Raw genomic sequence first — 137042 nt, 5'->3', positions numbered from 1 at the left:
CACACACAGTAGGGGGCGCCTGTACTTCGTAGGGTAACACACACTCACACATTTACACCTAGGACACTTCTGAGTTGTCAATCCACCTACGAATGTGTTTTTAGACCATGGGAGAAAACCGGGTGCTCTTGGAGGAGACCCACATGGACAGAGGGAGAACACACAATCTCCTCGCCAGTTATATCTAATCAAATCTAAATTCTAGTCTTAATTATGCCCAATGAATCATATATATTGTGATTGCTCTGGGGCTCAAGTTGCACATTTTCTGTGTAAGCAGCCTGATGAATCCTATTGTTCATTAAATCCCAAGGACCCACAAGACATTTTGTTAATCATGACTAATAAACCCAATCCCAATATCAGTGAAATTAATCAGTTTCTATATCCATGCATACTTGTTTGTGAAGATAGTCTTCTATGTAGCTCCATAGGTATAATTTGTAGTTGGAACGTTCTGATATAATGATAATAGTTTCTTCCCATGTTTCTTCCCCAGCATTTATACTTTTGTTAGTCCCCTTTCACCCTGTTATTCAATAGACAGGACCCCCACAGGATCACCACAGGGCATGTGTGGTGGATCATGTTCAGCACTGAAGTGACACTGATGTGGTGGTGGTGTGTTAATGCGTGTTGTGCTAATACAATGGGTCAGACAAAGCAGTGCTGCTAGAGTTTGTAAATATCTAGCAATGTCATTGCTAGGATGAGAACAATTCACCATCGAAAAATATCCAGCCAGCAGCATCCAGTGACCACTGACGAATAATAACATTATAGACCTTTACTTAACCAGCTTAAATCCAAAGAGAATTTTTTAAACTCCTTGTTAAGACCAAAGACACACCCTTGAGTGTTTGGTCGCATTGGAGTCCATTGGCTTATCTCGTAAGCTCAGTAGGATAAATAAGCATGCCGTCTACTTTCCTCCTTTTGTTCAGACCTCATTAAGAGTCATGGTAACCATTAGCAATGATGCTTGTTTACCCCTTGCTTTCCTTTATTACAGAATACTAAAGCTGTTTTTACTGTCGCACAGGGAAACCCAGTTGACTCTGATAAGGGTTTTTTGTTTTGGCCCCAAAATGTTGGGCGAGAAAGCTGTTTGTGAATCATGGTGGGAAATGTTCATCAGGCGCTATAGCTGCCATGAGGAATGCACTTTTCTCTCACAGCTGGCTGACTGCAGATGCTACATGGGCATTAATGAAAGTAATTAAGATAGCGATCTTCCACAAACATGAAACAATGGCACTCTTAGGGAAGAAATGTCTGTAACAGTTATTTAAGTGTGGGAATATGTTTAGACTAGAATGTTGAGCATGAAATTGACAGTCGGTTTGGAAGTAATTTACTGTATAGGCCAGGTTTTTCTATTTAAAATGACTGATGTAGAAACATTACATCTCAAATATGTAGATAAATAGTTCATATAAGTCTTTTAGTTAGGAGTGCTAAATGTGCATTTCTAGTGTCTATTATTTGTGGTGTGTGTGTGTGTGTGTGTGTGTGTATGTGTGAGAGAGAGAGAGAGAGAGAGAGAGAGAGGGAGAGTGTTTCTGTGTTTGACTTTTTTGGTGTTTAAATAGATATAAATGCCAACCTGGGAATCTAAATTGCAACCTCGATGGCAGTTTACACTCAAAGTATTTTTTAAATGTTTCTTTGGCAACAGATAAGCCACCATTTTAATCAACGTTTCAGTTCACGTATTCTACCATGTGTTTTACGTCCATTAAAATCCCACTGCCTTTTTTATGTGTGATCCATTACAATATCACGCTTCGTTTGTGACAGGGGTTGAGACTTAGATTAAGAACCAGTTTACTACAATGTTCAATTTTCATGCTATTAGTGGCAGGACCTGTATTGAACATTTTAGTGGTTTCATTAGTTTTTAATATATTGAAGGTAATGTAACAAGGTCAGATATCATGGATATAGATATTGTTTCATCATTTTTATTTAACTGATAAAGTACTGGGCAGCACGGTGGCACAGCAGGTAGAGTCGCTGTCACACAGCTCCTGGGACGTGGAGTTGTGGGTTTGAGTCCCGCTCTGGGTGACTGTCTGTGAGGAGGGTGTTGGTAGGTGGGTTGGATACTCACAAGTCATGCTGTGAAGGACTGGTGCCCCCTCCAGGGTGAGTTCCCGCCTTGCACCCAGTTAATCCAGGTAGGCTCTGGACTCACCGTAACCCTGAACTGGATAAGTGGTTACAGATAATGAATGAATGAATGATAAAGTACTTAATCCTGCTTATAAAACTACACTTTAAATGAACTTGTATGTGTCCTCTGAAAAGATGCATTACACATGCTGATTCATGTTACTTCAGCTAATGTAGACAGGCACATCATGGTTGCACAATATAAAGACAAACCTTGGTCACAAGTTAATTTTGTTTTGCCTTGTATGTAACATTGTATGAGGTTAATGTGGGTTATCATTGTGGTCAAAACTATAAATTATTGGGTCATATGAATGTCTTGATTGACCCAAAAGTCTTTTACCAGGATGCTCAAGCACCAATAGCTTTCAGTGATTGGTTAGAGACTTGTTTGCATTTGTGCACTTTGGTAATACTAAGCCTCTTTCATACATGCATAGTAACCCAGATATTTTCTGTAGTTTACCCAGAGTGTGTGTGAACACAAAGACTCGCAACTTTTGTCTTGGACTTTATTTTACTAGTGCCCTAGTACAAACTCAGTAAAGTTAAAGCAGGCCCATGTGTGGCCACTAATGTTCCAGAGTATGTCCTGCATAGGTCATGCATGCGCTGTGGAAATTTTGCCGCTTTGAGAAACTGTCTGACAGAAAATTTCCAGCTTTGCACTGCATGCGTGAAAGGACCACTCCGCAAATTCTCCAGACCTGATACTCAGGGGTTTCTCTGGAGTTCATATGTGAAAGGTGCTTCGATTTGAAGACTATGACCCAGTTCATACGTGGCATTAATATGCATCTTGGGTGAACTTATCACAAATGACTGACAAAATATTCACACCTGGTATTTAAATGTGTGTTTGATTGGATTTCTCATATCACTTTCACTGGATAAAACAGACATTTCACAATAAACACAATAACTCTGTGAGTATTTGTTGTAGAACGACCTGCTTTTCAAATATATACAGGTTAAGAGGAAATATATTTTAGATCATTGTGAGAGAAACATAAATAATTAGAGTCAGTATGGCTTGAAATGTTGTTAATAGGAAAAATCCCTGGCTGAGGTAGTGGTGAATGTAAGTGATGCTTATTTGTTGTCAGAGACACATGAAGACACTGCCATTTGCCATTCACACTACAAGAATAAATCACACTCAAATGTGGTTTGAGTAATCATATTACAGTGCATTCTAGAGAACGAGAACTAGGAGAAGGAAAAAGCCTCTTTAACTTTAAATGGATGTCGGTGTAAAAAGAGTTTATTTTATTTAATTTTTGGAGCATTTCTATTGGTCTTGAAATTTTCAGTTTGAAGGACAGAAGGGTTCAGATGATGTAGTATACAAAAAATCTACAAAAATGTAGAAACATGCTTTACTTGGAGAGTGATTATAGATTGAAAGCATTATAGACACCTGCCCACCAGGGTTTCTTCTGAAATCACGGGTGTTGTTCTGGGAAGGCTTTATACTAAATGTTGGAAAATTTCTGTGAGTATTTGATTGTATTCCACCAAAGCTGCATTAGTAGGACATTAATTCTAGATCATAAACACAACTCCAACTCATTTCAAACATATATGGACTGTTGCTCCAGTGTATGTATGTATGTATCTTTACACGTATATAGCGCCTTTCTAGACACCCAAGGACGCTTTACAATCCACACTGCTCAGAACGCTCAATCCACACACACACACTGGTGGCAGCTAAACGCGGCAGCCAAACGCGCACAGCGTACTCTCAACCGGGAACGACCGTCCACCTGGAGGACTGCATCAGGCACTAGGGTTTAACCCAGGACAGAGCGCCAATCCATATCTGGGCTCACACATACAGACATTCATTCACACACCAGGACAGTTATTAGAGAAGCCAATTCACCTACCCTCCATGTTTTTGGACTGTGGGAGGAAACCGGAGCCCCCGGAGGAAACCCACGCAGACACGGGGAGAACATGGAAACTCCACCCAGATGGGACTTGAACCCAAGATCCCAGCGCTGGGAGGCGAACGTGCTAACCACTAAGCCACCGTGCCACCCATGTTACACTCCTATTGCCTACACTTAGCATTGGGCATGGTGACCTTGGCCTCATGTGTAATCTATTTGACTGAGCAATGATTTCAAATTATTCAGCCCAGTTATCACATAGTCAGTACAGTACACCAGATTCTTGACAGGAGTCTGTGGGTTACCCTGATTAGTTCTGTCTCCATGTTTCTGCAGCCCTGTCTGCTTCATAGCTCACTCCAAAAGGTTTTGACTGGTGATCGTCCAAGAAGCCCAGCCAATGGCTTCATCTAAGGAGTTAGCAACACACTGATTGGTATGACAGACGGTGGCCAAAAAATGAAGCAGGAGATGATTGATTAAACATTTTTGATCGTTTGTCATGAAGGATGTGGTGTCCTTCTATTGGCAAAAACTTACAGTTAACGATGGTGATGTAGAGGGTAACTTTTTACAGAAGAAAAATCTGTCTGAAAAATGAGAATGTTGGCAGCTGTGTGTACAGACTGATGTTATCATGGTTTGTTTATTGAAGTTGTCTGAAGTATGCGAGGTCGTGTGTTTGGACTGGTGTATCCAAAAGGTTGTAGATTTCACTTCTAATTAATGATCTCAGGTACTCTGCATCTAATGGTGATTAGATTGACCAATAGAATGGGTTGCTATGTAGCCACACATGAGCCTGTGGTCATCATGCTAAGTGCCAAGAATCAGCTAAAGTCACTTCACCTCACCACAGTACCTTTGGGATGAATTAGAATAGTTTTGTGATCCAGTATCACTACCTTACCTCACTAATATATGGTGTGCTAAATGCTATCAAATTCTCATAGCAATGTTACAGTGTCAAGTTAGAAGACTTCCTGGAATGTTACTTCATTAGAAAGTGGCCACATTCCGTATAAATACCTTTGAAGAGGTTATAGGTAAGTTTGTGCCCACAAACCTTCAGATGTATGTGAAAATGATGTACAGACATTTTGACATTTTGATGGAGTGACAAAACCATATATTTTTATCAGCCAGCAGCCATTTTTGTTATTCCCAGCAAAAACTGGGACTATTTAAGGGTGAACTGAGAAAACTCAAATTTTCCGAACATGTATACTGAAGATTGATGTAGAAGCAGTGTCTTGAAATTTGCATATATGAGTCATTACTATGCAGCAATTTTACCAAGTAGCAGAGCAGAGTTAGACATTAAATGGAGCTGAGGCCTTGCTGTTGGGGGTCTTTAGTCAGAGGACAGTGTTGACATGTGTCTGCGAGTGATAGATTAGCAAATGCGTCTGGCCTGATGGCAGCCAGAGACTGGATGGAAACATGGGTCAGCGTGAGATTAGCCTTGCTGAAACAAAGAGACTCCACAATGTGTTAAAACAGCAGAAGCCTGTAAGTTCATTGTCTTGGGAAAAACTATTCTATATCTGTCTTAAAGCTGGGAGAACCATCAGAAAACAAGAGCTTTCAGCGTGCTTTCCCTGTTGGGTGTCATTCAAAGACAAATGACAGGATAGAATAAAGTGCAGGAACAGGAGGTAGAACATGTTCACATGTAGTCTGAACTTGTACAGTGAGAATTAAAGGGACCATCTACAATTGTGGTCAATGCTGTTGTCTCTGGTTTGTCTATGTTCCGAAGCACCGCAGCACTTAAGGTGGAACGTTTTTTTTGAGGGAAAATACGACTCTTGTTTGTATGTGGTGGAAGTTTAACTTGTCTGTAAGTTTTAGTCTGTATTTGAGCTATCACAGAAACTTATTTGTATCTCGATTTGTTCAGTTTTGTAGTACTTTTGGCAGTAAGCTGTCTCTGGAATTTAGAGATATTTCCAGCTTAAGTAATCTGAAACAGCACAAATAAGTCAATAATATCCACTTATGGAGCAGGAATAGGGCAACACCCTTGTCTCACTTTGTACTTTTCAATGTTTGGGGATCTCTCTCATCTAAAGAACCCCAGATGTCTTTTCACTGGCAGATGCCTTTTCAGATGCCCAGCATACTGGACAGAGACTATTTGTATTTATTTAGCCATTTATCGACACCGAAATTTTGTAAATATATTAGACAGTTTTCAAGCATGCAAAGAGAACTCAGAGTTGGTGGCAAGTGGTGAGGAATCATTTTCTGAATTTTATAAAAAGTGTTTTTGATTACAATTGTGAACTTTAACACCAATGGAAATAGAGCTAACAGCTTTTTCATCTGTAGTAAAACTGAAAAGAGATCCAACCATTAACATTTACTAGTTCAGTTATGAGACCTTGTTTATATGAATATAAGAACATATATGAATAAATTAATCCAGAAAGCCAAAGACTTCCACTGTGGACACATAAATAGGTGTTTTATCAATAGGTTTCCTTTGGAGCAGCCACATTTGAGCTTAAGGTCACAATTCTTAGTATGTGTTAGACAGATTTAAAGCCACCAAACATTTGGCTCTGGAGCAGTGTAACAGCTTTCTCTCAAGAGATGGAGTGCGTTCAGTAACTTTGAGAGGAGTTGAAGTGATTTTTATGATCCAAAATTAATCATTCAACATTTTCATTAATGTTCTTGTGACTGAATGCCAACAATGTTCCAACATCTAGTGTAAAACCTTCTCAGAATAGGGGTCTATATGCCTTTAAATTCAATCTAAAATGACTGGTATGTGGGTTAATTTCATCATTGTCATAGCTAGGATATTTTGAATATTCTTAATGGCCGCTTTATTAGAAACAGCTTGTGTTAGTCATTCTCTAATCCTTAATCCAGTGATTCTCAAACATTTTCAAATGAAATGGAATTCCGTGCCATGTACCATATCACCCCCAAAAATTGGTAAAAAACGAAAATATACAAGTATACAATTTTCTTATTCATTTAGGTAACATCAACTTCTATCTCTAAATCAGTAGCTTAACATTATAACACCAGATAGATTAACTTTAACAATGTTCAAAAATACAGGAAATTTACCTAATTAAGATTGGAGGAAGAACCAGGAGCGCACGTTATAGTGATAAGACTCATAGGTGGTACCTGTAGATTTATATTTAATAATTGGTAGTAAAAAGTTGTAGAGAGTAGCCGATTAATTGTTCAACAATAGATTGGCCATATTATTCAGTACACATACAGAGCAAGATAGATAGATAGATAGATTGATTGATTGATTTTATAGAATTATACCCAATATGTATAAAATAATATGGCATCTGACCTTACAAGCGTTAGAATGCAGGCAGGATAAAGCATAATAAAGACATGGGCTTTGTTCCCCTTTTTTAGAAGGTACAAATAGTTAGTGAATAAAAACTGTTTTTTAAATGATGTAGCTTTGCAGTGTCACAAATTATTTAAAAGTGTAAACACTAAAGTAGACTTCACTAAGCCACTCTTTATCCCACATTATTTCAGAGGAGTATAAAAATATCTTTAAATATCTACATTTATTTGTGTAATTGTGCCGATTTTAAACTAATGATAGGGTCATTTGAAGAGATTTATGAAAAATTATGTGAGTTGATTTGATTTACTATGTTCTCATTTCTAAATAATGAGTCATAATATTACCAACCAAATAAAAACCTTGCATTTATGGAAAACACAGAGAGGATCTCATGCATCAGTTAAGCTTCATCTTTCCTCTGTAGAGCAAGCTAATATAACAGCAACCTTAAGATATTGTTCCATTTCTTCTTCATTATTCTAATTTTCAGTATATTTTCTTCCAGTATTTTAAGAGCTGTTCTGGGGAAACCAATTTTCTAGCTGTTCTTTCCCTCAGCTGGCTCTGCAGAGCGGGTGAGCTCCACAGCAGTAATTGGGAAGTAAGCCTACTAATTTGTAAAAATCGATTTTCCTTCTTTAGGCAGGAGATGATTTTGGCTGTTTAAACGCTCCAGGCTTTTGTTCAAATCAGCAAAGTGATAGGTATTGTTTATCAAATGAACGACTGGAGTGCTGGTAAGAAAGGAAGCATGTCGAAATGCATGTCGAGAGCCCTCTTTTGCTAAATTGCATTTGGAAATAAAACAAACCATTAAAAACGTGCTGGCACTTCAAGTCAGAGTGATGTAGACAGCAGAAAGTTAGTCTGCCGTAACTCTGCTACCATGCAGGAGTCCATTTGTCAGTGTTAAATCAGTGGCTGGGATGCTGCCATTTCTGCAGCTGCACACACACACACACACACTGCACTCCCTTATGAGATGGCATTTGCCATCAGCCTCAGAGCACACTGTGCTTTTTAATCATTTTGGATTGCTGTCATTTGTTTTGCCCCAACACCGTGTTTGGGGACACTGAAACCTCAGTAGCATCTAGAGGTTGACATTTTTTCAAAAGCCATTCTTCATCCTCAGACTTCATCCTTGTGGTAAAGTGACTGCCATTCCACATTAATGATATCCTTTGGAACAAATAGGTTACAGAAAACGATTTTGCCTATACGTAATCCACAAGTGAATTTTTTGCATAGCAATTGTTGCCAGGTTGGAGAAAATTACCCCATTCAGTCTAAAGTGGGACAGTGCATAATAATTTGTTGAGAGGGGTGCAATGGTAGGTTGTAGCAGTAATACAGTGTTTTATATTGTAGTATTTCATAAAATGATATTCTTATACATGGCAATATTATGCATAATATTCTGAGCAAATTGTAGATAAAATCTTTTCTTAATAAATATTAAACCATTGCGTGTTTCTTTAAAAGCATTTTTATTTGGATTTAATTAACAAAGAAAAAAAACACTTTCAGAAAAAATGTACGATGTATGTACATTGGTCACTAATGGTACAAACAGTGTAAATATATTTGTACAATAGTGGTTTTAAAGTACATTACATTCTCCTCTCCAGAAGGAAAGATAAATATTTTAAAGAATTCATTATAGAACTGTGTAAAATAAAAGAACAAAATATAAGTCCTGGAGATGAAAAGGGGTGTAGAAAGTTTTGTAAAATTGAATAAGGCACTGTTATGTTCCCTAATTAAAGGTACTGATTATGTGCCCTTGAGGGTACCACCACAGTGACATTTTATCTGAGTGTATGAAAACAATGATTGTTAATCAGTGTTTTTCTATTGGAAAAAATTGTTGTTTCTTATTTTGACACTGTGTTATTTCAAAATGGTTGACTAGAGTGGCATGTTCAGTCTATTTACGTGATAAATTTGGATATTTCAGGGTGAAGGTTTGGATGTTCTGAACCAGAATTTTCATTTGAACTACTTTTGCAATGTTCTGACATCATAACTATGATATATTAAAGCTCGGTTCAAAACTGGCCAAGGCCATTTTGCCTCAGTACTGAAAAGTGGGTTTGCAAAATCCCAATTTTTCTATACAACCATGAATATACAACCTGAGTAAGGCTTTTTAAACATCTGCTGTTGAGAGAAGAGTGGATCATGTGTACTAATGAGCCCCTTGTGTCTGCCTCTGGAGAAAATCTTCAGGATTTGAGGACAAAAAAAAAACAAGGCTAAGAGTGTTTCACAGGGAGCAGTCAGAAAGAGAAGGAGATGAACAATTTGGGCTCAAATTGGTACTTTATTTTAATTTCAAGTGGTCTTCACTGAACTTCTGCCTTCAGATTAGTCCTCATAAAAGTGCTGCACAACTGCAGTCATCCCTGCATTCCTTGTTATAGCAATTTGAATCAGTTTATAATTTCTAAATGGATAGAAATGATGCATTTTTCTCATACAAAGAAGCTGTCAAAAAGATTAAAATCATCTTTAGGTCATACATCATAGGTATCTTATTTAATCTAATTTAACCCTCATTTTAAAACACTGAACATTTTTACTGCAGTGTAACTGAATAAAGCATCAGCATTATTTTCATCATATGAAAGCTGGTTTTGAAACAGAAACATGATTTCCAGAGCATTCTTAAATTTCATCACCAACATTCAGTGGCTGCATGTTCCAATGAATGAGGTAATATTTCATATATCATAAGCCCATTCACACATGCATGGTAACCCAGAATTTACCCAGACGAGGTGTGATTACAAACAAAAAACACCTACAATATTCTGCCCAGTCAATACCCGGCGTTTATCCAGCTACCCCTGGTAGAGTCTCCTGGTAAAATCAATGCGTATGAGAATGGCATAACTAATGTTTAGGGTTATTTCCTGCACCTGCTGCACAGATGCCACCTAAGCCAAAGAATGCAGCACATTTCCTGCTGCGAGAGCACAATCTTACAGAGAAAGTCTTTCACAGTATGCTGCATGTGTGAAAGGACCACCCAGTGACATCTTCTGACCTGATACTCTGGAGTTTCTCTAGAGTTCATTTATGAAAAAAGGCAATATATAAACTCACTGGCCAAAAAAAGTAGTCACCTAAGAGCGTATAATACCTCCATGAGCACTGTGATTCAATTTGAAATGGACGGGACAAGTTTCTGGATGTAGATGACGTCAGTGTGCAGCCAATCTTGTATCAAAGATTGCACAGTTCGGCCACATTTTGTGGATACAGTCCCTTACTCGTTCCAGGTAGTGACAAAGATTTTCAAGAGGATTCAAATCTGGAGATGTTACGGGTCCGTCCAGATATGTGAATGATCCTTAATGGTTTGATAACCACAGTTTTATAACAATCTGCTTTGAAGATGAGCTTCAGGAGACCTGAACTAGATGAAAAGAATGGAAAATACTTTGAGTTTTAGTGCTCATTTAACTTGGGGGGAAAAAGCATCAAGGCAGATTTGGTGCTGATTTGAATGGAAGTGCTTTTGGTGCTGTGCCATAAAAAACTATAGTCAATCCACAGAGGGACCAGTTTGTGCAGAGCAACTGGTCAAAACATTTTTGGGGCACTTTATCCTTTCCATTTGGTTCGGTTCATTTCACACTGCAGTGATTCAGTGTGTACTGAATAATACATTTGGGTGTTTGTTTATTGGTCAGTAGTTTGGCAGGGACGCAGATGATCAGCTGCCTCCTGAAGTGCCAGATTGTAAACCCAAATGCACTGTTTTTTACTTTTTTATGTTGCTTGTGTGGCATTTATATCAGCAGCACATTCTGGAAGAAAGTTATTAGAATCTGTTAAAGAACTTATCATTCATTTTTATCCACTAAAAAGCAGCTAACAATGCTTATGAATCCCTTTCTCAATAAAATTCATAAAATTCAAAGACCATATTGCTTTGTTGCCCCTGAATGAAACAGTTCACACTCCATAGAACAGGTTGCCCACATAGATGCAGCCATTTTTAAAATGGAATGGAATTTCTTGACGCAGCAGGTAGTGTCTCAGTCACACAGCTCTTGGGTCCTGGGGCTGTGGGTTTAAGCACCGCTCCGGGTGACTGTCTGTGAGGAGTTTGTTGTGTTCTCCCCTGTGTCAGCTTGGGTTTCCTCCGGGTGCTCTGGTTTCCTCCCATGGTCCAAAACCACGTTAGGTGGATTGCCTACTCAGATGTTTTCGTAGGTGTGAGTGAATGGACAGACGCCCACTCCAGGATGTGTTCCCGATTTGCACCCAGTGATTCCAGATAGGCCATGGACCCAACCCTACCCTGAATTAGTTAAACGGTTACAGTCACTGATTCTGACTCCTACTTGTCTGTCTGTCTGACATCAGTACCTGAGTGCAGTGAGTTTTTCTCTTCTCCTACTCTCTGCTGTGAGAGCTAAACCAGGGGCTTGGTGTTCTTCATTGCTGCCCAGAGGTTAGCCGTTTGCTATCTCCAATGCTAACTGCTGGGCCTGCAGGTGCCTGGCTGTCTTCACTGCTCTGTGCACTGGGACTGTTGACCAGTGAATCTGCTGCTCAATGACCACCTGTGCTTGATATCCTGCTGTGGCTGTTGCTGCTGTCGCTTATGTGGACAGAGGGAGTGTTTGCTAAACACCGGCACTAGCTTTTGTTGATTCAGCTGAGAATAGCGTGCCCATGCCGGTGCTCTGGGATGGGACGGTTTTCTGGGGTTGCTCCTGGTGATGGGCTGGCAGAGCATGTCCTCAATGTCCGCCGGCTGTGGCTGGCAGTCTGCAGACTCTTGGCTACCAGCCACAAAAACATGACTGTCAATCCTGGGACCCAATTTAACCCTGTGGCTCAGTGCTGCTCACTGGCCTCTATGTACCCTTTTTTACTGTGTGTGAGCTGTTATGTATCTCTTTGTACTGCTGTCTGTTTATCCTTTGATGTTTTTTTTTGTGTCTGAATATTGTTAGTGCTTTTGGTCCTTGAAATGTCTAAAATTTATTTTAATTTTTTTTTGAGCATCCACATGCCTTTGGCTACTCAGTCTTGTTGGCAAAATATCGTCACTGTCCAGAGGAAATCATGCATCTCAAAAATAGTCATTTTATAGCAGAAGGGGAAAACCTTCTTAACTTCCACTGGAAGTCAATATAAGACAGAAAAAGACTTTATTCCATGTAATGTCCAATAATGCCTACCGAGTCTTGCACGTGATTGTAGTGAGTGTATTTGTTTCATTTTTAATTAGTTATATTTCTGAGCACTCTGAAATTAAGCTGATCTGGGGAATGGTTAAAATTGCCAGAGCCATTGTGGTTCTTCCTCAATTGACTAATTACAATATTTTAAATTTAACTGTAATGTGTGAGTGTGTGGTGCCCTGTAATGGACGAGCACCCTGTCCAGTATGCACCCAGTGGTTCAGCTCTGGACCGCATTGAATAAACGGTTATAGACATGAATGAATGAAAGATTTAACTGAAATATAATTTTGAAATAAATTCAAAATTAATAAAATAAAAGTAGACAAAGAGCAGATCCACATGAAAGGAGTCAAAGGAGATGAGTGAATTCGTACATGAGCAGGGTTTCAGTGGGTTCCAGTGGAATTGCGTTGAACATGGAAGTAATGTGGCAAAATGCTAATAATTTTGAGCTGTACTGCACTCTGCAGTTTCCAGAGATCTGCTTCTATAATCCTCTATCTACTTGTCATTCAGTGGTAGCAATAAACAGTGATATTTGTTGTGAAGGGAAGATGCCCGCAGTGTGCTGGAAGAGAAGTTACCCTTGTAAATGATCACCTAAACCCATCCTGCATTTACAGACTCATAAAATAAAAAAATAAAAAAAAGATTCCCATCGAATATATATTTGTGACCACACTATTTTTTTTTGTTTTTGGTGGGTGTGGGTGTGTGGTCCAAATGCACTAGCTTCAGCATCACTCCCTCTCTCCCTGTCTCTTGAGACACTTGGCTAATGAGTGTTTCCACTGCAATTTGTAGGTCAGGCTTCAGGAAATCCCTTATGATTTTCAATTGTTAGACACCACACACTCTCCTCAGCTAACATCTCTGTCTCTTTGGGTTGTCACTATCCTTTCTCTTTCACACGTACATTGCAATTTAGTCCTTAAACGGCCAGGAGTTTTTGTCCTTGTAACCACTGCCATTTGCTCCTTTCTAATGACTGACACATAGAAAGCCTTGCCTATGGAATGGAGCAAGGCAAGTTAGTTTAAAGATCTTAGCACTGGGCTGTGGATCAATGGAATTGTGTCCTCTGCAGTGACTCACCATCCCATACATTTGGAATGAGTTGCAGTAGACTTTTAGATTCAGAACAAATCATCTTACATCTGCAATTGAATGCAGTCAAACCAAGAGGTGTAAATTGTTCCCAAAGGATAAAGGCTGTAAAGGCAGTCCCTCTGTGCTTCTTTTCTGGGGTGACTGAAGACTAGATATTGAAAAGTTTTTGTGAGAATCTGATGACAGTTATTCTTTGTACATGCTTCAAAACTATATTTAAATTGTGTAGCATTCATAAATATGTCAACTTCAACCTTTAACAATGAATGAGCAGAATGTATGAGCAGAGTAGCTTAATTTGGCTGTTTCCAGCGCTTATAGCTGTTATAACAAGCAGAGGTCAACAAATAGGCAAGAGAGTACATGCAGGGAGAGTTCATGATCAAAAGTAAACACAGAGCAAGGGTCAAAAGCACCAGAGGGAATAGAACAAATATAAACAACAGGAAAACAGCTTACAGTAGCAAAATTAAAGGCCAAACTATGTGTTCTACAGGGGAAAGTTAATGAGTCCTAAATTAGACAATGGGAGTGTGATGATTAATGGGCATACTTTTCTTATAGCTCCACCCACAACTACAGCCTACAGATTCATCTCTAATCTACAGACCACCAGAGCCATACTAATCTACTTCATGCACATTATCTCACGTTTCTACACTGAACGAACACTGGATTATGAACACCTACCTTGTATCTACATTCATAGTCCATTTTACACACATGAGCATTTTGTACTTCTACAATAACAGACCTAACAGGTGTGTTTCTCTGCATACATCCTTTTCCCCATTTCACCCTGATCTTCAATGGTCAGGGCCCCCACAAGACTCCACAGGTTCAAGTGGATCAGACACAGCAGGGCTCCTCGAGTATGTAAATACTGTGCCCACTGACTGTCCACTCTGTTAGACACTCCTACCTCTTTGGTCCACCTTGTAGATGTAAAATCAGAGCGAGTAGTTCATCTGTTGCTGTACAGTTTGAGTTGTTCGTCCTCTTGTCCTTCACCAGTGGACACCGTTGGCTGGATATTTTTGGTTGGTGGACTATTCTCAGTCCATCAGTGACACTGAGGGCTAATTGTAGAGCAACAAAGTGTCCTGTATGGTTGTTGGAGCTGATGGAATAACAATGATTGTAGATATAAGGTAATGTTAGAGGACTGGGCTTGTTACCAGAAGGTTGTTGGGTTGATTTTCAGTCTTATTAACTGTATGCAGATGGTAAAAACTTTATTATGGCCATAAAGAACCAGAAAACATCAGTGCTGTATGAACTGTTGAATTTTTTAACTCATATACCACAGCGTGATTGCTAAAAAAAAAATCTGTCCTGACCTGAGTCAGACTTTCAATGCTTTGATACTTACACACTGCACTTGCCACTTCTAAACAGTGATTACGCATAATCACATAACATCCATTTAGCTGATTTACAGTGTGTCAGTTGCTTGCAAAAGCCAAGGTTGTGAATTTTTTATTGATAGGCTTATCCGCGCTGCTTTCCTGCAAGTTGATTTTGTCAGTGTAATTAGATTCTACGGAGCTGAGAAATGAATTATTCAAACTGATATGAGAATGGATGTGAATCATTACCAAAGTCCTGTTCCTTTTTCTTTTTTTTTTTCTTTTTCTTTAAAAGAAATGTCACTTGGTTTGTTGAAAAAAGTGTGTGTGGAGTCTAGTGTGTGGAGTGTGGAGACTGAAATTAAAACCAATTATTTTCTTTTAGCTTTATATTGTTCAATCTGCTTTAGCCATTACAGTAGTATTATTAATGTCATTAACTATTCAGTAGAGTAAAAGTTAGAACTGATGACACACAAGCCAGAGCAGTTTTTATTATTATTATTTTTTTATTTATGCTTTTCATTTCTACTTGCTTTTTTTCAGGCATCTTTATTTATATAAGTGATTTTATGCACTGACCATGCTCATACCTTCTACATACACTCACTGGCCACTTTTAAAGGAACCCTTACCATCTACATCCAGTCATTGACCACTTTATTAGAACAATCCTGCTTTCAATTGACATACATTTACCACTTTGTTTGAAAGGCCTCATTCTTCTACATTCCTTGACCATTTATTATAAAATCCCTTCTATCAACTGCTTACTGGCCACTTTAAAAGAACGCCCTGCCTACTAGTACTTAATAAAATGGAGAGTGAGCCAATATGAGGTGTGTGTTGTGGTGTTTTTATGAATGTTTTTCTTTCGGCAGGACCGTCTGATCCAGACTTTCTGGAGAGCTGTTGTGAGTCTGGGAAGAAATGGGCTTCTGAAAACCAGAACTGCAATCATCTCCCTACTGTAACACACCACAACTCTGTCTGTGGGTAAGGATCAGTTACATTGTTATGTTTTCCCCACATTTTGTTGTTGTAAGAAACACAGAAGGTTTTTCTGAGATGGAAGTCCTACATTTTCCGTAATATAAAGCAAATTAGGGCAGCATGGTGGTGCAAAAGGTCACATCGCTGACACAGGTCCAGATTTCTTGGCTTCTGGGTTCAAACCCTGCCTCGATCATGGTCTGTGTGGATTTTAATGTGTTCTCCCTGTATAATTGTCTATAGGTGTGAGTGTGAGAGTGTGTGTATTTGATGATCTGAGTGTGAGAATGCCCCTGTCTAAGAGCCCCTAGGCTCTAGACCCACCATGACCTTGATGCACCAATCAATCAAATTACACACTCGATTGATTGCTGAATTTCTGATTTTAAATAAGTTAAAACAAAATAATTTTATTTAATGAGATAAACAATATAACATTAAAACAGGCTTGTGTTCTCTGGATGTGTAATGGATAGTAATCTCATTTCAACAGTAACACTTTTAGAATACGACCACACTTATAAAGATTTATACATGGTTTAAATTGTTTAAATAGTGAAAAGTAATTTATTAATTGTTATTATGTTATTAATACATTAAAAGTCAATAATAATCTGTTATAGTGCATAGATAGGAAGGGCCACAGTGACCTGTTGTTTTTAAATAGTGAACCCACATACTGACCTTACTTTGTTTTCTGCATCATTCAGCATTAAGCCTGTTGGCTTCATCACACATTTTTAAATATATTTAACCATTTAATGCTTTAATTAATGCAGTGTGACTTTTTGACATTAATGATAATGTGGTGTTTACGTTAACACGTGAAATGACTAAATTCACATCCTCAGGTAAAAGCCCATTCTTTACTTTGATGTTTTCAGTAAGTTCTCTGACACTTTCAGTATTAGACTAAAACAACTGCTGCCCTTTCTATGTGTTACATATTTTTACTGACCTTTAAGCTGTTACCAACCTAATTATTAACCATGTAATATAGAGGTTTTAAAACATTTATAAACCTTTATAAATCAGTTGTCAGGATCACGGAGCGGACTGACTGAGGGCGGACGCATTCGCTAAAACACAGTAAACGTTTATTCAAGGAAAAATTACAAAACAGAGACTTTTAACAGAAGGTAAACAAGCTTGACTGGACACTAAGAGATAAACGGGGTAAATGGGACAGACAGAAAACAAAGTGAAACGACAACAAAGGAAATGAAACGACGACGAGGAAACTACGGGGACAGACAGATAACGTGACCGACAGGACTGAAGACAACGGAGAAATGAGGAATGTTCGACAAACAGGACGTGCGACAAGAGGGCTTAAATACAAGACATAAATGAGACACACCTGGACAGATAACGAGGAGGACGGGTTAACAGATGACACAGACGAGGAGGCGGAACAAAGGCAGGACAAGGGCGGAGACAAGAACATAAATAAAAACATAGCCATGTGCTGAGAATGAGCACATGACCGGGGAAAACAGACACGACGAGACGAGGGCGTGACATCAGTCTACACTCTTAAAAATAAAGGTGCTACAAAAGTTTCTTTGACCAATGCATAGAAGAACCACTTTTGTTTTAGTGATGTGACAATGAAAAACCTTTGTTAAGAATTAAACTACATTTACTTGATAAAGATTATTTACCATTTTAAAATGTATTATCAAAAATGGTTCCTTATGGAACTAAAAATGGTTCTTCTACAGCAGCATAATTCATTAAAATTCTTTAAGGTCCAGTAAAAGAATGTATAACTTGCATTATGATCAGTGCCATATCCTACATAAGGTTTATAAATAATGGTTTATAAATGCACGGTGGTGCAGCAGGTAGTGTCACAGTCACACAGCTCCAGGGACCTGGAGATTGTGGGTTCAAGACCCGCTCCGGGTAACTGTCTGTGAGGTGTTGGTGTGTTCTCCCCGTGTCCGCGTGGGTTTTCTCCAGGTGCTTCGGTTTCCTCCCACAGTCCAAAAACACACATTGGTAGGTGGATCGACGACTCAAAAGTGTCCGTAGGTGTGAGTGTGTGTCACCCTGTGTAGGACTGGCACCCCCTCCAGGGTGTATTCCTACCTTGCGCACAGTGATTCCGAGTAGGCTCCGGACCCATCACAACCCTGAACTGGATAAGTGGTTACAGACAATAAATTCCAGTGAAATCTCAGTGAAACCTCACACTCCCAAAAGTGTCCTAAGAGAGCTTTTATCATGTCCCTTGGACTATTTTTACTTGCCCCAGTGGTGTCTGGCACCCTGCCCTGTGTGTGTTTCACTTATACGTATAATATGCAGAAAAGCATGCGAGTATTCTGAGTTTTCTGGAGCACTAAACCTAAACCGTAATGACTAAAATTTTTAAATTTAACAGCTCTTAATAGTTTATCAGTTAACAGGTCCAGTTCTGGATCGGACAGCATCTGGGCCATAATGTTTGATGTTCATTTAATATTATACCACAGTAAGTTCCAACCCTGCAATGTGATTGGCTGAGAGACATTCCAGGAGTGTCATTATTTCATGATAATGGCACTCTGTCATTTTTTCCGCTGCTCTCGTTCAGGATGACTCTGGAACCATACTCCGGAATACTTAATTTAAACTTAAACAGAGAGGACTTGGCATTGTTTAGTGTATGCTATATCACTATGATCTGAACTCACTGTAAACAGTGGGTAAACCATGACATGTTATTGACTTATACATGCATTTACCTCTGGCTCTGGTACTGCCCTGATTTAGACAGAGGGCAGCTGTGAATGATGCAATCTTGATTTCCATCTAAACTGGTTTAAACATGGACTGGTTTGCTGGAGATGACCCAGGTTCAGAAAAGAAATGTGTGATGGAATGGAACTATTTAATATTTTTTCCTGTTTTCTATATCTTAAAACCTAATAATAAATGGCAATAACAAACTGCGGGACAATTGCAATAATACACTCGAGGTTTGTGCTATAAAGTGAGATATAAGCATGTCAGATAAAGTGCTATAGTGTGAGATATTAGCACTGGTGTGCTGCGGTCGTATATCAGCACACCAGTGCTAACATCTCACACTATAGCACTTTATCTGACACGCTTATTTGGAATTATGAGTAGTCCTCATGCTCACTAACACACAGTAAAAAAACAACAAAAAAACATTGGGATCATTGAAGGGTTAATTTTTCACATTGTATTTAGGTGACAGCTGTTTTGCAATAGCATATATTTTTAAATTATATATTGTGCAACACTTCCCTGATGTAGCGCATACATGGTTGTTTCCTTTAAATTCTAAAAAACATAAACAGATTATTGCTAACTGGTCACTTTGGCTGGATGTTGTTTGTGTGTCTGTTAGAGTGGTTCAGGAGCAATGCTGTGATGGCGCACTGAGAGAGAGCAGGTGTTTAACTGGCATGAATGCGGCCAAATCTGGAGAAGTGTGTGAGAATAGCAACAGCCCAATTTGTGGAGAGGACATCCAAAAGGCAAGACACATATACACAGACACTAACAGACCCACTCATACTAACACACACACACGCGCGTGTTTTTCATATTATGTTAAGACATAGAATCACATAGACTATGTGTGCACTATAATTGTAAATGTTATATATATTTATATTTAACAGTAAATTAACAAACACTACTTTTTTATACTTTTATTAAATACAGGTACATCACATTTCTGATTTATATATATAATATCAGTAGCATTATGTACTTACTAGATACTTTCGAGTGCAGAAAAATGGCATTCAATTGTCCACATACATTTTGTATAATTTTCAAAGTAAAATAGAAAATTAAATTGGACACACAATACTCAATGCAGTGCATGGACTGCAAGGCTATAAATGAGAGAAAGGGATATCATGCTTCATCCAATAACTTTTGAAAAGCAGGAGTGGTTTTTCATTTCCAAAACTGAATTGAATACCATAAAATTCTTCCAGCAACCTTCCAGCATCTACTTTAAAGCCTTTTGGATGGACAACCCCTCTGTAAATACTGTTAATCTGAGAATTGTTCAATGAGCAAGTGCACATCATTTTTTGCCCATAAAGTGTACAATAGTAATATAGCATAAGCAGGTCATACGCCATAGATAACGGGAAAAATAGACACAGAAAAACAAACAGTATTAATGACATGGCAAAGACAGAAACTGAATTTTTTACATGTACAGATTGTTTTTTGCTGGAATGTTCCATGCCCTTTAGCTGCTAGCATCGCATTATTTATACTTTATTATCTTGTGGCTCTTTCAGATACAGCAGCTTGCTTTCATTTTTTTAAATATGTGAAATAAAAGCGGTGAATATGTCGGTAAATTAAAATCACAGTTGGTTTTGATTGCATTTGTTAGCAGTTCCTACCAGTTTCACACTAGAAATAATTAAAGTTTTGAACTGTATGATTTCATAGTTCCTCATGAAAGTTGGCTCAGAATAAATGCATCTGGGTTTGTTTAACTTTATGGAATGCTGCATATTTGCAAAATATTTTCTTATTTTATCGTATCAAATAAAAATGAAAGCTGAGCTTGTGCACTGGGTATATTCTGAAGTTATATGTAACTCAATATTGATGTGTAATGTTGTTGTTTTAGCATTGGGCATAATAAAAATATAGTTTTCAGAGGGAAACATATTGCACTGACCTTCATCACCACTTCTATAGGGAGCAACGTAATGGCAATAAGCCGTGGAGGTTAGACCAAGGCCTTTTTTAATGAAACACTGGATGGATGGGTAGTACATGCTTGAGTGGTTTACTGAATAGTTGAACTCTGCTGCATGCTGCCGCTGCAATAAACCCCCAAATCCCCCTACTCCCCAGTACTCAATACAGAGTTTCCCATGGGTGGGCCTGTAGAGCACAACACTGCTTTTGTGGTCATAATAGCAAATGTGTTCTTCATGGTGACCTGTCTGCTCAGTGAACCCATTCTAAACCCATCTAAATAAAGCTACGTAATGCCACTGTAATGGTTTGTCATGCTCCAAGGCATTGCTCTTTCTTCTTCAGACAGGCTGGTGAGAGAGCTATTGTGTATGTTGCTGAAATTTGGGACAAGGCATGATGGAATTCCTCTCAAAAGTCTGGGGAAATCTAGCATTCTTTGGTTAATTTACATTTCGCTGTCTCGCTGTCACATACTAAATAAATAGAGTTTCTTATTTTAAATAATAATAACTATTTCAAAAATGTCATTCAATCTGTAGCCTGTATATGTAAACTCAACCTGTTTTTCACATATGTGGGCACCCCACCTGTGCTTGTGCAACTGTTTGCAGACATTTCTGTCTGATGTCAATTGTATTAGTAGGGCACCACACACCTGGGTGGTGCAGGAAGCCTTTACCCGCTGGAATGATTGGACTGCATGCATACATAAACATTATGGGTGTATCCCATTTCTTACACCTTATCCCTTTCTTAAACCTTGTTTTCAAGCATTATCTTTCCCCTTGGAACTGAGTTTAAAAGGCGTAGTGGTTTAAATCTTCCCCTGTGGAATGGCACAAACCTTCAAGAGCCTGTCATCAGATATGTTACCTGAACACAAATACACTGAGCAGCTCTGAGCGGTGCTCTGCTGCCTGTCTGCAGCGATATCAGAGAAACCCTGCTCGATTTTAACATAGTTAAATTTAGGGCATCAAGCCTTCTAAAGCATTCCACCATCATATAATATCACCCACTCCTAACTCTCTGTGAAATGAAGCTGAATTCAGCTGCTTATTTGGTGTATTGTTGTTCTAGACTCCTATTTCCACCTTAAATGATGCAGTAGCCACAGATGCTAGAATGTAATTGCTTCACCATTTAACATAGGACTGGAAATGCAGAGACATCTGCAAACTACTAGAGATGTTTTATGCTTGTTATAAACTAAAAGGACATATTACATTTAAACTATATTAAACAGATGTAATACAAATATCATCATACTTTTAAAGGAGAAAATACTGACATTTGTGGTTTTGTTTTTGCCAACATCTTGGCAGTGATTCACAAGGCATTCATAGCCCTTCATTTGAAAATCTCATTTTGAAGTGGTATATAGCCCTACCCCTAAGTTGAATGAAGATGTGGGAATTTTAGCTTTGGATCGCAAACATTACTCAGTTTCATCCCAAACATATTGCTATGGTTCTCCATCACTTCAGAGAACACATCTGCACTGCTCTAACGCTGGGGTGACTATAAACCTCTGGCTGGGCTTAGCAATGTGAGCACTATGTAGAAGCATCAGCTTAAGAGGAATAGAGGGATACTGGATCAGACACAGCAGGGCTGCTAGTTTTTAAAGAGAATAGTACACCAACCAAAAATATCCAGCCATGACTAGAAAGAACGACCAGCACACATTGTGCGGCAACAGAGGAGATACTGAGCTACAGTCTCCATCTTAAAAACTCAAGTATCACTGCTGTATCTGATCCACCCATACCAGTGAAACACACACTAACATTCCTCCACAGTACAGGTCTAAGAATGATCCCAGTGTCTGCCAAATAGCCATTTTTTTGTGGTTGATATATTTTCCCATACAATATTCATTTTCATTTGAATTGTCAAAGCAATTAGTGCAAGGTAATTATTGTAATAAAATGTAATTATTGAGAAAGGCCTAGCCTACATTTATATCACAATATATTTCTTATTTTAGGTCAATACTATATATTTCAGATATTGATATAAACAATACAAAAAAACACTGAAAAACTGCCAAACAAACACGAAAAACATGACCTCACAGTCAAACCTGTAGACTGCAAATTCTCCAGTGATAAATCAACACTATTAGTGTTAACTTAACACTCAGAGTGTTAAATTATTAGACTAACAGTGTTAATTTAACACTGGAGAATTTGCTGTGTACCTCTTGGCTTTGTCAATATTAATATTTGTAAATTTAGTTTATAATGTGAGTGCCTTGAACTGACAGCAGCGCCCTGTAATGACTGTCAGTCAGTGGCAGATGCTGTAAAACAGGTTTATTGAAACATTATTAAAATATTGAAAATTATATCATTGTTATTGAAACATTTTATATTGCAATATATATTGATATTGAGTTATTGTCCAGCCCTAGCCTAGCCAAATAGTGTAAATGTAAATAAATGCAGAAATGCATCCTCACATTTTCACTATTAATAATACTCCCACAAGTACTGATGTTATTGTTATTGTTTTCATATTAACAAACCAGTATGGTCTCGAATATGTTAAACTCACACATGGGTTCTTTTCTTTCAGAGACTGATAGCTTGCATAAATAGCATACATTTTCAAAGTAGGCACTTTGATAAAAAAGAATACTCATTTGTATTAAACATGTGGTGAAAAGCTGAGTTTGAAGGCATGTGTTTGCTTCCGGCAGGAATGCTGCAGCTGCTGTGCTTTGGGCCTTCGTCTGAGGCAAGAGGGAAAAGGCTGCAGTTTTCATCAGCACCTGATCTATCCCTGTGGGCACACCTTCCTCGCCTGCTGTGAGGATGAGGAGGACGAGGCAGGGCTTAGCCCAACACTGCTCAGGAGGAAAGAAAAACCCAGACCTACTGCACTGCCCAAGAGAGGTGTGAGAAGAATCAAATAGTCTCACTCTCTCTCTGTCTCTGTCTCTCTCTCTCACACACACACACACACCCACAAACACATACAGTGTAATTGGCTACATTCACACTACAGGCCTCATTCGTCAATTATGTGTTTTTTGCTCAGATTGGACTTGGTTTCTTAACGGTTTCATTCATAAATATAAGTGACCCGTATCTGTCTTTAATGTGAACGAATCTGTCTCTGAAACGGTACACATGCGCACACCGATATGCACATCACCTCTGTCACCAAAAAAACATTTATGAGACTACTCATTGTTTTAAAACTACAAAACACACATGTTAGTAGCTCATGCTATTTTGCTTTTATTGCTCTGCCTAGAGATTAGCTGAATCCTAAACATCTCCCTAAACCCTTTTTAGTGCACATTTAAAGTCATATAATAAAGATTTCTGCACTCATGTGGTGTGTTGTATATTGAAATAATAATTGGCTATATGCTTAAATCTTCCAGTCCAACTAGTATCCTGTCTGTGTGTAGTAGTTGTTTTTCCACACTGCCACTGATGGCTGAGGTTAAAGCTCTAGGCACATGCGTAGAGGCAAAAAGACACATGAAATCTGACTTGATTTGACTAAATCGGACTTGACTTGTCTACGCAGCCCTGAAAAGATCAGATTTGAGTTACATTGGGGCAGAAAATCAGATTTTAGTCAGTTTAACCTGGTATTGTGAACCCCAAATTTCGATTTTCACCAAATTGCCTATATCCAAAGGCTGCAGGGAATTTTTACATTTTAAAATAACAGTGTAAATTTGTATACATTATACATTGATTATGACAACAAAAAATGTCACCGGGTACAGTTCATCACAGTAATTCATCACAATATCATATATATCAATACAGTATGTTACACAATAACTTACTACAAAATAGTACAAAATAATATTGTGTGCCACAGTAGAATATAATACAATACAATGCTACAGTTTCGTTTAAATACATGGCCTAATAGAGGTGTTAAGACACACAAACCGGCATGTGCACACACCGACACTCACACACACACACACACACATTTCCTGCATGTGCTGCCTGGGCAACATTTTCTGACCTTTAATAATTACGTGCTGTGAATTTGCTATCTCAGGTATTTTGAGGCATAGAAGTTCAGAAATATATATTTTAATTACTTTGAGGGATCCTGCCAGCCCAAGGTTTAGCATAAAGATGCCATATATCTGTAAATTTTATTCAGAAAATAGATACATTATTCAGCTTGTGCTTGTGCCTTAGTGTGCTATTTACATATCAGAGACCTTTATTTTCCTTTAGTTTGTTCTCAGTAGAGCAGGTTTATAACAGTATTTATAACACTATTTCAAATTAGTAATGGATGCTGCATCGCTTTTACATGTTTACGTGACGGAAAGCTGACTTTGACGGACAGCAGAAAGACAGGCGGTCAGAGCCGATTGGTCAGATGTCACATTACTTCAATGCCGTGTGCAAAGATGGCAGCAGGCTGAGCCGAATCAGTGGCAGATGGCACGGCAGACTGCTGTATTTCACCTGCTCCACAATGTTTTTCCCCATGCCCCTCTGCCCACAGTCAGTGGATTGCAATGACATTCTACAGGATTTGCATTAATGCATTGTTCTGCTGTTTAACCTGATGAATATCTCCACTATCGCTTTTTTGAAATGGGCTGTTGCATTCTGGTCAGTTTTCATACATTAGTTGTCAAAAGATTTTTTACCATTACTTTCAGTTAAATTAGAGCAAATCGCTTAAAAATAAGCTTTGTCCTTGTTTTAATATGTGCACACAAGCTGTATTGTTCATTACCTTTTAAATGTAGTAATTGGAGTAGCATTTTAGCTTAACCTTGTTTAACTAGTAAACAGACAAAATTAGACAACTCAAAAAGTATTCAGAACCTACCAAGTTCTAAGCAAAAAAAGCTTGATGATCTTGATGAATATTTTCGATCAAAATGTCAATTTATGAATATGGTCTCAACAAAATTGCATCACTGTTAGGAGCTTTGTAAATAGTATATATAATAAAAATATGTATTTTTTTGTCAGCACTTTCAAAAAATGTGTGCGCTTGCCCCCCTCCCTCCCAGGTTAGTTTCATTTTTTGCAATTGTCCTAGTCCTAGCTAACAGATTATATACTATTTTGCCAAAAGTTTTTACTCCTCTGCCTTCACACACATATGAACTTAAGTGACACCACATTTTTAATCCCTAGGGTTTTGGCTCAACCATTGCAGCTATAACAGCTTCAACTCTTCTTTGAAGGCTTTCCAAAAGGTTTAGGAGAGTGTACATGGGAACTTTTGACCTTTATTTCAGAAGCGCATTTGTGCGGTCAGACACTGATATTGGACAGGACTCCAGTGTAGGCCATTCAAGCTCTTCCACACCAAATCCTCTCATCTAATTCTTTATGGACCTTGCTTTGTGCACTGGTGCACATTCATGTTGGAACAGGAAGGGGCCATCTCCAAATTGTTCCCACAAACTTGAAATATGTCCAAAATCTCTTGCTATGCTGAAGCATTAAGAGTTCCTTTCACTGGAAGGGGCTGAACCAACCCCTGAAAAATAACCCCACACCATAATCCCCCCTCAACCAAACTTTAAACTTGGCACAATCCAGTCAGACAGGTACCATTCTCCTGGCAACCACCAGACAAAGAAACATGATTCATCACTCCAGAGAACACGTCTCCAGTAAGTCCAGTGGCAGGGTTCTTTACACCACTGAATCTCATGCTTTGCATTGCGCTTGGTGATGTAAGGCTTGGATGCAGCTGCTCAGCCGTGGAAACCCATTTCATGAAGCTCTCTATGCACTGTTCTTGAGCTAATCTGAAGGCCACGTGAAATGTGGTGGTCTGTAGCAACTGACTCTGCAGAAAATTGGCGACATCTATGCGCTTCAGCATTCGCTAACCCGGCTGTCATTTTACAGGGCCTACCACTTTGTGGCTGAGTTTCTGTGGTTCCCAAAAGCTTCAACTTTGTTATAATAACACTGACAATTTATTGTGGAATATTTAGTAGTAGGAAGTAGTAGGAAATTTCACTACTGGACTTGTTGCACAGGTGGTATCATCCTATCACTGTACCATGCTGGAATTCACAGAGATCCTGAGAACAGACCATTCTTTCACAAATGTTTGTAGAAGCAGTTTGCATGCCTAGGTGCTTGGGTACCTGTGGCCATGGAAGTTATTGGAATACCGGAATTCAATGATGTGAACGGATATAGTGTTATATAAAATGGGAAGAAAAAAAAATGTACTAGATGTTTGCAAAAGTTTGACAGGTGGTTAAAACTGAGTATCTGTGATATAAGCTTGAGAATTAGATTTATTTATTTACTTTTTGTGAATTTTGGATTTTGTTTGGCCTGCCATTGGCTGTCCAAGGTTTGCTACCTGTCTTTCAGCATTCCACATCCAATTACTGACTGTCACTGTTCCACCTGACTGACGGTCCATCTGTATGGCCACCAGCATAATGTGCCCCCAACACTTGAAATGAGTTATGTCCTGTGCCATGGTAAAAAGAAATTTTCATGGTGTCAGGTCATAAGTTCTTATGGCAGTGAGCAAATTTGGCTTACGTATTTAACATGGCATTAATGGTGGCATTCTCCAGTGAATCAACTGTATACAGAGATACATTTTTAAGATCGCACTCATTCTCACATGATTTTATATAAAAGTGGGCATGAATTCCAGAAAGGCATATTTATCACTTTAGCTTAATAAAGGTTTAGAATAGCATTAGGATAGATGAAAAATTTATTTTAGTTATCGTGATGATAATGACATTGGTAATATATATATATATATATATATATATATATATATTCATTCATTCATTCATTCAGGGTCACGTTGGGTCCGGAGCCTACCCGGAAACACTGGGGGCAAGGCGGGAACACACCCTGGAGGGGGCGCCAGTCCTTCACAGGGCAACATACACTCACACACTCACACCTACAGACACTTTTGAGTCGCCAATCCACCTACCAACATGTGTTTTTGGACCCTGGGAGGAAAACGGAGCACCCGGAGGAAACCCATGTGGACACAGGGAGAACACACCAAACTCCTCACAGACAGTCACCCGGAGGTCCCTGGAGTTGTGTGACTGCGACACTACCTGCTGTGCCACCGTGCCACCTTTTTCTATATATTTTTTTAATTAATTAAAATATTTTTTTAAATAATACTGTTTTGCTGGGAAGCAAAATTGGAATGCATGTAAGGTTTCAGACACTGCACAAGAAGGGTTGTGAAAACATATATGTCAAAGTCATATATGAAAATAATGTCCTGTGCTAATTGGTAGTGCGTTAAGTTTCATTATTGTTAGTTTCAATATTCTTGCAACTCCCATGTGAAACTAAAGAAAACTTTTAAGAGAGTTTAACTGATCAAAATTCACGGACCATGTTTGTGTAAATTTATTTTCTTGCCCCTAGCAAAATGTGTTCAATCTAGTTTCATTGCCTCACTTTATGGCATAGTCATCCTGATGATGTCCTGTTAAAAATACAGAGGCAAACAGTAACACTATTTCTCAGTGTCTATCTGCATTAGCATTTGTAGTTTTCCTGAAAGGGTTAAGGTCTAGAAAATGCACTGAGAGGTAATTATTTCCAGGAGGGATGCTTTCTCATCTCCCCTGCCTCCTCGCAGCAAGCAAAAAGTGATTAATTATAGCGGAAATGTTTAATCCCTCTCACCACGATGCATTTACATTCAGGTAATGATGGCTGTGAGGAATATTTACTTTAAACCTCTACGCCATGCAACTCGAGCCCCGGACTTGTTTATTATGCTTAGCCAGGCGCTAATTGCTAACTGCAGTGAGCAAATGGGGAGCAGAGTAGAGCCGTGCCAAATTGACATGCGGCTTCAGATGGGTGTTCATTAGTGCCGGCCATGTTTCCATTAGGGTCGCGTTAGTGCAGAGCAGCTCTGATTGGCAGGCAGGCCGTACAGAGGGGCGTGGCCTGTGCAGCTGGCAGAAACAGGGCTGCAGATGTTGAGTGGCGGCTCTGTCGTAATGTGTGTTTGGCACATGTTACAGCCGTCATTAGCAGAGCCTGCTTCTGTCTGATTGGTGGTAGTACGTCCTTGAGAAAATAGTGAAGGTGTTTATTAGTGAGACTCTTTTGAAGCTAATCTGACAGGTGAGATGTCAGCGAATACATAAACAGGTCTATCCAACCATCAAGGCTTGAAAATCAACACACTACGGCAAGGGAAAATGCAAGAATATGTTTATGTACTGTTTGAGTTTGAGTGTTGGTTTTCTGAATTTTAAATGATTAGCTTTTGTTATCAGTTGTATTTTTTATTTTTATTTTTTTATCTGAATATAGGTTTATTTATTTATTAATGATCTCGCAATGTTCGAACACACTAATATATTCTTTGCCGGCTTAAAAATAACACTAGTAGTATTTTTGCATACCTATTTTTACAGCTTAAAAAATTGTGATGCTTAACTGACCTGTAATAGCTTCTGTCTCTGCTATTCTGGGCTCAGCACTGTATAAGATGCACTATGTAAATTTTGGAGGTGGGTAGGAAACCACACTCTCCCTCCCTTTTCCCGTAGGCCTCAGGATTGTGCCGTAAAAGTGACTTCAAATCTTCAGCTGTAAGGGGAGTGCAGAAGCACAAATGCCAAATCTTGCCTAGTGTTGCTTTAAAGGATGCATGTATGATTGTGGGGAAACATAGTTTGTTTACTTTCTGAAGCTCAGCGTCTTTTAAGTTGAAACAGTATGTTTGAGAAGAAAAATGACTGTTGTCGAAATTTAACTTTTCTGTAAGTTTTTATTCACTGAATTACCACAGAAACTGATTTGTAACTGGAATTGTTAAGTTTTGTTGCACTTTTGGTAATTTAACTTTATTTAATCTGAAAAACCAGAGAGCAGGAACAGAGCAATTTTCTGTGCCATGAGCAAAGAGAGAGAGAGAGAGAGGGAGCCAAGCATACCAAGTATACACAGACCTAGCAGACCAAGAGAGCTTGTTTATTTACTTTTCTAGTGACACCGGGACTTCATAAACACATTAGACATGTTTCAATCACACAAAAAGACTGGAGAACTAGCAAATGGTGAGGAAACATCCTCTGAATTCCATAAAAAGTGTTTTTTCATTACAATCGTGAACTTTGTCTTGAACTGTCTTTAATGTCAAAGAAATCACAGGAGCACAGAGAAAGCTACAATTCCACATGCTTTATTTAACCTGATCATGTGGAATTTTATTTTAATCAGTAAAAAGGGACAAAGATGATTCAGAATGAATACTTATGTCATTTTTTAGCATCTATCTATATGTATCTTAATCTGTAACACTGTCTCTCTCTCTTTCTCTCTCTCTCTCTCTTTCTCTCTCTCTCTCTCTCAATCTCTCTCTCTCTCTCTCTCACCAGTGGCTGCCAGCCAGTTCCAAAAGCAGCCTTTCTCTATTCAGGACTCTGAGCATGTGTCTAATTCTGTGGAGAAGCTGGAGGATGTGGATGAATGTCAGAAATATGAGGGTCAACTCTGTGATCACACCTGCATCAACACCCCCGGCTCATACAGATGTGTCTGCCTCCCTGGGTATATGCTGCTACAGGACTTACACACATGCACAGCTGGTATGTGAGGGTAGTTGGTATGAATCTAATGAAAATCTTGTTCAGATCTAGACTTCTTTACTATAAAACAAAGCAAAGCCATTAACAGAAGCCAAAATATTCACAAACTCTGTCTTTACTCTGTGTGTACTGAATCAGAATCTGGTGCCTTAAACTCATACGTCTCTGTTGATAAACTTTTGGAAATGTCTTTAGGGGCCTTAGGACGTAGGGCAGAAACTGGTACAGGTCCATAACCCTGATAGAATGTTTTGCAATGATGTAGGCAACAATTTAATTTGTGGATCAATCACAGAAAGTTGGAGGTCTGAAAATCAACAAAGCTCTGGACATAGCTGCGGGAAGGTATTCTGAGTAGGGAGTGCTGAGTTCGGGGGTGTGATGTGGACACTGACAAGATGGGCGCTCTACAACTTGTCATGCTTTACACTGTCACAGCGAATATTCAAATCACCGCTGTTTAAAGAAATGCATGTATCTCCGAAATAGTAACTTTATAGGACAAGGAGAAAACCATCTTAACTTTCGATGGATGTCTATGTAAAAAAGATTTTATCCCAAGTCATTTTAGAGTACTTCTAATTTCATCATGAAATTTTCACAAAATGTGAAGGAGAAATGTCAACTAAAAGTCAACAAAAATGAAGGTACACATTTTTCTTTGGAGGGCAACAAAATATAAGAATTACATTCTTGAGTGTGCTCTTGGACATCCACCTTCCAGTAGCTAGTACATCACATGAAGAATCAAGATAATTAGCTTAGAAGAACATGTTATTTTGGCTGCATCCCGTGTCCACTCACACCACAAAACTAATTGGAGTATTAGGTCACTGAAAACAGAAGTTTTTAAAACGTTGTCTTCGTTCTTGTGTGGAAAGAAGAATATGGATTATTTTGATGTTACACAGCGTCTGCCTCTGGCTGAAGTGCAAAAAATCTGAAACTGAAAAACAAGGGTCTGAATATGAAAAAAAAGATCTGAATCTGAAAACAAAATCTGTAACTGAAAAATATAGGAATTAAAATAGCAAAATATAGAAGAATGTGAGAAATGAAAATAAATTCATTCATTCATTCATTATCTGTAACCGCTTATCCAATTCAGGGTCGCAGTGGGTCCAGAGCCTACCTGGAATCAATGGGCGCAAGGCGGGAATACACCCTGGAGGGGGCACCAGTCCTTCACAGGGCAACACAGACATTCACTCACACCTACGGACAATTTTGAGTCGCCAATCTACCTACCAACGTGTGTTTTTGGACTGTGGGAGGAAACTGGAGCACCCGGAGGAAACCCACGCGGACACGGGGAGAACACACCAACTCCTCACAGATAGTCACCCGGAGCGGGAATCGAACCCACAACCTCCAGGTCCCTGGAGCTGTGTGACTGTGACACTACCTGCTGCGCCACCGTGCCGCCCATGAAAATAAATAATGTAATCAAAATTATTCCTCCGTGTGCTCCGGTTTCCTCCCACGGTCTATAAACACTTGTTGGTAGGTGGATTCGTGACTCAAAAGTGTCTGTAAGTGTGAGTGTATGTCGCCCTGTGAAGGACTGGTGCCCCCTCCAGGGTGTATTTCTGCCTTGCACCCAGTGATTCCGAGTAGGCTCCCGACCCACCGTGACCCTGAACTGAATAAGTGGTTACAGACAATGAATGAATGAACGAATGCTGTATTTTTATTTTACAAAGTATTCTCAATCTCTAGACTTGAACTTATCAATTATTTCATTTTTTTTTTTCAAATGAATAAATCATTTTTCCCTAAATTAGCTTCATAGAGATACAGTTTTTTTTTCCAGTTATTCTCTGCCTCCTGCAGTTATGGCTATTGTTATCAGAACTTTCCAAACCAGTCACTCAGGGATTGTGAAGAGGATTTTTAAGACCAAGTATGAAATATTTTGTGAATGACTAAAATAACATCTGATGATAAATGTTCCTGCTGCTGCTGTTCTTCTGCTAAACATGTTGCTCTTCTGTGTGCCAGAACCAGTGCTCAGCTACTGTTTTAAAGTACAGCCACCTTCCCCAGTAATTACTCAGGGACAGTCCTCAATACTGTGAGCGTTTCATGTGACTGGAGTAAATGTGTTGGCCAATATGAGCCTGGGAATTTGAGCTTTGCAGCTGGTGTGTTGGTCTCAGTTACAATCCCCCTATCCGGCAGGTCTGTCTAGCATTATAGATGAAGTTGCATGGGCAGAAATCACACTCATAGTTATAATATGTGGTCAGGAGATTGTAGACACATGCTTATTTAATACTTCTTCCGAAATGAAGGTTATTAATAGGAAGTTTTTTTTCTTTGCTGCAGTAACATCCTCTACTTTATTTCCCTGAAATGGTACTGTTGTATTAGGTGTACAGATAAGTATTAGATCAATTTTGTACACTGTATAATTGTAATTCAAGCATTTTCTCACTCTTTTTAATTCTAAAGCCTAGAGATTAAGTATTACACATTGATTTAACATTGAAATCACCATTTTTAAATAGTCTAAACCAAAACTTCACTCATACTATTGGAAACAATATTATATCCAAGAACAGGACAAAGTGATGCACGTGTTTTTGCAGCTCTTTTTCCTGATGGTACTCATAACGAATATCATGACGAATAAATTATTCTCGCTTGCTCTTTTCAAACTACTTCAGTTTTAGGTTATGCAACAGTTACCATAAAATGACAAAAGAGCCAGAGAGTGTTTGAATTTTGAATTGCAATTGTACATTACACAAAAAGGCTTTAAAACTTGTAAAAATTTTTCACCTAATACATTTTTACACTGTCTCTACTGCATGTAGTGTGTGTGTGTGTGCTATAGGTGGATTAAATGCAGAGGCACATGTATGTTTAACGTTTAATTATTATACAGACACACCACTAACCGTTAGACACTTTACTTTATAAACTCACACTAGCATCTCGATTTGCTTCAGAATGTCTTTCTTGATTGAAGTGTACCACCAGCTTAAATCAAGCCATGACTAGTTGACAGAGGCCTAGCTCTACAGGTCAGTCGGAGGTCACACTCAGTTCCCATTGCATCACTTTCCGGACACTGTATCAATGACACTTCCTTTGAGTTAGAATGAGGTCTCCTTCATTCATACACATGCCAAGAGGAGGGCCACCTTAGCGCCCAATTCAGGCAGCACAGCTGCCATTTGTATTCATGGTCCAAGTGCCATGGCTAGTGGAAGCATTATCCACCGTAACTGTCTTAGATTGGGAGAGAAGAATATGCTGCCTTTTCCAGTTTTCTTTTCCTTCTGGCTGGATCAGTCTCACCCATGTGCATATTTAGCCTTCTGTAATTTTCGGAGTGCCTCAGGGATCTGTTTTTCGTGTATGTGCCGCCCCATTGTTAAAATGGCTTGCGATGTGCATCTTCAAACAATAATGGACTCTGGGCACCACATGAACTTCATGCTGGGAATGTTTTGCATTCATTTTACTTCCCAGGCCTTGAATGAGCTTTTGTGTTGATTTTTAGATGCGATGCGATTGTGTCAGTGTTACATAATGGCCAATATAATCACACTGCGTCTAAACACATGGATTAGCTTTTGCGCTCCTTTGCTTGTAGATTAAACTGTTGACCTCTCCCTCATTATGAAACTCATACAAACAGCTGAACACGTATATGATAAGGAGGCTTTTGGCTGATAAAGAAGGCTTCTGGCTGATAAAAAATTCAGCCTATATTGTTCTGCCTCTGACTCCAGTTTGTCTTTATTTATGCCGTTCCCCCAGCAATACGAATGAAAATGAATCTAGTCCCATGCATGATGGAATAGTAATAAGGCATCTATGTTGTGTTTGTCTCCTTGGTGACGTGTTGGCATACTGCTGAGGATTGTCCCATGCTGGCCTGAATAAAATCCACAATTAATGTTCTCACGCTTGTAATGAGCTTATTATGTGCACCAGGCATTTTTCCAAGCCCTAGCAATGGCAGGAATTCCAGCGACAGATAAATGTTTTTTGTGGATGTCAGAACAGTTGTTTTTCAATAACTCAGCATAGGATTGACATGAATTGCTGCCAGGCTGCACAGCTCATGAGTTTATGTCTTCGCCAGATTGATGAGTCATTCCCCAATTGAAAGGAAACAGCACAGCTCTGTTAAGAGATTTCGCTCATTCATATTTGTTTCTTCTCTCAGAGAATCCTGAAGAAGACAACAGAGTGAAGGAGGAGGACAGGCCATTCACTTCTCCCTCACCACCTCAAGATACAACTTCACATATCACCCCCTTGCACAATCCATGTGAAGGTATGGCTTATAAACTTTACTTTCCATCAAAAGTTTGGGAGCATGATGACCATTTTTCTTTGTTTTCCTCTGTAATTTTGTTCACTCTTTTATTTTTATTTTACTGTAAATATAGGTTTCTCTGTATGTTTCTATATTAGAATCTTACTGAACAAATCCCTACTCTTTCTCACTGGTCTGATCATATGAATTCTGTCCAGATGATTGTCATTATTCTGCAAGTAGTCTTCCTTCTTTGGAAAGTAACATCACACATTTTGTCTCATAGCTAGATGTTATGGATGAGACACTCTCAATATTTTGATTGGTTTGGGTCATAGAACATATCATTCATAGAACATATCAGTTTTCTAGGAGACAACAGAAGAAGAATTTGAAAAAGAAAACTGAAAAACAAAAAACTTAAAATGGCAAATATTAATGGCAGGTTCATTTATAATTAATTATATTTACATAGGAACAAAATAAAAATGGAAAGAAATTATGTGACCACATGGGATGCAAAAATCCAGATTTAGAGAAAATTCAGCCCACTAGGAAATTACTCATCCTGTGGAAATTTTATTTCATATCCAAGAATTTTATCACTAAAAGGATTAATTTTATTATACAGAAATTCACTTGATTACATAAGCCCATCTGAGTCAGTCTGAAGCTAATTTGTCATAACATAAGGACTCATTCGAACATTCATTAATTCATTCATTCATTGTCTGTAACCACTTATCCCTGGAGGGGGCACCAGTCCTTCACAGGGCGACACATACTCACATATTCACTCACTATCTGTCTATGGACACTTTTGAGTCGTCAGTCCAACTACGAACGTGTGTTTTTGGACTGAAGCAGGAAACCCACACGGACAAGGGGAGAACACACCAAACTTCTCTTAGACTTGAACCCCTCCAGGTCCCTGTAGCTGTGTGACTGGGATACTACCTGCTGCGCCACCGTGCCATCCAACATAAGGACTAAAAAGCTTTATTTATGAGAAAGAAATTCCAGACATAAATATATGTTTAAGAACTTTTGAAGGTAAAGTGAATGATCACTTAGAAAATGTTCATTTTAGCACCACCTTGATGGAATTACCGTTAAAGGGTAGTCTATGGATAAACACAGGGCTGAACGGTATGGCCAAAATGTATATCACGATATATTTTTAAATTTTGGTCCATACAATATAATTCCGATATCGATATGAACAGTGCAATATCCACTGAAAAATTCCCAAGAACAATCAAGAAACATCAAACATAAACCTATTGGCTTTTTCAATATTAATATTTTTAAACTAACCTTTAAACTGAGTGCGTGGAACTGACAACAATACCCAGTGATGAACCTCAGTCAGTGACAGATGTTGTAAATAATCTACATATAAATATTGAAATGTGCTTAAAAATCGTATAATTGTCATTGAATCATTTTATATTGCGATATATATTGATATTGAATTATTGTCCAGCTCTAGATAAACAGTTTATGTTGGCCATGCTTCTCTAGCTATTCCTCTCTGGCTAGATATGTATGTACTAATGTATGTATACCACTGTCATGTAAGTGGTGAGATGATTGGGAGGTGGCTACAATGTGTAATTTTACCCCTATATAGAGACTGCTCTTATAAGTGTGCAAAAGTCAGAGACCATGTCTAATGTATTAATTTTTTATGTTGCTCCAGAGCCCAGCCTTTTGCATTATTCAATACATTAGGGATTTATTTATTGTTTTTATATTTATGTATTTATCATGCAAAGTGCAACCAATTTCTAAGGCTGAAATTTGGAGGTGGGAAAAAGCTTGGTACTGAGAAATTGTTATTTTATTGAAAAATCAATAACTTTTATATAACGACAATGTTGATTAAAATTTGTTGAAATAAAAAAATGATGTCCCAAACTTTTGCACAGTACAGCAGGTGGAGCTGACTGGACATTAAGTGAAAGTAAACGATCCAGACGATGATTGTATGTTGTGTGTATTAGGATGATATGGTTACATGGTGGTTTTCCTCTTCCAAAACCAAAATTAATTCCTGAGGTCTCCTAAACTTCCCATAGGTAATGATGGGTATACGCAATGCTTTTATTAGCCTGCATCTCTGTGGTGTTGCAACACTGACCACAGGCCATTTGTAACCTCAGCATTCCTCACTAACCCCCATCATTCAGAGCTTTATTGACTGTGAACTTGAAGAACCAGAACCATGTGTAAGTATCTACTTGTACTATGCCTACCTCAAATAAGGCCATCCCCAGTTTCTTAATGCCCAGCAGATTAAGGGTATTAATATGTAGTTTTTACACTCTTCAGTTAATCTTTTATTCGGGGTAAGGCTTTAGACTCTATGTTGGAACATTTCTAAGATATAGGGACACTTGTGTGAGGGTTTGATGGCACCCAGCCATGAAAAACACAATTTCATGTCAGTCCAGCGCTTGCCTAAGATTTTAGATTGGAGTTCGATCTCTCCAGAGAATGCAGGTTCAATGCTGTACAGCCAAATGCTGGAGGGCTTTAGACCCCTCTTGCTGATACTTGGCTTTGAGCAGGGCCTTCGACCTGTGCACAGTTAAGCATTTGTGTGCTTCTAAAATCTGGTATTTCTGCTCCTGCGCTCCCCCTACAGTTGCAGAGTGTAATTAATTTGTACAACACTGTCCTGAAATCAAGGAGGAGGGAGGCGGTGCTGTTTCCTACCCTCCTGCAACAGGTATATAGTGAAGTTTCTGCAGTGCTGAGCCCAATGTAGCAACAACTGAGGTTCTGTTCTCCCGGTTGCAGGTCTGTGAAGAATCACAATGATTTAGAAGCTGTAATTTTTGCAATAAAAATAAGTACTACTTAGTGTTGATTTAAACAGCTGAGTTCACTATATTTTGCTGTTCTGTAATTACAGTATTGCTTGGAAAAATGTTGTGTATACAGTACAATACAGTTAATGTGTATAAACAAAACAAATGCAGGTATCATCTGAATTGCAGCTATAATTCTGTATTTATGAATTTCTGTAACAGTACTGAAAATAACACCATTATGGAGAAACCACCCTCAAATAATTCTTGTTCATTTATAGTGGAAATCTTACATAGACTTGTTGACTTTATTAAATTTGTTTACCATTTGTTGCAGCCCTAGTATGTACTCTGTGTGTATATGTTTGTGTGTGTGTGTGTGTGTATGTCTGGATTGCTGCACTCAGGCAAATAACTCATGTTTATTAGGCTCTGTAAGGAACCAAACACATTCCCTTGATTTAATTACATACAGCAGAGTGGACAAGGGCAAAAGGCAAATCAGCGTATGCTCTTCCACCCTCGGCTCACAAGGCATCCAGCAGACGTATAATTTCCTTCAACCAAGCCCAGGTGCAATAAGCTTTAATATACATGTGGTTAAAAGAGCAGCAGAGTAATAGTCGCTGTTCAAAGGCTGGAGCATTTAATAGGAGAGTGTGTCATGTCTGAGGCTAAGCAGAGTCTCTGGTGGCTGCTCTCTCTATTTCTATCTCTGTCCCCTTCTTTTACCACCCCCCCCCCCCCCACCCCACCCCACTCTCTTTCTCTATCTGCACCGGATGCATCTGGCCAACCCATCATCTCCGGAGACCCTCCTCAGCTCTTCTATGCTAAGCTATGTCTGGAACTGAGGACTGCCTAAAGCCTCCTCTGCCAATATTAATGACGAGCTTTTTGTATAGTCAAATCCTGCCTTTGGGTCCGGTTCTTGAAGCAGCACTTTTGCCAAAAAAGCACATCATTTTCCCCTTACCCCAAATGTTTTCCATTTTTGCAGTCGTGTGCAACAGTTTTAACATCCCTTGTCAAATTACACATTTTATGGTTGATGTTCCAGGTGAAAAAAACTGAACACATCCTCTACAATGAACACATACATTTATATGGCAATTTTTGTAGTAAAGTTAATGCACATTATTGTTTACTGCACGTTTATTTCCTGAGTTTAACATACGGAAAAATCAACGACAAATGGCATTTAGCAGATGCTCTTATCCAGAGCAACTTACAAAAGTGCTTAGTCATCCTGCACAGAAAACGTCCTATAAAGTACAAATAGGATTTGAGTGGAAATACCACTGAAGTAAGATAATGCTAGATTCAGGATTTAGTGCTGATGCCTAATAAGGAGAAATACAAAGCAATCATATAATTAAAGCAATTCAAGGTATTTCAAGAATTTTCCAAGATATTTCAATAAGTTCTGGATTAGAGATGCACAAACTGAATACAGTTAAGTCTCTGGAATTAAATAATATAAAAAGGATGTTCTTTGATGATAGCATCTAAAGCCAGTAAACTTATTAACACTTAAATCAGTTTATAGCAGTGAATGACAGCTATGAAAAATTATATTAAAGGAACACTAAAAAGAGTTTTACCTAAAAATTACAGCTTCAAAATCATTGTGATGTGTCACTGACCTGTAACAGGGAGAATACAGCCTTTGTGTTTGCTGTTCTGGGTTCAGCACTGCAGAAACTGCAGTACATTTTGGAGGATGGTAGGAAACCACCCCTATTATTCCACCCTCCTAGTGGATTTCAGGACAAATCCAAAATTCTTAATGGGTATCAAAAATGATATACATTAATTAAACTTGAGGATAAAATGTCTATTGTTATGGTCTCTGTTGTTTCATTATACTCTTATTTATTCTAGTTCTCGCAATAGCTTTTAATTGAAATTTACTTATTGAGTTGTCACACACTCTGTGTGTGTTTTGTGTGTGTGTGTGTGTGTGTGTGTGTGTGTGTGTGTGTGTGTGTGTGTGTGTGTGTAGGTAACAGCCTGTGCTCTCACCAGTGTACTGTGGTTAGAGGAAAGGCCCAGTGCTCCTGTTTCCCAGGATTCTCTCTGAAGATTGATGGACATAACTGTGAAGGTAAACACTTGCTACGGCTGATGTTTTTGGTTAACATCTGGTGTCAGATATTTTTTTTCTTCTAACGTTTTATACATTATATGGGGAAAAATATTAAATCTGAAAGCTCAAACATACACACACATAGTTTGCCCCATTCTCCCTGTTCTTCAATGGTGAGGACCCCCACAGGACCACCACAGAGCAGATATGATTTGTGTGGTTGATCATTCTCAGCGCTGACGTGACACTGACATGGTGTGTGTTGACCTGGTATGATTGAATCAGAGACAGCAGTGCTGCTGGAGTTTTTTAAACGCTGTGTCCATTTACTGTCCACTCTAGTAGACACTCCTACCTTGTTTGTCCACCTTGTAGATGTAAAGTCAGAGACAGTAGCTCATCTATTGCTGCTCTGTTTGTGTTGGTCGACCTCTAGTCCTTCATCAGTGGACACTGGACATTGCCCACAGGACACAACTTGGCCACTGTTGACTAGATATTGTTGATTGGTGGACTATTCTCAGTCCAGCAGTGACACTGAGGGGTTTTCAGAAGCACTGCTGTGTATCATACCAGGACAACACATAAGAACACACCACCTCCATCACTGCAACTCTAGGAATTTTCCACCAGCCAAGTAATATCTGCTCTATTGTTGTTCATTTTGGGCCCTGACTATTGAACAAGAGGGTGTATACACACACTCAAACATAGCCTCAGTGAAACATAACTTAAAATACCCCAAACATTGATAAATATGTTCTATTAGTCCAGGGATTAATCGTATCTCTCAGGCTGTATTCTAGCTGGAGGCAGTCACTCATGGAGAAACATATTTTTCACCTCTTACCTGAAAAATCCCACTGGCTTCATCCGCACTGATCCAGAGCCAATTAGCTGCATTTCCAACCTGAATCCAGGAATAAAACACTGACATAAACTCCTCCCTGAATTACAATTTCATGCGTGATCCAACACTTTTCCAATTTTTCAACTTATTTTTTGAATACAGGACACTGTCCTTGCTCAGTTGCCTCATTAGTTAAAAGGTAACACTTTACCATAAGGGTACATTCATTAATGGTACTTAAGAGAGTATTGTGTACTAACACAAAATATACCATTACTAAACCTTTAACTAATGTCACAATTAATCATTTAGCAATGACAGAAACAAGAACTAATACTATTTTTCGATTTTAAGAGATCCTAAAAGAATGCTAGTTAATGCTATTTCTTGTTTCTTACTATTACTTAATTATTCATTTTGACATTTTTATATCATTTTTTCATTACCATTTAATAAGGTTTAATTCTGTCTTAAGTTTTATGAATTACTTATTGTATAATATTACCATAAAAAGTTAATCTTCTCTCTCGCTCTGTGTGTATGTGGACACATATAATGAACTGTTCATTTATTTAATTCTATAATTATGTATTTATTTATGTAAGAATGTCATCACATTTAAATAATCACAATGCAAATCAAGTGTAAGTATAAATGTATGTATAAATGTGTAAGTAATTGCAGACATAATTAATTGCAATATTTGAAATACAATTACATGTCATTATTATAGTAATATGACAGATTTAGACTTCAGACCTTGTCTAAAGTTGTGTTCCAATTGCACACTTTATACTAATTCTAACTAGTGTTTGAGTATGTAGTAAGTACGGTAGCTACAAATGTCACAGTTGAGTGTACTAAAACATCCACAAAGCATACTTAGACATTATAGTCCCACAATTTGATGGGAAGTGGAAAGGGAGGAGCTACTTACAGCTGAAAAATATTTACTTTGTCCCAAATAATGTCCTACTCCCTACATATTACATAAAAACTAATACTACTACATTCAGAGAATGCACAAAATGTTAGACAGAGGCCATGAAGCTTATGTATTTTTTGTTATCTCACAATAAATGCATCACTTTAGTGCAGACACTATTTTATGACATACACTGTACACTACCCAGTGTGGAGAGAGAAGTTTCAGCCTTTGAAAAAAAATGGCAGGCTTGCAGCTGCAGCTTGGTATAACGTGCGGTATAACTAGTCTGCCAAACTCATACTTTTAATGTTAGCACATAGTATATACTGTGTAATATTAGTCTGCAGTACACAATTGAGATGGAATTGGGAAGTCTTATAGTGACCCTTCTTTTGATGGATTTGAAAATGGATGTTGCTGTATAGTTTTTAGCTGCTGATAGCTCAAAATCTGACTTTACCATCTGTAATTAGCTGACTTACATTTAGCTCTTTGTTCAAGGCCCATGCTGTGCCCTAATGACAGTTTAATAGTAAGTGTTTATTACAATGGAACCTTAGTTTCATTCAGAAAAAAAGAGAACTGTGCAACATGAGTAATTTACAATAACTCCAGCTACTCAATTGGATAAATCAGCTTCATTCACTGCAGGCTGTTTGATTGAGTGCAACATAGCTTCAGTGTAAATTGAGAATGTGTAAGAAAAGCTTTAGAGAGACTCTGGTGAATGCTACATCCCTAAAAGTCTTTTGGGGCACATGTAATATTTGATTTTAACATTCTTGAGAATACCTAAAACTTTAAAGGGTCTACAATGGTAGGAAAACACAGTTATCTCTGGGTTGTTTAAGTTCAGAAGCTCCGCATATTTTAAGGTGGAATGATGTAGTGTCTTTGTCACACATCTCTTCTGACTGTCTGTGAGGAGTTTGGTGTGTTCTCCCTGTGTCCGTGTGGGTTTCCTCCGGTTTCCCCCCATGGTCCAAAAACACCTTGGTAGGTGGATTGGCAACTCACAAGTGTCCATAGGTGTGAATGTGTGAGTTGTGTGCCACCCTGTGAAGGATTGGCGCCCCCTCCAGGGTGTGTTTCCTGCCTTGCACCCAGTGATTCCAGGTAGACTCAAGACCCACGGCAACCCTGAACTGTATAAGCGCTTACAGACAATGAATGAATTAATTAATTATTAATTATTTTTATTTATACTCATATTAGAAATGAGGTAGGTAGTAGACCCTGAATTAAACATTTTTAGTTCCACATATGGGGATGGCTATATTTAAAATAGTAATAGAATCTCTATTATATCCAGGCTCTACATGTCAGTATAATGGCTGTCTCAAAATATGCAGAAGAATATTTGTAGAAAATGAATGATTGAATACAATGTAGTATACAGGATAATACCATGCCATTCCACATTGCAGAGTGGATTCCTGATTTGAACAGACTCACTTTGCTTTATTAATAAGTCTCTGGGCATCATTCCTAACTCCTACCCCTTTAGCATGACATTTCTCTGGAAACTGACAGTCCAAAATCCAAGGATATAATGGAAATATTAGCTGGCTTCAGCACTTTCTTGTTCTGAAGAGTAAGACTCATAATGATCCCTTATTTGAGAGAATCTCAAGTAGTGAAGGGGTGGGTGGAGAAGTAGGCGGTGACTAATTGCATATCCATATATATCTGATATAAGGCAAAGGTACAGAGTTATATCTAAGCCACTATTGGGAGATTTTTGGGGTAGGAAATGTACTGTAAGTTACAACAAAAACATATTCATTGATAATACAAAAAAGAGTCCCCTCATTTTTCACCAGGAATGTATCTGGATAGGTTCTGCTGAAAAAGCAGTGTTCAAGTATATTAGATGAGGTGCTTTCTCTCTTTTGATTCTGTCTCTGTTTCTGAAGTGTTCCCATATGTTAGAGTGTGGGTGGGCCGAGAGCTTGATTTGTTCTGGACCAAAACAAACAGCACGTTTAGATGAAGTCTGCATGAAAAGCCAAGTACTTTAGCCATACCCTAGACTGCTTTTTCAGCAATGTACTGATATAACATTTCATTCAGCCCATGGCAGATATTTGTAGAAAAATAGATGCATTAGATGTACACTGCACGATCTCCACTGCAAGGTCTACTGTAATTCCCCCATATCAAGCATCTGTTTCTTATTTAAAAAACATATTCACATGGTACAAATTATATGTAATAGACCCATAAAAGAAGAGATACATGCAGTCCAACTAAAAGGAAACAGTTGTACACTGACTAAACCCTACTTGTTCTGTCCTTAGTTTAATTATATCCCAACATGATCTCACCCTCTAACTTACAAAAGAACATTACAAGGAAGTTGAGCTACAAGCTTTAATTAAAAGACTCATATCATGGCAAATCAAAGTTTCCTTACTTTGATGAAGAGACTTTGATACAGTATGTACACGTTATTAAAGCTACTAAATGCATCATTTAGTTTTAGTTGACATTTGAAACTACCAAAAAGGTGGGTTTGAATTCATTGCTTTTGTGATATCACACACACAAAAATTGTTGTATACTGTACATTCTTAAAAATAAATGTGTTAGAAAAGGTTATTTGAGTGATACCATAGAAGAACCACTTTTGGTTCCATAAAGAACCATTTTTGTTTAAGAAATGCATGTGTAGAACATTTTAAAGCTTTAAAATTCCATCACTCGGTTTTCAGGTTCTTTACCCATTTAAACATATTAGCAAAAATGTTTCTTTATGGAGCCAAAAGTGCTTCTTCTATTGCATGTCTCAAAGAACCTTTTGTAGCACCTTTATTATTAAGTGTGCACACTTATTATTAAGCTTACATAAGCCTGAATTCATGCTATAAAAAATGACTGGGCCTGGACTGCTTTGTAAAAAAGCATACTTTATTTAAACATACTTCTTGTAGCTCAATGTACCTTAACAACCATTTTCTTAAACAACAACATAGATAGAATGCTTGTCCTCCAATCAGCTTCTGGTTTTGACTGATACTCCATGTGTGTAGGTGTTCCTTTTGACGGTGTCATCCCTCATGGACTCATTAGTGGTTGGATTCTTGAATAATTGGTTGTTTTTAATGTGTGTATTTCTTTGTATATGTATGTGCATGTTCCCTCATCCAACTATGTATGCCATAGATGTGGATGAGTGCAAGAAGGCCACACACACTTGCTCCCCAGAGGAGGTGTGTATGAACACGGAGGGTTCATACCAGTGTATGTCTCTGAATGAAAGGTGCAACGTGGGCTTTATACTCAACCATAATAGAGAGTGTGTGGGTAAGAAGGTTTTAGCGTCCTTCACTTCACTGTGTCTCTATAAAGGAGCTTTCTGCTTTGCCAATCTGCGCCTGCACAAACACACACACACACACACACACACTTTTTTATGTGTGGTCTGGTTTGTGTCGCATATATACTATATATACCATTATACAATACTGTGTAAAAGAGACATCCTTTCATTCATTTAATATCCAGATAAAACAGCCACTATGTACAAAGTCATTTTTCAGAAAAGATTTAATATGAATAAATCCAATCACAAAAGGAAATGTAAATTTAGCGTCTGTAACTGAAAAAAGAAACAAGTTTATTAAAATATATATTTGAGAAATTGGACTCCTAAAAACAGGGCAAGGTTTGGACTTCAAACAAAACTGTCCTCTGAATAACACTACTTAAAAATGTAATCTTTGGAGAACATCAAACTGCACTGAACTGATATAAAAAAACACTACTCTTTCAGTCCTTCCACTGTGAAAAGATGACGTGAATGGTCTGCAAGGACGTGTAGCTGTCACAAAGCCATTACTGACAAAGGAAATAAATGAATAAGCGAACTAAATGTGGTACATTTTGTACTTTTGTACTTAATAGTGGAGTATCCCTGTGATTTTAGCCCTATTGGAATAGGCCATTTCTGTTCATTTCTGAACTCCCATATCAGAAAATGTTGACTTTTACCTACTGTAAAATTTTACTTAAACTAAAATTACACCAGATTATATTATTCCAGTGTGAATTGATTTTTGGATGAATATTTCGTTACATCCCATGGTAAAGGAGTTTTTCCTGGGTTATCTGAAAAATGGAGGCCCTGGAGAAGGCTTGTGTACGGCACTAATCAGGGCTAACTAACAACACATGGCTAACTTCAGGCGTTAAACAGCACACCAAACTAAAGCCAAAAGATGACCTAAAGTATCAGAGGAGTGAAATGTTTGGTAGCTAATGATACGTTTCTACTCATCAAGTTACTACCATTTAATGGTTTATAATAGCTGTTATAATCATTGTGTGAAGGGTTATGAGTGAGTGAAGTTTTTCCCCACTTCTTGCTCATTGTCAGTTATGAAGAATTAGAAGATAATGTCATTGAGGGCTGGAATCATTTTTTGTTGAAAGGCTGATCTCCGAACAGTAGTGACAGTTTAAAAAACCCAGTAAATCTAGAAGTCACTCCCATCTCTGCTATTTACACCAAGATTTCTTATCCAGTGCAAATATTGTGGAAAAAAGATATGATCCTAGCGCCGGTTTAAAACTAAAGTCATTGGAATTGGTAAAGAAAAAGTCAATGAAATTTGTAAAGAAAAGAATGAAGACAGTTAAAGTTGGTGTGAACACATTATATACTGCAGAAAATGTGATATAAATAAATAGTTGTATGTTATGGGTCTGCATATTTACTTTGCTGTAAAATATGCTTTTTTACATTTTTTTTTCATGCTTTGCATTGTTCTGAACTTGATATTATTATCTGATTATTAAGTAATAAGAAATGGCTGTTTTAAATGGAATTATGGAATAATGAATGAAGTGTTTTCTTTGAATTGTGCACAGACCTGTATGTGTGTACTTACATGTACCAATTATGCAACAGTCAGTATGAACAGTAATAATATTTTTGACCTGAAAAGCAAATATGCACAAATACAAGCAGGCATACACACAGGAAATGCAAAAATCCCATTGGTATTCTCTTTCTCTCCAAGCTCTCATGCATGTGGTTGCATTATAGGGATCAGATTTGCTGAGAATTCTCATCAAAAGCTCTAAGGCCTGAGCGGATTTGTTTTGCATTACCCTCATCATGCAAACAGAAACTTGAGGCATCAGGACACACACAAAAATGTCACGGGTTATTAAAAATCAATTCCATGCCTGAGGTAGTCTCAGACTTGTCTTACACCAGACATCAAACAGAGCTGTAAAGCCCCTTCATGAAGCCAGTATAAATGTTTTAGGTTTTATTTATATAATTATAATTATTTATTTATTATAATTTTTTGTATATATCAAGTTTCCCTCCAGTTATCAGTTGTTGCCCATTCCACCTCATTAGCTAAGACTTCCCCAGTCCCATACCCATACACAATCAGCACATGCTTCCTCTGAGGCATGTGAAGCAAGTTAACACTTCTTTCTTACCTATGGTAATGTAATATAGGACAGTAAACTTTACTAATAAATAACCAGTAATAAATTGGCAATATGGACAGTTCAACACTCTGAAGGAGAGCGTCTGGATCTGTCATATCACCTGACAGAAACTTATGTTATGTCAGTTATGTCAGTTTCTTTGGAGGACAAGCTAACTATCATGGCCCACCCTGATCTCAATCACTCAGAACAGTGTATCTGTTACCCGAACACAGAATCAGGCAAGTGATGTTCTCTTCCAAGCATGTTGAGCTGCCCTGTGGTGTTGTGTCCGATGCTAATTAATAAGATTAATAATTAATCACATTCCCAGCTTGGTTGTACTTTATGATTGGGGTGAGCTAGGTAATGTTTGAAGTTGTACAACTGTACAATTAAAATGATACGACGACCAGTAAAGGCACATTAGCACATTTAAATTTGTAACTTGCAATTTTGCATTTGTCAATAGAATGTACTGTAAATGTAATCCATTATGCAGCTGACTTGTTTGCATTTACCTAATTACATTTAAAGTGTATCGTAATATGACCCTAATAGCACTAGACTTTTAAGGGCTAAAAGCTTACACTGTGTTATAAACAAAGATAGCCACCCTGCCCAAAACCCAAACTGGCTTAGTCACCAACACTTTGAGAGTTTTCTTTTCAGCTCGTGTTGTGTTTGATGGAGAAAATAATACTCATGGCCTGTAATCCTCAGCACTTGCTCTTCAGTCACGCAGTCTCACGCCCGCCACTAACAGGCTCTCTGAAGCGCTCGCCTGGCCACGCCAATGCATTATTCATAACACGCATGGCCTCCAATGCATTTCAAAGTGCCGCATTTTGAAAGGACGGTGTCATGGTAAAGCTAGAGCGAGTGAGAGAGGTATAATGTCGTTGGTATGGTGACCAGGGGTTAAATTGGAATTTCAGAGGTGGTGGAATTTTTGACAGTAAGTTTAAATTAACAAAGTGTAATTTGTTACGTGTTTTTGCAGTGGTGCCTGTAGAAAAGTATTTCCCCCCTTTAGGATTTCTTTTGTTTGGTGTGTTTTGCAGATTTGCAACATTAAATTGTCATTACTACATGTTAAATTTTATATATTGTTATATTTTCAGACTAGACTAGGAGATAATAATAATAAAACACCAAATCAAAAACAGGTAATTAATTAATTATCATCAATTTAAATAGATACACTTAGCCCCCATTACTGCTCTGGCTTTTCAATTATGAACTTTATTTAAAAGAGAAAACTACACAATATTTTTAAATTAAAGTTACAGCTTGAAAATTGTTGTGAATAACAGAATGACAGGCTCAACTTTGGGCTCAGCACTGCAGAAACTGTACTATGCAACTTTGGGAGGAGGGCAGGACAACAGCCAAGGTTCTGTATTTCAAAGCTGTGAAACTTTTTTTTGCAAGTCGTCAGAAAGGGCTCACACACCACTAAAGGGTGTTTCATAGTCAACTAGTGGTCCCCAGCCCACAGGTTAAGAACCCCTGTTGTATGGAGTGTCAGGAGCCTTTTGCGATTCAGCCAGTAATTGTAATAGGCTAGTCAAACATATTCATACCAGATATTAACATTCATACATTTATACAGTTAACTTTCACTACCCTTGTACTGGGAACAAGGGGGTGTATTTATATATATATATATATATATATATATATATATATATATATATATATATATATATATATATACACACACACACATGGGAACAAACACCTGGAAGAGATAACGAGGAGGCAGGATAACAAAGGAGACACAGGTGGGAACACTAATGAGAAGGTGGGGCTAGGGCGGAGCTAAGGCGGAGACGAGAACAGCGCGAAACAGAGCCATGTGCTAAAGGAGCACATGGCAACGAATCACAGACGTCGCAAAACAATGCAGGAAAGCACGAGACAAGAGTGTGACACCTGATGCTTGTCGAATAGTGAAAGTGTCAGAAAGCTTTATGAAAAACCTCACAATTTGAATTTAGTCATGTCCATATGTTAAAGTATGACACATTATCATTAATGTCTAGAAATATATTATGTTGGTGGTTAACTGATTAAACTTGGTGGTTAAATTGTTACATATATTAACACATAACGCTGACTGATGGAGAAGACAATGTAAGGTATGTATTTAGCAAGATATAAGGTTTCACAGTATAGTTGGATGTGGGTTCACTATTTGGCAAACAACAGGCCTTATTACATTAATAGTTATTAATAAACAGAGTATAAAGACATTTACAATGTAGTAAAAACATGGCCCCATTCAGTAAACCAACTTAACAGGCTGAAAACATGTCCATTAAAAGTCTTTTACTTAACAGTTAACTATTGGTCCATCCAGCATTTGTCTGCTGTAAACAAATATCACAATATGCCTTTATTATTGTGCCTACAATATTTGCATAGAAACTTGTCTAGTGAGACAAGTTTATTTATTTTTTCTCCATAATTTCGTCCATGTTTCCCAGTTTTATGACTCACTGGAAATAGTACATGTCCCCAAAGCCCAGTAAATATTGCCCTGGCAAACCTGAAAAACAAGCATGCACATCAGACTAAGTCTATGAGACACAGAGCCGTGTGAACTTTTCTTCACTCCATGAAACACGAGGAGCACTTGGTCTTCAAACTTAGTGAATAAGCATTCATTGGAGCCAGGGAGGAAATCTCACTTTCTGAGGTAGAAAAAAGATTGAATGCTAGCAAGTCATTCTCTCACACACATGTTTTCTATCTTTCAGCAGATATTCTCAGACATCTGCTCTTGCAGAGAATGTACATGTCACACTTAAATTTACTTTCTGGGGCTCTGTATCCCTAACCAAGTTTCAGAAGGCATTCAGTATAAATAATGACCTTGTATGGAGAATGTCTATGGTTTTATCTTTAATTGAATTTCATTGTTGTCAATGACAGTTACGTTTTGTAGCACTGTCAAAATGAACACACTAACACATGTTAAAGCATGTGAGAATTTGATACATTAATTATTTTAATGCTGATTAGTTAGCTGATTAGCTGGCAACGTAAACACAGCTTTCTTAAAGCTTCTGTGTCTGATGCTAAAGCTCTTCCTGAAACATGTACAGAGCAAATTAAGAGATTCTAATTAAAAAATGTTCAAAAGTTCACTGAAAATATTATAATGAAAAAAAGGAAACATTTGTCTCTCCCAAAACATATAAGGAATAAATAGCATTTTAACATTTTTTTTTTGATAAATGTTTTAATATATAGACACCACTTATATAAATTTAATTCCATTATGTTGATCTTATACTGATTCTTTATTTTAAGGCACAGTGTGAATAATTGCAGCAAATTGTTTAATCGGTTTTTAAATATATCAACATCCATTCCATCTGAGGACACATCTTTCAATTAACAATTTATGCTACACCGTCAGAAAAACCCTCAAGGGTATATATTCAGTACCTTTAGTTAGGAAACATAACTACCCTATTCTATTATAATTGTAGATTTTAAAGCTGGGTTGATTTCATACGCTCCATTTTATCCCCCGGACTTTTATTATGAAAGCTCATGAAAATTAACATTTCCTTATGGAGAACAGAATGTAATGTACATTTAGTGAGCACAACTAGACTTTAAAACCACAACTGTACTTTTAAAAGCCCTTTTTTATTATTTGTACCGTATGTGACAATAATGTACATGTACAGTACTAAGCTGCTTGCACAGTCTTAATAGAAAAACACTTACACATGACTCTATGGTCACCATGCTACAGGCTAAGCACCAGCTAAAGGAGTGTAAAGTACTTTTGGAAAAAGGTGGGGTGGAGTTTGTGATCCAGAACTAATCTTCCAATCCCACTAATGTTTATGTGGTTGCATGTCATTAAATTCTCACAAAACATTCAGCACAAAACTTACTTTAAGGTCAGAAGAGTGGAGGCTGTTTCTAATGTAAAGTGGGAATAAACTGCCTATATTTGGCCATAAAGTGTATGCTATGGAATCCAAAATCAGTGGATTGATCATAAAGTAACGCACTTTTGGAAAGCCTTTTGGACTTTATCATTATGTAGCAAACTAAGAATGTAAACCGAAGCAGTTCTGGGGTCCTGAGTGGGATAAAAGAACATTTGCTGCAGTTCTGCTCATTTCCTCCCTACATTTATTCTGTAATGAGAAGTTGGGCTTTGCAGGATGGTGCCTGTTTGATTTCAGCCATGTGTCACCATACAATTGCACATTCAGGATGAACTTTAGCTTTGGATGACAGCCATGGACACTAAAAAAATCTCACAAATCACACATATACTCATAACCACGCTCATACAGCAGACTCTGTGACCCCCTGCAGTGAATGTGACCCCACCACTGGAGATTGGAGCTCCACCACAATGCACATCACTTTCTGCTGTGACTCAACACTCTGCCAGATAAATCCTGATGTTGTAAATCAATGTTTTGCTCATGCTGGTGTTTACCCGGTGTTGTGCTTCACTGATAAGGCACCTCCTGCTCTTTTCCTCCAGCTCTCAAAGCTAAGAGACAGCACAAACACGTACAGACACACACACACACTGATGTATGCACACCAAAAAAATTTTCCCTGGCCATCGTATGACATCGTGAATTCTCCTCTTGGCTCACCAAGCCGTCATTGTCTAAGCTTGCAGTAATTATCCCCTACTCCCTCTCCTCTTTTTCTGGCCCATGCTGTTTCCCAGCCTTGTTTTGAATAATTTATTTGCAGCCTTATGCAGTTATTGTCCTTAATAAATCCCCCCTGCCCGCCACCCCCAACATCTGATAAACTTCGTCGATGCTGGAACAGCAGAAAAATAAAGTCAACCTACACAAAGGAACATATATCTGTCATGCTAAGGAGAAACATCACATCACCAAGGCATTCCGATCATTAACTTTTACAAGGCTGAGATGATTGTATGTGTCTGCTTATCTGTTTAGCAGTGATGGTTGTAAATGTCTTTAGTATTTATTTAAAATGAGCAAAATAATGCAAATAATTAAGAGAAAGTAGCTATAAGCAACCGAAGTTGAATATATCTTACATTAAATGTAGTAGTTGTCAGAGGGCGGTCACAATTCAGCAGCATTCTATGTAGTAAGCATTTTCATTACAGTTAAAGGGGATGTTTAATTATATAAGTTTTATACCCCTTTCTTTCCCAATTAACACAGTTGGGTCATCTTTAAACGTCTGTAACAAGCTTTTGGCAAAATACCACATGGATCAAAATATGCAGCACTTTTTAAAATTTTGTCTAACCAGAATGAAAAGTATGAGCCCCCGCTGAGAGAAACATTTGGCGCATGCTTATCAAGATTAAACAGTTTGATCTGGCCACTGATTATTTGCAAGTATGGTAACTTGCATTGATTTTATTGGTTAGCAAACTGTACAACTAATTAATATGAAAACAGTAAATATTTTACATTTAAAACCTTTGGTAAAGGAAGTCAGAAAATAAGGTGGAATACAGCATTAGGAATGTTGCCCAAGGAATGAATAGTAGATGAATTGTGTGTCCATGCCCAAGCTGGAAAACAACCCATTGAACTGTATCACTTGTATCAGAACATTTAACATATAGGAGATGTAAGGAAGTGCTTTTGCAAGTATAATTTGTTGTAATTTGTTCCTTTCTAATGTGGTGTTTGGTGTGTGTTTGCTGCATCTGCTTGTGGCTCCATGCGCTTTGTGATGATTATGATGATGTCGCAGAGCTTTGGCAGGCCGGGGCCTTTGCTTTATCTTCTTCAGCTGTGTTTCTGGCTCTGCCTCAGTGTGTTTCAGAGGCTGGGTGTTCCTGAGCTACAGTAAACGCTGAGTAATTTCGGTCACGCGTGCCTCTCTCTCTCCCTCTCCAGATTTGAACGAGTGTGTGACGAACACACACACCTGCCTGGCGGATGAGCGCTGTGTGAACACGTTGGGGGCATTTGTCTGTGAGAAACAGATTTCCTGTCCAAGTGGCTACCAGCTGAGGAACGGAGTGTGTGAAGGTGGGTCTCTCTCTCTCTCTCTCTCTCTCAAATTCTCCTTAATAATAATAATAATAATAATAATACATTTTATTTCATAGGCACCTTTCCGTCACTCAAGGACAAAAAGTACAAAGTAAACAATAAAATAAATAATAGAGAAAAACACAAAAGTATACAGCATTGAAAACAAAATAAACAATGCAACTGAGTCATTCAAATGAAAAAGGCAATCTTGAACAGATGAGTTTTGAGTGAAGACTTGAATTGTGAGAGTGAGTTTATGGAACTTGACCGGAAGCCAGTGGAGCTGTTGCAAAACAGGAGTGATGTGGTGGATGGAGGGGCTTTAGTGATGATACGGGCAGCTGAGTTCTGGACCAGTTGAATCTTATGGAGAGATTTGTGGGTAATACCAAAAAGGAGGGAGTCGCAATAATCAAGGCGGGCGGTTACAAGACTATGGACAATGACGGCAGTGGTATGGGAAGTAAGGGAGGGGCGGAGACGGTTGATGTTACAGAGATGAAAGTAGGCAGACCGGGTGATGTTATTGATATGAGACTGAAATGAAAGAGTACTGTCGAGGATGACACCCAGACTCTTTACTTGTGGGGAGGGGTGAACAGAACAATTGTCAATATTAAGAGAAAAGCTGTCAGTTTTGGATAATGTTGATTTAGTACCAATGAGCAGAACCTCAGTTTTATCGCTGTTTAGTTTAAGTAAATTTGAGGAAAGCCAAGATTTTATTTCTGTTAAGCAGTCAGTAAGCAGTCAGTTGGAAGTGGGTTTACAGACAAGGTAGAGCTGGGTGTTATCCACGTAACAGTGGAAATTAATCTTACCTTTAATCTGTAAAATACAAACTCAAAAACATTAAAAACTTGCAACAAATTATTCATTCATTATCTGTAACCTCTTATCCAGTTCAGGGTCACGGTGGGTCCAGAGCCTACTTGGAATCATTGGCACAAGGCAGGAACACACCCTGGAGGGGGTGCCTGTCCTTTACAGGGCAACACACACACTCACACATACCTATGGACATTTTGAGACACCTACCAACATGTGTTTTTGGACTGTGGGAGGAAACCCACACGGACACAGGGAGAACACACCAAACTCCTCACAGACAGTCACTGTACATAACTCCCTCCATCTTAACTAAAACCCCAGTTCCAGCTGAAGAAAAGCAGCCCCAAAGCACGATGCTGCACCACAGTGCTTCACTGTGTGTATGGTGTTCATTTGGTGATGCACAGTGTGGTTTTCACACCAAAACATTCAACCTTGGTCTCATCGGATCATTACACATTTTCCCACATGCTTTTGCCAGACGTGGTGTAGTTTTTTGCAAAATGCAGCTAGACTTGTGTGCTTTTCTTTGTAAGAAATTCTTCTCTCTTGCTGCCCAACCCCACAGCCCAGACTTATAAAGAATATGGGAGATACTTGTCACATGATACACAACCAGTCCTTGCCAGAAATTCCTGCAGCTCCTTTAATGTTGAAAGTTAACGTTGGAGGTCATATTCTTGTGTTTTCATCAGTTTTGTCCAGTTCTTAGTAAAGTCATTTCCATGCCATATTTTATGGATGTCTTCACTCTGCTCCATGGTATAATTTAATGCCTTGGAAAATGTTAGTACCTTTATCCTGACTGACACCTTTCAGCAATGAGATCCCTTTGATGCTTGGTGAGGTCTTTGCAGTACATAGTTTTGCTGTAAGATACCACAAAGTCATTGTCAGTCAAATCTCACTAGAGCAGTGGAAGAAAATATGGGGTTAAACAGAGACACTTTAATTGATGGCAGGTGTGTACTGACCCACAGGACCACCCAAATAATAACTTTCCTGTGGTGGTCCATGAAGACCAATGAAAAAAGAGGCAAACAAAGTATGAAGAGGAACAGGACTACAGTTTTTCATTGTAGAATAACAAAGTGCATCTATATGGAAAGTGGAGCAGATACAATAGACAATGAGTGTAGAAACAAGGAGGTCATTTGAAAGTTTTGGCTGATCAGTGTATACAGCATATCTGAAAGTACATACAATGTCCAATGAAAAACATGCATCTCCCGAAATAGTAACTTTACAGAAGAAGGGAAAAAAATCTTACATGTCAATGGAAGTCGATCTAAAAATGTTTTTTTCCATGTCATTTTGGAGCATTTCTATTGGCCCCTTCATCATGAACTTTTCACCGTGTGAAGGACAGCTGTGTTCAAATGATGTAGATGAAGATACATGTTTTTAATTGGACATATCAATTGGTCGATATTCACTGCTGAGCCTGGCCTAGATGGGTATAAAGCATTGAGATGTGGAGTACTGGAACTGCCTTCTCCAGAGAGAGAGAGCTGGAGAGGTGCTCCAATATCTTTGAGAGGAGCTGGAGTGGATTCAAGATTCATCATGCAACATTAGTAACAGACTTAAATGATTCTGTTGTGGTTAAATGGCACCAAACACTCATAGAAATGTTCCAACATCTTGTGTAAAGCCTGATAGTAGAAAGTACTGCAGTGGTACAAGTTCCCATTTAATGCCTTTGATTTTCAAAAGAAATGTTGCTAGGGCGGCATGGTGGGGCAGCAGGTAGTGTTGCAGTCACACAGCTCCAGGGACCTGAAGGTTGGAGGGTCAAGTCCTGCTCTGGGTGACTCTTGCGTGGGTTTTCTCCGGGTGCTCTTGACCAGTGATTCCAGGTAGGCTCTGGACCCACCGCAATCCTGAACTGGATATGCGGTTACAGATAATGAATGAAGGAATGTTGGATGCCTGCAAATGTTTGGCCATATAGAATACTGCTGATAATGTAACACAGCATTCCAAGTCATGCTATTTGGACAAATGTCTGACATATTTGATTTTTCATCAAGATGTTGTGGTATTTGATTATTACACAAAACATTCCTTGCCCCTGACATTCATATGCAAGTCAGATGCTGGAAATATTTGTCAGATACGACAGGCTAAATTCCTGTAGTCTGATCCTGGCATTAGAGAAAGTGAGTTTCAAACCCTATTTTGGTATGTATGTTTATGGAGGTTGTCATTATGTCAGTAGTTTTATGAACACTGCTGAAATAATTATGAGCCATAGCTCGAAAAATAGCAGCACCCTAAATAATATTTTGCCTATAGGCCATATTTGGCCATTCTCTCCTGATCTGGGACCAGCTAACTATCACAGACACACAGTAAAAAAGAAGCTATGCTTTTAACTATGATCTTCCAAGTTATCACTGGCCAGCAGGGCTCCAGCTGCAATTCCTGAGAAGAAACTACTATCAAACTGGCCAGGCGGTGCGAACAAACAGCCTGGATGAACACTCAAGCTTTTTATGTCCTCTGACCCCATCATAGTTGCTTCTTTTATTTCCTTTTATCTAAAAGGTGAACAAAGCACCTAATCAAGCTGCACCAGTGAAGATTAGCTGTAGCCTAACAGTTGAATGCCTGAAACAGAGATTATGCTGATGTTTTGCACATCATTTGGGACACAATGCAGATAGCTCTATTAACAGTTAAACACTTAGGACTCTAATAATGGACCATCAGTTGCTAAATAGATAGTGCACAAAGGGGAAAATCAATTCTTAGAAGCCTGTAAACAATATCAAGAAAATGGTTAAATATACCCACATTATAAATAGATTATACAGAACCAAATTTTGGCTAAGGTTTTGATTCATGTCCACACCCAGCGTGGGATGGAGCAATAAACATAGAGGACAGTTAAGATAATAATTGGCAAATGAGAGAACAGGGGAGTGAACTAATTACGTGCTTGGAAGAGGAGGAGAGAATTTCCTGCAACCAAACGGGTTTTAGACCAGGCCTCAAAACCCGCTAATTAAGATTACACTCTCAGACAGTTAGCACAACTAATGCTAATCTGGTGAAGTAATGATGTTGCCCAGTTGTGCTTCACCTTATAAGTTCATCAAGGAAAGAGAAAGCATAAGGTTTTCTTTATCTGAAAAGGCTAATATGCAGCAGAAAGTCTGTTGGCAAGCAGAGGCAAACGCTGGGCGTGGTTTGGTGAAGGTGTCAGTGATCCTGTAATGAATTCTCTCTCTTTCAAAATGACTGGCCTCTGTCCTTGTGTCACAGTGCCACCTACTGCCCACTGTGGGATTCTGCACTTGTGTTTGTTACTTCAGCCATGTTGTAGCTGTTTTAGTTAAATAAAAACAAATCTGGATCTTCTGAGTGCAGTGGTCTAAATGCTGACATTTATTATGTATTAGCGGCAGCTCAGAAATAAGTGTGTGCATGCCTGCACTCTCCTAGCATAATAGCATAGTTTAGAGGGACACTGGGTGGTATTTCTACCTTAAAATTACAGTTTCAATATAATTTTGAGGTTTCACTGACCTGTTATAGTGAGATTAGAGCATCTGTCATTACTACTCCAGGTTTGGCACTGATGAAACTACACTATGTACCCTCTGAAGGTTGGTAGAAAACCACACACCACTTCTACTACCACCACCCTCACCTGATTTCAGGACAGTGCTGTAAAAATGAATTACATTCTGCACCTGTAGTGAGCCTCAGATGCAATAATACCAGATCTTACATAGTGTTGATTCAAATGCTGGTGGAATTTTTCATGTTGGGGATGAAAATCAGGTAAAAATCACACAAAAATATATATATTTTACAGTGAGATCTGCTCTAAAAACTGTTCTCTCTTTCCCTCTTTACAGACATTGACGAGTGTATGCTGCGCAGTCATGACTGTGCTCCAGGACAAGAGTGCCAGAACACACTCGGCTCCTTCCACTGCAGCCCCAAACAACAAGAGCAACGCTGCCTCACAGGATTCACACAGGACCCACATGGAAACTGTATTGGTGAGAGAGAGAGAGAGAGAGAGAGAGAGAGAGAGAGAGAGAGAGAGAGATGTATGGTGTATATAAGGTATAATGAATGAACTGAGAATAGATGAGACAGGGAAAGAGAGAAATGATGAGAGGGGGAGAAGCCAAAGAGAATGAAAAAGAGTGAATGATAGACAGAGAATGGGGATAAAAGAGAGAGAGAGAGAGAGAGATGTGGGGCAGACAAATGTGAGAGAGCAGATAGAAGAAAGAAAGAGAATGAAAATATGAGTGCATCTGAGGCAAGATGGAGAGAAAGAGGCTATAAAGAGAAAATGAGGGAGAGAATAAAAGGCAGGGTGGGTGAGTGAGAGATAAGAGATAAGAGAGAATGACAGAATGAATAAGAGACAATAAATGGAAGGACAGAATATGAAAAATGATATTAATTAAAGAAACAATAAAATACTACAATAGAGATATAGGAAAAATGTGATGTATCTTTCATGCCAGTGAAGTAAATCTGAGAGAATGTGTGTGTGTGTGTGTGTGTGTGTGTGTGTGTGTGTGTTTTTAGTAGTTCACAGAAGTTCACATTCAATAGTCAGTGTGTGTGGCAAGTATATATCATATTGTTGGGTCCACAAGAGGGTCTCCACAATGTAAATAGTTACAGCAGGTAGTGTCACAGTCACACAGCTCCAGAGACCTGGAGGTTGTGGGTTCAAGTCCTGCTCCGGGTGACTGTCTGTGAAGAGTTTGGTGTGTTCTCCCCGTGGGTTTCCTCTGGGTGCACCAGTTTCCTCCCACGGTCCAAAAACATATGTTGGCAGGTGGATTGGGGACTCAAAGGTGTCCATAGGTGTAAGTGTGTGAGTGAATGTGAGTGTGTGTCGCCCTGTGAAGGAGCGGTGCCCCCTCCAGGGTGTGTTCATGCCTTGCACCAATGATTCCGGGTAGGCTCCAGACAAACCACGACCCTGAACCGGAAAAGCAGTTACAGAAAATGAATGAATGAATGAATGAATCAATGAATGAATAACATGGTATTACATTAGGGTAAAGTTAGAGTTAATGTTATGTTAAGGGTTATGTTTAGGTTAGTAACATTTATGGATAAGGTAAGGGTTCAAATATATCTGCCCCCTACTGGACATAACAAAAACTGAATGGCCTGCTCAGTGATGCAGTTTCTTCATGTTTAAAACATGTTTAAGCCTGTGTAATTAGCTGTACTATTAGCTATTAATAAGCTAAGAATTAGATATTATTTTTTTAAATGCATATGCAAAGCTACAGAAACACTCCCAAATATCTATACACAGTCAAAAGTTAGGACATCCCATGAAAGTCTTTGTCTTCATTCATTCATTCATTATCTGTAAGCCCTTATCCAGTTCAGAGTCATGGTGGGTCCAGAGCTTACCTGGAATCATTGGGCGCAAGGCAGGAATACACCCTGGAAGTGGTGCCAGTCCATCACAGGGCGACACACACACACATTCACTCACACACTCACTCACACCTAAGGACTCTTTTGGGTGTGTTTTGTCACTTGGAGCAGGACTTGAACCCACAGCCTCCAGGTCCCTGAAGGTTGTTAGGACACCTATGCCCTAAAAGCTGGTATTTTCCCCCTTTGGCTGAAATGCTGTGTTGGTTTGCACCAGACCTGTCTTCTTCTGTGTCCAAATAATTCAGCTTTGGATTCATCTCTCCAAAGCACATTGTTCCAGAAGTCCTGGTCTTTGTCTAGGTGCTCTCTGGGAAACTTTAGTCTTGCCCTGGTGTTTTTTTTTTTTTTTTTGACAGCAAGTGTTTCCTCCTTGGACACCTCCTATGAAAATCAAACTTGAGCAGTCTTTTTCTGATGGTAGATGCATGTACCTTGACATCAATCATTACATTTTAGGATTGTTGGAGACTTCTTTTTGCATTTGGACGGCTAAGATGCTAGGATGGCCTGACTTGGCTATGTTGGCAGTTGGTTTATATGTTCTCCACTTGTAATTTATTTTCCAGACAGTGGAACGGCTGATTTCGAATTGTTTTGACATCTTTTTACATACCTTCCCAGACTCATATACATCTATAACCTGCTTTCTGAAGACCTCGTTAGGTTTCGCCATGGTGATACCAATCACTTCAACAACCAATGGCAAATCAAACTAATGTCTGAGGTTTAAATAAGACGGCCTCCTCCGATGTCCTCTTTAACGGTGGTCTAGGTATTAACATTTTAAATAGTAATAAACGTGAGGGTGTCTTAAGTTTTTCCTCACAAGAAATTTACATTTTTGTTCATTTACATTACTTATGTTATGTTAAATAAGCATTTTCTTCAGTTTAATTTGTTTAGTTATAAGCTCCATCTCTCAATGCTGTTCAAATGAAGCTCAAATGTGCATATGTTTAAAAATGTTCAAAAAGTCAAAAGTTGTCAACATTTTCACATGGCTGTATACTTAAGTAATGTTGTAGTCATGACAATTAGCGCCTAGCCATTCTCATATGACTCCTACACCCCTATATTGTGCACTTTCACTTCTTTGTCCTAAATAGTGCTTGCAATATCCCGTACGGAATTGTGCACATGTTCCTGAATCCACAAACACCCCTTGTTAGACATGTTATGCATTGCTCGGAAGCAACAGACAATATTTTAATACTTTTACAATGAGTAGGGAGCCATTATAATTGAGCCATTGAGGAGCCAGTTTAACAATGGGCTGTGGAGCCGTGGAACACATACTCGGAATTAGCTGGACCTACTAAATGAGGTCAAGCTGAAGCTGAAATTTTAATTTCAGTGTTCCACTGTGTCCATTTAAATTCTTAGTATTATGATTATGCACAAAAAAAGAAGCACTGTTTGTATGTAGATTTGCGCTTATATGCTTTACACATGTATATCAGTATTAATAATATATATGCATATTTGACAAATAAGACCCAGGCGTCAGAATGACATCTTCAGAGTGTGTTTAAAACTCACACACACACACACACACACACACACACACGTGCCACTGACTGAAAGAAAAGAACACACTGTCTGGATCAGGCACTTACAGTCTCGATAGAATCTTTTCATAGACAAGACTTATATCATGTTGGGAAAGATTGAAGTTATTGATTAACACACCCATCTAATCTCTGACAAGGCCTGTCTTATCTGAATGTGTCTCATTGCCTCTTTGATTTTCAGTCTGTTCCATGTGAACGATATTATACACTGAACCATCATCAGTTGAAAAATATAATTAGTTCTTTTGCTCTTCACTTGTAAACGTATCTCTTGGAAAATGGCAGAGACTAAAGGCCGAGGATTTCTAAAGAGTTTTTGTTGATGTCTGTGATGGAACAGATATGTCTCACTTTTCATCCATGTTTCAATCCATACACACTCTGATATACATGCTCCTCACTTTATGTCACTAGGACTCAATAGAGATACATTCCAATTATAAGCTTCAATATTCTGCAGACTGATAAAGCATTAACGGAACCCCCAGGGTGACATCCTGCATAAAGAAATATAATGCAGAGTGAGTAAGGCGTGGGAACAAGTTAGTTACAACAGGGCCAAAAGTACCTTAAGTCATGCCCCCCCCCCCCCCCCCCCCCACCCCAACAACATAGTAAGCCTTGACCACAGCTCAATAAGCACGACCATCTGTTATATTCTGCTCATGAGGGAAACAGCATATTACATCAAGGTTGCAAAAGAATAGGCTCCAGAAAATACGGAGCCATATAGTAATATCCTATGGAGGACTAGAGCTGCCAAAATGAGAAAGAAAGTCATGAAAAAGGCATGATTAATTAAATATCTTGAATGTATTTCTACATTTATTTATTCGTTTAAATATTTTTATACAGTATTTACCTATTCTTTTGGTAATAATGTCCAGACACAAGAGTCACTTGTGTCAATGTTGAAACATGTAAATATATACCTCATTGCTTGTGCATAGGGCCTAGACTTTGGTGCCCCGCCCCTGCTAGTTCCCATGAATTAATATCTTAGGGGCTCTGTAAAAAATTAAAGGAAAATGCTGAATCAATAAAGGGAAGAACATTTCATCTGTAACATCTTACAGATTTCCTGAGAAGGCCATTGTACTTTGATTCTGGATCACGATTTCAAAAAGAAAAGGTCTAAGTGACTTGGAAGGTTCTAAGTGACTGAAAGAGGGTTCATTATTGGAGTTTCAGTCACAGACTGCTCGGTCGCCTAGTGTTTCAACAGGACCAGTGATTAAAGTTACAGCTCCATTTAGATCAACTGAACAGACATGGTGCATTTGTGGCATATTTTTAAGGATTTTGAAGCTGGTACATTTTGTAAAAAGAGGAGCAGCTGTGCCCTCAGTTGAGAGGAATATTATAAAAAGGTTGCAGGGCATAAACCCAGTAATACAAATACGAATGCACAGTTTTGCTTTTCACTGATTCTGAAAACTGTAGCCGCTGATCTACTGAGAAGTGGAGAAAATTATATATGTGACGTCAGAGGAGTCAGCCATCACCACATCCTCTATAGGCTGGTGAATGCATGTGTTGTTTTACATGCCTGAATATTTGGCCATTGCAACAAGAGGGTCAAGTGTCTCAAGTATGCAGTGTGTGTGTGTGTGTGTGTGTGTGTGTGTGTGTGTGTGTGGTTGCGAGGGGTGAGTGTGTGTTGCACTGCAAAGAACTGGCACCCCCTCCAGGGTGTGTTCCCGCCCTGCGCTCAATGATTCCAGGTAGGATCTGGACCCAACGCGACCATGAACTGGATAAGTGCTTACAGGCAATATGACAATATGCTGCTGCCTTTACGGTCAGCAGCTTGGTAGTTTTTGAAGCAGCATGCAGTGAAACATCATCATCAAAACACCATTTGAGGGAATATCTTTTAAAAACATTGTGTCCAATCCCACCAGAATCAGTTTTTAAATTTTTTCTTGATTGTATTATGGCCCGATATCTCACTAAGACACTTTACGTCATTGTATATGTCAGGTTGGTAAAGTCGCTGTTGTGTCTGTGAACTCCAACAATACAATTCAGCTCAGTAGCATAGCGTCTTAAACTGGAGGCTTAATTTTTATTTACGTTAGTTATCAGCTCTAAACTAATTTTGCAAGAGCTGGTGTGAAAATAATAATTCAGGTACAACTGAAAAAAAAATTCTCATTAGGTTTCATTAGAATTTAAACAGGCATTCTGTAAAGCTTTAATTCTATGTAACATCCCCATCTCTCTCTCTCTCTCTCTCTCTCACAGATGTGAATGAGTGCAGTGTATTATCAGAGCCATGTACACCAGGCTTTAACTGTATAAACACAGTGGGTTCATACACTTGCCAGAGCAAGATCATAACATGTAGCCGGGGGTTTCACTCCAGTCCTGATGGAGCACGCTGCGTGGGTGAGAACATACGCACACACACACACTAAACGGAATAAAAATCTTACAAATAAATGACAATTCTTCGTAAATGAATTCATTATCTACAGAACCTTAACTAACAGTTAATGCAAGAGTGTGGACTTTGTGTTGAAGTTAGACTTACAACTTAGTCTTTAGTGGACGTTTAAAATAAAGTTTTCTTCTGAACGGTGAGTGTGGTGTCTGGCTGTTTGACTTGTCTGAGTATGCCCTGCTATGTGTGTGTAGATGTGGATGAGTGTGTGATGGGAACACACCACTGTGGAGAAGGACAGGTTTGCCACAACACACAGGGCAGCTACCGCTGCGACTGCCAGACCGGGTACCAGTTTGACTCCTTCCGTAGAACCTGCATAGGTACGTCTCTCTCTCTCTCTCATACACACACACACACTCACAAACGTAGTTTAATTGTTTACTGATCTCATATGGAAAAACAAGCATTTGGGTAGAATATAGAACTACATGAGGAACAAATGAGAATTACACCATAATTTAAAAATGTATATTTAAATAAGTGTTATATTTAAATATATTAAACACAGGTTACTTAAAATATTTAGTGTCCTTGTTTGTTGAATGGCAAATAAAATGCTGATGTTGTAGACCTCACAACCCCCAGACCCCCCCCCCCCCCCTCCCCCTAGCACTGCTGTAAAGAAGCTGAAGGATTTTTCATAATGTGCCAGTTCAAAATAATGGCTTTATAAACATCCCAGAGACAAGTTAGTTAGGGCTAGAACATTCTAAGTTTGATAATCACAGCTGGTAATCGTTTGGACCACTTAAAATTAAATAAAATAAAAATGTTTATCAAGAAAACCTCAGAAAAAAACTGATTTACATGGGTGTGGGTTGTCAGACATCCTTGCAAAGTGCGCTTTCCTTTCTCACTTCCCTTTCTCTCTCTCTCTCTCTCTCTCTCTCTGTGTGTGTATAGATGTGAATGAGTGCTGGCGTTATCCGGGTCGTTTGTGTGCTCAGTCTTGTGATAACACTCCAGGATCCTATCAGTGCTCCTGCACCACTGGCTTCTCATTGGCATTCGATGGAAAGAACTGTGAAGGTATCTTCCATTATCCCTCATTTAACTGGTACCTTCCATTACCTTTTAAATAAAGAAGTATGTTACATTATCTTCTGCTAAACTAAACCTTCCTTTACCTCACACTAAACTGCTACATTCTATTACCTCTCATTAAACTGCTCTCCACTGCCTTCCACTCATTAACTGGCACCATCCACTGTTCTTCATTACACTGGTACCATTGTTAACCTGGTACTTTCTACTATCCATTAATAAACTGATTTCTTGCTTTACAGCCCATTGACACCTTCCATAAGAGTCCACATTTTTTCTTCCTGCCAGTTTCAAAAATGGACACACTTTATTATAGTTGATGATTTTATTAAGCTACCGTAAAAGTAAATATGCAACTGTGTTAAACTTTAACAAACTTCTAATTTTAAAGAACTAATGAAGAACTAAACTGTGTTTCTCACCTCCATATTATCTCTGATAGATCTTAATGAATGTGACAATAATCCCTGCAGCCAAGAGTGTGCCAATATTTATGGCTCTTATCAGTGCTACTGCCGTCTGGGATATTACCTGAAAGAGGATGGGCATACATGTGAAGGTGAGTCTCACATCTACACACACATACATGCACACACTCGTCACAGATGTCATAAAGAGGACTATCCGGAAAGACAGAATGTGTGTTAATAAATCAATACCAGTGACATATTAATATTTTAATTGCTCTGAAATACAATGTATCCACTTGTTTTTTATTTTCCTAAAGAAAAGCTTATAAAATATTTCAAAAGAAACAGCGGGGAGACATGGGCATTGATTTTTTTATGTATCGATTAAAGCAATGATTTAGTGTTTCCTAGCATGGAGAGGAATCAGATCAATAGAATCATGACAGGATTGATTTTGTCTTGTCTGTAACACACTCATAAACACACACACTAATGTGGTTTCATGTCTTTATATGTTCTTACACTTAGACAAACACATATATGTGTGTGTTTATGTATGCATAATTTGTACACATGAAGTGTGTAATATATGACTTGCATTACAAGGCATGGAGTCTATAGCATTCATACCAGTTGCTAACATTAACACTAGTACTCCCTGATTGAAGATTAAACAGAGGAGGACACGTTTTTATGTAAAAATGTATTTTATTAATGAAAAACCCACAGTCATATTTGCAGAATATATGACCAAATGCTGTCCACAAATAGCTAAACGCACAGGTTTTTTTACAGCCCCTCCCTGGTAAATACACAGCTCAGTGTCAATATGCTGTTAGCTTTTATCGCATCCTCTCCCTGTGGGCCTAACAAAATGTCATTTTTGTTGTTTGGCTTGTAGATATCGATGAATGTTCCCAGAGCATTGGAAACCTCTGTGCCTTCCAGTGCGTAAATGTCCCGGGCAGCTACCAGTGCGCCTGTCCCCCACAGGGTTACTCCATGTCCCCCAACGGACGCACCTGTCGAGGTAATAAGCATCCAGAGGCCTTTAGGCTTAACATTTTAAAAGAACCCTATCTTAAAAAAAAACCCTGAAAATGCTTTGCTTTTTTAAAAGAGCTGTAGAATGTAAACATTATTAGAATTTTTTTAAATATAACATTCACATATAACATTCAGGTCCTTTCAGATAAATGGTTGGGAAATATGTGAAAATACATTACAAAGAGTTGCAGAAATATAAAGCCACACAAACCTTATATGTTTACTTTAGTGGACTGCAATGGACCTAGGCATTGTTCGTCAACGTCAATGTCCAGTCAAATCAATTCCTCTTATTCACATTAAAAGCGACAGCTGGTGACATTTGTAGATGAACAACGGAGAATCAAACAGTTTCATTTTAGATCTGATATCTGTATATAAGAATTTATAAATACATATTCCAAAAGATATGAGCCGTCATAAAGTCTGATTTTGTCAACTTTGATGCCAGATTGACAGAAAAACAAATATTTTACGTGGCATTACATTTTGTATGGAAAAAATTGTCTTTACATTTTGAGGGACGAAAAAACACTGAACAGTCCTGGTTTTTCTACAATGGTGAATTTCACATTAAACCACTTGGAATTACATTTTTTAATTATGCAAATATATATAAATCTAATTTTTCTTTAATGATAATGTCTTAAGAACAATGGACAGGTCCTCTGCCCGTCTAATTAAATATCTGGAGTCCCAACCTGAGGGTCATAATTGACCAGGAAAAAAGCAATTGAAATCTTCTTATATGCTTCCTAACTCTAATGTGAAGAGACAAATGACTTGAATTACATGACCTTGGCCTTGGGTCCAGTGAAGCAGCTCTCAATCTACATCAGTCGCTGTCAGGAAAGATCACAAAGTGGCACATCTCCGCTCAGAGTGTCAGGAGAATGACAGATGGGTAGAAAGATAGCATGGGGAGAGGTAGATAGAAGCTTTCTCCATTCCCAGAGGTTAGCATGAGCGTTCTCTGAATGAATTAGCACGCGGATTGGAGCTGGCGAGCCGTATCAAGAACCCTGCGTCTGTGGGTTGGGATGCATAATTAATTGCGGCTGCAGGCAATGCTATTGACTCCTGAAGAATGTCCAGCACTTGACCATCACTGACCACAAATGGAGTCATTTAGGTTTAAAAAAGCTCTGATCTACTCTGATAACTCCTTTTAAACATTAATTTTTCTGTATTTTTTGCATTTTATTTTTTTTTCTCCTGAAGTTCACTCTTAGCTTTTCTGTGTTTTTTTCATACCATAGACAGATTTATTCTTTTCTCATACAGTACCAATATATGCAAGTGTCCTCAATTCTGATTGGCTACTGAGAAAATGAAAATGGGTAAACTTAACCTTAAGTATTGCATTTTCAGAACAAGGTCTAATTTCTTGTGCTGTTTTGGGCTAGCCATTAGAACAAGCTCTTACTTGTGTATTTTTACCTCTAGTAAATGCTTAGTTTTCATGAGTTTGTACTTCATAAGATAGATCTAAAGTGTGCTTTATTTCACAATAACAGCACAGGATTTTCACAACCACTGTATCAGTCTGCTGAACACCGATGCTAAAAACTCTATCCTGCAGCTCACGTCGTTGTCACATTTTTCACCGCTAAATTAGCTTCAGTTCATGTTTCACACCAATAAACTGCCTTCAGTTTACTTCAAGAATACTAATACTGATAAAAATCACATAGTTTACTCGGCAGGTTAGTGATACTGTAGGCTGGGCAGTGAGTGCAGTGCAGTAGAGTTTGTTACTGTGACGTAGCAACAAGCTACTTGTTGAGGATTTTCTGTGTTTTTTTCATACCATAGACAGATTTATTCTTTTCTCATACCGTACCAATATATGCAAGTGTCCTCAATTCTGATTGGCTACTCTCCGTTTTGCCACATTCACAAAAGCAGTCTGAATTCAATTGTGGAACAAAGTGCTGCGTTTACAGTTGCTTTCAGCCTGGAACAAGACAACTTTTATTTATGTTTCACTCCAGTAACTCCAATGATTCAAATATTATACTTTTTTGCTTTGAACAATCAGCAGTATGTCCGTGGTCGTATATAGATATGATACTGTAGGTTGGGCGGTGAGTGCAGTGCAGTAGAGTTTGTTACTGTGACGTAGCAACAAGCTACTTGTTGAGGAAAAATAATTTGGTGGAAGGATTTATTAATTTCATTAACATTTTTTTAAGAAACAACTTTTATTTATGTTTCACTCCAGTAACTCCAATGATTCCAATATTATACTTTTTTGCTTTGAACAATCAACAGTATGTCCGTGGTTGTATATAGATTTACAATCTATATACTTAAATTATATCATTACAGAACACATTTTAAAGCTTGAATGTATTTACATACTACATTGAAATTGCAAGAGTGTATTAGATGCAGCCGTGTTGCAAGGGATTTCACACAATCAGGGTCACAGCAAGATATATCACCATAAATCAAATAATAAATAAATAAATAAAAATAAGAGCCTGTCACGGCTGTGCAGGGAAGATGAGGAGGTGGACGTACAGGCAAGGAGATCTTAATTTAACAGAGAACAAAACAAAACTATAACAAAACTAGACAGAGACGGGAAACAGCCATGAACTGGTGTAGATATAAGCAAAACGCAAAGACACGGAAACAAACATCCACAAAGACCAGACAAGGGAGTACTGCAAACAAAGGGGTATAAATGCACAGAACAAACGTGGAATACTTGGAAACACTAATAAGACAGCAGAGACTGAGGCGGGAATAAGACGGGGTTAGGGTGGAGACAAGAAAAAAAACAAACAGAGCCATGTGCTAAATGAGCACATGTTGGGGAAATCACAGTATCACGTTACAGGACAGGGCAAGGGTGTGACACTTCTCAGGTCAGAAATTGACCACTGACAATGGACTAAAAGATGGCTGGAAACGGGAAAACCTTCAGCTTCTAATTTTATGTAAATTGCATTTGATATGTACAATTTCACCACGACCCTGAAATGGATTAAGCAGCAAAGAAGATGATGATGATGAATTTCTGTGTTGTTCCAGATATTGATGAGTGTGCCATTGGAGCTCACAACTGTTCAGCTACACAAACGTGCTACAACATACAGGGCAGTTTCCGCTGTCTTTCCTTTACATGCCCTGAAAACTACAGGAAAGTGTCAGACACGTGAGTGTACTTTTTATTTTCACACATACAGCAGATAATAGAATATGATTTTTTATTATTATTCAGGCCATGCATGCAATTTTGTTTTGTTTTTCTTTTTCTATTTAGTGTTCCCTTATCCTACATTTTGAACACAACCATGGCTCTGACTGGGTAGAAAATGTCAGGTTTATATATATATATATATATATATATATATATATATATATATATATATCAGTGGCGGATGCTGGTCTTTCAAGGAGGGGAAGCTCAATTTCAGCCTACATCATAAAATGTGTCGGTTTATTTATACGTGAATTCTACCCTCTGTTCCTTCTCAAGAAAATGATCTGTGACCCTGTCGTACCAACAAGGCGTCTTTTCCAGGGACTTTTCTAGTATCCTCTCAATGGCCAGCAGAGCTAGGCTGCTTAAATGGCCCTGGCCCATGTGAAGTGTGTCCACCTGTGAGTGCTTTGTGACGGTGGAGGGGCTCAGCAGCACCCGCTGGACAGAAACTGCGATAGAAGTCAGAAAGAGTGATAAAAGTCAGTCTCCAAACACAAGCAGCTACAAAAAAAACCCACCAGAAATAGAAGCTAGATTTGTCACTAGTCGTTTTTAACAAAGAAAATGCAGCTAAGAGGATTAAGAAAGTCTCAAGGTTCAACTCAGAACAGAATGAAAATTTAATGCTCCCACGAATCTTTACACCAAAGTATCACTGATTTACTCATTTTGCTGTCCATCAAAAAGGGATTCAGCCTCAGACAGATCATCCAATCATCATGCAGAAGCTGAGCGTCCGGGCCAGCCAAGGCCAGCCCACTGCCCCATAGACCCCCAGAGACGCTGAGCGTCTGATGGGCGGGACAAAGCCCAACATTTATCCAATGACTCGTTTCGCTGCACTTCGCTGCGGGAAAGCCGCGTCTTTACCAGTGATAAGAAGCTGATTCTGAACAAAAGTTGTGCGCGTTGTAGTGCATATTAATTCACAGACATGTACACACAACAGAATATATTTGATCACTTATTTTTTGACATTTTAGGGGAAGCTGAGCTTCCCTTGCAGTCTTAGAGCAATCGCCTCTGATATATATATATATATATATATATAAACATTAAGTGGTAAGGGATCTATTTGTTCCTGCATCTTGTGTGAAATATTTTTGGTTCTAATAATTATATTTCCCCTTTAATTTACTGTAAATTAAAAGATAACATACTTAATTGCTAGGTATCTCCATCTTTGGACAGGCAGTATATATGTGTTATGTCTCCCTGGTCCTGTGTAAGTAAATCCATGCTTGTGGCAGGTTTATTGGGCTCAGTCCAGCTGGAGCACGCTTTCATTAGGCTGAGAGATGAGAAGACAACTGCTTCTGATCAAATAGGGTTCCTGCCACACACGCGTACACTATCTCATGAGGACACACACACACTCATTCCTACTGCATATATATGTCAGACACTTTGACAGTACACAGAGGTAGACGTTAAGGCCTGGCTGATATGAACATTTTGTTGTAGTTATGATGCCAGTTGTAAGGAGTTAATGATGCTAAGGATCAATACTATTGTTCAATATTATGTTGCATCATAAAAAATAAACAAGCTACAAAATTGTTATTAAGACATTATATTATCACCAACAAATATCATTTTTTGTGTCAAGTGTCAAACGTGATTCAACTTTCATTTGTCAAGAAATATTAATACTAACTGCGACCCTGAATTGGATAAGCGGTTACAGATAATGAATGAATGCATGAATGAATATTAATACTAACATTTCAATTAATTTTAAAAATTTGCCATTTTTACTAACATTGTGGTTATTTAAGAATATTATTTTTTTCACTTTTGTGTGACCATCTTAAAACCCCTGGTGTAAATTATGGAATTACCAACCTTTAAAGAAGGTTCATGCTTGTGGACAATTTCACTTTTTTTTGTTTGTTTGTTTGTTTGTTTTTTGTTGTTGTTTTTTTTAAAAAAAAAACTCTCATTCCAGATAAGCACTATTTCTGTATCAAATAAAAATGGACGTCTGTTGTACTGTTTGAAGCAAATCAGATTTTACCAAACAACATTTCACCAAATGACTTACAACTTACAACTAGTACAACAGGTTAAAACAATCTAGAAATAGCTGTAAAACAAAATGAAATGACAAAATGAGAAAATGAAAATGGGTAAACTTAACCTTAAGTATTGCATTTTCAGAACAAGGTCTAATTTCTTGTGCTGTTTTGGGCTAGCCATTAGAACAAGCTCTTACTTGTGTATTTTTTCCTCTAGTAAATGCTTAGTTTTCATGAGTTTGTACTTCATAAGATAGATCTAAAATGTGCTTTATTTCACAATAACAGCACAGGATTTTCACAACCACTGTATCAGTCTGCTGAACACCGATGCTAAAAACTCTATCCTGCAGCTCACGTCGTTGTCACGTTTTTCACCGCTAAATTAGCTTCAGTTCATGTTTCACACCAATAAGCTGCCTTCAGTTTACTTCAAGAATACTAATACCGATAAAAATCACATAGTTTTACTCGGCAGGTTAGTGATACTGTAGGCTGGGCAGTGAGTGCAGTGCAGTAGAGTTTGTTACTGTGACGTAGCAACAAGCTACTTGTTGAGGATTTTCTGTGTTTTTTTCATACCATAGACAGATTTATTCTTTTCTCATACAGTACCAATATATGCAAGTGTCCTCAATTCTGATTGGCTACTCTCTGTTTTGCCACATTCACAAAAGCAGTCTGAATTCAATTGTGGAACAAAGTGCTGCTTTTACAGTTGCTTTCAGCCTGGAACAAGACAACTTTTATTTATGTTTCACTCCAGTAACTCCAATGATTCAAATATTATACTTTTTTGCTTTGAACAATCAGCAGTATGTCCGTGGTCGTATATAGATATGATACTGTAGGTTGGGCGGTGAGTGCAGTGCAGTAGAGTTTGTTACTGTGACGTAGCAACAAGCTACTTGTTGAGGAAAAATAATTTGGTGGAAGGATTTATTAATTTCATTAACATTTTTGATGCCACTTTCACAGCTCTGTTTATATATTTCACAATTTATTACCTGAACTGTTGTATAAAAGCACTGTTACTACATTTAACCTTAAATAAAAACATATTTAAGCAATAGAACACTTGAGCTTGTGTTTTATCATGAAATATATTGTTCTATTGCTTAAATATGTTCTTATTTGAGGTTAAATGTAGTACTGTTGCATGTGGCTTCTTTTGGTTGCTGATCTTAGCTAAGATCAGATATTTATCTGTTTTCAGTGTTACCTTAATCTTGCACCTTTAGTTAACTGGAGAAAGACACCAGACTCTCTGACAATTCGAGACTATACCGTTAGTTGTCTGTGTTTTTTGTGTTTTAGCCGCTGTGAGCGTGTGAACTGCCCCAGTTATCAGGACTGTCAGAACATGCCTCTGAGAATCACCTACTACCAACTCAACTTCCAGACCAACATCATAATCCCGGCACAGATCTTCCGCATCGGTCCGTCTCCAGCTTACTCCGGAGACAACATCATCATCGGCATCCCACGGGGGAACGAGGAGGGCTACTTCAGCACTCGCCGCCTTAATAGCTTCACCGGAGCAGTGTACCTGCAGCGGCAGATCCACAGTCCTCGTGACTTCCTCATCGATGTGGAGATGAAGCTCTTGCGCCAAGGCACCTTCACCACCTTCCTTGCTCGCATCTATGTCTTCATCACTTCACATGCCATGTAAAGACAACTGTACATAATTTATAACAGTGCTTTTTAACTCCAATCCCGGGCACCTACTGCCCTGCACTGTTTAAAACCTTCCTACTTTAGCACAACTGATCAAGCTGGTTTATGGCACAGCCGTTGTGGACACATTGTGCAAAAACAGCTTTTTCATTATCAACAGACAATCATGAAAGGAAAAAGAATACTCTAGAACAGCCACAAAACAAAAACAGAGGTAGCTGATCTCACTCATTAGGGGAATACATTTGCAAAAGTGATAATTTATTAATCCTTTTAGGGAAACTGAGACATTACATTTATCTTATCTGTGGTAGTGAACACACATCTTCCATTGATTGTAATACACATAATACACATGCACTAGGGACAGTGAACACACATACTGACTTTTTTTTTCTGCTGGCTCAAAAGATTGAACCAGTGATAGTTAGATCCCAATTTTCCAATTAGATACTGTATTAATGCAGTGCAGGATAGTGGATCCCAAAACTGGAGCTGACGGCCCTAGTTAATGGTGCTAATGGTGCTAAGCTCATTTGTAAAAACAATTTTGTAAAAACTCTGTTTGTTGAACAGATTTTGTTTTGAAAGAATGTCACAAAAGTTTGGGGCTCTTTGCTTCTTTTTTTTTTTTTTTAATCCAACAGGGATCTTAACAGCTTGTGTTCTGTCAGATCTGGGGACAAACCTGGGAATGTGGGACTGCAGAGGCTGCTAGCTTTGGAGCTACATTTCTTCTTTAATGTATTAAAAATATCCTCTGCCAGATGTTATTTATACTGTACCAATTTATCCCGATTGCTCAAAACTTTTGCTTTTTTGAACGCTTCATTAATTTTCACAAAAGCAACATTTCCCAGTTCTCTCTTCTAACTCTCATGGTGCTGTATTCCTTCACTTCAGCTTTTATGAGTTTTCCAGCTCATTTAAAATCAATTACTGTATTAAAAAGCAAACTGAGCTGCAGCATCCTACACTCTTTTAATGGACATAGCTGACAGCACTTTTCATTCATGTTCATAAAGGGTAAAAATGCATCTTTTGTACACTGCTAAAAATGCCATAACAAGTGAAATCAACTTTATGACTTTGAGATTATAAGAAAAATAAGAAAATTATAAGATGATTTACAATTTATTTGTTAATGTAAATTTATAAGGTGTAAAACAATATTTGGCAAATTTATAATTTAAAAACATATATTTATGATCAAATAAAATTTTTACAATTATTTCTAGATTTAAGTTGATTTCCCTTGTTTATGTGTCACGTTTTTTTTTTTTCAGTGTAATCACCATGTCAAATATTTTGCAGTTGAATGGATGTATGATATTTTTTTCTGAGTTGCTTACTCCCTCCATATTTTGGAGCACAAATCCAAATATATTTGACATTCACACTGTACAAAAAAAGCCTGTGAGCTCAAATATAGCACTGAGAACTTTTACTCATTTTAAGTGTCTTTCTGTATGTTATTTTATGGTTATTTTACTGGGCCTGTTTCTGTGTATTATCTGTATCTCTCAGGGTGAAAATTATTACATCACTTCTCACTTCAGTCTTTAAAAGAGATATGTTTCATTGGATATATTTAATAATAATTTCGTGTACTGGACTCATGAAACAAATTAACCATTGGATCAATAAAATATCAACCAAAACTTAATTATTTATTAGAGCAGGAGTGACTTTGTTATTGGAAAGCTTGTTGATTGACACAGTTACAGAGCACCACCTGGTGGCGAACAGCAGAACTGTTTTGTAGGGTCATTTGTAGGCCTCGATGCTCTAAAACATGTCCTGGGAATCAGTGTTTTTGGGTGTCTTTGGTAAGTTTAAGTCCTAATACTGCTGTTAAAACTCAACACTAATGTATCCATTTAAATTTGACACATATAAATAAACTTCTTTCTTTTGCACTGTGTGAAATCTTCACTAAAACTAAAACAAAAATGATCTTAAATGACTTGGAATAAAATCTCTAATTATATTAGCTCATGGTAAAGTAAATTGTGGAGATATATTAGGTTTTAGATGTGCCGTGCAGATGATTTAAAAACTATGTTCATATTTATGAACTGAATATACATTATTATTAAATCATATTTTGTAATAAATTGCAGTGGGTCCAGAGCCTACCTTGAATACTGAGTGCAAAGACAAGCTTATTGAGCACATTTTGAAAACAATGACAATTCTAAGTGCTTTACAGAAACAGCACCGACAAAGTACAGAAATACTGAAGAATTAAGACGAATAAAAAACAATAAAAGAATAAAAATCTTCTTACCTCAAGAATTGCCAGCAAAGAAATTATGGATCACCTTCAGCAAACAGGCTACAAATACGCATAATCTCCATCAAGAGGAACACACTATGGACAGGGCACTAGTCCATTACATGCCATCATCCTTTCACCCATTTGCTCCGGCACACATACACGTGGGCAATGTTTTTTCATACTGTGGAAGTAAACTCGTGCTGACACTGGGAGAACACATTAAACTCCTTAAACTTATCTGAGACAGGAATTGAACCAAGAACCCCAAGATCCTGGTGCTGTGTGCAGCAACACTACCTCTGTGCACCCCCAAACATTACAGCAGGTAGTGTTGCAGTCACAGCTCCAGGGACCTAGTCACCCTAGTCACCTGCTCTGGGTGACTGTCCGTGAGGAGTTTGGTGTGTTCTCCCCATGTCAACATGGGTTTCTTCCTGCTGCTCCGATTTCCTCCCACAGTCAAAAAACACACGTTGGTAGGTGGATTGGTGACTCAAAAATGTGTGTGTGAATATAGTATTTTGCAATTTTGCCCAAAATGTGTAAATAGTCCGTCACAATTAAAATAGACTTATTTACTTATTTATTTGTGTTAATTTAAGTTTATTCTAAAAAGTATTCGCTTGGATGGAGTTCATAGCGTTGATACTGGAGCGCTCTCTCCGCCACCCATGACCAGCAAGTAACCGATCACGGCAAAGCATCTGTCTTTTTGTCGTCTGATTCACTACGGTTGGTTAACTGAGGTGTCAATCACACGTCAGCGAAGAGTTGTAAGCTTATCCCGCCTACCCTCGTTGGTTCAAAGCATCAGCGGAAACCAAGTAGGAACACCTTATGATTTCGATTCACGAAGATTTTACTAAAACTTTTTGTCGCCTGGCACTAGGTGTTCTGGAATATTCCGTTACGCAGGAAATAAAGACATGTTTACTGCGTGTGAATACGGAGCTTTATCGATGTAAGTGATTTTTAATAGCAAACTTATTTTACATGTTTACAGTTGTATAAAAGGCAGAGTTTTAAATGGCGCTGTGCTCCATGTGTAAATAATCATGACAAATCAGTGTGTGTTTGGTTGAGAGTTTCCAGTTAACGGCTGAGTTTAGACGGCTGGAAATAGGCGTGAAGGAAGTTGGATTAAATATGAAAACTGATGGGTGTCGGTGTAACGACTGTGTGGCGCTATCAATAATTAACTGTAGAGCGCTTGTGTGGAAAGGTAGGGTGACCAGAAGTCCTCTTTTACCCGGACGTGTCCTCTTTTTTATTAAAAAAATGTACGGGCGTACATAGAATTTCGAAAAGTTTCGTTCACAAACTAGTCCCCGCCCTCCCGTACTCCGTTTGGTTCGCTTGAGTGAGAAGGGGGCGTGGTGAAGTATCGTAAAATCTTCTGATTGGACGGTCTGATGTAGAGCTACCGTTATTGGTGGATAACCTTCTCTGTAAACATTTAATTGGTCAGTCAGCACGTCAGTAGTCGTGATTTGACGATTTGGTTGTATTCAGCCACAAGAGCATCAGTGAGGGCAGATACTGTTTATATCGTAAAGCCATTTTTTTAATGGATTAGTGGCACAGTTCTTTAGCAGCAGTTGACCTTTGTTAACTCTGATAGTCAAGTTAATCTTATCAATGGAAAAGTATCTGTTTTTAGCTTTTCAGGCCTGCTTTTAAAATAAAGTAGTCCCTGTCCTCCAGCCTCCCACTGAAGTGCTGATCAGACCCTGGGCTATCATCCTGAGGTCCACCCTGCACTCGCTCCTCACTCCTGCTATTGTGTAGTGATCGGAAAGGGTGTGCAGTGTTCAAAGCCATGTGGCTTCAACACAGAACCACAGATAACCTTCAGCTGAACACAGATTTACTGAACACAGTGAAATGGCAGCATAATAACATTAAAGAAAATCATACCTTAAAAAAACATCAGAGTAATCACAATACATTCAATCATACTTTTAGACACACTACCCTAATAATACAAATGGAGCAGTCAGTGGTTTTAACAAAAGTAAGTAGCAAACACTATATTTCTAACTCATTTAACTTGATATTCTTTTAACTTGAAAAGAAGCCAATTGCTTTGTAGTTTCTGAAAGAACCAGTTGCCATGGAGGCCATTTTTAAAAAGGTTTAGCAAAGAATCTCTCTCACACTAAACTGTATTTCTAGATCAATCAGGTTAGTGAAATAAAACTTGTTAATTGCCTGTAAGATAAACATTTCTGACAATAGATTAACATGAAAAATTCATAGTAAACATATTTCTGTTTCACAAATTGTCAGGCAATATTTGACTATGCTTCTTATTTAGGTTACTCCTGATCCTATTTAGATCCCGTACCCTACCATAGAGGTGGGGACTCATCGTGTTTAGTTTCATTATCAGTGATATTACAGTTCGCATTACAGGTTGTTTTTATTTGTAATTATGCAGATATCTATTGTAAGATATTGAGAATGATTTTATATAGACTTAAGAGTGAGGAATAACAATGGACATATAATAATGGTCATTATAATTAGTGTAATGTAACAATAACCAAAAAAAACATTACAATTATTGATAGTATGTATTCAGCTGGACTATAACATTTGTATAGCTGAAGATCCCAAATAATCTGAAATGAAGACTTTAACTTAAATTATAAATATTATATTTGAAATTGGGTGGCACAGTGGTGCAGCAGGTAGTGTCACAGTCACACAGCTCCAGGGACCAGGAGGTTGTGGGTTCAATTCCTGCTCCAGATGACTGTCTATGAAGAGTTTCGTGTGTTCTCCATGTCCGCGTGGGTTTCCTCCAGGTGACTGTCTGTGAGGAGTTGTTGTGTTCTCCTCGTGTCCACGTGGGTTTCCTGCGGGTGCTCCGGTTTCCTCCCACAGTCCAAAAACACTCGTTGGTAGGTGGATTGGCGACTCAAAAGTGTCCGTAGGTGTGAATGAATGTGTGTGTGTGTGTCTGTGTTGCCCTGTGAAGGACTGGCACCCCCTCCAGGGTGTATTCCTGCCTTGCGCCCAATGATTCCAGGTAGGCTCTGGACCCACCGCAACCCTGAACTGGATAAGTGGTTACAGATAATGAATGAATGTATATTTGAAATTATTTTTTAATTATTAATTTACCTCACATGCCTTTATATGTCCGTACTGCAGCCTTCAATTAGATCCTCAAGGATTTTTGTTACCCAAAATGAGATACAACAGAAGAACTATCACATTGCACAAGACTCCTAAAACTACATTTGTATTGCATCTGTAACATGATTAAAATGCTGCAAATATAAATATATAAGACGATGTATATTCTTCCAGAGCAATACAAAGGCCTGAAAGGCTGCCTCAGCATGTGTGAGGTGAATGTGTCCATACTTAGGTTTGTTCCATTAGCCCATGATGTGGGGGGAGTTTTTTATTTTCCTGCTGAACAGAAAAACCCTCAAACACTTCCGGCCATTCAGGTGGCGTCCCACTCTTTTGTAGGAGTGTGTAGTTTTTGACTGATTACCCTCTTTCCCCTGCTCTCTTTATCACTGCAAAGCTAAATATACATCTCCATGTTCCAGGAAATCAAGAGCTCAGCCCCAGTTCAGTGTCCATCTGCTTTATTCTGCTGATAAAGATGCTCTCAGGAAGTTATGAATCTTCAGATAACTGTTACTTTGTGTTTTTTGAGGCCCAAGCATTTTAATAGTTAAAGGAATACACTATTGCATCTGCAACCTGTTTTAGATTGAAACAGAAAAACATTTTTTCATGTTCCCACTGAACATGGCTACACACACTTTTAGTGATTACTGAATTAACAACTTAACGTTTTTCAAAAATAATGAGATATTTGATCATTTCTGTGAGGATTTGATTGCATTCAGCCACAAGAACAGTACTGAGGTCAGATACCAATTTTGAACAATAAGTTCTGAATCACAACACTTCATGCACAAATTCATTCATCCATCCATCTTCTGTAAGTGGTTTATCCTGATCAGGGTCACACTGGATCCAGGGCCTATCCAGAACTGGGTAAAAGGGAGGAACATGCTTTGAAGAGGGCACCAGATCACACCAACTTATCCAAAAAAAATAAAAAATTAAATGGTGCTCTGTCAGTCCATTGAAAGCAGTTTGACTGCCTAATGCCTGGTGCTTTATACCCCAATATAAGACACATTTGTCAAATATAGGCAGCCAACCTGGGTCCCACTAATGGCCAGTGTACTGACCCATCCATAGGCCGTCAACTCATGGCCTCCAATCAAGGCACATTTACACTGTATGGTATCAGCTTGATACAGTATGTGACTGATAAAATACATTTGTAAAATGCTGGAGAATTCTTTTAATATTTTTTAATGACACTCACCTTGGAATAAATGTAAAAAAAGTGGTAGTGAAAATATTTGATTGCAAATTACAGCATCTCTAAACACCGTATTGCACCATAGCAGGCCTGGCCTGATTTATAATACAGGATCTAGAGCTGTGACAGTTATATTAAAGCTTTCCTTTATAGAACCAGATCAAAGCTAAAAGCATAGTAACAAAACTACACAACCAAGTCCAAACAGATTCATTTATAACGCTGTCATGTTCATGATATTAAGCAAGTAAACTATCACTTCTGAAGTTCTGAGGTATTGCTGTCTATCCCTGGGCAACATGCACCTTGTCCCAAACCTGTCATCTTTAATCTGCCAGGCCTAATTTGGATTCTATAACTGTCATTAATTTTTCCCCTTCTAGGTCATCTTCCTTCATCAATGCGCTTGCACTTGGCAGGCTGTCCTTGTTTGGTTAATAAAGCCTTAAAGAGCTAATGATTAAGTGAAATGGAGTTGGCCTGCCTGGCACACGAGGCTCCAGATGCTTTGTGTGTGTGTCAAATTGTAAGAGATTTGGCAACCATGCTGTATTCATCTCAACTCTTCTGCCACCCTTTGATCCTGAATGGGAATCTGAAGATAAAAGGTGCTGCTGGTGGTTGGTGGGGGGGGGGGGGGGGGTCATTACCTGCTCTGTGAATTGGGTCAGGTCAACTAGGCTTTCATCAGAGAAAGAGAGAGAGAGGAGAGAGAGAGAGAGGGAGCCTTCAGATTGATTGACTGACGTTCCACTTCAAACGCTCCAGGGCAGGGTGCAGGCCACAATACTTTAACCTTCTTGTGCTCCACAGCTTCACATTAAAGTCTAAGCACAAATCACCTGTGCTTTATTACAGCCCTGACTTCACTCAAGTCTTTCTTTCTCTCTGCCCCTGCCCACCCACATCAAACAGAGCCAAGACCACTGTAGCAGTAATAAAATGAATCAGAATCATTGAATCAGCAAGAATGGTTGAATGTAAGCAAGGAGACGTGCTCTGTTCATTATTTACAAACTGCACTAAAACTGTGGTTCAGCAAATCTAGTTAAGAACGTCCTGGTATGCTGGCAAGAGAGCATTGGTAGTAGGGTGTTGTAAGATTATCTGCTTGTTATTTATATATTACATGGGTGATTTTTAAACCATAGTTCATGTTCCATTGTGTATGTAAACAGATTCATGTTATGAGTGTAGCTGATTTGATGTTTGTTCACAAATCTATTGCTTTTTAACCAGGCATTTTATTAGGCAATGAGGTAAACACTTTAAGTAGTGAACTAGGCCAAACATACAGCAGACCCAGACACACAGGGCACATTCAATAACAAAAACAACACACTGCAGCACCATCTGTATTAACATATTTTGTTATTCTGTTATTACAAGCTGGAACTCTGGATTCAGCCTATCACAGAAGCCCTTTCTCTCTCTAGTTACTACTCCTTTAGTTGAACATTGTCAAAACTCTTCACTGCAGATTCACACTGTATGTCAGACTTCATAGCCTATGAATTAAATGACAGAAAATCCCCAGTCAAAACCAATCCAGCTGTAGTAATGCTACAAACTGGACTCTTGAGGACGTAAATGAACACACATCACTGCTGTGAGGTCAGAAAGAACTCAGACAAAGAGCTGCAGACTGAAACAATGTTCAGTTGCTCAATCCACTTGCGTAACCTGTCTGAACATCAGCCCATACAATACAGCACAATCACATTTTCCATTTCAGCAGCAGGGAACACACACAGATCAGATGTGAATCAGAACATAAAATTACCAAAATAAAAAAAAAATCAGATTGCTCTTGACATTGGTGGGGACCTATGAATAAATTGCTTGTTTTTTTTGGAAGTTTTTTTCCTTTGCTCAGTGATAAAACGACATTGTAAAAGAACAGACAATTGGCAGGTTGTTGTGCAGTTAATTTACAAACCATGTTATTCATAGCTACAGATGATTTTAGCCTGCTGTTATTACGATTATTACGACTCATTTAATTAGCAAACTTGATTTTACATGACTTACACATTTCTTTGAAAAATAGATCCTTTTGTCCACCACCTTCTTTTTTTGCTGTCATCCTCACACTCTTTTAACACCCATGTGTCGCCCGCGATGCACCTGAGTATTGCACAGTAATACTCGCTTATGACTGGAAAGTTTTCATTCCAGTTTTGGCGATGCTAACAAACAAACGTAGCTAGAGAGTCTCATGTGACAGCAGGGAAAGGCACAGCCAATCACACTTGCCATATGTGTTACAGGGAGTTAGGACTTGAGTAGAGAACCTGATTTAACCCTTTCTGCACCTCTAGGTTAATGAGACATTGGCAGATTTTTTTTTTTTTGAAGGGATCATATTATGGTCCAACATTAAGTCTGAAGCTTTCCCAAACAACAAACAAACTGGACAAAAAAGATGATGGAGGGTGTTGGCAACATGAACTGCTGAAGGCCAGACTGAGGGGCCTGCTAAAATTTTGCTGCAAGCTGAGGGGGAGGGGGGGGGGGGTTGTGCCAAAAGGTTAAAACCTGTCACGTTTGAAATCCAGAGAAACTTCACACAGCATAAGATTTTGTGTCAGGTGCATTCTCACAGCTGGAAATGTTCTGCATGCTTAAGACATGGAAAGGCACTAGTGGAACAGGTGCAAGCAGTACTCCAGAATATTAGCGGCTCTGTTCACACATACACTCACTCTGAATCTGAGTTTCTACTAGGGCACTAGCAGGATAAATTCTGCATAAAGTCAAGGGCAAACGTTACGGGTGTTAGCATTCACAAAAACAGAAAATTTCTGGGTTACCTGGCTGGTGTGAAAGAGACTCAGGACACATTTCAACTCAGTTAAGAGCTATTAGTGAGCTGGGACGGGAAGTGTGTTGGGAGCCAATGTTCAGAGCCATAGGCCTCAAGGCCCAGGGTTGTAAAAAAACCTTACTTTTCATTTAGCATTGAGCATAGTAACATTAGGTGCATCAGTGTCTGCTCCGGAGAGCTCCCTTCTATTGGCATAGTAATGGAATGCAATCGAACACCTCTATCAGCAGACAGGGGGACCTTAACAGCTTGTTACTAATTAGATGGGGTATCTAAATATTTTTCAATGTTGGTGATGTGATATTCTTTGCAGCATTCAAAGGTAACATTCAGTGTTTAAACTCCTCAGATCTAAGTGGAAATTCCTAGAAGTGATGTGTTAAGTGTAGGTTGGTCTGATGGATATCTTGAGTAATGATAATGATAACAGAGATCTCTTGTAATGATAAAGTTAATGATAAACACTTTATGCGGGACACTTTTTCATTTGTTTGTTGGTTTTAATTAGGCACAATCTTTTATATCTTCATCACTCGACTCTGCCTTTCACTTCCAGAAAAAGCATTCCATTGTGCATGTAGCAATACTCTGTCATGGTATTTTCTAACAAAGTTATGTTAGGGTCTGTTTGTGCAAACGGTAAGCGATGCCTCTCATTTGATTAATATCTCTTTGTAACAGCTATAATTGCACTCATTTGAATGGAACGGTGTATTATTCTTGGACTGGATCTTAATAGGAGTGAAAATCCCCATCTGCTGATGTGTCCGTTTTTTCTTATTGGAGGTGAAGATAAAGGTAGCCAGACTTGGCTAAAACATAATCACTCAATAAAAACAGGAGAGATAAAAGTCAGTGTACAAAGAAAGAAAAGATAATATGTCAAGAGGAGAAGAGATGTGCACTGAATTAAATATTCACAAATATGAGGTTTTCTCTTTATGCTGTAAACAGCTGGGGCCCAGCTGCGCACCTATTCCAAATGTTGTCAAGTTTTCGCATATGTAGTGTATTGTATAGTAACAAATATGAAAAGTGTTTATACTAAAATAATCCATAATGCACATATAGAATGGTTTGATTTTTGAGTATGGTGATGATGGACATTATTGTGCTACAATCCAATGGTAAACAGAAAGTAAAGAGATTGGTACATCTGGGAAAATAGTGCCCTACTCCATACATTGTGCACTTTACAGATTATTAAACTACTACACGGTGTACTAAATGTTAGAGGGGTGTGGAGCTTATAGCTGAATATAAATGGTATCATCATTTGACATACACTGAACTATTTTAGTGTAGAAACCGTTTTTTATGACATACACTGTGCACTACACAGGGTATGATTTAAGTATCTGTATTTGAAAAAAAGGCAGCATTGCAGCTGCAATTTGGTATGACGTGTATTGCTACAGCAGCAATTCATCACAGCCTGTTAGTACAAAACTATGTAACAGGTTGTTTTGGGTACTAGCCTGCCAAACTTACCTTTAAAGTTATTACATAATGTATAGTAATAGTCTGTAGTACTCTGTTGCTCTTATATTTATTATTATTATTATTTTTTAACAAACATGTATCCTGTGGCTTTTACAAACCAAGGCTGGGTTTTCCAAAAACTTCTTTGCACAAACATGATTCTTAAATAGCATCACACTGAACACTCTCAGCCAATTATAACAGTTCAAATAGGTCAATAATTATTTAAGAACTGGAGTCAAACCAAGTGCTGCTTTAAACCAAATGTTAGCAACAGGACAGTAGAAGATAAATCAGGTCTAATATGGTATGTGTCCTCACATAGACTCTGTCTGACCGGTTCATTGCCTGAGTTTTTTGCCAAACCAAGTTGACCCCACATGATATTCAGTCATGAGACTCTGGGGGCAAAAAGAGTGCAAAACTGTACTAAGTGTGATATGGAGCTAAATTGGAAAATGGAGATTAATTTTAACTGATAAATATTTTCAGGCTTTTTTTCAGATATTGAGAAACAAAGATAGAATCTGTGTTGTAGTATCAGAATAGATGTTGGAAACTAAGGTCAGGACATGTTTGACATCTGAAGTTAGCTACTAAATCTCCAATATAGCTGCAAAAATCTTGCAAACTAGCAATAAAAGCATGTCAACTTTAATTATGCTGCAAGTCTTTGTGTTGTGTTCACGTGATAATTCTCTGAGCAGTTGGTTTAACTGGAATGAAATAAAAGAAATCGTCCTGATGGTTGAACATGATTTGTCAAAAGCACATTTAGTTTGCAGTCCAGGCTGTTTATTCTACAACTATAATAAGCAATTTCTTAAGTCTCCCTAAGAACAAGGGGCCACATGAGAATTTTGTATTGTAATACCAATTGTTGTTGCTACCAAACAAAGATTGACACAGTGTAACTGATGCAAAGCACTGCTTTTAAGTCCCAAAATTAATGGTGTCCCCTTATGGAGAAATTTGGCCTGCTAAATGCCTTTTTACGTGTCCTATTTTTACGCACCGAAAAAAACAATACAAACAAACAAACACTCGTATATTAAAAGTATCCTCAACACCAACACTGAAACTGACAGACTGTGATGCTGTGTCAGATATTGAATTAGAACCTGTTGTAGTTTCTGCGTTTTACGGTGTTAAAATCAGCTCGACCAATCACAGTGCCATTGTCATGGTTACGGACCAAACAAATGAGCAGGAAGATGGTTGGAGGAACAGCTCATATTGTACATAGCAGAACACAAAAGCTTAAAGAACAAGCAACATGCCGACTATAAAACTGTGGAGGATAGAGAGAATCATTTAATAAGTAGTGATGCAACAATCCATTGATGTGTATAAATTTACCCACCCAAACAGTAAATGATCCGATGCATCAATGAGATGCCTAAATATTCAGTAATCAGCATGACTCCTCTCTGTAAGCTATACTCCTCCTGAGCTGTAGGTGGCAGCATGTTGCAGTCTGCCAAATAAGTGTGTTCAGTGAATAGCAATGCAGGCGCCGTCTACCAGTCGTCAGAGAAGTAGCAACCAAGGAAACAAAATTATCCACTCTCCAGTTGGTTACAATGCATGGGTGTGGAAACATTTCATTTTTCACAAAGATAAAGGGCATTTGCAAGAACGTGGCCATTCGGTGTAGAGGAAAATAAAGGTATTTGTGAGCTGCTATACATACTGGAGCCAAAATACACCATTTTGACAACACCTCTTGACAATACTACAGTGAAACCTGCATACCTAAGCTGTATAAAGAAGTGCAGGAGGGCATTAAATGGGAGCTCATGGGTGCAGGGCAAGTTACAATTACAAAAGATGGCTGGACATCATGTACAACTGAAGTGTATGTAACCATGATGTGTAATTTCTTGAACGTTGATTGGCAAATGAAGAATTATGTTCTTCAAACACGTATTGTGAATGACATACGCACACGAGTAAATATTGGGGCAGTGTGGAGAGAAGCATGTGAGGAAGTGGAAAATACAATAAAAATAAATTGTTCAAATAATATTTTGAGTTCATATAAATGTAAAATATTGTGTGGAATTGAGTCTTATTAAAACAAAACAGTATACAACCAAATCGTGTTGTGGGAATTTTAGGGTTATTGAAAATAATCCTATTGCTTAAAGGAACTGATGCAGGATCGTATTGTTTCCACCTCTATTAATGTGAGGAGCAACACACAGAAGTGAAGCCTCAAAATCCCCAGTGACCTTCAGAAGCACTGCTGAACTCGCCGTGTTGTTCTGCAATCTGTAGGGAATTCAGTGTGTCGTTTAATTGCAGTGCTTAAAGCAATAAATTCATCGTGGCTCCTACTCAATTAACCAATTTCTTCCAGTGTCTTCCTGCTATTTCAGAGTGCTGAGACACAAAACATGGACTTGGTGTGAAGGTTCCACTGAGTTAAAAATCGCATCCCTATTTATGTGCAAACAAATCTGACTTGGTGTATGAATAGGCTTTAAATGTGAGTGAGTGAGTTAATGAGTAAGTTGGTTCATAACAAGCCACATCCATGATTTGCTTTGTATTTGAAAATTAACAAAATATAAAGGCACCTGGTAATAAGAAACTGTACCACTGATGCAAATAATTACTCCTATTAAACAAGAAATCCTATTTGAACACTAACATTGCTGCATTATTGATGATGTTCAGAATTTGCAGTGCACCTACAGCATAATTAGTCCTATATTGCCTTATAAAGTACTAGATACAAAGAAAAACCTTGCAGAGAAATGCAGATTGTTAAAGGCCATGAACCTCAAGTCTTCAGTCTCATGCTGAGTAGTCCAGAGATTGCTGATTTTATTTTTAAACTTTGCCAGCTTGCATTAAAATTAATCCAATTATCTGCATCCTTGCCCAACACCAACAGTGGGAGAGCGCTCCCGGTGGTCTGGAGCTAGACATTGCTTGAATGAGGATCTCCAGGTCAGCGTTTTGGAGGGTCTTGAGATGAGCTTAGCTGAAGCTTAGCATTCTCCTGGTGCAGTGGACTTGCATCACTTAATCAAGCAGTAGATATTCCTTGTGCTCTCAAAGATCAAAGAACATCAGTGAACACTATTTCTTCACTCTCTCCTTTGATTTATCTTCTATAGGGTTTGAGGATGAGACTGGTTTCTTCTATTATAGCACACTGTTTTAATTATATTTACTCAAAAACAAAAAAACAATATTTGTTCCCTCATCATAAAGGAAAGCATTGAGATAAACACGGCCAAAAATCCTAAATAGTTTGAAATGCATTCAACTGGGTACCAAGGAGTATAACTTGTGCATATGGTATGGCAACATCAAAGCTTCTGAATGTCTAGTTGCAGTTATTAACACATAAGCAAAGCTGCAAAAAAGAAAATCATACAGGAGCTTGAAGCTTTCGAAGTATGAAACATGGCAAGCAACAAGTTCTGAAGATGGAGATGGATTGTGTAAATATCTACACCCTTGGCAAGTAAACTAAAATGGATTGGATTAGGACACTTACGCAAGAGAACACAATGTCTACTACTCGAGTTATGACCAACAAAAAATTTACTAGCTTTTATTTGTCCACAAGGATGTCAACAGGAGCATTATTGTACACAACACAATGAATTATTGACTGATATCAAATCAATGTCATGCACAACCATTTAGCATTAGTCATCTACAACAGAGTGAAAAAGAAATCAAAATGTTTTATGAGAAAGTTTAAACTAAGTTGAAAAGACCTGCAATGAAGAAGTTCTGCTGGTGATGGGAGCTTAAATTACCAAGTCAGAAATCAGAAGGAAAGAAATACAATTGGACAACATGAAATGAAGCCAGAGAAAAATGAATAGACCTTTGGGAATGTAATGATTTTTCATTATAAATACAGTTGTCAAGCAACCAAAGCAACATATTTACACCTGGACAAAATCATATGGCAGGGATGGCAGGAATTTTCAGCTCGGGCCACACTGGGATTTAAAAATTGACAGGCGGGCAGAGAGGTGAACAAATATACATAAACGACATGTGAAACCTATGAAGTAAAGATTGCCTACCTACCTTATTCAGTTTTATTGGGAACAGAGTTTTTAGTTTTGCTTTGTTGATGCTATCAACACTCAGTTTCTATAAGCATCTCCCTTGCTCTCGCTGTGTGTGCTTGAGCTTGATACACAGCGTGCTGTCCTGAAAAGAGTGTATGCAGACAGAACTGTTCCCAAGCTGCAACGCAAAGTGTAAGCACCCATGACAAATCAGATTGGTCAGTTCATACAGTTTGAGCATGTAAATCGCAGGTGTTATCCATACACAACAAATGATTCAAACATGCAGTGTGAGCTGTCACCAACACATACGACTTTCAAAATCGCACAATCTATGCCTGGCTGTAAACCAGCCAAGTGGTTAGATCACACTGGCGTGATCGGTGACTCCAGCAGGGGAGTACCACTCAACTTAATGGCAGATGTGACGAATGAATATCTGTAAAACTAATAGACTTTAGCAGAGGTTAGTTGTGTTTGGTGTGTGCCATCTAGTGGACCCGGTTAAATGCAGGATATTGCAGGAAAAAGGTGAAATTCATGTAGTTTTAGGATTTTTTAAATACTCAGCAGGCCGGATAAAACAGTCTATAGGGCCGTAGTTTGCCCACCACTGCCTTATGGTATTCAACAAAACTAAATCTATTTCTCTGCACCAAGAGAGGGAAAATGTCTGTTTTATTTGCAAACACATGGCCTAGAGCTGATTGTGGAACAGACCACAAACCTCTAATATGCAAACTCCAGTGAAGTTAAGGGCAAAAAATAAAGCCATCAGACTTCCAAAATATGACCTGTAAAACATACCACATGTATTCAAGGAAAACATCAGGAACAGATTCATTCATTCATTATCTGTAACTGCTTATCCAGTTCAGGGTCACGGTGGCTCCAGAGCCTACATGGAATCATTGAGCGCAAGGCAGGAATACACCCTGGAGGGGGCGCCAGTCCTTCACAAGGCAACACACACATTCATACCTACAGACACTTTTGAGTCACCCATCCACCTACCAACGTGTGTTTTTTTGGACTGTGGGAGGAAACCGGAGCACCCGGAGAAAACCCACGCGGACACAGGGAGAACACACCAACTCCTCACAGACAGTCACCCGGAGCAGGGCTCGAACCCACCCTGGAAGGTCCCCGGAGCTGTGTGACTACGACACTACTTGTGCAGCACTGTGCCGCCCCTCAGGAACAGATTTCAGATGCTAAACATAACTGACAGAGAGCAGGAAAAATATGGGTTTAACTGACAGAGGTCATCAAATGAGACCAAAAACCTGGGAAAAAAGAAAAGGACAACAGCTGACTGGATCTTCAGTTATTGTCACTGGATGACTGATGATGCAATGAAAATGGGGAAAAAAGTGGAGAGGCCAAAACCAAGAAGAATACATTTCTTTAAGGGAACTAAATTGTGAATTCCAAAGAACCATAAGTGAGGACCAGGACCAGTAGCATAACTGCTTTTGTAAAGATGCTGAAAAAGGAAACAAACATGGAAAAACAAGGATTGCTTTTCAGAAGTTCAGTGAGATTAGAAATAATCTTTAACCTCCTAACGGATGTTAATGGACAGGACATAACTGATCAAACCAATATCAAAAGAAGACAGAAAGAATGTACAGAAGACCTTTACAAACAAGATGTTAGGCACCAAGACACTTTTGTTGATGTCAGCTACACACAAGATCTTTTAGTTCTAGGAGATGAAGTCAGAGAGGCCCTGAGATCTCTGCCAAAACAGAAAGCCACGGGAATCGATAACATCATAATGGAAATATTGCAAGAATCTGTAGGAGACTGTACAAGTGCTGGCCAAACTGGAACAGAATATCTGGAAAACCATACCACTCAGTGGCCAACAAATTGGAAAAAGTTAATTTATATCCCAATACCAAAGAAATGAGGCATGAAAAATTGTTCGAACTACAGAACAATCTCCCACTTGCCAGTAAAGTTATGCTGAAGGTTATTCAGCATAGACTAAGGCCTTACATGGAAAGAGAGCAGATATATAATTTCATATGTATGTTTGATAGAGAATATCAAGGATGTACTGACAACAGCAAAGCCTTCACCACACACAATTAGGAAACCTCAGGAAACAATCAGGAATCCTCAGGAAAATGAGAATACCAGATCATATAAATTATCTAATGAATCTCTATACTGATCAACAAGCCAGAGCCATGACTAGAAATGTACAGACTGGTTCCACAACCGCAAACAGCAATACCTGGCTGCATTCTGTCATCATACCTGTTCAACCTACATCCTGGAAACACAATGAGAGAAGGTAGTTCTCATTCATTGTAGTGCAACAAGGTAGTGGGCTTGTTCATCTGAGCCCATCTTTGGGTGACTGTGAAGAGTTTGGTGTGTTCTCCCCATGGCTGTGTGGGTTTCTTCCGGGTGATCCAGGAGAAAAAAGAAAAAAAAAAAAACACATGGAATGGATAATCAGAGAAGCAGGGCTGGAGGAAGATTCAAGATGGGCCAAAGAATCAATAACCTTTAACCAATAACAGAACACTGACTGCAAAAAAAATGTGGAAGACCTCAAGGCCCTTCTAAGGAAAGCTAAAAGAACAGCTTAATTTAAAGAAAATAAATGTCATAATGATAGGAAAAAACACTAGCATTACCATCAATGGAGATGATGTGGAAGTTGTTGATTTGGGTTCATCAGTACAAGCAGTCAGTAAATACAGCACAATCTGGCATATGGTAAAGCAAGGATGAGGGACCTGTAAAAAGGTTTTCAAATGTAATTATATATCTTTCAAAACAGAGATTAATATACTCTTGCTGTTGTTCGTTATGATTGTGAAAACTTAAAAAAAAGTGACAGGAAGAATATCTATGCCTTTGAAGTTGGTGTTGGCGTTGAAAAAAAAATTTAAGAGTATTTCAAACTGCAAAGAGGACAAACAAATTGATCCTGGATCAAATCAAGCTTCACCTTTCACTAGAGGTCCAGACAACCAAACTAAATGTCTCTTATTTGGAACACATTATGGTAAGAAACAACTCATTGGAAAAGACAGTAATGCTTGGAAATGTTGATGGTAAAAGTGGAAGAGGATGGACAGCAACAAGATGGAGTGACACAATCAAATAAATAATGAACGTGATTTTAAGAAGCTTTAAGCCTCATACAGAGGGCAGGATGTACTGAAATAGCACTATCCGTAGAGTTGCAGTGAGTGCCAAAGATGGCACAAATTAGGTCAAAATGTGTTTGCTAGATCAGTAATGTCACTGTGCCAAATGCCAAGTTTCAACAAGGGGAAGCACCCCATGGATTGGGCTCTGAAGAAGTAGAACCATTTACCTCATACCTTTGGGATGAGTTAGAGCGATGTTTATAATTCAGAAGTAATCTCTCAAAATCAGAATCATCGTCCCAGAAGAATAGACGGTGTAACTGCAGATATAAGAGGAGCAAAACATTATAATGAATTTCAATAGCCTTCATTTCAGAACACACTCTTGGATGTATAGTGTATCTTGGCAGAAGGAGGAAAAAAAATTAATTTTATTTTTCTCACTAAACTTCTTTTAAGGCCAGACATGATTTGAATTTAGAATTAGAAACTAGAATTGTGTAAGAAAGATAGTAAATAAAAAGTGACTAAATGATTCTTTGTAGTGCCTGTCAGTGAGTTACGCTAATTGCTGCCACTGTTCCACAGAAGTCAAGCAATGAAAGACAGGACTCCCCAAGATGAGCAAAGAATAACAGCAATGTCGGAAACACAAATACATCCACTACAGGTCACGCACTGATAAAAGCGTGTGTAGTGAAAACTTTTTCCAATTGACAATCATCTAATTTTCCACCATGGCTAATGATGTTTTTCTCTCTGTGCCAAGAGTAATGGCTCATTATTCTACATATGACATATCTTCACAGAGATTACATATCACTTCCTGCTTCTTCTTTATGGCTTTTTTTTTTATTATTTCTCTTTAAACGTAAGTGAGATAAATTATTTATATATTAAGATATTCCCAATATCTTGTTTATGTATACTATCCACTGGTGGTGCTGTTTCAATCACTATTTATGTATGCAAAGAAAAGAACACTATGCTGCAGTTTCTAAGATGTGTCAAGTATATGATTGCGGTTAAAATTAAGGCCTTTTCACACAGAGTTTGCACATAAAAAATGGATGCGATATAGTGGAACATTCATAGTGGAAAGTCCAATGCATTTTTTTGTCTCAACACTCTGAAAACACTGGAAGATGCTGGAAGAGGAACAATACATGGATTTATTGAGTAGGAACAATGTTGAATTTGTCATTTTACTTTAAACACTGCAACTAAATGCTACACACTGAGTGTTTAAGGAGGTCTTTGGGGGAGTCTGGGGCTATGCTTCTACGAGTTGCTCCTCACACTTTAGTTCTGTGTTTGTTATTGTTTTTTAAGCTTTTTTGTTCCACTAAAAACAAGACGAGCTGTTCAGTCGCCGACTTCCTACTAATTTGTTTGGTCTGTAACCATTTCAACGGTGCTCTGATTGGTCGGTCTGATTTTAATGCATTCCATAAAACAGAAAATTTCAAAATCTGAAGCAGTGTCGCAGTCCATCAGTTTCAGACTTGATGTAACACCATTAATATATGCGTGTTTTGTTGGACACCGTGTGGAAATGCCTTTAGGCTTAGAGTTGACGTTAGGTTTAGGATTATGTTTAAAATATGCAATCTGCATTTCTCAGGGGAAGTTTCAAGGCTGATTTGTCACACTGCTTACCCAGAAATGTATGTGAACGTCCACAAATATATTTAGTACATATTATACAACTGGCAATTATATTTAGTACACAATGTATAAATCTAGGGAATTATCTTTTATGAATGTAAACAAAGTAATTTTACGTAGCTGTTGTTTAAGTAGTAGTAGTAGTTGTAGTGATCAAGTTAACATATTAAAATGAAAAACAGTCAAAAAATAAAAATCAGGTGCATTCATATTTGCTCATATGAGTTCAGCGGTGGGAAAACCATAGACATCAATCTAAAGAGAAGTGGAAAAACATGACATGGTTTTGATTAACCATCTTTCATCTTTTTGGTCTATGAGTGAGCAGGTGTATGTCTGGTGTATACCAGGAAAACTGTACAATCCCAAATGCTTGACCCCACAGCAAGCTGGGTCTGATGGCTCTCTCAAAGATATTTTGCTGGCCTGGTTTGAGTCCATTTTTGACTTTGTCCTATCTTTGTAATCATACAATTAAAATATTTCATTCTGGTCTCTTCTGGGGTTACAGTGTCCTCATCCACAGGGCACCAAGGGTCACTGACTGATTTAATGTGTATGGAAATCATGGAAATCCTATGCTTTGACCCTCAGAGTCACCAGACCTCAACCAAGTTGTCTTTAGACTGACAAAAACCACTTGTACTACCTACATACTAAAAGACTATTTATAAAGTGGGATCCCCTGTAACAGCCACACAAGAGCCTAAGATTCCCATGCCAAGTGTTGGCTAGAGACCTCGGCAGAAAAGGAAGGACAAATTCTGTGTTACCCTTGATTTCAGGAAAAATAAACTTTGATGTTCCACTTTTTTTAAAAGATGTGGTATGTTTATTCCGTATTTTTAAATGTAGAGATGAAATAGTGATCTTGGCTCATGCTCCGTCAGGCAGTCAAATGCTCAGGTGTAATGCTCAGCCCAAATCCACTTCTTTCATCTGAGCTAACAGGGTTTAAAGGCAGAAGACTAAAGCCTTTGGTCATTCTGATCTTGCTTTATTGGTGCTTCAATCCCTGTTTTTTTTTCTTCTGCACGTTTGATGTGCGTTTGTGAGTTAGGGCTGAGCCTGAGGTCAGCCCAAACACCCTGCTGGACATGAAGGGCTTTTGTACAGAGTTAGTGATGCACACATAGGTAAACTCGCTTTGATCCCCATTCTGCAAAATTTTCAGCTCATCCTGGACAGCCAGAATTGCTCTGGTTCTTAAACAGCTGTGGACAGTCAGTGTTATATTCACAGTTTTTAAAACAAACTGATTGCCTGAGGCTTCGCGGTGAAGGCTTCTTAATTTTTGTAGCACTGTTGTAAGGTATTTAGTGCAAACACATAACATTGCACAAGAAAATTAACATTCTTTGTTTGGGTTTGACATGCGGAGAAGGGAGGGCAGAACTACAAACATAATTAAAGAAACATAATCGCAAGAACAGAAATATAAACGCAACCACAGAACTACAAACAGGAGGCTTTGATCGCAAACAGACTGGAGAGCAAGCAAATGGTGAGGAAACATACTCAGACATTTATAAAAAGTGTCTTTTTGTTATTATTATTAAAATCATGAACATCACCTTTAAGAGATGAGGCCTTTCAGGGGCTTTCACACCAGAAATGCTCCTGGCCGCAACATGTTGTGCCAAATTCAGCACCCTGCTGTGAGATGCATCCTACAAACATCTTAGAAGTTATTTTAATAGTAAAATGCTTATGATTTAAGAGGGGGTGCCTTTCCTGGTATGTAGACTACCCTTAAAAGCATCCCCCTATGACTTCTGTAGACACAAACATGAACTGTTTTTGGTAATAGACAATTAGGGTCAATATAAAATACATGTATAAGTATGATCATAATGAGGTAAGATTTAAGAAGAGTTGCATTTCTTTCTTTGTATAAGTAGAACTATGAAATATTTAATTGTGTATATATGTACCTTCAAGTATAAACTTTCACTGGTGTAATATTTTTAGCAAACAAATATAATTACAAGCTGTCAAGTTTTCTTTACACCTTTTTTACACTTTGGCTTTTGTCCTAAAATTGATCAAGGTTTCTCTCATGTTAAGTCTGAAGAACTTCCAAAGGGCTACTGAAACCATTTTTAAAATAATATCATGATATTTCAGGGTGTTTTGGTGATAACGATATTCTTGGCGATGTGACAAAACACTGAGAAATAGTTTTATTATTTAATGAACACCCTATTGCAACAAAATAAATGTATATAAATATTATATTTACATAAATAAATATTTTACTACAAATGTAACATTCATTCATTATCTGTAACCGCTTATCCAGTTCAGGGTCGTGTGGGATTCCAGAGCTTACCTGGAATCATTGGGCGCAAGGCAGGAATACACCCTGGAGGGGGCGCCAGTCCTTCACAGGGCAACACACACACACACACACACACACACAAACCTACGGACACTTTTGAGTCACCAATCCACCTACCAACGTGTGTTTTTGGACTGTGGGAGGAAACCGGAGCACCCGGAGGAAACCCACGCAGACACAGGGAGAACACACCACACTCCTCACAGACAGTCACCCGGAGCAAACCCACGCGGACACGGGGAGAACACACCACACTCTTCACAGACAGTCACCCGGAGCAGGAATCAAACCCACAACCTCCAGGCCCCTGGAGCTGTGTGACTGCAGCACTACCTGCTGCGCCACCGTGCCGCCCACAAATGTAACAATTTCAAACATTCTGAGGACATGGCAAAAAAACATCTGTAAACATTTGCTTATTTTGTAAATAACTGTAACTTACCAAGATTCTAATTTTGTATTAAATGATAATGTAGAGCATAAATCTACCACAGTGCAGAAAATTTAGTGTGTGCATGTAAACGGTACTGTACTGTAATTACAGAACTGCAAAGTTCTCCTGTATGGTAAATGGAGCTGATAAAATGGACAGTTGTTCAGCGTATAGATGATAGTGACAGTATGTGTATAAGTAGTTGTAAGTGGTGGTGTCAAGGATCACTGTGCTATAATGGAACAGAGGGATGTTTTCTGAAATGAACCCTTCTGAGGAATCTTTCACAATGACGTGATTGTGAAACAGTCGTGTTGTGATTGCATCATTCAGAGGTGAACACACCAACAGTGATGTGTTTTTATACAGTGTCCTCCCATGGGAGACTGCACTTTATAATTCTTTCCTCCACAGCTAGCATCAGAGCAGTGACCTATGACATGAACACTGCTAAAAATGAAATATTATTTTAATGTATGAATTTTTGTAAATGTATCTGTGCTTTTGTCTAATACATTTGTGTTCTGGCTTTTTGTTTTTGGTTTTATTTTTCTTAATTATTTGTTGTCAATTAATGTATTTGTGATTTTGTTTTACATACGTTGTGTTTTGGGCTTAAATTATATTCACAGCAAGTGAAGTCATTATGAGTCAATTGTAAGAATTTAAAAAGATTGTTCCACCTTCATGTAGATGTTTTTGGATTGTTTTTGTAAAGTATCATTTTTCCCATATTAGATCATTTGCATCTAGATTGAAAAATATAAAAACAATCATTTTTATTCTGAAATCCATAATGATGTATATGAGACATGTTGGCTAGCTTTAAATTTTTTTCTCTTCATAAAAGTGAAGACCAGACATAATACACCACAACAAATTATATGTACTGGCTTTTATACATGTGCAGTGCATCTACAATATTATCATCATATGATTCTAGTATAATATCACAATGCAAAAAATGTGTTATATATATATATATATATATATATATATATATATATATATATATATATATATATATATTAACATGAAATTATATCACTGTCTATCATGTATTTTAAAAAATGCCCTTTTACCTTATACACTGTGCTTATCATTATACATGAACTGACCTGCTAGAAGAGTCAAAGCTGAAGTCGAACAGTAGAGGGCGCTCCACAGAAACAGATAGACCAGCACCATTCAAAGGTTTTCATGATGGTTATCAAAGCCTCTTTAGTGAGATACTGACAAAGTCATGCATCTGTATCTATCATTTCTTTTCAAAGAGATACCGTCTGTACTCAGAATACAGTTTACTACTGCTGCACCTACAGTTTCTTCACACACCACACATATAGATATACAGTACTGTGCAAAAGTTTTAGGCACCAGATTATGGGATTTAATACGCTATTTATCTGAGCAGTATGTGTTTATTTGCTTAAAAATAAATAAAACCAAATAACATTATTCCGGTAAGTGTGATACTCTGTGTGTGAATGTGCTGATTTAACTTTTTCCAAATCTCTCCTTGTGGCATTCCATATTATTTGAGGTTATCATCCAATATCGTTTAATAGAGATTTTAAATAATGTGTGCTGCTGATTTAACAAATTCCTGAGAGATACTAATGTTGTTGTCTTAATAAGGTCCTTCCTTTAAATTTGGATCAAATACATGCACACACACACACACATTCAAAAAGATGCATTGTTATTCAGTTTTATATTGTCGTTTAATACTCATAAATGACATGTATTTGCCTATATCATCCCATACTGTTGTACACATCATACATTAGGCCTGTGTTATCTCATTGTTTAATATAACTCTATATTGCCCATTAATATTTTGTACCATGTTATCAGTGGCGGATGCTGGTCTTTCAAGGAGGGGAAGCTCAACTTCGGCCTACATCATAAAACGTGTCGGTTGATTTATACGTGAATTCTACCCTCCGTTCCTTTTTAAGAAAATGATCTGTGCCCCTGTCGTACCAACAATGCGTCTTTTCCAGGGACTTGACTAGTGTCCTCTCAATGGCCAGCAGAGCTAGGCTGCTTAAAGGGCCTTGGCCCATGTGAAGTGTGTCGCCTGTGCTCCCACGGATCTTTACACCAAAGTATCGCTGATTCGCTCATTTCGCTGTCAATCAAAAAGGGATTCAGCCTCAGACAGATCATCCAATCATCATGCAGAAGCTGAGCGTCCGGGCCAGCCGAGGCCAGCACACTGCCCCATAGACCCCCAGAGACGCTGAGCGTCCGATGGGCGGGACAAAACCCAGCATTTATCCAATGATTTCGCTGCACTTCGCTGCTTCGCTATTGAACTCTGTGGACACTCAGCGTCCTCACTGTTTAAAGCACCGTGAAGGGAATGATTGAGAGGAAAGCCGCGTCTTTACCAGTGATAAGAAGCTGATTCTGAACAAAAGTTGAGCGCGTTGTACTGCACATTTATTCAACGACATGTACACACAACAGAATATATTTGAACACTTATTTTTTGACATTTTAGGGGAAGCTGTGCTTCCCTTGAAGTCTTAGAGCACTTATTGTGTATAGCTCTATCGTTTCCAGAAATATGTATATTTTCTTATATTGCTACAAAATATTGTATAAAATCGGACATAAAAAATTTAGAGTTTGTAGACAGCTGCTAAACTTGTGAAGGGTAATCGAGATTATGCTGTAGTAACTGAATCTTCTCTGAAGGCTTTTCACTGGTCGAAAATTGTTATAAAGCCAGAGGAGTGTTCAGTGTGGGATTTAAAAAAAAAAAAAAAAATTTATATTATTTTATCCAGAACTAATAATCCAAAATCAGTTGCTGACACGTCCTGTGTGAATGCCCTCTAATTCTAACCACCATGTTTGAACATTAATTTTTAAGCCTTTCCTGAAGAACAGGAACTGTTACTACAACAATGAAGGAATATAACCTGCATTAACACTGAAAAATGAGCAGATGTCCACAGATTTTGGTCTTGGAGTTTGTGGTTTTACAGTTACTGACTGTATCCCAAATACTGCTACATGGTCAACAGAACGTGATCACTTAAAGGAGACATCTACAATTGTAGGGGAACACTGTTCTCTTTGGTTTGTTTATGTTCAGAAACTCATTGTCTTTTAACAAGACATGGTATGTTTGAGGAGTGTTGTACGCGGCTGAATTATAACTTTTCTGTAAGTTTTTATTCACTGTTTGAAACTCATTTGTAACTCGAGTTTTGTAGCACTTTTGGAAATGTAATTAGCCATCTCCTGATTTTGGAGACATTCCACCTTAAGTGAAAAATAAGAGTGTTTTCACACCTATAGTTAATTTGCTCTGGTCTGATTCAGTTAACGAGGTTGTATACTTGGAGCATTTTCCTCTAAGCTTAGTTTGTTTTTGCACAGTGATAAATCAAAGCGCACCAAAATGGGTCGCAACAAACCATGTGAGAACATTCTCTTCGCTTATTGGTCAGACCTGTAAGGGATGGGAGCAAGAAAGTTCATACAGGAAAAAGCTCCTGTGTTGTGGAGTCGTGCATAATGCAAAGCTATGGCTATAGGAGCTGTTTAGCTCAAACTTGAGGAGTTTCCCTGATATTTGGGTCGGATCGAGGATAGATCACATACTCACCACAAACAAACTGCTCCATGGTTTGTTTGGAACTGGACCGAGACCACCTCCTTTCTTTTGTGTCGGTGCGGTTGCTTTGGTCTGCATCCGTTCACAACTGCACAAACAAATCGTACCAAAGTTGTAAACGACCCGGAGTCCGAACCAAAACCAGACTACAAAGTGCAGGTGTGAAGTCAATTTTACCCACCCATGGAGCAGGAATAGAGCAATATCCTCATCTTGGTTCATGATTTTCAAAATATGGAGTTGCCCTTGCTCTGCCATGAATAGAGGGTGAAAGTGTAGTGTATGTATATACAGTGATCCCTTGTTTTTGGCGGGGGACACTTTCCAAGACCACCCGTGAAAAACGAATTTCCGCAAAGTAGAGAAAAGATATTTTTTAATGTATTTAACGAGTATTTGGACTTTTAAAACCCTCCCTGTACTGTTAACAATGCACCCTTTGCATTAAACAGTCATTCTATGTTTTTCAGCTGGAACTACATGTGATATCCTACCAGTTTCTTTAATAGAGTCATTCCTAAGCTGTGATTTAAGTAAATTTCACTTGGATGTGAACATGAACAATACATGTACTGTACATAAGAAATACTTGTAAATGATATATTTTGTCACCTACAGGCCCAGTCTAATACATGTAAATATTTATGAAATATTTTGGCTATTCATCTTTCACGGTTTTCCTAGATTTTCCCTCAATATCTGCGATATAGCAACACAGAGCAACACACACACACATTCACTCACACACTTACACCTATGGACACTTGTAGCCAATCCACCTACCAACATATGCTTTTGAACCGTGGGAGGAAACCGCAGCACCCGGAGGAAACCCACGCAGACACAGAGAGAACACAACAAACTCCTCAAAGACAGTCATCCGGAGCGGGACTTGAACTCACAACCTCCAGGTCCCTGGAAGTTATAAACAGTAAGGGGATGAGCAGGCTCTTAATTTTGATGAAGCTCATGGACTTTACTGTCTGCAGGAAGATGCTGGAAGTGTTCTACCAGTCTGTTGTTGTGAGTGGTATCTTTCTTTGCAGTAGTTTGCAAGGGAGGTGAGAGCAGAGCTTTATGAAAAAGGCTGCTTCTGTCAGGACAGGCTTACTGTGTATCAGTTGGTCAGTGCATATCTATTACAGTCACTTTATCTTTTTACAGTTATACATTTCATATCTATCTTTATTACACATCATTACAACTTTTTGGTAGTGATCCTTCCTCAGCACATTAGTCACACGGTGTATGATGGTGGTATGGAATGTGTAATGTTAGTCCAGAGTATCAGGTGGATACAGTAATGTTAGCAGGGTTGTTACACACACTATTGTTAGTATTTATCAGCAGTAGTGACACTCCTGTTGGGAGTTTTTCTGGAAAAATGTTGGAAGCTGTGAAGTGTCCCTGGGGAAATGTGTTGAGCCTGTTTTCCATAAACCGGGCTGTTCCCATGCTGTTCCAAAGCACACTATGGAAAACTCACCCCCTGCAGGGGACCCTGCCCACAGATTGCCAGTCACAGAGGACCATAAATGTACCACAGTCAAAACTAGGCTTATTTCACTTATGAAAGTCAGGATTTTAACTGAAAAAAAAGAAACTTGTAAAGTGAATCAGTTTACTCATAATAGCTAATAAGTGTAATGTAATAACATTTATATTGTTTTAATTAATTAATAGCATTTTGTAAACATTTAAATATGTTCAGGGAAATGATTTCACTATATTGGCAGGTCATCTTTGCTCATATTTAAATATTCATGAATCAATTTCCAGCCAAAACCACTACTGCTCATTCCATAAACATTGAATGAATCCATCCATCCGTTATCTGTAAACGCTTATCCAATTTAGGGTCACGGGGGGTCCAGAGCCTACCTGGAATCATCGAGCGCAAGGCAGGAATACACCCTGGAGGGGACGCCAGTCCTTCACAGGGCAACACAGACACACACACACCTACGGACACTTTCGAGTCGCCAATCCACCTGCAACGTGTGTTTTTTTTTGGACTGTGGGAGGAAACCGGAGCACCCGGAGGAAACCCACGCGGACACGGGGAGAACACACCAACTCCTCACAGACAGTCACCCGGAGCGGGAATCGAACCCACAACCTCCAGGTTCCTGGAGCTGTGTGACTGCGACACTACTTGCTGCGCCACCGTGCCGTCCATATTTTGGTTCCATGCAAGCTATATTTTTCTGCTCTCCTATCTAAGGTTCTTTTAGTATGTTTAAGGGCTATAAATAAATCCATTGTGAGTGGGTGCTTTTTACTGAGTAAGCTTTATTGGCAAAACAGAAAGGCATTAATAAAGACAGGCTCATTAATAAAGAAATGCTTATTTCTTCAGATTTCTTGTGCCCCACACTTTGAGAAACGCTGTTATATATGGATCCTATCTGGAGGTTTCAAGTTTCATTCAGGGCGGCACGGTGGTGCAGCAGGTAGTGTCGCAGTCACACAGCTCCAGGGGCCTGGAGGTTGTGGGTTCGATTCCTGCTCCGGGTGACTGTCTGTGAGGAGTTGGTGTGTTCTCCACGTGTCCGCGTGGATTTCCTCCGGGTGCTCCGGTTTCCTCCCACAGTCCAAAAACACACGTTGCAGGTGGATTGGCGACTTGAAAGTGTCCGTAGGTGTGAGTGAATGTGTGTGTGTTGCCCTGTGAAGGACTGGCGTCCCCTCCAGGGTGTATTCCCGCCTTGCGCCCGATGATTCCAGGTAGGCTCTGGACCCCCCGCGACCTTAAATTGGATAAGCGGTTACAGATAATGGATGGATGGATGGAACCAAAATATACTTTTATTCACAAACTTTTATTTTGAAAATGCTCCACCGAGATTAGCACGTTTTGGCAGGGAGTTGGACACAGTGGGTCTTCTGTCAGCCTTCAATAAGGCGCCTGTTCAAATATAAAGCTGCTCTAATCATCAGCTTCACTCCTATTCACCGTCAGTGTCTGGTTTATAAAGTTAGTTTTTACCAGCTCTGGGCTTGAGGTCAGTAACGCGAGCCCAACAGATAACAATGACTGCTAATTACAGTTAGAAAAGTGGCTTGTATATAACAGTTAGGGTAACAGAGGAGGATCTGAGAGTTAGTTAACGTCAATTAGCTGTGTTCAGGTTGTGAGAAAGCGCTCTAAGCATGCAACAAGTTAGCATTAGTCTCTGGCTATGTCCCAAAATGCACACTGCTGCACTGAATAGCATTTAAAATATAATATACCACTCTTAGCAGTGTTTCTGTAGTGTAGTATGTAAAGTTGTTGTTTGGGACACAGTATCACTCTCTAACGCTAATGTCAAACATACTGTGCCACATCATTATAAATGCAGTATTTTACTGCCTTATCTACAGGAATCAACATATAGCTAGCTAATATTTTGGTTATGGGATGGGCTTTGACTCAGCAAATACCCCCCCCCCCCTTGCACCAGCCTTTGCTCATTTTGCACAGATTGACAATGAGAAACTGAAGCGCAGTTTAAATATTAGGCCAATTTTCTGTATTTCTGAATGTTTGAGCATTGTTAATGTTGTATCTGGATTTATAATGTTAATCTACTAATTTAGAGATCAAAGTTGGTGATACTTCAAAAAATTCGAAAATTGTAAACTTGCATCTGTATTTCATTAGCATATTTGGGAGGGCGATATGGTACAGGTAGTGCGTGGAAATTCCCCTTCGTCTGAGGTGGGGAATGATAGAAAAAGTTTGAGAACCACAGATATAGATGCACAGTGAAGTTCTGCAGTTCTAAACCATACTCCATTTGTTGTTTCCATACATTGTGTATCCTGCAGTGGCCACAGAATGCTGTTGACTGTATTTTTGTGTTGAGGAATATGCTTGTTTTAGCAGTTTAAAAATACTCCAGCAGCACTGCTGTTCCTGATCAACTTGTACATGTGCTATACACACTAAAACACCATCACTATGTCAGTGGCACTGCGGTGCTGAGAACTATTTAAAATTTACTTTTTATATGATGGTTCTGGGGGATCATGGCCATGGACGAAAAGGTTTGAAAGGGGTAGTTTTGTAATAAGCTCAATTGGAGACAATATTTTACAGATGTGTATATTATAGAGCACATTCGCTTTACCCATATGGAATTTTGTTTATTGTACATAAACACTTCAGCATAATGTGCACATCAGATTATGTCACACTTCTGTCGGAGCTGTATTGTTGAAGCTGTGAAGGTCTCACTTCAGAAGACTCAGGGAATGTGTATACATGACTTTGCTCCTCTAGTGTTCAGCTCAGGCTGCTGCGTTTGCTTTTATTTTTTGTCTTGTGCAATCTGTGTCTGTGCTGGGGGCTGACTGTGTGCTCTATCAGTCTGATCTGCTTTAGCTGTGTGAGCGGAAGACTGTGATAAGAACCAGGGTTGAGTGACCCTGGAGCTGTCACTGGCATGCTCACTCAGTTTCCTGCACACTCTGACATTGCCCCTATAGGGGCCTGGTAAGAAATACTGTAATCAGTGGACAAACTGGAAAAATATGTCCATAGAGGTGGTGGAGTCAAACGACCACAACTATAGCTGTAGATACATATGAAAAGTATTGTATACAACTGCATTAATGCCAGAAATTTTCTTATCAGAGAAATGGTGCCCTTTTCATCCCCTTAAATCAACACTAATTAAATTATATCAAGACAAGGCTGGACTATTTTAAACCCCTGCTGATTGTGAAGCAAAATACTGGATTAATACAAATGAAAAAGCATAAATAAAAACTGAATATGTCAGCAAGATTAACCTGATATTGCTCAGCTACACAGATGTAATTGCCTATCCAACCTTAAGTCATGTCTGAAACCCTGTAGCCTCTGAAAACCATTCTGCAGAAATTCCCCCATTACTCTCAGATAAACTAGGAGATTTTATTATATTTTTATTATATTTATTATATATTTTATTATAAAATAGGAGATGTTTATTGTTAATCTGTGTTGAGCTGCTAGGGAACAATGAGGAGTGAAAAGAAGAGAGAATACAGTTCGCACCTCTGTACTATTACACAAACTTCCCTTGCTAAGTTTGCTGTGAAGTAGTTTTATGTCCTGTGCTAAGGCAGGAAATGCTCATGTTAACAACCTGAAAATATGTATAAAATGTGATCAATAGATCTACTATATAGCCATTGGAATGCAGTGCCAGTCCCAAAGCCCGGATAAATAAGGAGGGTTGTATCCGATGTAAAACTGCCAAATCGATAATGCGGATCAAATGATACACTGTGGTGACCCGTGATGGGAATAGCTGAAGGAAGAAGAATATATCTACTAAAGCTCATAGAGATTCTTGGAAGAATATTACTACACTCATTCATCCATTCATTGTCTGTAACTGCTTATCCAGTTCAGGGTTGCAGTTGGTCCGAAGCCTACCTGGAATCACTGGGCAAAAGGCAGGCACACACCCTGGAGGGGCCACCAGTCCTTCACAGGGTGACACACACTCACACTTATGGACACTGTATGTGATGCCCTGTAGTGGACAAGTTTAGCTGGGACTGTGTTCAGGGAATGTTACTGTCTCGCGCCCAGTTCATCCAGGTGCTCTCTGGACACACTGCGACCCTGACTAGGATGAAGCACTTACAGAAGATGGATGGATGGACTAAATTTAATCATTTCACTGTGCTATGATATTATTTGCTTTTTGCAGTGCAGGAGAACATTTATATGTTAATATACAATGAGAGTGTCATAAAGGCAAAAAAGGTGAGGGTTTATGTATTTTTTTAGCAGTATAAGGATCTCTAACAGTTCAGTGTCTAAAGAGATTATGGAGGATACCTGGCTTTTGTTATTTATTTATTTATTTATTTATTTTCTTTGTAAACACTATCTACAGTAATCGTGTTGATTACTGCGTTTGTCACTGAGTTGATTACACAGTGAATGTATAAAATAGGAGCATGATATTTAAGGTGTATATCCATCTAAAACTAACATTTAATAATATGTTATTTATAAAACTTTTTGGATGCAGAGTTTGTTATTCTCTGTGTATTTTTATTTTATTTTATTCATTTATTTATTAAATTATTTATTATTATTTACCGTGTAGGCGGCACGGTGGTGCAGCAGGTAGTGTCGCAGTCACACAGCTCCAGGGACCTGGAGGTTGTGGGTTTGATTCCCGCTCCGGGTGACTGTCTGTGAGGAGTTGGTGTGTTCTCCCCGTGTCCGTGTGGGTTTCCTCCGGGTGCTCCGGTTTCCTCCCACAGTCCAAAAACACACGTTGGTAGGTGGATTGGCGACTCGAAAGTGTCCGTAGGTGTGAGTGTGTGTGTGTCTGTGTTGCCCTGTGAAGGACTGGCGCCCCCTCCAGGGTGTATTCCCGCCTTGCGCCCAATGATTCCAGGTAGGCTCTGGACCCACCGCGACCCTGAATTGGATAAGGATTACAGATAATGAATGAATGAATGAATATTTACCGTGTATGCATTAGGCAAATATGTCATGCAGCCATTGGAATGCCCACCATGTTTTTAAAAACAATTCCACTGATATAGCATTAGCCCACAAGTACACAAATAAGAAGACATTTTAAATATCTTTTCCTCATGTATGCACCCTTAAGTGATTGTAGTTTTTCAGAACTTCCACTCACCTTCAAGAAAGATCATCAGAATGGGGTTTAACAATTTTTTCAGTCTAGAGACATTTGTGGTTCTCCTTGGAATATTTGATGGTCCTCAAATTTTATGGCTTGTTTTTTCTCTTTTTTTTCTTTTTCAAATGGCACCCAAGATTTTATTTTTTATTTATTTATTTATTTTATTTTTCCTTCCTTTTTTTTCCTTTCATTCATTCAGGTATATACCTGCACATAAGTACATGATGTGTGTCCATTAAGGTAGTCCACCACTGACATTAATTGCGTTTTCAATTAGGTTTTTTGTATTGTTATTTATGTAATTAATTTTGTATTGTATTATGTAATTGTAGCTGTTGCATTTAGAAGAACACATTGTGGCTGAGTGAGATTGTATTCAGGCTTTAGCCGCTCGTCAGTCCACAAGCTCATCCATCGTGTCCAGCAGTGGGGAAAAACAGTGTATCATCATAGAGGTGCTTTTGTCAGCCAAACACACACTTTTCTCATGGGCATCTGTGTGAAAGATGGCAAAATTTCACTGATGCATTTCTCAAAGCAAGGAGTTTCATGTCCTGACGTGTGTGTGTGTGTGTGTGTGTGTGTGTGTGTGTGTGTGTGGGTATGTATGTGTATGTGGTGTTGGGAATAGATCATCAAAAGAAAAAACACATTTACAAACACCAGCCATGGAAGATCAAGCAGGATTGTGTTACACTCTGTTGACTGATAACATTCAAAATGTGCCATTCTTTCCTGCTGCAGAAGCGCACTCTAATAACTATTATTTCATAAATTCTTTGTTTTGAAGTTGATGAGGGCCTGAAATTTTAGACGTCTTTAGATAAAAGAGAAAGATGCTTGTTTGTCAGGTGTGTAGAAATGAAGTTTTCCACGCTCTGTTTTGAAGTGCATTTCACACCGTAGGTGCCATGGATCATTATAGCATAACAGTGTTTGTGTGTGTTTCTAAGGGTAGGTGTGTGTCTTAAATCTACTAGGCAATAGTCAAAGCCCTTCACTTACTTAATTTCATAGTCAAAACACATTAAGTACAGGTTATTAATTTTTTCAGGAAATGTTTATAAGGATTATGTGTAGGATAATGCTTTTCCGTCTTGAAACAATATATCAAATAAAAATAGGTGAGTTTACAAAAAAGATGTTTAAATATGTAAACTAAAGACAATGCGATCTCCAACTTATGGACTGCAGGACATGGGAGGCCATCAATACTGTCACCATCTAATTCATCTTGTAGAGACAGGAGAAAAGCTTGATTTTGATTTGAAAAGAAATCTACACGTTTCCGTTCATGCTTCAACGTTGAGGAAATATCTCAACCCCATGGTCTGAAAGTATTGGTGCTTTTCAACTGCGTGGGATCGGCTCGGCTTGCTGGTGGTTGGTCGCTAGCACAGCTCCCACACAAAATACAGATGGTGACTTTGCAAAGCCCCTTCTCAGGAACAGCGGGCTTTGAAAAATACAGCACTGTTGGTAAAGTTAGGCACTGTTTACTTATTGTGTATTTGCGTGTTGTTGATGATTTTTGAACTGAACAGAGTTCTGCACCCCAGTTCTCACAGATCACTTTTTCTTATTGCATGTTCAACTTTCACTGGAGATTTTCATCAGCCACTGACCCAAAGATCGTTTGAACTTCTTCAAAGACCCTTCAGGGGAATGTTACAAGCTGACATTGTGAGTCGGATAAAAACAAATGCGAAAGCTGCTGCAACTTAAGAGATTTTACAAGTGTCCAATTTCTGCTGGAGCTCTGCATTTTGAGGTGATTGACAGATCTCTCTGGCCAATCAGCACTCTGCAGGGTTTATACTGGAACCAGGGATGGAACCATAAGTGAGTAGGGACTGAAAAATTACCTGGTTCCAGGGACCAGGTACCAGATTTGGCCAGTTGAAATGCGAAAGAGCTTAGACAAGTCGAGCCGTGTAGGTTCAACGCAGTGGAAAATGGTTTTAATTGGCTGATGTCTGTGGGACAATTGACTGACCACCTAGAACTCCAAATTTCAACAAATTGCAACTAAAGTCTAATACCGGATTTTGAAAGTCTGGAAAATACCACTACAAATAAATATTTACCATTTAAAAGAAGGACTGAAAAATAGTTAAAGGCACAGGTCAAGGACTCTGAATCTAGAGCTGAATCACATGCCCATCTTTTATGGTTCTAGTAACAGTTTATCTTCAAATTGCCCCCTAGTAGTAAGAATCCCATAAACCACACCTTCAACTCACACAGGCAACACCTGAAAGTTTCTTAATGATGATTGATTAGAGCTGTTCGGGCTGATTGGCTCATTCAGCTGAGTGTGAAAGCCCCTCGCACTCTTTCATCTCTTAATACTCTAATTAGTGCACCTTCATTTGCAGGCAATAATGAGAGTTCAGCAGAAACCGCTGAGGGAATTTCCACTTCGGTGATTGGCTCATGGTTTTACGTATTTGCCTCAGTCTGATCGAGCATGTCTCATGTGTTTTCTAACTTCTAGCCCAAGGCGTGTTATGTACAGTGGAAAAAAATTGTGGGAAATGTTTAACTTTGAACTGAGTGCGCAGTGACACTGGGCTTTGTGTTGGAGGATCAGGCTTTTTAAGGTGGTTTTAACAGCACCCTTCACACACTGACATACTAGTGGACAAACACATCATGAAGACAAAATAATGGTTTCATTAATTTTATTTATTTATTTATTTCTAAAAAAAACCTTTTCCTTCATTGGTGGTATTTGTCATCCATTTCCTCAATATTAATAACCTGTTGAATAAGATCTGTCATCTTTTAGTTATGGAACATAATTGTACGGAACATTTTTAATATTAATTGTAGATTTTAAAGTTGTGTTGAGTTCATATGTCCCATTTCATCTCCAGGACATATTATATTATGTTCTTTTGTTTTACACAGTTCTACAATGAAAGTTTACAATACCCCCCTATCCTTCTGGAGTAGAGGATGTAATGAACCTTTAGGGAACACAACTGGACTTCTACACAGCAAATTCTCCAGTGTTAAATCAACAATATTAGTGTTAAATTATTACACTAATAGTGCTGATTTATCACTGGTGAATTTACTGTGTAACACTACTGTTTTTAAAGGTACATTAAGACTGTTGGTATATATCACACATTTTTACATTGTTTCACTTATTAAATGTATTATAGAAATCCTCTGTGTTTTAGTACAACTGTTGCACACTGTTGCACTGAGGTAACAAAGTTACACGGGCTTGTGGTGTGGGGGGGTATAACATTTTATGACTGATACATTATCAGGGTCCCCCAATCTTCCAAGAAATAGGCAGTAATTTTTTTTTCCTAATAAAAATAAAAATTCATTCCATAGAGGGTTAAGTCACCAATCAGTTGTAGGATCACAAACGTCCCTCCAAAAAAACTTGTTAAACTTTAAGTAGTTTTAAGTGATTTAACACTAAAGTGGGCATTACTTTGGATGGATGAGAAATGAAGAACTATTGAACACTAAAGAAAATTTTAGTAATTGCATTCACTCAATTTATGTGCACAAAAAGAACAGAAACTATATACATCTTCTCAGTTTTGCAACATTTGCCAAATCTTCATCTATGCTTCCTCATACATATGCAGTAGATTATACAGTTATAAGTGGTCATAGCCAGAATATATGAGCAATTACCTTGTGTGTTGTGTAGCTGGCTTTTTTTTTAAATATTATTGAATGGAAAGACGCTGGGGCATTATGGGAAATAGATTGCCTGTAGCATGTCCTTTAGTTTTCCTCAGCAATTTAGGATAAAATTGACTTTTTACTGCCATGATTTTAGTGGGGCCAAGCAACACTGAGTCAAGTGATGCCCCCACAAGTGACCTTAAATTTGGGGTATATCTAGGACATCCTGGTCTTGTCCACATATCCCCACATTGGGGACTCTTAGTTATGTTGGTGCTTAATCTTAATTTTAATTTGTAATTCTATTTATGTCTGCTATAAGAAATAACATCCATGGTTTTTATTATTATTTTTTTGCACTTTCTTTTTAAAGTAGAAGAGTACAAATGGTCATATGTGTATCAACTAGAACGTGAGGTTCAATACAAAAGTTCTACTTCTGAGATTGGGCAAAAATGATGGCCCAGTTATTGCTTTTACATAACAAAATCTTCACACTTTGTGAATGAGTTCATCAAGCACACTGAGCCAGACTGTAAGTGAAAGCTTCTACTGGTTGATCAATTCACAGAGTTTATGAAACTTCCCATCTCTCTGTGTGCATGGCTTAATTAGCTGTAGGGCTTCTCAAATACAGCGAGGTTTTATACTCATCCAGGTTTTCTGTGTTTTCCAGGCGTTACATGATTTACTGAACATCATCACAGTAGAGTGCCCTCTTTTCATCGGGCTTTATGCACAAGCCATTGATTCCTGCTTATCTCATCTTCAAGCTCCAATAACACAGAAGTACTTAATGAATCGCCATAGATGTGGCTGTATTGCGCTATTACACAGTCATTGGTGCACAGATTGGAATTTGTCTGAAAGGCCCTTACTCTAATGGTAAAGATTGAGTTTCCTACTTTTCCAATGCATGCTAGGTCCAGACAGCGCTAATGGAAAGGAGCGCTTTAAACCCAGAACTCCTCAGTAGCTGCTCACCTCCAAATTACTGACTTGGCTCAAGCTGAAAGAACACATTGTGTGGCTAAGCTCTACCACAGTGACATGGAGCCTGACAAAGCAGTGGTGAACCTACCTGAACTGATTACTGCGTGTAGCTAATGATATGTTTACGACCGTTAGCATTCGGATGGCTTCAGTTGCATGGATGTGTCAGAGCGAGTTAAGCCTAGGCCAAATCCTGCAGACTTGTTTGCACAGGATGAGGTAATTTGGACAGTAACATATATTTAAAATACATACGTACGTACATGCTCTTAATATGTTTACTATGTGTAGACACACTTATCCAGTAATTTCTTTGAAACTTAACGGTATTAACAGAGTTTCTAGGATTTTTTACTATATATTTGAACATTTCTTTGAAGATTTCATGGTATTCAACCCCGAGAATGTTAATGAATCATGTCAATAGTTGATGATTAATTTTAGATCATAAAACAGCCATTCCAAGTCATCCCAAAGATACTGGATTAAGCTTCATAACTGCAGAGAACAGTAGGCTCATGTTCAGTTGTTCAGCGCATCCCTTCTCCCCTAGTCAACCTTTTGCATTGGGCACCTAAGGCTTTTTTTGCAGCTACACCAGAGCAAGACATTCTATTTGTCAGTGCCTTTCCCTAGAGATTACACCTGCAGAGTTTGCAGAGCTGATCATGTACAGTTCAATAATACTTTTGATACCAATGGGTTTACCTTACAATAGCTGAATTTATTCATTATTAGACGTACAAAATTTGGGACATAGTATGGCATGTGTTAATAAGATTATATTTTCTACTCCTATTCATTTGAAATCATTGTGCCTTATCTTTGGGAAAGCTATTAATCTCCTCTAAACTCATATACCGATATGGGTATGTGTATGATATTTTGCAGTGCTGTAAAAACAGTGTTATAATGTTGGACTAGGGTTCATGACATTGTTTACTGAATGAAGGGAACTGTGCCATGTGCCTCCTGCACAGTTATGGTATGTAATGCAGCCAGATGACTGTCTGGACAGTCTGCTATCACCATGGTTACAGGCGGGAGATGCATGTCTTTGATGAATCAGGACTCCTCGGTTTCCATAGTTTCTCAAAGCAAAACATAGCTGACCACTTACTCATGTTGAAGTCAGATGAAAAGAAAAATTCATTAAACCGTTTTTTTTTTCTTTTCTTAACTTGTCAGTTCTAAAATATTTTGATAAATAATATAAAATATATAATAATAAGTATTCAGTTATTTATAATAATATTATTACGGTTATATTTATTACTAATCCACTGATTGACAGTAAGTGCTTATCCAAGGGTTGCAATGGGTTCCGGAGCCTACGCACAATCACTGTGTGCAAGGTGGAACACACCCTGGAGGGGGCGCCAGTCCTTTGAAGGTACAAAACTATCCTGTTTTCCTTCTAGAAAATGTAGCTACTTCATGGCACCTATTGCATTTATTCATTTATTATTATTAATATTAACAATAATAAAATAACAGGAAATGTTCCAAACTTTTGAACGATGTTGTAATTGACACAGAAAAATACTTAGGTAATAGTAACCCCAAAAAAGGACTTCTGAAGTCCATGTGGAAGTCAAGGTTATTGCTTTGAATGGGTCAGCAGCAAATGGTTGACACCTGACCGGCCAACAAAGGCCAGCAGTGCTTCCGTTCCAGCAGCCGTCTGTCCACACGGCCACAAGCTCCTCCAACGCTCACACGCTTTAAAGGGTCATCTGAGGATTTTCCCCTTTAAGGTGTGAGTGGCAGGCGTCTGTTCTGCTGTTTAATAAAGCCACAGCAGGCGTTAAAGAATGCAGTTCATGTCAGAGCCATCATCACTCTGAGGGATGCTGGTGTCTGGAGCTGGACAGACCCCTTGAGTCTCAAACATAGAAAACACACACACACACACACACACACAGAGAGAGAGAACTAGAGTCTTAAAAAATACTGACACACAAACACACACACATATAGAATGAATGAACAGCTGCTCAGCAGGGGGTGGGGTTATGTATGCAACATGTCTATGAATATATTTGAATAATTGTACAGATTATTAAAGGTGCCGTTCACGGTCATAATTTAAAAAAACCCTACTTATAAAATTTGTCTTCATTAGTGTTAATCATTTATTATTGACTGCTCTCAGCACGGGGCCAACCCAATGTACTCCAGGATGTGCTGGATTCAAAGAGTGAATCCCTCACCTCCCTACCCCTAATTTTGAAGTGTTATCTTGCTCCTTGGAAGTGTTTTAAAAGGTGTAGTGTTTAAAAGTGTGCCCTACGAAATGGTACAACACTTCAAGAGCTTGATATGTCATCAGAAAACAAATAATTGCAGAAGCACTGCTCTGCTGATTGTCTGCAGCGGTATCGGAGCTTCTGGACTTTAACATAATTAAATTTAGGGCATTCCACAGACATGGAGCTGCATTCGGCTGCTTATTCAGCAGCTTTTGTTCAAAATGCCCAGTTCCACCTTAAATACTGTGGTAGCCACAAGAGCAACAACGTAATTCCTTCTGCATTTAAGGTGGAACTGGAAATATATCAGCAAACTAATAGACAAATGTTATGCTTGTTATGAAGTAAGGTGACATAATGCAATGAAATACATTAAACTAAGGCAATACAGTGGTTATCAAGTTATCATAGTTTTGAAAGAGAAAATCCCCAGGCAAAGGGAGGGGTAGAAGCTAAGTTGTGAAATGGGACAGCCCTACCAAGGGGAAACTCCAAACTGGACCTACTCTAAACTCTAGGTTTCACTGATATTCCACCATCCTATTCAGTTTCAGGGAACACAGCGACTAATCCCAGACAGTGTGATGTGTGGCTTCGCAGAGAAAGACATCAGAAAGATAATGTTGACCAACTGCTTTGCACGCGTTTGCACTATTTACACTGGAGGCTTGGGCCAGGCGGAAAAGTGTGTTCATATTTACCTTGGCTCGTGGCTTATCAGCAGAGATGGAAACTGTTATGAAAGCCGCATTTGTGGGTGGCCTTCTGCGAACTTGTGGTTAATATGCTTGAAGAGAAATTAAGCCTTTATGGTTGCTCACTTGACTGTGACCATTTACAAGAAAATACACTCTTTCAAAACTGACCTGTTGCAGAGTGGGGAGGGAAGCGGACATGACTGCCATCTGAAGGAATCTGCTGAGAATCCACAGTCATTAAGTCATTAAAAAGGTGCGGGGGGTTGGAAATTCGCTCTCTGAAGAACCTATATCATAGTAAATAATAATTAAGATGTCACAAACATTACATTAACGTCTGACTGCAATTATTTCAGAAGATTTTGATTATTTTCCACACTTGGTGACATTTGCTTAAACACATGTTAACACCTTAACACACATTATGTTAATCGAATGAGCCAGAGGTAATTAATGTAAATAAAACTTTGTAGAAAAAAGTATTTATTGAGATTCTTCATGCTTGTAAATTCTCTGTTCTGACTTGGTGTAAGAATACCTTTAGAGGACAGCCTTTAGAGAACAAGCTGTGTCTGAGAACTACGTACTGAAAGTGAGAATAATTGTATGCAATAAATATAATTAAAAAGACCTAACTACAATACCCAGCAGGCATTAAACCAATACATCATAGAATAAGTAGGAAACTTGTATCTAACAATAAAGACGTCCTGCTTGCTAACTTAGTCACTAATGTAGGGGATTCCTAGCAGCAATTGCCAAGCCAAGTGGTATCCATCCATATTAGACAAATAGGCAAAATTAGCAAGGCTGCCTTGAAGTGTGTGTTCACAGCCCCTAGTGTGTGTGTGTGTGTGTGTGGTAAGCAAAGGTAGATGTTTATTCTGCAGCTTGCAGATTTGTGTCACCTTAAATGATGCAGTAGGTTTGTCAAGACACCTGTAACTGCTTCACTGTTTAAGGTGTAACATTCATTTATTCATTCATCCATTATCTGTAAGCTCTTATCCAGTTCAGGGTTGCGATGGGTCCAGAGCCTACCTGGAATCATTGGGCACAAGGCAGGAATACACCCTGGAGGGGGCGCCAGTCCTTCACAGGGCAACGCAGACACACACACACACGTACACATACCTATGGTGGCTTTTGAGTCGCCAATCCACCTACCAACGTGTGTTTTTGGACTGTGGGAGGAAACCGGAGCACCCGGAGGAAACCCACGCGGACACGGAGAACACACCAACTCCTCACAGACAGTCACCCGGAGCGGGAATCGAACTCACAACCTCCTGGTCCTGCGCCACCATGCCGCCCTAAGGTGTAACAAAAACATCAAATATGCCAGTGTTAGTGGTGTCATAATGTGAAGTTTGGTTCATGATGCTGAGACACTGCAAGGCTTTTAAGGTCGTGGAGAGCAGCTGCACAGTGCACACCACCTCTAAATATATTCCTGTGGCTAGGTTCGTAGACTATTATTTATTAACAATCCAATCCCAAGAATAACAGATTTACTCGATTTTTTTATATTCATTTTACTTTGTTTTTATTAGTTTTATTTTGTATATTTTATTTGATTTACTGTTTTCTTTATTTCCTTAACCTTGGTTTACTCTGCACTTTGAGCTACTGCAGAGCCTTTGTATGAGGAAGAGGAATCACATCTTGTCTGCATTTAACCCACATATTAGTGAGGAATTCTTCACAAACACTAGGGGCAGGGAACACACACACACAACCAGAGCAGGGGGCTGTCAACCGCCTCGGCGCTCGGGAGGCAGTTTGGGGGTTAGGTGTCTTGCTCATGGGCACTTTAGCTGTGAATTAATTTTTCAGCTGGTTCTGAAAATTGAACCGGTGACCCTCTGGCCTCAAGATCGCTTCCCTAACCTTAAGGCCATGGTTACCCCAGCACTATATAAAATATATTATTATTATTTTTATTATTTTATATTTTTACGCAACACCACATGGACATGCTAATAAGATTTAAAAAATTTGTAGTGTGAATTTAGTAATGTAGAGTGTAAGCTAAACCTGATACCAATGGAAGGATGGTTAGCACCAACTCTGTTTGGACAGATAGCATACACTGAAAGATAAAGTTCAGCAAGGTTTTTCAGAACAACAAGATTACAACTTTAATTTATTAATTTCAAAGGTGAATGGCTTAAATCCTCACATGTCTACAGGCCTTTATTATGACTCAGTGTCTCTCTCTCTCTTTCTCTGTTTGGGGAAGGAAAAACCCCACGATGCCTGAAACTCATCTCTCTGCTGACTCACTTTGTGAAAAAGTCATTCCTGTCTCAAGGTCATTGGCGCAGCAATTGTTTAAGCACAAACACACAGCTTTGTAATTGATACAAAAATATCCTTTGCTTTCGCAGTGCCTCTATAAAGGGGAATTAATTTGGGGATTAAGGAAATCGGAGAGCAGCCTGAGCTGGCTCAGGTGAATGCACTTTAACCCAGACTTTCAGCACCTGACTTAGGTGAGTCTGGCTACAACAAAGGATAATGGTGGTGCTGATGGACAGTGCTGTGCTCTCTCTCTGTGGCGTGTCCAGTGGACTGTTTGTGCACTGCTGCGTTTCTCCGGCTCTTCAGACGCAGTCCACAGAGACCAGCTGGGTGGCTCGGCTCTCACTTTTGTTTGATGTGTCTGTGCTGTTCTACAAAGTGATACATTCATCTGTGATTACCAAGGCTAGTCTCAGTCTCTTCTTTGGCTTGAGGCTGAACTGCTTTTTACAGTCCCCTGCAAACATTAATTAATTAATCCATTGTCTGTAACCACTTTTCCAGTTCAGGGTCACGGTGGGGCCGGAGCCTACCCGGAATCAATGAGCGCAAGGCAGGAATACACTCTGAAGGGGGTGTCGGTCCTTCATAGGGCAGTACACACCCACACATTCACTCACTTTTGAGTCACCAATCCACCTAATAATGTGTGTTTTTGGAATGTGGGAGGGAACCGGAGCACACAGAGGAAACCCATGCAGACACGGGTGGGGGGGACCCACCAAACTCCTCACAGACAGTCACCCGGAGCTGTGTGACTGCAACACTACCTGCTGCACCACCGTGCTGCCCCCATGCAAACATATGTCTATACAAATAAATCAAATCATCCGCTATAGGGAACAAACTTAATATAATGGGAAACAATAAACAATTTCTAAAAAATCTCAAACTTTTAAAACTCATACATTTTTAACAGGTAAAAAAAAATGACTTCCTTTAAGTAATTTGGAATCAAAATGCTCATTCTGAAAATCCACTTGCAAAAGAAAGGACATAAATATTAGTAGTACTAACAACCATGCAAATCCTAGCAGGTCAACAAATAAAAATGCTAATAAATCAAACAATTAATTAAAATAAAATTTAAAAAAAAACTGCTAAAACTAACTGCGCCCTTGGTTCTGAAATCTGAGACTATCCAGAAGGGTTTACTGTGACTAAACTGAAAAAGTAGGTGAAACCATGTACACAATGAATATATTATATAGAAATGTATATTATCTTAGAATTAGAAATGTATATTATCTTTAGTTGTTAAAGCTGTGTAATAATAATAAAAAAAACTTCAGCTTAGCCTTAGTTCTAACTGGAAATAAGATCTCTGAGATCTACAGCATACAGCTCCAGCTTGTCCATAGGCCTCCATAGATGTGATTTTTCTACCTCCACCAAGCGTGTCCTCTCCCACCTCTTTCCTCATATCTCTCCTCAGCCCCGTAGAAGCATTCCTGAAAAACCCGGCCCACAAATCAGCCATGGAATGCAAGTTGTCGGCCTGAAAATGGATTCAGGGGCAATAAATTCTCCAGTGCTGCAGCAATGGAAGCACCGGTTTCATAATGACGCAGAAGAGTCAGGGCTTGCCCTGGAAGGAAACAATGCGGCTGGAGAGCTGAGTCGACTCCAAGCGTTTGTTATTACAAAGGGTATTTTTCTCCAGTTAGGTGGGATCTTCACAGAGTTGCAGACTGTGCTTCAACACGTTTCTTCAAAAGATTGGAACCTGCACCACCAGGTCAGTGACAGGAGGACCCCCGGGATGACTTCTGGAAAATTAATACTCCTTTGTATATTGATGTCTTATTAATATTTTACCATTGTAAAAACTCAACACATAATTGAAATAATAGTTTGACCCTTGAAAAACAGCTCAAATAGAATTATGTTCCAGTAATACTGTCTTAATCAACTGTATTTTTACTGCAGTGGCATGAAATTGCAACCGCTGAAGTACATCTGAAGTATCATTTACAGACAATACGCAGCCCTAATATGGAAATACCTGTTATACCAATAATAATGAGCCCGGGTGGATGCCTTCAGAGGACCTGAAGTATGTTCATCAGGGGTCATTGGCCCAAAAGGTTTGGGAATCCCCAAGGTTTCCTACAACTCTTCTCTGTACCAATGCATCGTTCACACATTTGTAGTTATCACACTGTTATAGACGGTGAATAAAATGTATTTATGCTGGTCAGACCTTGCTCTTGTACACACTTTCCTCTCCTTTATCTACTCTCACCTGGATCTCATATTTGTGTGTTATATTAATTTATAGTTTATTGAGTATTAGTTTATTTCACTTTCTTTGTAGTTAAATCTACACTTTATTTAGTGTATAATATGTAATATATGTCCTTGTATGTGTATGTGTAAAATTGTTATTTTATGACTTTAAATAACTGGGCATATGAATCAGCCATATGTTTACAATACAGCATGCCCCCAGTAATGTTGGACAGTAAGGAAATCTGCAAACGTATTTAAGTGAAGGGAGAGTGTTTCTGTTTGAGGTGGGGGGCTAAGGGAGAGTTGAAATGAGGCCTGTGTGTTTGGCGGTAGGTGGGAACACAAAGCGTAGCGGTGGTAGCCGTCAACAGCTGAGGGACTCACTAAGCAGCTGGTGACAGATCTGTCGGGATGCATGACCACTTTACACTGCACCGTGTGTGTGTGTATGCATGCATGCTTCTCAGAGATACCTCAGCAGGGACACACTCACACAGTCTGTTTTTACTGAAGACTTAACAATCCTGCACAATACAGCTCAGGAATTCCACCTGGGTCTTGTCTTCACTGGTAAAAAAAAGCAGGAATCTGCCTTCTAAACTGCAGCCTTCAGGCAGTAAAAGCATCAACGCTGTGCATTCCAGCTTACTCACCCATTCCTACTTATCAGTCACAATCATATCCAAAGACTTATTTAGGCCTGATTTGGGCTGAATGATAGGGAGGACAATGTATCCCTCTAATTAGGCAACTTGGCACCACTTTACTGTGTCTCCAATAACTGTGTAACTACACATTATTAATATATGCAAAAATGATACATTGCTACAGATTGAATATTTACATGAGCTGGACCACTGTAGTCAGAGTAGTCACGTTATTAATTTATTTATGTCCTGTTGACGGTTGCTACTTTTACATAGACATACATAAGAAGAAAATGAAGTTGATAGAAGGTATTATGGATATTATCAACTCATGCACTTTAACTTGTATTAACTCCATTGCTGAAAGCATTGCCAAAATACCAGTACCAGCTATACATCAGCCTGCATCAAGATCAACATGCCCAAAGTTAAGCATCAGTAAGAGCGGTATAAAAGGGAGCAGTGGAACAGCGTTCTCTTGAGTGACACTGCTCATTGGAAAAGGGGTGTCATTAGACCCAAAATGTTGCTGTGCCCTACTATAAAGTCAGTTTTTATCATGTATTTCTGAGCAGAATTACAAACTACATGCCACGCAAATGTCATGTATTGTAGTAAATTTACTACAGGCACTACATTTCCCATAATGCCTCGGCGTATTTCCAGAAGTTTCAGCAGCTAATACTTTCAATCAGGAAATTCTAAACCATTCTAGAAAATGTCATATTAAATTAGGAGCTGCACAATGTTAGTAACAATTCTCTCTCATTTTATTGACACTACATATATGTCATAGGAAGCATGGGTGCAGTTTTCTTATAAACATCTTTTTATTTTTATTTTAATTTAAGGAAGTGTATCGGCGGCACAGCAGGTAGTGTCGCAGTCACACAGCTCCAGGGACCTGAAGGTTGTGGGTTTGAGTCCAGCTCTGGGTGACTGTGAGGAGTTTGGTGTGTTCTCCCTGTGTCCGTGTGGGTTTCCTCCGGGCACTCCGGTTTCCTCCCATGTTCCAAAACACACATTGGTAGGTGGATCAGCGACTAAGAATAAAAAGTTTCCCTAGGTGTGAGTGTGTGTCACCCTCTGAAGTACTGGCGCCCCCTCCGGGGTGTGTTCTTGCCTTGCGCCTAGTGATTCCAGACCCACCGTGACCCTGAACTTGATGAGCATATAAAGACTATAAATGAAAGTGTACATACATAGAATGAAGGCATTTAAATATTTGTTTATCAATTCTCATTCATGACAGAGTAATGCCCACCTTAATGTTAAAGCACGTCAACTACAGTGGAACCTCTACCTACGAACTTGATCCGTTCCGTAACCCGGGTTCGTAAGTGGAAAAGTTCGTTTCTTGAGTCAATTTTCCCCATTTAAAATAATGGAAAAGCAATTAATGCGTTCCAGCCCACCCCGAAAGTCACCCTTTTTGCACTGATATATGTTTACAAAACTCTCAAATTAGTAAAAAAATACATGTAGCATTACTAAAAATAAAAAAGAAATACAGTGGTTACAGTAATAAAAAAGAGAAATAAAGTTTTAAGTGGTTACATATGCTACCTTGAAGACGCAACGACTGGTTGGAGAAGTAACACAGGCACTGACTGTATGACGGGGGGGGGATAATGGAGAGTAGGCAGGTGGATGTGGGGAGACAAAACGTAGATACGGCTTAACTTAGCACGAATTTTGATATCTGTTATTTACACTAATGCTAAATTGCTAAAACTACAATTTGCTATTCTTAAAAGCTCACTCAAGTCTGGGCGTGCTGGGAGACTCGCCTATTGGGGTCAATGGCCATTTCCAGCCGCCGGCTCAGCGGAGGCTTGGGTTCGTTTCTAGAGTCATGGTTCGTTGGTGGAGGCAAAAAATATTCAAATGCCCGGTTCGTATCTTGGAAAGTTTGTTAGTGTAGGCGTTCGTTAGTAGAGGTTCCACTGTATTTGGTGTTCATCAGGCTTTTTACTAGAGACATTTGTACCCATACATCTGATTGGCAAGCAGAGGGGTGCAGTATAATATGTAGTCTACAAATGACCCTGCTTTGGAATGAGCTGGAGTAGTAAAGGAATTATTCATCATTAGTTTCTTTGCTAGTACCTTTGTAGCTGAATGCATTCAAATGCTCACAATGATATTATAATATCTAAGAGAAAACAAAACTGTCCTAGAAAAGGAGAGACTGGGAATGCAATCTCCCGAACAGTACCAGTGATTTCTGAACAATAGGTACAAACGTTTGGACCTGCGTAATGTAATGGCTATTAAGTAATTCACTTTTGAGGAGATATTTCTGTGGAGATTGTATGTATTTTAACCTCTTTGCGAAGTGCAGGGGGAACCAATTACTAGCACCCCGTAATACCTGTTACAATTCATCTCTGAGATACACAAGAAAATCATGGTGCTCTCTTGCATCAGATGTAAAATATGCGTGTGTTCTTGTCCAGACTATCACTCTGAGATTATGATCTGAAAAAATGTGTTGCTGAAAGAAAGAGATGGAAAGGAAGAAAGGATGAAAATCAAACAAAAACTGATGGTATTCACATAACAAACAACAGGCGTCCTCCAAAAGCCCAGACCTCATCTTCATTGAATATTTATGGGATTGTTTAATGAATAACGCTAGGCAGCTTCTATGAATTTTGGAGGTGAGGAAAAGATCCAAATCTATGCATGTTTTGGAAACTGAAATCAAGTCTCCATAAAAGACTTACAATTCTATGTCTTATTATATAAACAATCTAAATCAACATATTGCTAAATTATTATATAGTGTGCAGTGTCCCAGTTGTAAAATACCTTCATTAAACTGTATATAATGACGTGACATTATATTATTTTACACTTTTCATTTCTTTAAGTATGAGAATTTTTGCGGTGTTTCACAAAGAGAACATTAGTTAGGTCAGGTACTGATGCTGGATTACTGTTAAATCACAAAATCCACTCCACCTCAGTGGGTTTGGGATGGGTTGCTCCATCACCCCCAGAGAATGCAGTTCCACTGTTGGAGGTCTTTATGCCCTGCTCTGTTCATTTCATGCTTTTGTATGGAGGTTAAAATGGGTGCATCTTTAATAGCTCCATTCCCTATTTATAAGCGATGTCTATCAGCTTTTGGATGTATATTGTTTGTTTGATTCTCCCAAATACCCTAAGAACATCAGGGATTGGTCAGAATTCTCACAGCACACAATAAAACCACTAATTGATAAGAGGCTCATTAATTTGCACAGTTTCAATACTGTAAAGGTGTTCTCATAACAATTAATGAATGAAACATTAGTGTCACAGTCTTAAAGCATCACTAATACATAATTTCACATTCTAGACATGTTGGATATGGTTCATTGCCAATACATCACTACCACCGTAGTGGATTTGATTGCCAATTTTCTTTTGGAAAAACAGGATTTCCCAAAGAAGTTTGATATGGAAGTCAGATTCCTACATTTAGAGATTGGGTTATGTTTTCAGGATCACTTTGAGGTGAAATAATTTGTTTTCACATTCGCTCATCCTCAGGCTTCATTCCTATCCTCTGACCACAGAAAGCGCACTCAGGTGCATTCTTTCATCTTGTGCAGACGGAGAATCCAAAGGTGTCCAGATATCTAAAGCTATTAAAGCTTTTCATGCTTCACGTCAGGCTCACTCCCAGGTAACAGCGCTCCGCTTGATCATTACCCAGCGTCTGACTTGAGTTTGATAGGAAGTGACAAATATGAGGGTATGAAGCATAGCAAAATCATATGATGTTGGTTTTTATAACTTTCTTTTTTTTTTACTTAACTCAATCAAGGCAGTCCAGCTGCATCTAGTTCAGCTGCACAGTCTGGGATTCCCACAAAGTAAATAAATGCAATGATATGTGAACCTTTAAATGCCCAGTAAACTCAGGGTAACCCTGGAGGTATTAACCCCTTGAATTCCTTATTCTATTGTATAAGCAGTTAAACATTTAGACACCCCCTAGTAAAAAAAATAAATAAATAAAATAAATGAATTCATTAATACTGAAACTCTGTGAAAAGCAGATAATGCAGCTTACTTCTAAGACTTTAATTTGGAACTGAAAATAAGTCTCTTGGACTGACTGGAAGCTGTTTTATTGTTTTTATAACAGTATACTGTTCAGGAAAGCAGCTGCACTTGATGACGAATATTCATAAAAGAAAATCCCTCAGTAGCCTGTGAGTGTGACTTTCATTTTAAACTCTATCAGTGACTTTGGAACAAAACTTTGTACACTTTGTTAAAAATAAAAACAGGTCTAAAAATTAGTCTTGTCTTTAAATGTATGTGGATCAAACCTGAATTCTGAATTAATAATTTTTCTTATACATTTTTTGGTGCTGGGTTAAATTTAGCTATAAAAGTAAATGTAATAAATTTAAAAATTGATATCCGAGGCTTGAAAATGCAGTATACCTAACATAGCAAGTTATATTCTGTCATCTTAAAGGACTCACAAACAAAGAAAAAAGACAAGAATAGATTGAAAGGCCTGACTCAGTATCCTCTTTACCTTGTAACTGGGAGTTTTCCATCAATTTATCCACATCAAAGCAGGGTGGGTAGGGCGGATGCTGCGGTTGATCAGTCAAAAGATTTAAGAACGTCATCCCTGAAAGACTGCAGGAAAGCTGTCATTATGATAGAGATCTCTTCATACAGGAGTGAATAGACAGATAGATAACAATATAAAAGGAAAGAAACAACCACAAGTTTTGGCAGTGTAGATCCCCGCTGGCATTGACCTTGGGAGCAGTTTTCTGCAGTGGTGGAGCTCCATGGAGCACTTTTGTAATGACTTGGATTGGCTTTTGTTATGCAGGACAAATCTTCCGATATCAGTACCTTACATTGCTTATGTTTTTCCATCTGAAATACAACCAAACTTTTACAGCAGTTTTCAAAATCAAGGCTTCCTATAACAACAGGGCTTTGACTTCAGCCAAGGGGGACAAACTCTCTGTTAATACCATTGCTATTGAATTAATTGCTGGTTTGAGCTGGTGTCAACAAACATGTGGCCATATAGTTTTAAATTATTTAAGGAAATACATTTCTTTCATGTAAAAGTGCAGATTTTTTGCTTACTTTGATTTTACTTGTCTTTATTAAGTGTACATCTTTAAACTGTCAGTAATCCTTAATAAATATAAATTATTCAGACAGTAATTTTAATATCGTGGGGCAGATGAGTCAAATGAGGTGAGGAGGACCTGGCTTTTTTTAGCCAAAGGCTCTTATTATTGACAGAGCAAAAACAAATCTCTCGCACCAACTTGTCAAACTCTCTGACTAACTCAGAACACTTCTGAACTTCCCAAAGTCTCACCCAAAGGGGATAGAGACGGCACTCTGTAGCCCCACCCACTCAAGCACAAGCAACACCATGCTGGCCACCCAGGGCAGGACTGACCAGGTAAGGAACACTAGTTAATAGGATAGGTCCCAAATACTGGACGGAACCACTTTTTAAACATCCATATATATGTACATTTTCATGATTAGATGTAAAAATACAGCTGAAATTGTGCACAGTTTTTCAAATATTTCAAATATTTAAAACACAGTCTAGGTTACACGGTACAAAAATACCTTTCTATGCTAACAACACGCTTATCAGTGTAATCCCAACAGTTTGTGCTTTTAAAAATGTAAATAAATAAATATATAATAATCAAAAATAAAAGAAACTGCCATAATAGCACTTGACATTTACTCCAATGACAAGGCTTAATGTGTTTCCAGAAACCCAACCCAAAGTATGACACATAGGCCATTGCTGCTGTCACTGTCTGGGAACTGCTCAACATCCCTAACCTGTTACAGTAGAGCTTCATCAGATTAATCCAGGCCAGAGTCAATGATGACAGAGATGATGATGACCAAACCCAATTTTCTACCGTAGAACAGAAGCCAATGTCCTAACATTTCAGGAGGGTACACAGATGCATCTCTGTGGCATCTAATCCCCGCCTAAAGCTGGGGCTGAGGAGAGAACAATCCAGCGGCTTTGATTAAAAGCTTCATGTAGAAACATATTAGTGCAGTGGAAGAATGAGTGAGGGCCTGGAGGCATGGAGCTGGAATTCTCCATTTGTTTTGTAGAAGGTGAGAGAGAGAGAGAGAGAGAGAGACATAGATAGGTAGTGATAGAGAGGTGGAAAGTTCATTCAGCAGTAGGTACGACTCACCTGAGAAAGAGATAAAACATGAGAGAAAGAAAAAAGGAGCGAGAAAGAGAGGACAAGAATGGGAGATAAAGAAAAAAAGAGGGAGGACAGAAAGAGAGATAAAAGGCTAAGGGAGAAAAAAGAGAAAGTTCAGCTTAAGGTTAGAATCACCTGATAGAAAGAGTAGGGGGCTTAGAGCAAAAGAGACAAAGGGGTGATTGAGAGGTGGAAGAATAAGTTTGAGAAAGTGACAATAAATTGTAAGGTGTAAAGAGACAGAAATATTTATTTGGCTCATTAATTTATTAATGGTAATTTGGTCACACATTTCCCAGCTTTGGGGCTTAGGTCTAAAGTCCCTTTTAGGATCTTTCCAATAAAGCATATGTAATTTGACTGATTTGAAAGAACTAACGAGAGAGAGAGAGAGAGAGGCTGACCTGTATGGCTCTGAATGCTGGCAGGTATTGGTGGGGGATTTGATGGGGTTTGGGGGAATGCTGACAGACACTCAGATATCCGCAGCTCTGGGGAAAAGATAAAGGCCACATTGTTTTAGAGTGGGAGCAGGTCTTAATCTGAGCTCCAAAAGATCAGTGTCTGAGCTGCAGGAGCATTAGCGCTTGGTGTTGGTTGTACAGTGTAGAAACGAAGGAAAGTCCCTATAGGAAATGAATGAAATGGGGCAAAATTGTTTTTTGACTCATTCAGAAAGTTTTGATTCCACTCTTTGAGATCTCACCGCGGCCCTGAAATGGATAATCGGAAAAGATGATGACGGTGATGATGATATTTGAGATCTTTAGGGCATTAGTGATCCTGACACTGAAGTAAGACTCATATGGCTCAGACCACCAACATAAATTTTTAATATTTTAATCCAATAGTTTGACAAAGAATCAACCATATTCCATTTACTCAAAGTACCTGATCAAATAAGCTATATCTATGTCAATTCTCTTAAATGTTTAAAATTCTTATACCAATATATATATATATAAAATCATGGGTGTATATATATATATATATATATATATATATATATATATATATATACCCATGATTTAATTTTATGTTTGTAATTTTTTTTGTATATTTAATGTAACAATACATTTTCTAATACTTTATTTTATGTTCTATTTCTTAAACATAGCTTTAGTGGATAACCACTAGCTCCAGCTAGGTTTACCATCCCATATCAGCAGTGGAAGATGATCAGGGAAATAAAAAAAATAACACAATGTAGCAAAGAGTACAAACAGTAAAGACACATAAATTCCATTAACTTTTGAAATAGGAATTAGTCTGAACTCACCCTTTTCAGAGTCTGACATTTAGACAAGTTTTTAACCATTGTGTGCACAGATGAAGAGACTGAGAAGGTTAAAAAAGGAGGAATTAATTGGTAGACTACAGAAGATGTCAAAATGTCAGGACAAAAAAAAAAATCAAATGAAAAATAAACAGGTAGAAGCAGGAGTCAGTGCATTATAGTGTGTAAAAAGGAGTATCATGGAGTGAGGATGATTGGATGAAAGTGATATTCAGTGATAAATCATCACTCTGCACTGGTGAAGGAGATGAAGTTTGTCCAGCACTGTTTTTATGAAACCTACATGATGACCGCCAGAAGAAACAATCAGTTTTCCCCACTCATTTATCAAAAATGAGTTACAGAACCAAGGGAGATGCCAATCATTACCTCAGCAGTGAAACCACAGGTGGACATTGAAATTTTGATCCCTTTTGCCATTCCAGAAGTAGAAAATAGGTTTGAGAATGAAATCATTTTTCAGGATGAAAATATGTCTTGCCATACGGCAAAGAGTGTTAGGCTTTTGTTTCTTCTTCAGGAAATGCATAGCAACCTAATGACATGGCCAGCAAACATCTGGATCTCAAGTCTGATTGAAAACTGATGGTCGAATTTTGAAAACTGCTCAATGACAGGGCGAGGTTCTCAAAAAAAAAAAAAAAAAACCACAAATACGTAGATAAATAAATTGAAAAGAAGAAGACATTTCATTTGATTGAGCAGTTTTTTAGAAATGTGTTGAATACCCAAAACTGATTTCATGAAACCACCGCAAATAGTTGTGTAATGTGGATACCTTCTATGTATTTTGATCCAAACTGCCCAATATGTTTTTAGTCCAAACCTCTCATTGCTGTCCCTGGATCATATCTAAATCTCCGGTGTCGAAATGAGGAGGATGGGCTCCCCCGTATGAGTCTTGGTTTTTTCCAAGGTTTCTTCCTCTTGCTCTGAGGGACATTTTCCTTGCAACTGTTGCCCTTGGCTTGGTCATAAGAGGCTTGGACCCACATCTCTGTAAAGCTGCTTTGTGACAACTTTCTGTTGTGAAAAGCGCTATATAAATTAAATTTGATTGATTGATTGATATACAGGTGCATCTCAATAAATTATCACCAAAAAGTAATTCAAATCAAAAAGTGAAACTCGTATATTATATAGATTCATTACAAACAGAGTGATCTATTTCAAGTGTTTGTTTCTTTTAATGTTGATGATTATGGCTTACAGCCAATGAAACTCCAAAAGTCATTATCTCAGAAAATTAGAATAATCAACATGTAACACCTGCAAATGTTTCCTAAGCCTTTAAAATGGTCCCTTAGTCTGGTTCAGTAGGCTACACCACCATGGGGAAGACTGTTAACCTTACAGGTGTCCAGAAGGTAGTCAATGACATTCTCCTGCTGTATCCAAGCATATTAATAGAAAATGTGTGGTAGAAAAAGGTTCATAAGCAACAGGGATAACCACAGCTTTGAAAGGATTGTCAAGAAAAGGCCATTCAAAAATCTGGGGAAGATTCACAAGGACTGCTGCTGGAGTCAGTGCTTCAAGAGCCAACACACAGACGTTTCCAGGACATGGGCTACGACTGTCACATTCCTGATGTCAAGCCACTCATGACCCAGAGACAACACCAGAAGTGGCCAAGGAGAAAAAGGACTGGACTGTTGCTTAATGATCCAAAGTCTTGTTTTCAGATGAAAGTAAATTTTGCATTTCTTTTTGTAAATCAAGTTTCTAGTGTGAGGAAGAGTGGAGAGGCACACAATCCAAGCTGCCTTGAGTCTAGTGTGGAGTTTTCACAATCTGTGATGGTTTGGTGAGCCATGTCATCTGCTGGTGTTGGTCCACTGTGTTATAGTCAGTGTGGCCGTCTACCAGGACATTTTAGAGCACTTCATGTTTCCCTCTGCTGACAAGCTTTATGGAGATGCAGATTCATTTTCCAGCAGGATTTGGCACCAGTCCACACTGCCAAAAGTACCAATACCTGGTTTAATAACCACAGTAGCACTGTGCTTGATTGGCCAGCAAACAAAATATAGGGTCTATGAGCTATTGTCAAGAGGAAGAGAAGAGACACCAGACTCAACAATGCAAACGAGCTGAAGGCCGCTATCAAAACTTCTGGGCTTCCATAACACCTCAGCAGTGCCAGAGGCTGATCGCCTCCATGCCACACTGCATGGAATGCAGTAATTCATGCAAAAGGAGCCCCAAATAAGTATAGAGTATACATACTTTTCAATAGGCCAACATTTCTGTACTAAAAATCATAAATCGGTCTTATATAACATTCTAATTTTCTGAGACATAAGCCATAATCATCAAGAAATAAATGCTTGAAGTAGATCACTCTGTTTATAATGCATCTATATAATATGAGTTTCACTTTTTGAATTGAATTACTGAAATGAATTAACTTTTTGAGGATATTCTAATTCATAGAGATGCAGATGATAGAGATTTTCTTATAAGGTTTCCGAGCATCAAATGGCATTCTGTTACCCATAAAAATAAATAAACAATTTAAATATCCTTAGAAACTTATTTGTTCATTTTTTCACATAGATAATAGGCTTCCATCACCTGTTAGCTACAGCAGTCTTGTAGATCCAGTGCAAGGATGAAACATTAGACATGAGGTGTCAGAAGTGACAGTTTTAAATCATTTCAAATAAACTTTTCACCAAACTCACAGTTTGATTCATGTCATTCATGTCATCCAGTATTACAAGTGACAAACAAAAAGAACAATGCCGTCATTATGTCCAGGATGTTTTTTTATAAATAGTGACCATCCAAACAAAGTGCAAGTCACACTCTAAATGAATCAAGTAGTGTAACCCCAAGGCCAGCGGATTTTGACTTGGAATTGGAATGCCGGGAGCTTGTTGGGATCAAAGCTCATTCGTCTCTGTAGTGATAGAGATCTGTCTTCAAAGAGAACCCAACTGCCCTGTCATTAGCAGCAGGTTATGATCTGTAATTAAAGCAAAATTAAATCAATTAATATCTCTCAGTGGAAATGGAGAACTGATGGAATGATGGCTTGTGGATGTAAGATAGGCCATGAAGGGGTCAGGTGATGATGATGTGATAATTTGAGTATACAGCCATACACACACACACACACACACACACACACACAAACATGTATCAATGGCCTGGAAAAGAGCAATGTAGACCAGGTGTTGAACTTTCTGAACATAGATATTAACCCGAACTGTCAAACACTGCCATTCCCCCTATCATTAAAGTGAAGTAGCCACTGCCTTCTTTCAGTGAAAAGCTTTCATTCTTAAAGACTTCATTCAGGAAAGACAGCAGGGCAGTTCTTTTTCCCCAGTAGCTTAGGTCTCTCTGAGATAAAGCCTCAGATAATTGTTTGGCCTCGTCTTAAAATAGAGGTTTTAGCTCTGTGGCCAAAAGTCTGCAGACATTTTAATCATCCAACATTTCTTCTAAAGTTAAGGTATTAATAGGTTGTTTTTCCTGTTTGTTTCAGTAACAAGCTCTATATTTCTGGAAAGGCATTTCACTAGATGTTCAAGCATATAGCATAGTCACACAAACATTTCACAAAAACATAGTCACATATGTGATAAATGCAACTTCACCTCAACCCAGAAGTATGATATAGAGCTTTTCTGAGGCTTAATACCCATCTAGCCTAGGCTTGGCTTTAGGAATGGTGAACTTAAATTCATGTGCAGCTTCTTAAGAACATCCCAGATAAATTGAATGATTGTTAGTGCACAATTGATTGTGTCCACAATGCCTGCACCATAATGTAAATAAATTCACAGATTTTAAGAATATTAACAAAATTTGGAACATCTGATTTATAATGCACCTCTGATGTAGCACTGTTGATTGTTGATTAATAAAGAACACCAGTTAGCATTTTTGCCTTAAACTTACAGCTTTAAAATCATTGTGATGTTTCACTGAGGGCGGCACGGTGGCGCAGCAGGTAGTGTCGCAGTCACACAGCTCCGGGGGCCTGGAGGTTGTGGGTTCGATTCCCGCTCCGGGTGACTGTCTGTGAGGAGTTGGTGTGTTCTCCCCGTGTCCGCGTGGGTTTCCTCCGGGTGCTCCGGTTTCCTCCCACAGTCCAAAAACACACGTTGCAGGTGGATTGGCGACTCGAAAGTGTCCGTAGGTGTGAGTGTGTGAGTGAATGTGTGTGTGTCTGTGTTGCCCTGTGAAGGACTGGCGTCCCCTCCAGGGTGTATTCCCGCCTTGCGCCCGATGATTCCAGGTAGGCTCTGGACCCCCCGCGACCCTAAATTGGATAAGCGGTTACAGATGATGGATGGATGGATGTTTCACTGATATGTAATAGGTAAAATAGAACCTCTATTGTTGCTAGTCCAGGCTCAGCACTGCAGAAACTGAACTATGTAACTTTAGGAGTACGGTAGGAAACCACACCACCATCTTGGTTGGTTTCAGGACATTGCTGTAAAATGTTAAGAATTAAATTAAACAGAGTGAAACTGCTACAAATCTAAACAACTCAAGTTAAAAACGTGTTTCTGTGGTAATTCAAACAGTGAATAAAGCTTACAGACAAGTTTAAATTCAGCTATAGTACAAACAACAGTCATTTTTCTCCTCAAACACACCATTCCACCTTAGAAAAATGTGGAGCTTCTGAATGTGAACAAACCTGAGAGAACTGCAGTAACCCACAACCACAGATTTAAATTCAAATGAATACTGCATAAATTACGCATGTCAGGTTAAGACTCTATTAGCCTCTTTAAAATAATAAAACTCTTTATGTCACATCTGTAAACACATGCCAGAGAAATAAGGACAGGGACTACAAAGAATCTTTATTGTTGAGTGACTTCTTGTTGTGGTTTTGTGTAATTTTATTTCTACATTGAACATCTCAAAACTTTGTAGACAGAAAATTTGATCTTTAATTTGTCTTCAAGTTTGTCTATAGCACAATGCAGCCAATCCAGTCTTTTTGTTCTGTTGTGGAAGGATACATTTTGCAGACTTGACTTGACTGCAAAATACATTCCACTCTGATTGTGTGCATGGAGGCAATACTGAACATCTATATACTTGTTCAGAAAAAAAGCACTTCACTTATACTAGGATGGTATCTCATATAAATGCGGTGGGATACAAATGTCACTGACTGTACTGGTGTACATTTCAGAAAAATACATTGGTGAAAATATATACATACATAAAATACCTTGAGTAAATGTACTGTCTTTTTTTTTCTAAATTTATTTAGGGTAAATAATTGGGCTTAAGGGGCATCATGATTGTGCAACATGTAGTGTCACTGCCACACAGCTCAAGGGCTCTGGGTTCATGGGTTCAAATCCTGCCTTGGGTGACTGACTGGAAGGTGTGGTGTGTTCTCCCTATGTCTGCATGGGTTTCTTCCGGCTGCTCAGAATTCCTCCCACAATTCAAAAACTTTGGAAAGTACTCATGATTCAATCTGAGAATGGACTTTCCCAAAATATTTCCCAATATATAAACAGAAACATTTTTCATTAAAAAATCTAAATATAGTTTAAGGCATATTGGAAACAAAATGTAATGTAATTACCAAGATATGTGACTTTGATCATACTCAGTCAAAATAATCCATGTTACCTTACCGTCTCTACTTTCTTCCCTTCCATTGCTCCCCTAACTAGCACAACTAGTTCTGAGATCAGAGTAGAAGATTGTCGGAAGCGTGTAGACTTTTGCTCCAGGCTACTGTCCTAGTTCAGCCGCCAGACACAAACTGACTGCTCCCTCATTTTCCTGTTTGTCTGGACTGATTGTGCCTGTGAAGACATAATTAGCTGCACACAAGATGGTTTCAGCTTCCACTGAGGAACCACAGCCTCTTTGAAGACTTCATGCTTCTCACTTGCTTCAAATATAAATCCGGTGTTTGTGGTCAGTGTAAACCTGTTGACAGATTTTCACATTTCTCAGGAAATTTCCCCAAATTCCATCCCTGCTTTGATCAGAAGTTGTCAAAAATGTTGAACTGGCCTCAGGTGGTTCACAATAAGCAGATAAGTGGGATTTTCCTTCCGTGCCAAACTCTTGGTGGGAACAGAAATGGCCCAATTTTTGCACAGCTGCAGGTTTAATCCAAAGCTAGCACAGAAAAGGTGAAATCCTTTTGCATGTTTACAGAGATAGTGTGGTGTGAAATAATATTTAAATGTATTCTCCATTAACCCAAATGTAGGTGTAAAAATAGGTTTTAAAGCATTTTAAAACCTGTAACATATAATTGTAATTTAAAATTCAAACATTCTTCAGCTCTTTTGTCATTTTCTTGTAACTCTCATTTTATTGTAGTTTACTGCGGTTGAAATTTATTCAACAACAACAAAAAAAAAAACAAATCGGTGCACATGCTTTTGCAGTGCTGTTACCCTTGATGCAACTCATAATGAATGCAGTGATGAGTAATTTCTTTTTACTCGCCATCTTCAACTTATTTTTAGATTTTTTTTAATAAAATGACAACTGTGATTTTTAACACTATGTACCAGTTACAAAACAAAAAAAAGACAAAAATGAGGGGAATATTTGCATTTTGTATTACAATTGGACATTACATTAAAATATATATATATATATATATGTATTAAAATGTATTTGTACACCTAATAATGAATCGTAGGTGCCTGACATTTTCTCCTGTAATTTTGCAGTGGAGGTATGATACTAATGTAACGATCAGTTCCATTCCAAGTTACTAATGACTTTTTCAAACTGTAATTGACTTACTTTATTATTACTTCCTGGGAAAGGTAATCTAGTTAATTTACTTCTGTTACACTCGAAAAACAACACACATGCATCAAATCTCGGGTCATTTTTTTCAATAATTTATTTAGAAAGAAACATTCAATCGCTTCAAGCAGCAGATTTCATTTCATAAATTTGTAAGCCTTGTAGAGTGCTTGGCTGCACACATCGATTTAAGACAACAGGAAAAATGAATAAATGTCATTAATGCTGACACTGGGTTTGCATGGTATTCTCACTAATGATTAATATGCCACAGGACCGTAAAGTGAAATTGCTCATCTATTAATAAATGACTGACAAAACCCAGTGGAAAATACATGGCTAAATATTTTTCTTCAAGGTGTGTTAAACTAACATCAGAACAGCACCTCTCCTCCTGTTTTCCCCGTCATGGCTTTTCTGACTCCATATCTGTGGATATAATTACTCATTCCATTACTTCATCCCTTAACAGTGGGCAAAAATGCTTTGATGAAGAGTTTCTATAGACATCTTATATTTCATTAAACGATTTGAATGTAATAATGTTTCACCTTTATATATAATATATATGTATTTGTGGGGAAAGAGTCTATGACATATCGGATTATAATGTTAACTTACCAATTTTACTTTATTATGTTGTATCCACTTCATTGTAACAGCTGTCACTACACCCTCTACACTTTTGGGAAGGATTTAGATTAAATATCAAAACATATCTGTAGGCATCTGATAGCATTGATGGTATTTATCCATGTGACTTCAGTGAGACCAGGTATTGATACTGGAAAACAAGCTTTAAATCACAAACATCAGTCCAATTCACCCCAAAGGTAATGGATAATGATATATAAAGTAAATAATATGATACAAAAAAAAAAGCAGAGAAAGCTGACATTAAGCTCATGTGCAGCGTTTCATCTACATTCAGCTCATCAATCTTTAGACCTTCTATTTACTTGTAGAGGTCCGTTTTCAATAAGATTTAGGGGTACACATTTAGGGGTAAAAGTGGAATGGGCTTTTTGATTTAAAAAAAAGTATCCTCACTGTTTATTTTCTTGTGTATTTTTGTGTCTTGTATGTTCCATTTAGTTTTCTTGAATTGTAATAATGTGGCACAGTGGTGCAGCAGGTAGTGTCACAGTCACACTGCTCCAGGGACCTGGAGGTTGTGGGTTCCAGTCCCGCTCTAGGTGACTTTCTCAGTGTGGGTTTCCTCCGGGTTCTCCGGTTTCCTCCCACGGTCCAAAAACTCACGTTGGTAGGTTGATTGGTGACTCAAAAGTGTGTGTGTGTGTCACTCTGTGAAGGACTGGTGCCCCCCCCCAGGGTGTGTTCCTGCCTTGCGCCCCAATGATTCCAAGTAGGCTCCGGACCCACCGCAACCCTGAACTGGAAAAGCAGTTATAGTTAATGAATAAATGAATTGTAATATTATTTAAGTGGAGGCTTTATATATGTTTTCTTTTAACCTGCACTTGTATGTTGTTATTTCTGTCTTTGTAAGTATTTTAAATTGTGCAATTAAACTAAACTAGAACATCCCAATGTCATGTTTCAAGAGATTCACTCTTGAAAATAAAGGCTCTACAAATGGTTCTCTGAGCAATGCCATAGAAGAACCACTGTATGGCTAAATAAAGAATCGTGTTTGTTTAACCTTTTAAAAGTTTAAAAAGACATCACTTAATTTTAGGATTTTTTACCCATTTAAATGTATTAGCAAAATGGTTCTTTATAGAAACAAAAGTGGTTCTTCTATGTCATCACTCAAAGAACCTTTTGTAGCACCTTTATTTTTAAGAGTGTTATACAAGCTAGGGTTAGTATCAGGGTGAAAGGGTGACTACAGATGTTTGGACAATAAAGTATAACTTTGAAACTGACAAGCATCATACCTTAAAAATTAGACTAATATGTCAGAGCTCATTTGTCGTGGTTGTAATTTGTTATTTATTTTGTTTAAAAAAAACAACTTTGTAGCAAACCATGGACAGCTATTATTATTCATTCATTGTCTGTAAGCGCTTATCCAGTTCAGGGCCGCGGTGGGTCCGGAGCCTACCTGGAATCACAGGAGGGGGCGCCAGTCCTTCAGGTTCACACAGGTTGACCCGTTCACCCGTTCAGGTTGACACACACTCACACATTCACTCACACACTCACACCTATGGACACTTCTGAGGTGCCAATCCACCTACCAACGATCAGGTTATTAATGCTTTAACTGTGATACCATCAATAACTACATAATAAATAGATGGTTTAAAGGTGATACATTTGGATATTTTTAAAATATCTTTTAACAATCACAATATATTATTTTTGCTTTATCGCCCACCCCTACTGGTACCCCAGTCGAACCGTGACCATGGAACCACCATCAGTTTCCGAAGGTGAATGGAAGGAGGCTTCTCAGGTGTCCCGTTTTCAGGCTTTTACTACAGCTGTTGATGGACAAACCTTACCTGCTGGGAAGTTCAAGTCAGCATCATTAGTCTTTCAGCATTGGGGGGCATGGTATTGGAGCGGCCTGCAGAATGCCACTCCTGTAATGCCCTGTGTTGACTGTCCTGCTTAATTAAGGTATCCATGTCTGTTAGCAAACATTTCCCTATCAGTAATGTACTCTTTTTTTCTCACCCTTTAAAGCTCAGCCACACTCACGCTGGACTGAGTAAATGTGGAAAAGAATGCAAAGGCTCCAGAGTGAAAAGGAACACACATTTGGCCGACATTTGCTGCGGGACAGGTAGTGTTAACAAGGGGAAGAACAGGGTAATAAATCACAAGCTCATGAATGAGGGCCAGAACTGCTCAAAAGCAGAAATGTTTTTTTTTCTTTCCACCATGAAAATCCCCCGCTCTTAATATGAACACTTCCTTATTTTATTATATACAAGAAATATTAATGTGTTTTATTGGGAATATTAGTCTTCCTTACATAAGTAAAATAAGTTCTCCCATATATCAATATATTATCACTGTCCAAATAAACATTCTATCCAAAATAGTAATTTATAGTAATAGTACTAATAGTATGTGTAGTAGTACTAGTAATAGTAGAAGGAAAAAAAACTTCTTAACTTTCAATGGACATCTATGTAAAAAGATTTGATTCCAAGTAATTGTGGAGCACGTTTATTGATCCATTCAATTTATAATTTTCATACAGTGTAAAAGACAGCTGCAGTGTTCAAATAATGAAGTAAACTTAAATAGTACAAAAACAGAGATACATATGGTTCTTTGGCTCGTGACGGTATAAATTTCATTATATCCACAACTGTTATAGAGCATTATGGACTTAAAGTTGTCAAATACTGTATGTGTACATCATGCCTTTTATCTCTAAGTTTGAATGTTCAAAATAATTTTTTAAGAATTAGATGCAAAGAAAAAAAACATAAGAACAAATATCAACAAAAAAAAAAGAAATCTCATTTTTTGTTGATATTTAATGTGTCCACTCTTTGTCTTTATTTCAGTTTCCATTCGTTCTTGGAGACACTCGCTTGCCATCTGTGTTTGTTTGCTGAATTGAGATTTTTTCCACACTTCGAAAAGTTTCACAGTTTTAAAAGTTGGTGGAATTTTCAGTGTCTCACAATACAGCAGTGCACTCGGATAAATGGGTTACCTTTATTTTTTATCGTCTACATACAGATATTTAATCTGACATTGAGTATATGTTACTAAGTTTATACATCTGGATGTAAATGATTTAATTTCTTGTAACCTTTGGATGTAAAAATATTAAGTATATTCATAGTGTTAGATTCACCGTATCTGATGTTAGGTTTATATGCTCTAGAGCATGTTTTCCCTTTTCTATTAGCTTCACACCGTTTCAGACCCATTGCAATGTTGCTCTTTTGTGGATATTAACATTATTCCAGTCTGAACAAACTAACACTAAGTCACATACATTTTCAGAAGGTTGGAATGTTGCCACTGACAGCACAAACATATATCACATTAGCCTTGACTCCCATTTAACTGTACTCTACACAAAGAGCTCTACAATATACCTGAGCAGGAATTGCCCTCAGGTGAAGGAGCTTTACCTTGTAAACTTAGCTGAGGAGGTTCTGGGCCCAAACGTCTAACATTTTTCTTAGGTGTCATAGTGTTTTGCTGCCACTGGAGATGTCAAGGGGAAATGAATGAGAGTATAAAGAAGTCTCTATGTCAAGAGAGGAGATAATTATAACTGAGCAGTCTCACATGTCCTTTACCTTCTGTACTACTGTTCTGAAAGCCTTCATTAGCTCTAATACCATCTTACTTCAGTCTAACTCTTGCATTGTAAATGTATTTAATGAGATTTTATAATGTAACTGAGTCTGTGTCTCTTTTCATCTACACAGTATCATGGATCATGACAAACCTCTAGTAAAAATCAAATGCCAGTGTGATCTTAATCATTGTTTTTAAGATTGAGTTAATGTTTACTTGGCAACTCTGCCAATCCCTGCTAATCCATGTCCCGCAGTTTCTAAGCTAGATTATAATAAAATTGGTTATTTGAGCTTTTTAGCCGTACACAAGTAATGTCTGCTTTGACGCCAAGATAATTAAGTTCGAAGTCGATACACATCTTTTTTTTT

At 38.5% G+C, this 137042-nt stretch overlaps 1 protein-coding gene across 1 annotated transcript; it reads left to right on the top strand.

The window, feature by feature from the left end:
• The first annotated feature begins 20407 nt into the window (after window positions 1–20407).
• Window positions 20408–74386, top strand: LOC136697291 (fibulin-2-like). The gene is made up of 14 exons (XM_066672324.1): window positions 20408–20413; window positions 23478–23673; window positions 30147–30356; window positions 34540–34650; window positions 39454–39555; window positions 52655–52789; window positions 57496–57642; window positions 62884–63027; window positions 63277–63405; window positions 63989–64114; window positions 64572–64688; window positions 65441–65569; window positions 68629–68752; window positions 72139–74386. Exons 1-14 carry the CDS (start codon window positions 20408–20410, stop codon window positions 72494–72496), a joined length of 2034 nt encoding a protein of 677 aa, XP_066528421.1. The 3' UTR covers window positions 72497–74386.
• The last annotated feature ends 62656 nt before the right edge of the window (window positions 74387–137042 follow it).

The sequence above is a fragment of the Hoplias malabaricus genome, chromosome 5, assembly GCF_029633855.1.
Source record: "Hoplias malabaricus isolate fHopMal1 chromosome 5, fHopMal1.hap1, whole genome shotgun sequence".
Taxonomy (NCBI): Eukaryota; Metazoa; Chordata; class Actinopteri; order Characiformes; family Erythrinidae; genus Hoplias; species Hoplias malabaricus.
Note: the sequence above shows the minus strand (reverse complement) of the source record. Positions and strands in the feature narration are given on the sequence as shown.

Excerpts from the sequence above, each read along its gene's own strand:
- LOC136697291 (XM_066672324.1), top strand. Across the intron at positions 39,556-52,654 it reads TGATGGACATAACTGTGAAG|ATTTGAACGAGTGTGTGACG; the intron begins GTAAACACTTGC and ends CTCCCTCTCCAG. Across the intron at positions 57,643-62,883 it reads CCCACATGGAAACTGTATTG|ATGTGAATGAGTGCAGTGTA; the intron begins GTGAGAGAGAGA and ends TCTCTCTCACAG.